Source organism: Melozone crissalis, unplaced genomic scaffold, assembly GCF_028551555.1.
Source record: "Melozone crissalis strain CALT ecotype California unplaced genomic scaffold, PUWL_Pcris_2 ptg000042l_1, whole genome shotgun sequence".
NCBI lineage: Eukaryota > Metazoa > Chordata > Aves > Passeriformes > Passerellidae > Melozone > Melozone crissalis.
In genome coordinates, this window is record NW_026535820.1 from 29821286 (window position 1) to 29965464 (window position 144179).

The following is a 144179-nucleotide window of genomic DNA, read 5'->3' on the forward strand; positions in this document are numbered from 1 at the left end:
TAGCTGTGAGGAGGAGTGAACAGGAGGGATGCACTCCCACTAGAATAACAGGATTTTGTTATTTTGCTGGCTCCAAACATCACACACGCTCTGATGCCTCCAGTAGGCTAAACAACACCACAAAGTTTCCCAAAGCAACACATTTACAGGGATTACCATGAAACCTGCAGGATATCAGTGCCTGGAAATCCCCCAGTGAGAAATTTGTATCCTACAGTCAATAGCAAACTACTTTTTGCACCTGCCAGTATGTGCTGTTTTCTAAAGGCTCAGTCTTTGGTGGGACAGAGGCAGCAATTTATGCTAAGGTTTATCATTAAGGGCTTTTAAGAGGTTTTAAAAAACAAACTTAAAAACTGTCTTGGCTTTCCAACTGGCTTAACTTTTTGTAGAATGCACCCATTTATACAGTGTTTCTGACAGAAGGAATTTCAAGAATGCAGCATGGTGGCAATGTAGCTGACTAGCCCTGTGGATAAAGTTTCTCCAAGCTGGACTTTTGGTCAGTGTACAACATTCAGGATACAAAAATACTCTGCTGGTCTTTCACTTCAGCCACAATAGAAGAGTCTCCTACACTTCAACTAAAATAAACCACACACAAACCAGAAAGAAAGGGAGAGAGAGAAAGAGAGAGAGATGGCAGATACACTGAGAATCTGCAGTGTAGATAATCAAACCCTTTATTGTCTAAGTTACATTAGACTTGCAACACCATAAAAACCTGTTAAGAAGAAGAAACAGTAGATTGGTAGAGGTAGTAGAAAGTCCCTGTAACAGTCATAAAAGGGCTTTACAGGAGTGTGTCATGCCAAAAAAACTTATCACGTTGCTTAAAAGAGCTGATCAAAGCCCATTTGACTAAATAAATAAGAACACAACTAATTTTAAATACTATGGTCTAACTAAAATAACAAATCAATACAATACAATGATAAAGAAAAAAAAAACAGAAATCGTGGGATTCACTTTCAAAAACAGATGGTCCTTAAGGTTGGTTTTCCCCCACCCACTCTTATTTCTTGTTTAATTAAGTGAAAATCTCACTTCTGTGCCATACACAGCATATAATTATTTAAACTGATTTCCCCTACTGTTGTTCTTCATGAAGCTAAATTATGATTGTAAACTTTGCTGATTAGTACCCTGGCAATGGCAGTGACAGCACTAGCTTCTCTGGCAAGAATTCGGGAAGAAAATTCCAGAAAGAAGATTTTGGCTCTAAATATTAACTCAGATTTTCTAGTTCAGCTTGCCAAAAAAAAAAAATACAATTAAAAAAAGAGAGAATTTACAAATGTACACTACACTTTTGTGCCATTTTGGGTATAGAAGAGTTTTTAATAACTAAACCACAAACAAACAGGTTAAGCAACTAGCTTTTTTGCATTCCTGAACTGTCACCATTACTTTCTCTCATGGAAAATATGACTCAGAAAAGCAACAAAATAAAAGAAAAAAAAGTAATTAAAAAAAAACCAAAACCAAAGAGAAAGCTAGTGCAAACCCAAAATGATAATCATTAAGCAACACAGCAAAATATTTAACTTTTTCTTTTCTTTTTTTTTCTTTTTTTTGGTGTACAATGGAATGTGTCTATGTGAACTCCCTCAAAATAACTTCACAGAACAGTTAATTACAATCACTTTTAAGTACTTGCACAGACATTCCTAACTACACCGAGACTTACAGAGAACTCTGGTTCACATCTCGTGTAATAGCATAAGGAAAATCTAGTTTAAAAAAAATAAGTAAGAAAGTTAATTTGCATTGTTGCAAGTGTTGCAAAGTAACAAAACCTGTCAAGTAATTCAAAACAAGTAACAAGTAGTATCCAGCCCAAATTGCTGACTAGATTTTCTGTAAAAAGCACCCTCCCACCCACGTGTTAGAACAGAACTGTTAGAACAGAAAGATCACGTTTTAAGGTTTTTTTCTGCCTTTTTTTTTTAACAAATCTTTTGTCAGAAGCCCATTTCTACAAAAACAGCACTATCCCATTACTGTATTAAGTAAAATGTGGTCTCACCTGTATTAAAGGTTAGCATCATTTCTGTACATGTAAAATTATTGCTTTTCTGAAAAATATATTTAGCATGCTAGTTGTTTTTTTAACTCCATTTCCTGCCTTTACAAAATGTTACAATTTAAAAAAAACCAAACAAACTAGTAAAGCTTTTGCAAAAATTTTCACAGAACATTTTCTTTCAAGGCAGCAGTAACTTTTGATAATGCATAAAATTATATGTGCAAAATCTGAAACTTTCAGAAATATTACCATCACACATAGTGTCACAGCAATAAGAAAAGAAAATATTTATATCTGTGGAATACATTTTTAATTGCTTACACTGCATGGTTTAACAACCTGTTATGTGCCACAACCCCACCTTGAAAACTTGCAGTTAAAGAGTTACTGTAGAAGAGGTATATAAAGCTTTTTTTTTCTTTTTTTTTCTTTTTCCTAACACCACCAGTGATCACCAGGTACAAGACATGACACATTTATATGAACATTAACCTGCCACCACAAAAGAAGTTCCTCCTCTTTCCAGAACATCAGTGGGCCCAAGGAGGAGCAGCAGCTGGTCTGCTGAACCAAAGGCAGGAGCAGAGAGCACCTTATGGCCCCAGGGCTGCCTGAATCCATTCAGTGACACCTTTTCTCTTCCAAACACACAAATCAGCGGTGTTAGACAGCTGAATGTTTTATTTTCCCCTTTTTATTTTTTCATTAAGTGAAGACTTCCTTTGTGACCAGGTTGAAGAAAGTAGCCCTGTTACAAAAAAAAGGTCCTGAGAGTAAAACACAGAAGCCTGTTTTTTTTTTTCTTAGTGTTCAACTAGCTTTTCTTTTCCAAAGCAGAATAGAAGCTTTTCTCGGGAAGTGTTTCAATTTCCATATTCACATACTATTAATGGTGCGCAGTCAAGAGCGAGAGCACTAGAAACGCAAGTGGTCCCCAAACTGTAATGAAACAAACCATTGCAGAATGACGGTCTTTCTCTTTACTCCCTTTAATCCTTCATCAAGCATTGCTTTCTCAGCACCGAATGCCACCTTTTCCCTGCACCCCCCATTCTTCCTCTCACTGTTGTTGTGGGTTTTTTTTAATTTGCTTTTCAGCATGACAGGCAGTGGCAGTTTCATTAATTAATACTTCTCCAGCCCTCGAATCCACTGCTGTTTTTCAAATGTATCAAATAGTCATTGTGAGCATCAGGGAGGTTTTTGTTACAGTGCTTAACTTCTTCATGCTGTCCAAATCACATAAAGTTTAATTTTTCCAGTGTCTCAAACTTCTCTTGATTAATATAGACGCCTTGCGCCGCCACAGTGCTTGCCAACTCCACTGTTTATTATCAAGGAAATAAGGAACCATGGGACTGATTAGTATGTCAATTTATATATATCTTGTGTAGCATCTTCATTTGTTTTAGGATGATTAACAGCGCGGGGGCACCCCGCTGCTGGCAGAGCCTGCTCCCAGCCCGGCGCAGCCGCTCCGGGTGCGGGCCTGGCTGGCAGGGATGGATGCTCTGGAGCGCGGCGGCTGCCGGGGCTCCTCCGCCCGGGATCTAGGTTCCCTTCCGGAGATGCAGCATGTGGCTGAGCTCCGCGCTGCCGTGGTCTCTGCCCTGCAAGAAGGACAACACGGGGAAAAGCTCATTCTCAGCCCTGCTCCCAGGCGCGACCCTCCGGCAAGTTCTGCCGGCATTCGTTACCCTTTATTAGCATCATGTACATTCATCTCGACCCACCACGTGAGAACACTTTAGGGGTTTTGTTTTTTTAATGCATCTCCACCAAGAGCAAAGTGTGTCAGGCCCATATAAAGTCCCACATAAAGATGGACTAGAAGAAGAAGTAACAGGACCTGGCAGAGCAGCTCAGAAAAGGCTGAGAACAAGAAGGGAAAAAAGTGGCCTCCAAAAAGTGGAAATTATGAGCTAGCCAAAAGGGATTCACAACTAGATCAGTGTTTTAAAAAGGCTGAAGTTTGAGGTCACAGAGGCAGCTGAATGAAGAAAAACTGAATTCTTGTGCAGGTCTGTCAAATGGTAAGGCGGCTTTTTTCCCCCTCTTCTCATCTTCCTTTTATTTTCTTAGACAATTTTCATGAATAATTACCACTTTAAAAAAAAAAAAAGCAGGGATATTCTAAAATAAAGTGAAATTAAAGATAACATCATGAATAAGTGGGAGCCTGCAGCTCCCAAGAAAAGCTTTCAAATGACATTTAGAACATCACTGTCGGAACAATGCAGTTTACAATCCTGATCCTAAAACAACATGGCAAGATTAATCTTACATAAATGCATTATCCTTAAGCTAAAGTCTTGATGAAGTGAAACAGACCATTTTAAATTAATGCAACATAAAATACAGCACCCATGTAAAATCCAAGCAAGTTTCAAGCTGTGCCTATGGCAGCCCTCGAAATAGCTAAAGAAAGCCCAGCTCTGGTTGACATAATGTATTAAGTGCATCTCTTTTGTTAATAGATTTAGAAAATTCCTAATTAAACCTGGCCCGAGATTCATGACATTTACCAGTCAAAGTTTGGTTTTAAGTCGGAAAGATTTGCAACAAAATTAAAGAAAAAAAAAGCTGCTGTACAGACTGCAGTATATTTGAAATGTAGGAAACAGTAACTGAATGAGAGATGTGATAAAACTTCCTTAGTTGGATGCTGAATTTCCCGCAGTAAACTAAGAAAGATGCTTTACATTTTTGCGCGGCTGCATCATGCCTGAGAGACACAGCCACAATTCCAGGAGGAGGCATTCATCACTGGAACGCCTCGCATCCAACCGGCTCCACGTACACGGGGGAACACGGCAGAGCTTCACAGGGCTGGGGAACAGGGAGGGAAGGGGAAGGGAGGGATGGCAGGCCGCTTGCCCCACTCTCCCTGAGCAGAAACTGAAAAAAAGGGGTGTAATTAGGGGCCCTCTTCTGGGATGGATGGCCTGCGAGGTGGTGAAGGTGTGCCCTGCATGTCATGGACCACACAGCACAAGGGATCCAGGGGAAGGACAATCCATCCGCCCCACACCTGCAAGGACAGTGCAGAGGGGCTGGAGATGCTGTGTGGCTGGGTCCCTCTCAGGCACAGCTGTGCTCCAAGTTTCACTGGTGAACAGAACCTGAGCTTCACGTGTGCCAAAATCACCCAGGGGCTCACCTGCCTGTATTCACACCACCCCAAGGTATGGTCACATTTTGAACCAGCTGATACAGAGTTGGATTGACTTCTTCCTGAATTTTTTTTTTTTCCCCTTTTAAAAACTAGGTTTTCTTCACTTTCAGTGAAAAGCAGCAGATCTTTATGTGAAACCTACAGCTTCCATGCCAAAAGCTGCTCTCATAGCAACTTCCAGGGCTTTTCCCCAGTCAACAGGAAAAACCCTGTTTGTGTGCACGTTAATATGCTGGAGACAGATCACTGCATGACATTGGAGTAAACTGCAAGGAGCACAGATAGCACTGCAGTTTGCTAGCAAGGGACAATTGTTGGGACAAGAACCAGAGCTCCAAATCCTGTCTCTAAAGCTCATAAAGTAACAGACGTACAGTACATGCATATTACTCAGATGCCAGTACAGCAGCCTCCATGGTTCCTTGATTGTTTGCATTATAATCTCCATATGTATGAACGAGACAAATTAGGTTGCCATTTATTTGTTCATTATCTATTATTTTGATTAATGGAATTCTTGTTCTCAGAATAACTATTTAAAAATAACATTTGCAATAATGAGGACTGAACTATTAATCATGATCTTTGGAAGAAACTCTGCAAGGAACTGGGGCAAGACATTTCGTATGAACAAATGTCATAAATAGGACTTCTAACAGACAGTACGAGAATTCTGAGTGCAAGAAAACCCAAATCAGCCAAACTCAGAAACCAATAGTTTAAATAACTTTTAAATCTGGGTTATGTTTTTTTGCCTCCTCCCCTTCTCTGTAAAGCTGCTTTAGGACAAGCAGAGCCATAGTGTTGCTGAAGTATAAAAACATTACAGGTAACAGATGTCTCCAGCTTTTCCCCCAAGCTCCTTTAAAACACACATATAGACAAGTATATAGTGTTTTCTTGATGGCTCTTTCCAATCTTTCTATCCCCCAAGCTCAGGCTATTCCTATTTACATGATTTCAAGTACTGAACGCTGCAAGAAATATTTTTAAATACTTATAGTGGAGAAAATAAAGGTTTATGGACCCCTTAATGAAGGGTCACACAGTAGGTACAGGACCTACTGCACACCTGTCTTTTCAGTGAATGAGGCCCAAAAACTGGGGTGTCCAGAGCTGTTTCACAAAAAAGGCTGATCTGTTTTCTGGCATGGGGAAAGCTTCACCCAGAGAATTCAGGATATGAATAGTTTGGGTTTTTTCCCTGAGCTGCAGCTTCTAATTGATTTTCTGTAAATAAATCTTTTTCTGGACAGGACAGAGGCTGGAGTTTTGGGGATTTTCCTTGTTTGACTCACACAGAAGATACAGAACTTGGTGTCTCTGCCTCCAGTGCTGCAAATATGGTTCACGCACATATACACTCAATTAGAGAGAGCTCTCCCTCATTGCTAACCAGGAAATCAGGCCTTTAGAAAACCCAATTTCTTGTCCCTTAAAATTTTCAGAGAGTATTGATTGACACTGATGGAGCATAAACTGCATTGCTAAAGCAGGCCAGGTTTTTATACGGCTTTAAAAACGCAGAAGGAGTCAAAACTCACGGCGTACGCGTTAGAAACTGCCACCACTGCTGTCACCACAGTGAAAAAGCAGGCTCCAGACTGACTCCTGGACCTCTGGGAATTGGGCTTCTGGCTGCAGCATCAGGCAGTGCCTCTGAAATGACCCCACGCTTTAGGAGAGCCTTGCTCTGAGACACACACACACACACACACACACGTGGTTGCAGGGCCCCTTCTGAAGGGGAGCCAGCTTTTGTCTCGCCATGTACGTGCAATCGGAGTGTCCTCCCCGAATCCATGCCTGCTAAATCGTGTCTCTGGATGTTGCTTCAGAGTATTCCAAATTAAGATACATATTCATTGTGGATAAGCAAGTTTAATTATGTATATGCTGGGATATTAAGCATTTGTAAAAATATTCAGAATATTCAATATGTTTAATATGGCAGCTTTTCAAGAGAATCTGTGACTTAGCACAGATTGTATTGACTTGGGGTATGTAATGAGCATTTTTTGTCCTTTAGAAAAAGAAGAGTAGGAAATATTCCAAAGTTCATGGGAAATTAATTTTATGTAAAAATGCCATTTGGTTGGGTTTTTTGTTTGAAGCATTCAGGTAGAAATAAGAAACCACAATAAATAATGTTATGAATGAACATCTTATTTCCTACATTTCATTTGTATTTCATTGGTGCTGGTAACAAAGCATGAAACACAGCCCAGTGCTAATAGTAGCAAAACTTGTGTGTTGTTTGATCTTTTTTTACACACTCCTATAGGTAACCTCCTTTTCACAGATGCTGAACACCTGCACCTCCTGTTGGTGGTTCACTACCCTAAAACAGGGTTCATATTTAGACACCTAAATATAGATTTAGCTGGTTCATTTTTGAAAAAGCCTGGCAGTAGAAGCTACTTTTAACATGCAGAATTAGAATTATTCTGTGATAAAACCGCTATTCAACGTGGCAGTGCTGTAAGCTACCATGCTGGGGGATTTTAAAAGCCCCACCTAACATTGTTTCCTGAAGGAAACCTTTAGAGACGATCTGGCTGACTAGAGAAGGGAATGGCGGAACCGTGAAATACTAATGTTAATATTTTTACTTTTTAGCAGACTACTCAGGGGAAGCTATTTTACCTGTGAGGTGGAAACATTATGTAAAGTGAATCATTTCCACTTGACATCAAAAAAACCCCCTCTTCCCTTCTCAAACTACCATATAGGTAACTATTGTTTCTTGCTCGGAGCATGTGCACGGCACTTCTGTAACTTGAACTGACTTTACACCCTAAACTCTCATGAATAGATCTGTCCCCAATTAAGAAATGAAATGAAGACATGGAGTGACAACGTCTAAAGCGGGAAATGGTAATGTTAAGGGAATGCTGCAGGCGCCGTTCTCACTGAGAGCTCATTTCTGTGCTTCTAAAGGCCCCCACAGCTGCCTGTGGAAATGAGAGCATTCCCTCTGTAACGCCCAGGGACTGTGCAGGTGGAGGCTGCTGGGGCAGCACAATGCCTGCCTGCCACGAGAGCCAGCGAAACAGCAGACAACTGAACAATCCCCCGACACAGACGCTGACAAATTGAGACAAAGGTTGGTACCGAGGAGCAAACACCACAAAAGAAAGGGAACGATCTCCTGCAGGAGTGATCACACCGCATCTTCTGTGGAAGAAATACCGACTGGCACGAGATGAAGACATTGAAGAAGGCAACCGCTACCCAGTGCTCTGCTGTACTGAGAGATGATGTGATTTCATCAAATGCTTCGAAGGCAGACTGGCAGACAGAGAGAGCAAGATACCTTTGCCATGGAAGAAGTTAGTCAATAAATTCTGGCATGACAATAGTTTACAAAGACAAGATTACAAGTCAATTAATTGTGTGGCAATATAACCCAAATTACAAAGAGAGCCCAGATGTGGTCTGAGATGCCACATTTCTTTATGGATACATACAGCCATTCCAGAATTTTTTGGAAATATATTTCCAACTTTGACTTTATATTGTCTTCTAGAAGAAAGCCCAGATGCCTTCAGAATGTGATCTCAACTACACATGAGGAGAGAAAACCATGAGCAGGGATGAAAGAACATCTTACAAGATGCTTAGGTTTACTAAATCTATGTTACTAAACTGATGAGAACCAAAGACTAGCTGAGTGAGGTGGCAGAGTTGCAGTGTTTCACTCTTTACATGGACTGTGTCTGTGTCCCTGTTACTCAGAGATGTGTCCCTGCACAGTTTTATCCGATAAGCATCATAAGGCGGACACTCTAACATAATTTTGCAGCTACTGTCCCACAAAAGCATAGCAAACACTGCCCACAACAACAACTGAAGTACTATGCCATCTTGGAAACTTTATGAGAATTGCTGGCCACTTCTATGGCTTGGTGTCAATCCAGACACTCCTGTGACAGAGGCTGGGTTCTCCATGCAGCCTTTGGGCCAGAAAGATGCAAGGGCACAGAGGAGGTGCCAAGAGTCTTCATGAAGGGTGCAGCACATGAACTAAGCAGTGCAGTGGTGCCCAGTGAGAACGCTTACTGAGCAAGTAGAAAACAATTCCTAAACTTCATCATGTTGGGAGTAGCATGGAGATGCATTCTCTAAGCATGGCTAAAAACATCTACAACAGTTTAGTAACAGACAAGAGGACAGGGGCTACTATAGTGAAAATTAAACTAAGAATGAGGGTGAAAGGAAAAGTGAGTGATGCTGGAAGCAGTTTCACAATGGAAGGGCAGTGCCCATGAGAAGATGTGCTCTGAAACAAACCTGTCAAGCTGGAAATGGAATGGGAAGGTCCAGGTTATGACACTATTCTCCAGTGACGTTAAGATACACAAAAAAAAGTTGTGTTTCAGTTTAATGATTTTTCAGTTTAATGGTTTTCTATATAACAGCTTTGTCAGGTATAATTCAGAGCTCTGAGAAGTGTTTGTTAAACAGGAAACTGTATACTAGAAACAGGAAAGCACACTAATGGAGTCCATGGAAACTGGTGGGTGAGAACTTTTCAAGTCATATACTGGGTATCAGGGTGCAAATACTCTTCAGGAAAATACAGACTTAACATTAGTTGTCTTGTTGCAGCAGAAAATGTGTTAATTGTACAAGCAAATTTCCAGGAATTCTTTATGTGCTATCTCACTATTACACGTCAGTGCACATTACCGAGTTACCCATCCCACCCAGTTCCCAAGTAAGCCAGTAACATGTTTATTTAAACACTAAGTACCTGCTTTAAAATTAACTGACTCTCTATATATCAGATTCTGATAAAATGCTTTAAAAATTTAAGAGCTAAAAATTAAGCAATACCATTATTATTTATAGACATTATAAAACAGTCAGTGCTTTAGTGATGAGTATCACTGTGCAATATTTTCCCAGCTACCACATTAAAAACCAAACACCCAATTAATTGTAAAACATACTTGTTTTGGGGCATCTGCAGAGGTGGTGTGAACTTCAGTACCTCGGAGTCCATTAGACTCAAACACCACTGTGGGAACAAGGGGGCTTGTTAACAGATGAACATTCAAGCTTCGTTAGTGTGTGTACATTATTTGAGACCATTACAGATTAACCACGTTCAAAAAAAGACACCAGCTCCTAGCCTGTGGCCGGAAAATACCAATTTACCGTAACACTTACTGTAAGAGAGTGTGCTAATGGCAGCCTAGGGCCACTGCCCTTTTTAATTCAGACTTCAGCGCTGAAGAAAGCAATCACTGACAACATTAATTATCAGTGTATGTGTAAAGGGACCCTCTTCTTGCATTACTTACCATTTGGCTTCTGTCATTTTGCATCAGACTGGCTTATGTATGCATCATTCACACTTTTGAGGAGGAACCTGCTACTCTCACTGTCTCATGCAATGCTCAGGAGGGCTCAGGACACTGGTGACTTCAGTGTCCTCCAGCCTCAACCACAGACTGTGGCAGGTTAAAAAAGGCTGGTAGGGATTTCCCATTTTAGGGCTGACCAGTCTGAGGGAAAATCTCGTTTCCCACAAAAATGTTCCTGTCAACAGCAACGATGAGGCAAAACAAAGCCTTATGTTGTGCTGAAAGGGGTACTTTGATTTCAATTTGTGCTGGTGGCAACAGAATTCATTAGCATATTCATTTCTGAGTACCCTACTCTCTAATTAAAATAAAACATTTGCAAACAGACTTATCTTAAAGGCATTGCAATTTTATGGAGTTCGGGCAGGGATCAGGTAAGCAATATTTGGAGAACAAGAGCAATAGTCATAAAAATAAAAAACATGTCTATTAGATTTAGGTACTGGAATTACTTAGGCTAACATGGTACGTGAAATGTAATTCCTGGCATTTTGTTAGCTGAATCTGAAAGCAGGCAAGTGAGAAATGGAAAAAGCAATAGCGAGTGTGAAAAGATACCTGTGTGGGACCTCTGATGAGTCCTGAGGTGGCTGGGCTGGGTAAAGCATTTTCCACATTCTCTGCAGACACAGTCTCCTTGGCGTGTTTGTGTCCTGAGCATCCCTGTAGTCAGGAGAGAGGGAGGGAAGGGGGGGGGGGGGGAGTGGGGGGGGAGAGGAGAGAGGAAAGTTGAGAAGAAAACATTATGCCAGAAGAAAACATCATTAGTATGTCTAATGTGTCATTATGTGAGGCTACCTTCAGGCCCTGGATGACAACTGTCAGCCTTCATCTAGGCACTGGCTGACAGGCCAGGCACACACAGGACTGCAAGAATGCATAAATTACATTGAATTAAAAAATGCTCCCCGTGATGTGCCCGCACCAGGACTGGCATGTCAGGTGTGCGCTTTTCAGAGCAGCTGGATCCACTTCTCAGCCATCACCCAGCTTTGTCAAGCAGTACATCAGGCAAATCAAAGTGACTCCAGCGTGGCGGAGACAAGTCACATGGATAATAGGAAGTGAGTAGGACCAGAGCCCGACTGTCCCCCCCAGGCGGCAATACCTCAGAGACAAATGCAGAGCGAGCGCAGCCATCGCAGACTGATCAAACCTTTCGCCCCTGCCTACCTGCCTGCCGGTGCTGCTCTGACCCCGGACCTCTGAGGCACAGACGAAAGACATCTGTGAATGAAAGTGTCATTCCGGACATTTTGAGCTGGTAGCAGCACAGCAGCCTTCCCCCAGCCCTGGGTAAACATGTTTTCTAGGCCATTAGCATTTGTGGAAAACCGCTCAAACCTCTCCTTTTTCTCCAAAGGTCAGTTTACAGCATCTGACTTAAAGGGCTGGTCTTTGTCTTTTTGCTGCTGATCAAAAAAGACACATTTGACTTTTATTGGGCTTTTTTATTATTTTAAAAAAATGTTTGAACATCATCTTTTCTATTTTGGTAAAACACCCTCTTTGGAAGAAAAGAGTTGATGTTTCCATTTGCCACTGGAATACTCTGGCTTTTAAAGAAATTTGAGAGGGATGTCAACAGAAGCGAAGTTTCAGCTTTTCTTTCATATTCCCCCCCCTCCTCCCAGTCACAGAATTTCAAAAGAATAAAATTGAGACAAAAAAGTGGCAACAAAAAACCACACAACTGAAAAATCAACTGCAGGATGCCACAAGATTAATCCAAAATATGTATGCTGCACCTGAAATTGAATGGAGAAGAAGACAGCTGCCATTTACTTTGCTGGTATGACACCAAGCATCCTGGGATGGTTTTCACCAGACCATATACTGCAAAGAACTCTCTTGCTGCAAAAAAACCTCCAAACAAACATCCCACTCACAGATTGTTTTCTTCTTTTATAACAGCACCTCCTGCAGATGGCAGCACAGTCTGCATAATACACCTGAATACTCACAAAATTAAGTTTCTGACTGTCAAATACAAGATCATGATTTAGGGAAAAATCCAGATCAGGTACACACACACCAAAAAAAACCCAAACAAACAAACAAACAAACAAACAAAACCCTATGGAAAAAACAACCTATCGAAAAAAATTTTAAAAAAATCGTAAGTGTTCTAAACATGAATGAGAACCTTACTGAACTGTAACAGGATGGGTTTGCCTTGTAAGGAAGGCAGGATTAAAGGTGGATTTCTGAGCTGTTAGGAGCATTTCTCCCCTCACTGCCCAGAACTGTAGCTGCAAGCTGGAAAGCAAAGCTGAGGGAAGTGTGTGGAGGAACCAGCTGTGGCCTTTGCAGGAGTGCCAGGCTGACTGCTGGACAGGCAGGGACTGGCAGAGCAGCTTTGTGAGGCCCAGGAGAGCTGGGTTCCTCAGGTCACGGTTCTGACACCTCTGGAAAGACATTTAATCCTTCTGTAACCCACATTTCCTTCTGTTGAAGGGGAATACACTTATCTCAGCAGCCATCACCAATCTGATCCACCAGCCTCATGGAAGCACCTCTCTCACCCATGAGGGAAGGCGGAGCATGCTGTTTGTAAACCAATGTACAAACACCAAGGATGAGTGGGTTAAGACTTCCACCTAGTCCCTCCCTAGCACTCACTTTATGGGAGTTATTCAATAAGCAGGTGGAAAAAAATGGATTGCTTCCAGGTGTATTTGCCATTGTTGCATTTCCCAGGGAGCACCAGAAGGCTTTAGATAGTTCAGAGGTTTGAGCCATGGAGGCGAGTCATCACTCAGGTTATCCTCTAGGTGAACAAAAGGGGGTGGATGACTACAGGTGTTCAATAATTCATGTAAAGGAACACCACTGTGTGAATGGGAGCTCCTGTGAAATCCATGCTCAAAGCTGGTCTCAAAGGAGCCCCGAAGAAAGAGTGCATCTGCTGCCATAACGCACCCTTTCCTAATACATAAATGGCACGAATAAAATAAATAACCTCTATTAAATGTAACAGTAAGATTCTCTCCACAGGCATTTCGTAAGACTGGGAAGAGTGAAACAAACCTAGCCTAGCACAGCAAGCTTCATGTTTGCAGCTGTATCACAGCAGTACACACAACAACTCTCTTCCAAGGACACACTGGAACAAACACAAACATCAAAGAAAGGATCCCAAAAACAAATGCAGCCACTCAAAAGGAAGTTGAATACTGCACTACCACACACTAAAATAATCTAGTGTGATCCAAGATGACACCACATACCAAAAACCCCAAGGAAAGTCCATTGGGAATATTCAACTGAGGGGAAAAAACATGACAAATAGTATACATAATCCAGATTTTTGGATGTCCTTTATGTCATAATTGCCATATTCACATTACAGTATTAAAGCTAAATGGGATGATGCATACTGACTCAGAGGACTCAGCCTATCTAGAGCCATATGTTATTTCAGATGAAGTTCAATTACCCTCCTCTGTTTGCAGTTGGTAGGATCTCGTTCCTTTGCCTGAAGCAGCTTTTTATTTGAGTGCTATGAAAAACAGCCGTCATGCCAATTGGTTTGGAGAAACATCAGCAACCTGGAAGTTGTATATAAAACCAAGACAAGCTACATTAAAAAAAAAAGGGTTTCAAATTCTGAAAACTTGATTGCTGTAAAACACTTGGAATGAAAGAAGAGGTTTCAAAGCAGAGATGGGCACTAAATAACTTCCAGTTACAGCATTTCTAGAAATCACTGCCCAGCAAAAACATTTTGGCAATAAAATCCCTCTTTTAAAAGGCAGGTAAACAGAGACCTCTTTAAAAACCCTGCCCCTATTTTACTTTGTTCCGAAAGTCATAATGAATTTTCTGGTCCTTGCCTTTACTTAGTCATCTTCTATTTCCTAGCTTTTACTGTTTTTCTCTTATCCCTCCTAACGTGGCTGGGAGCTCACTGATCAGTAAGATTTCTCTGAGCAGGCTGACGCAATGTACTATTGAATAACATCAAGGAGGGCACCCACACGAAGGTACCCAAGTTGGGGGTGGTACAATTAACTGGTACTTGGAGCAGAAAGTGGGCAGGGAGGAACTTTAGACAACAATCCACTGGGATGGCGAAAGCAAAGCTGACTGGACCAAAAAAACCCTAAGCAACACTGAAACTGTAGTTTCAGACATTAAGCATGTCTTCCTCTGCTTCCTTAACAAAACTCAGGAGCCTGATGTTGGTTGCAATCATCACGCAGGCCCTGAGTTCCTGTGAAATGATCTGTCAATAAATAGCAGGCCCCTCACAGCATCACCTTTGGAGTGACTGAGCAGAACTGACAGTGGGGGTGGCTGAAAGGTGCCGCTCATCACTCATGGCCTATGTCAGGCAGGTTCTGCCCTCCTGTCTCCTCCAAAAGGCCCTTCCACCAAAACCAGACTTAACAGTCTGGGCTCCTTCCTTGCCTCAACTTGCACACATCTTCTGGGCACCAAACCACAGCTGTCCTTAATACTACCACCTTCCAAGGGTCCTGGATTTTGTACCACTTGCAAAAGACCCACTTCACACATGCTTCTGACAAAAGAGAGTGTATTATGTCAAGGAAGGACACCAGAACACTGCCCCAGAATGTGCGCTATTTTCATGACAAGTTCATTTTCATGACTTTTACAAAGAGGAGAAGGGTATAAAAAGTAGCACAGTTTACAAGTGGTAAGAGGTGAGACTATGACTCCAATTCTCCTCCCCTACAGACACACACACATCTCATGTGTAAACAATCAGTGTGATTTTCAGTTTCTACTGAGACAAACTAATTCTGGCAGATCATCAGCAGAGTATGGTTTCAAATGCAAATACATAGGTGCATTTTTATTTATACGGCCGTTGAACTTTTTTAGTCCCCAAACTTTTAAACTGGCTATTTGCACAACTGATTTTTCTGCTTATGTGAATTAGCATGCACATGTTCAGCTCTACCTCTTTTTAATTGTAATTATAAAAAAAATCAAAATACTAATTTGAAAAATACTTAGTAGCCTTTGATATGGACAAGGAAGATCTCAAGACTTTTGTCAAGAAAGACAAAGGACACTGACAAGCGATTATCCCTCTGTGTTGTTGGAAGACTTGTTTGCAGACAAAATTGAACAAAACCTCCAAAATAACATCACAGATAAGCCCCAGAGGATGTTTATTTTGCCTGAAGCAAAAAGATGATGATGTGTGCCAGCACCAGCATATCAGGGGGATCTTCCTGTGACAGCACATCTGTGTAACTCTAGCCTGCTTGAAGCAAGAGGACAAAGGAACAGCAGTACTCCAGGTGGAACCAGATACATTTAACCTGCGACAGAAATGTCACACAGAGCACAAGGGGGGATGCTGCAATGTTAAGAGAGCAGTAAACAAACCTATTCAAGCCTATCCAGCAATGATAAAAACAGTGAACTTGTAATCCTAACTGTTAAAGGCAGAGTGGGGAAATAACTGGGAAACAGCACGTCATGGTTCTGAACAAAGAAGGAACAAACAAGCTACGTCCCCAGCAATGCAAGGGCTTGTTAAAATCTTACCTGTGTGATCTAGGACAGGGCTGTTGGCACCACAGGTTTGGTACAGTGAAGCAAGGTCCTTTGGAATGTATGTTTTAAAGATATTTAAAATGTCCAAATGTTTCTCATGCCCATCTGATCCCAGATCCTGTTTGCTGGAGTGTAAAGCCGGAGGAACTCCCACGGCACCAGGCTGAGGCTGCAGCACTGGACTGGCTCGTGCAACTGCTGTGCAGTTTGCCAATGTCCTCATCTCATTCCCAGCCTTGACGTGAGGCTCCCTCTGAGGCACGGACGGCTCTTCGTGTTTAGGGTACTGCTCACTCTTACACAGGGCGTGGTACTGCAGCGGGGGGGTGTATTTGGCCTTCATGGAGTCGGATGCACAGTGCTTACCTGGAGAGGCAAAACCAGTGCTTCCTTGGGGAACCACATACTTCTCCACTTGCTTACTGTTGGTGGGCTGCGTGCCAGGCCTGGATATGACTGTTTGAGTAGGTGTTACGCTTCTGCCGTAGGTTCCCATTTGTGGGAGTTTGGAATTTGCTTCGTATTTGCTTTTTTGTTGTGCTGCTATGCTGTACTGCTCCTGGGAATGGTTTACCTTGGGCTGTCTGTACCCATCCAGGCCTGACACACGTGAGGCACAGTGGCCGAGCGCGTGACTGTCCTTTGACGGATGCGTACTCCCAGACTTTGCAGCCATCCCTGCAGAAAGGGAGCTGGCTTTGGAACCTGGCAACGCACTTGGCACTTGAGTACGTGTATATCTGGCAATGGGCAGAGGCTGGCATTCCTTCCCACCAAGAACAGGAGGGGGGCCAGTGCGCCCACTCCTCGCCAGAAAGACCAGGTTGGTTTTAATACTCTTGAATCCGTTTTGTTGGACCCATGGGGGTACCATTGAGTTACAGCTGATTTTGTGCAAAATTCTTTTGTGCATCCACAGGACTTCAGGGTAGTAGGTCTTGTGACTGCAGAAAGGACACGGGTAGACAATTAAAGCAGCCTGCAAGGATGTATTCAGATATTTATTGCATGAACTATCCCTTGTTGATTTTTCACTCAAATCGAGTGGAGCTACCTCTGGAGCTTCAGCACCTTTTTCTATCAGAGGATGCTCTCTGTGCAAGTCTAGCAAATTTTCTCTAGCACGACTAGCCTGCACTTCAAGTGACGTTTTCAAGTCCATGATCATGTCTAAAGATGTCTGGCCCATACCAGAAGCAAAGCTAGCAATGTGACTGGAGCAAGGAAGCCCTTGGCTGTGATGAAATACTGGCATCTTTATGTCTGTAGAACCATGGTATTTTGAAAAGGGTTCCTTGATGACACTCTCCAGTGCTGAGACCAGAGCAGGAATCTCTGGTTTAGATTCCCTGGCTTCATTCTCTCTGGCATTGTGGCCTCCCAGCTTTGGGAGTTCATCCAACTGAGATGTTATCATTGGGGTTTCCTCTTCGGGGAAGTTGCAGTGGTATGGCTTTCCATCTGAATGGGAGAAACAAAAAAATATCATTGTCATTTTACACAAACAAAGAAGAATTCAAGATTAGAAGAGGACAAACTTTGGCATTACTATGGTAATGATGTGCTACAGACCAAATGTACTGTATGAGCAAAAAAATCTTGAAATAAGACACAACAGTTCAATTTACTTTTAAAGATGACTGTGTACTCTGGATAAGCTCTCTAGTACTGGGTGTTCATGACATTTGGAAGAAAAAACAATTCAATAACAAACCCATGTTAAAATTCTGGGACTGCGAGAAAAATAAACAAATCTGCAACCATTTAATGCTTTAACAAAAGCAAAGATAATGGAGCCAGATAAAACTGACCTAGTTAAAGGTCTGTCAGCGCTTCCATTACAAGCCCCTATTTTCAAAGGGTTTATAACTCAGCAATAAAAATTGGCTCCACACGGAAACCAACCACATAAGCAGGTATAGCATACAGAATAAATTGCCCACTTAAGGGAGACTTTTGCAGTGGCCAAGTATAAAAGATGAGTTATGGAGGACGTAAATTTTGAATTTTCTGTCCTTTAGTTTAAAGCAGATATTTTTCTTCTGGTTTCTTTAATATTTTTTTTTTCTCTATAACATACATCTATGTTTGAGTCAAACTTTAGGAAAACTTTGTGACGGCTCAATCCATAGGAAGATAAGAACCCAACATTTCAGCCATTTAGATTACAGAATTCAAAACGCACTTTTAATTTTCCTCATTTTCTTTTTCACTTCTCCAGAGTAAATTTATCCACCTAACATACGTCCTGGAAAGGGAGGATACTGGCCAGTAATTAAAACTGTTTAGGGTGAAAAGTAGGAGTTGTTTTGCTGAGAGTGTGGCTACAGCTGCTCTCCCAATGCTGACCTCTGAGAGCCACTGATGAAGCCAATGAATCCCTTTAAATCAGTTCACAGATCAATTCCACAGAGATTTTCACCACAGCAGTAATGCTTACTGCACTGAATCCATTTAGCATGTAACTGAATTGAATCATCTGACAAACTTTCAGTTTCAATTAACACGCAGTTAATGAGCCACTGCCAGGCAAGTATAAGGAGACCGTGCTCCATCTAAAACATCACCAGTCCAAAGTGATCACATATCCATAGGAGGGGTGAGAAGGGGAAAGGAGTGAACTGCTCTAGAGCTGCAGATCCTCTCACATCAGCTCAGGAAAGCCAGCCCTTCAGAGAAGCGAGCGCTGTTCGTTAGTGCAGGGCACTGCCACGGGCAATATTCCGCAGTGGAAGAGCCACGCTGTTGGCTGGAGCTGCTCTGCACATGAAGTCTACTTATCCTCACCTTCACTTCAAGCAAAAACATTCTTAAGCTTTTGTTTAATTCGAGGTAATTAGGTTAAAAATAACCCATAGGTTTGCAGCCTCGCAGGGCTGAATGCTCACTCTGCTAAGATCATTTTCCTTTCAAATTCTCCAAGGGAGTATAGGCAGGGGGAAAAAATCCCCCCAACCCAGAAATTTGTTTTTCCCGTGTTGCAGGCAACAAGGTTTTGGGAAAGCACATGCCCAGCACCACTAGCCAAATTTACAGTTTGAAACAAAGACACTGCATGCAGCAGTGAAATCTGACACTGCACATCTGTGTTGTTTTCCAAGTATATCTGTCAAAGCTCAAAATACTTGTGCTCTTAAATAAGATTTTAAGGCTTCTCTTTATGATCACAAGGAGTGGCTGCTTTGATCATTGTAGTAAATAATAAAGCAAAGCAAAAACAAATCCTTTGGTTGCAGCAGTACTCAGTGGAGAGAGAACCGACCTGCTGGGTGTACTGGGCAGAGGAGGGAGGTGGGAGACCACTGCCAGCCCCATTCCAGGGATTACACAGCTGGGAGGCTATTGGTCCACCTCTGCAGCTGTGATGAAGGGGGGCATCCACAGTATGGTATCTGCAACTCCCAGGTTGCTCTGGGTACCACAGACATTGCTGCATACGTTTTTGCTTGGTCAAACTCTATGTACCAAGCTCATTCAGCAAGGAGGGCAAGTCAGACCGTGGGAGGTGGCACATCTCAGATCTGGGCTTGGTCTTTAGGGCTGGACTGTTCAGTTTAGGTCTGTACCTGGGGAGGGGAGGAGGAGGAGGAAGCAGAGAGACAGCCCACAGTCCCATGTGCCCCCATAAAGCCTGGGACTGCAAATTTTGAGGTGGATGCAGGCCTTTTTGCCCTATTTCCTAGTGCATCCATCTATGAAAAAAGGATTTTTCCAGGTGGAAAATGTAACACAGAGCAGAAAAATGATGAAGACATTTCTGAGGTGTATAGGTCTGCAGCTGCCCCAATGCTGTCAGTGCATTAGATGAAAATTTGTAAGGCTATTACAAAACACAACCATGAGCTTCTAACACCTCTTCATAGTGTCTTGCTAGACTCAATTCCTCTGATGTCTCACAAGAACAGTAATGAACATACCAGGAACAATTTTACAGCTTAGATCAGGAGGCTCAATAGCAGTATTTGGGCTAACTGCTTTTTTTTTTTTTTCAAGCTGTACTTAAAAAAAATTAAAAAAAAAGACAAACAAAACAACAACAACAAATGAACGAACAAACAAAACCTCAAACAAACAAAAACCCCACATCCATACCCTACTTTCCAAGATTTAGACAGAAAAATTTTCACCTGCAGGCCAACTCAGGCTTCCTTCTCAGTACAAACACAGCCTATGCTCTTCCCTAGTCCCATCCTGCCCTCCACCAGGGATCCAACACTACAGATCTCAACACCCAGGCTGCCTCATGCCATCCTTCCATCATGGCAGGTGGTCCAGCCTGGGCAGTGAGCAGGTAACAAAAGCCAGGTGGAAGAGGGGATGTAGGCAAGAGCATGGAAAGATGGTAAGCATACTCAAAAATATAGGTAAAGTCTTTTTAGAAAAATGGATTAAATTTATTTCTGCCTGCTCCCAGCTACTTGCCCCAGCTGAAAAGGGGTACTAATAATCCTTTTAAATCACTGGTATAAAATATTTTTCAGTGCAGGCATTACTGTCACCAGAAACTTTTGAAATTTTATTATGGCCAGGTCAAAGCAAAAAGCCATGAATGAGATGCCTTCTGCTTGGTCTCCAGGGACTGTAACTCACACTCCCCATTGAAAGAGTTCTTGGCTAAGCATGCTCTCACTTTCATCCTGCAATCTCCATCATCTCCTTATATTTTGTCACAATTCCTTTGTTTCTTACCCCAAACAGCTGTTTTTATCTGTTGTACTTTAGAGTGAGATAGGTCCTTTTACTACAGGAGAAGTGTTCCAGACTTTCTGTATCACAGATACCTGGGCAACAGCTAAAGCAGAGGAATTTTCCAAGGTGCCTTGCTAGGAGGTGGCTGCTGATGCCAGCACCAGTTTCACTGCAGCTTCAAGTACCAACAGCATCACAGGCCACAGGGAAAGCAAAGCAGGAGAGTGCAAAACACTTAACTACACGAAACCCATAGTCTAGAAACACAAGAATATTCAGGGATTGGAGCAGTTCCTCAGAAATACACCTAATGCCCTCACCCATTTACTCACACACAGAGATAAAAGCAACTCCCCTTCTCCCCACACACATATATCCCTCTTCTCTCCCTCACATGGCATAAACTCCACTTGTTTTCTTCCCAGCACTGTTTCCGCACAAAACAGAACTTCAGAATGGGCTGCACAGCTGTTTTAATTCATGAGGCTTCCTATAAAGTAAACCAGGCTGCAAGGCTGAGGACAATGAAATCGTGATTTCTATTCAGAAGAGCAGAACTGGCTAGAAATTGGCCCCTTTTCTGGCTAGTGTTACAGCACTAGGAGTCTGAGGAAAAGGAGCAGATGTGGTGTGTTTGATTTTCAGTAAACATTTGATAGTGATTTGCACTTTAAAATGAATACTGTGGTTTGATTTGAAAACTGACTGCAAATAAATAATGATAAAAGCAAAGGGATAACATGGGAAGAAGGTGCAATATTGCAAAGACCTGTATTAAGTCCTATTTCACTTGGGATTTTCTTTAATGTTCCAGAAGAGATTCTAGACAGCATGCTAACTTAAATATCCAGGAAATATCACATTTGGAGGAGCTGCAAAAATAATGGGGACAAGGAAATAATGCACAGGGACTCATAGAGAATAGAAATGCAGTCTGAAAATAATCAAATGAGATTCATTCTGGGGAAGAAAAGCAGGCTAAGACAAGTGAAGGGAAATGATCCAAAAAAATCCATGCAATGGGAAGGCAAAATCTGGGAAGAAGCAATATTGAAAATAACTGATGTTTCAATAGACAGCAAGTTAAATATGAGTGTACGAGATCAGGTTCTTCAGCTTAGTTTTCAGAGATAAAAGCACACATTATAAAAACAAAAATAAAATTATCTCTCTGAAGAAGACACAATGGCAATGCAGGTCACAATGGGTTTTGAAAATAGAAAGTGTATGAAAAACATATATAAAAAACCTATATAAATATATACAGACAATAATAATGGGCACTATGCACAAGTCCACAGTAAGCACAATACAGTGGAACCCAGCAGGGTTTTGAAAATAGAAAATGTATGAAAAACATATATAAAAAACCTATATAAATATATACAGACAATAATAATGGGCACTATGCACAAGTCCACAGTAAGCACAATACAGTGGAACCCAGCAGGGGAAAAAGGGCAAAAAGCAGTTTTGCCACAGAAAATTCAGGTGACTTTTATTCTGTGAAAGGAAGGTTCAACAAAAACAGTCCATGCCCCTAGAATATCTGCGCAGATCTGCAAATACAGTTAAGTTAGAAGGAGTTCAGAGAACTGCCACAGAAAAGTAACCCCCCCAGAAAATAAACACCAAGAGTTTCCCCACATGGCTGAGGGAAGACAGAAGGGTGACAGGCCAATGTCTGCAGCCTCCCCAGGAGCTCAAGCTCCAGAAGAATTATGTCATCCTGAGCACTGGAGTTTATCAACAACAATCAGATACACTTGCACACAGAAAAACTCATGATTAACAGAAATACAGAAATAAAAACAAGATTACATATTTGCAGCTTGAGGAATAAATGTCAAGGGAAGAGGCGAAACACCACTTGGACTGTAAAACCTGCATGGACAAAAACATGGACTATCAACACATAAAAATCCATCTTTTTCACAGGGAGGCAGAAAGCATGAGTTACTCCTCCCCTTTGCTCTCTCAGTACAGCAAAGCAAAACTTTGCATTAGCCAGCATCCACACACTGTAACTGCTTCACAGAGATATGCCAAAAAACTATATGCCTTCCTTTGATATTAATTCCAGACACACTTAGTCCTCCAAGAAAGGACTCTTGGAGCATTCAACAGTGAGCCCATGACACTCCTTAGCAGCACGTTTATCCTCTGAGCCTAGCTCAGCTGTTCAAAGAGACCCAGTGTCTGTTTTTCAGAGGGGGATTTGTCTTAGCTGAGCCACGCCCCCAGTTCTAGCTAGTTTTATACTCCACACGCTGCCCTTTTTCCCTGCTTTCTGATCCAGTTTTGCCACTCAGAGGATCCCATGTGGTGGCAACGTGGGCATGAGGTGAGAGCCAACTCCTCCAAACCCTCTTAGGTATTCTTACAGCACAAGGCCACGTGCCACAACGACACACTGGGAAAATAAAGTTATGCTGTTTTGATAGGAGAGGCAGCTTCTCATCTGCAAAGCTCCTCTTGCTTTACACGCTGTTAGATGTTTTGAGGGGCTCCTACATGAGCTCCCCAACAATTCAGAGAAAGATCAAGGACTAGACTGGGGCACTCAGCACCACAATCAGCTAATATCCCTGCTTTCTCTCCAATGAATTTTAGAATTGACGGTGAGTGGTTTTGGCTGAGGTTTGAGATTTTTAACAGGGCAGAAGCCCAGCACAGCTCTTGATGCTGGCTGACACAGATGGTTTGTCAGTCAGACAGCACACCCTGTCCCACAGAGGTTTGCCTTCAGCTACACAGGGGGGGAAATGGAGTAATGCTGTCCCACACCACAGCCCAGGAGCACATGGAAAGCAAGTCCCAGGTGCCCCGAGAAGTCCTGCCTTCATCAATGCTTCTGGTTTATATTACACTGCTTTTTCTTATTACTTTAGAGTATTTTTTCTCTTATTTTTGTTGTGGCTAGTTGTTGGGGAGTTACTTTTACAGTTTCACGAAATCAGCTATACATTTCTAGCAACCCTATACATCCTTAGCAAATAAACCCAGGCCAAGAGCTTACCAACCAGAAGCAGCAGCTCCCCTTTGGTACAGTTTGCACTGTCTCCCCATTCTCCTTTCTATATCTAAATTTTAATGATTTCCCACTGACTTTTTAAATTCAAAGCCAGTAATTTCAAGCAAAGCATCCTGATGGGAACTCCTTACTTTCTATCAAGTATTAACTGGGGAAGGACAATGACTATGAAAACCCATGATGCCACAAGTAGAGAGATAAGAGCTGCTCTGCTTTGTTCTGGTTTTCTTGGGGGGGGGGGGGGGGGAGAAGAATGGGATGGAATTGGGCCCAGAGTGGAAAAACAATTATCTGGTGAAGAAAAAAAAATTAACTTTTTTTAGGCACTGTCCTTGTTTTGGCCGGGACAGGGTTAATTTTTTGTAAAAACTGGAAGGGGCATGGCCAGGACCTTAATGTTATTCGTTATTTGATACCACCTCAGGTCGTTGCTGGGTGGAGGGGAAAAGGACACTCTCTCTCACTGCTTAGAAGGGAGAAAACTGGAGACCAGACAAGTGCTGCATTTGTTTGTTGCTGGTTTCTTTTTTTTTTTTAGTGTAAATAGTTTCTTTGTCTTATACTTCCTATCATTAATATTGTTTCTGTTTGGTTTTTTATCTCATTTCTGTTCCCAGTAAATTGCTCATCTCAATCTGCGACTTTTGCTTTTTCATTTCCAATATGAGGGAGAGAAGGAAGTGACCAGTAGCATGATGTTAGTGGGAGTTCCAAACCGAAGAATAGTATTCCTAAAGCACAGCAGGCACCCTAGAGTAACAAAATTTCACATTTTTTACACCATTTACTTCCCAAACAGTACTACTGCTGTTGTCACAATGATTATATGACTAACAGTGTCTTTAATTCAATTTTTTTTATGACCATGCTATTTTTCAGTTCATTTTTCTCTTTTTTTTTCAGGATTCCCTTTTCCCTGTTGTTATAGAACAACAATGTACTGATTTATTTCAAAATCCTTTTTCCTGCATTTCACTAACTTTACCCTCTGCAATTTCTCACTTTAGCTGCAAGTTACTTTCTTACCCTTGTTGTCAAAATGCATCGTCCTTCCAAACCCAGAGAGTGCAAACAGCTGAAGGACCTCATTGCATTGTCCATCTTCTTTCCCCTGCACAACTGGGGGACACTGCAGGGGACAAAAGCAGGACAGGCCAGCCAAGCCCACCACTTCCAGTGTTTCCCAGTCTCCATTTAACTAATCTCTCCAGCATTGTCCAGCAGGACACCTGCTGCTTATGAAAACAAAACCCACAGAGCGCTTACAATCCAGACAGCAAAAAACGTGAATAGGTGACCATCAGACTTAATAAAGTTTGTTCAGTTCTGGACTGCACATGTTGAGATTTCTGAATTATTTTAGATAATTAGTGTTATTAACATCAGAAATACTGCATTAGTTTTGCATTTCAGAAAGAATCTGAAATGTCACCAAAGTGAGTGGAAAAAAGCACAAAAATTTTAGTTGATTACATTTGAAACTTAACCTTTTAAGATGAGTGAAATCTGACTCTGAGAACAGTAACAGTACAGCACACAAAAGACCCCTCTCTACAAGGTATTCCCTAGCTCAGTAAAATTACAAATTCCTCCACACAGCAGAAATGCTTCAGAGTTATGTCACACTTCAAGATCACTTTTTTTTTCCTCAAAAGAAAAGGGAGGTCTAAAAGCATCCGCACAGCTACAGATGCAAATGCCAGCAAGGTTTTTGGAATTCCAAGCATAATCAAGAGACTAGGCACCAACAAAGTAACTAAGAAACTAGGCTGAAAAGGGTATCAGGTCCAAAATCTCTCAGACTGAAGTACACATTGTTAGGTACTGGAAAAACAAGCCTGAAAGTTCACAGTGAACTTTTTCTCTCCAGCTACAATGTTTTCTTTAAGACTATTTGGCTTAGTTGTTATCTAGGGGACTGATGCTACAAGGCTCCCAAACATCAAGTGGCTGAACCAGCAGCTCTATGCGCAAATTATTCCAATATCCTCTTGCACAGTACCTTTTCATCACCCTCAGCTTTGCACCAGTGCACATCAGGCGCAAACACAAACCCTCTTCCAGGGCAGATGCTTTGGGATCTGTCTCCCAGGTATCAGCCCTTCCAGATGCAGCACAAACATGGGGCTTATGGAAGGAAAGCATCCACAGCAGGGCACTTAATGAAGTGAAAGTGCAAATGTGGGCAAAATGGCTGCTGCTGGCAGTGTGCCACAGACACAACATCTTCAGTGTTCATCACATTTCTCTGCACCTCCTCAGTGACATTTTTTGGTAAGTCATTCTATACATGGTACACAGAAATTCCGTGCAGTGGCAGAGCTAGTCGTGACTTACCAGTCCTTTTACCCATGTATTTCTCACAGAGGTCTGTGAGCATATTCTCTGCCCAGCAGCAGGCAAAAAGCCTCACAAAATAACACATACTTATCTGCAGGTGAAGCTGTAGCTCCTGTTATCTCAGCCTTTCAAAGCGCCTTTCTCGCCCTCCATCCATACTGTATCAACCCAAGGGTAGTGAAGACTTTCACTGGGGCTTTCACTATTTGAGAATGAAGTTTGTCTTTTATCTAGAGCTGACAGCAGGTGCCACTGGTCTGACCAGTTCTAAAAAGCAAGGCTGCACCTAATGCATCTGATCCCCATCCTGATGCCACATCCTGCTCTCATCCCCAACAGAGCTCCTTCTGGGACTTGGGACCAGACTTCCCACTCACAGCCCACAGCCCCTCTTTGCCCTCTGAGCTTCAAGAGCATCCTGATGTCTTCCTATCTCACAGAGAGATGTTTCAGCCACAATCTGAATCCTGGAAAAAGGTGAAGGAATGGTAAGTGCTTACCTAAAAACAGAGGGTAAAATAAAGGGCCAGAGGAATACATACACAAAACCAATACAAACACATTTGAAGGCACTGCTTGCCGAAACAGAACTGTACAATTTGGCATTGCCTTAAACATTGCTGCTCATAATACAGTTAAAGAAAATTATAGGGTATGAGACCCCTGGAATGCTCTGCAAAATTAGGAAGTGATTAGGCCAGATGATACCAATTTGACTCCTAACACAGCTTTGTTGTAATTTCAGAGTTAACAGCAATACAGTAGAATACAGATCCAAAACCCAGGCAGAATACCTCCAGTATGCTCTGTAGCTGCTGCACATTTCTCGGTGTGTGGCCCTGCCTGTGAAGTTTGGTTCAGGTAGATGGGGAAAAAAGAAAGGGTCTAAGACCATTAACACAGCAGGATATGTAATTAAATTTGAGAGTTGGGTTTCGGCAAGGGCTGTTGTGGGTTTTGTGGGTATTGGTTCTTTTCTTTTAATTTAAGGCATAGGAAGAGAAGCACATTGGCTTTGATGCATCAAAAATACTTGCAGAGGAGATGGAAAATCATGACTCAGATTTTTTTAAGCAAGTGGCAGCTTGCCTGTACAATGCCTCCAAACATAGATCCAAACAGTTGTAAATCTTCCTGGAGATTTTTCCTTTCATTCCAACAGTCAGATTTGCCACAATGTCTGCTCCACAGCATCTTCTTGACCACCACCTGTTCATCTTCCTTCAAGTGCATTAAGGAGGAAAGCTTTCCAGGCCAGGACTGTGGACTGGCAGCCGTCCCATACAGCTTAACATTCCTCATCCAGTATTTCATTTCTCCCATCATTTGTTAAGCATGGCTAGCGTACTGCCATACATCATAAAGCCCTTTACTACAGCTACTCAATCTAAAAACAGAGGGTACAGCTGTGCTGTCAGCCAGCATTCTGCAGAAATGCCTCAGCCACAGCCGGCAAGCCCAGCGTGGTAACAGAGGCAGCAGTCACAGAAATCAGGAGCTCTGCATGACCTAATTTACCTTGTTTCTCCTGCTGAAGGCCACGCTACCATAGCTGGTGACTCTGCTAACAGACTTAAGGCAGTCAGGAATCTCTACTGTGCACAAAAAATACAAGAACACATGACAGAAAGGGGAACTTAGACTGTAAGTATTACACAGATTTAAAGATTTGGTAGTTATACGGTGCTTGGACAGAAAATATGCTTTCTTGGGCTTATTGTTTTTCTGGCTTTCAGAGGAAAGAGGACTTTGAAAAGAGAATGGAATGAAATAGGGTTGGAATAGGGCAAGAAATACATACTATCAAACCCAAGACATAGGCTGGACAGAACTATGATTCTTTGACCACCACTGAAAATGGATGGAAACTGGATGCCCTTGGTGAGGTGTGACATTGCTGGATTGTAATTAGCACCATTATGTGGTGCTGCAAGCACATGGCAGGAGAGATAAGGAACCAAGCACTGCAGAGTTTCCTCAAGGTACAAGAAGAACCTATGCTACTGAAATATCAAGAATTGATTTGGAAAGCTCTGCTCTGGATGAACCAAAGTGAACCAAGGTTCCCGAGGAGGATGTGACTGTAGGCATAAGGGCAGCCTTTGGCTTCTCAGCCAAGGGCACTGACTCAGTGCCCACTGCAGCTGAATTGCATCAAAGGCACTGTTCATGTCACACAATCTGCAGCCCAGAGCCAAAGGCCTCAAGAGAGGAGGCTGGAGGTGCCAGACCCAGCTCACCTGTACCCACCTCTGCCTTGGCATTGGCAGTGTTTGCCCCTTTTGACTGCACAGGACAGGGGTATTTGCAATTAACAGGTTGGTTAATTGGTACAAAAGCACCTTCCCTTTCCCCTTCCTCTTCCTTCCACCGCCCTCCCTTGGGGTAGCAAGGACAATGGAAGGCACTTCCAGAAAAGTGAATGGTCCTTCAAACGTGGCCTGAAACAACTCCAGACAGCCTTATGCACATCACTAAAGACATCAGCCATTTACTGGCAACTTCCATAATCCCCTTGAAGGGCTGACAGACAAAGCAGGCTGGAACCTAGCACCACCACACAGCAGCAGAAAGGGCAGCTGTCCGCAGGCAAAATGCGCTCTAAAAGGGATTTGGAGCTCTAGCATTTTTCCTGACTCCATTCCTTTTATACTGGGGGGTAAATTTGAGAGCTCACAAGAACACAAGAGCTCTGGGTTCACTTACATTCTTCCTTTTAAAGTCTTACTATTCTGAAAAAATGAGTAAAGGGAAAAAATTAACTTTCAGGATGTCATTTAAAAGACAAAACAAATAAATACCAACATGTATTAAACTCTGGTGGAAGAGACAGAGGAAGTCCTCTGTTTGGGAAAGAAGTCAGATGAGAATCATCCCAGGGTGCATCATCTAACTCAAAAAGGTCAGGAGACAAGGATCTCAAAGATGTCTTGAAAAAAAGAAGAACCAGCTGTAAGCTTGTTTTAATCAATCTTTCAAATAATAGAAACTTTGTTATGCTAAAGGGTGATGGGGAAGACAAAGCAAATCCATTTGAAAAGTGGCAACAGAAACACATCACTTAAAATAAGCTTCAGAGACAATGAAACAGTAATTCTGCACCTGTGAGCCATGATTATTTATATCACCACCTCATTTTAATAACAGCTGTGTGAAAATGCTAAAACATTATTAAATCTGAAACTAACTACTGCATCTAGCACATAGGAAGCTTCTCCACTTTCCAATTAGCACCAAGGCTTAAGCATTAAAAGCAGCAGAAGCAAAAGAAATGCTGAAAAACACTGCCACAGGCTGGCTTAAATTGGAATTTCTCCTTTTCAAAAAGATAAAAAGTAGAAGACCAAACAGCCAAATACATACATCCAGAACGGCAGGAAAGTACTTCAGATTAATTTCCTTCCCCCAGCACTCATTTTATTGCATTCCTTACAAGTGAGCAGGTAAGTGTATTTAAGGGCAACTTAAAAACTTGCTTTGATAAAAAAGAATTTCTACACATGTACTTGCAGCATTCTGCAGCACCACTCTGGGTGAGAGGCTCCCTTAACCTCGCTGGCATCTCACACCTCCATATTGAGAGCAAGCCCCAGGAATGATCCCCGGGCCTGCCATGGGATTAACTGAGCAAGATTTTAAAATGTTGATGATTAGTTATTTATGAGGTGTCCTTGAACAGAAAGATGTCTGACGTTTCAGTGCAAAACTTGTCTGCTCAGACATGCAGACCTGGCAGGATGGAAGAGCATCTCACTGGGAACAAGGAATAAACTGCACCAGTTCCTGGGCAAGGGCTGTGGCCTGGTGTATTTTTGTAGGAAGCAGTACTGACACCTCTCCTCTTGAGGAGTTTAAGTGTTAATTATTCCCCGGGACCTGATTTTTTGGAAGCTCAGGAAGGCCATCTGCTTTCCCAGCAGCACACAGTAGGTGAGAACAACTCTACTAGGGAGTGGATGCACTGGGGAGGGATGAGGGGAACTAAGGTAACCAAACCACCCTCACCCCACTGCCCCAGACGTGTATCAATTGCAGGGACTGTTTTTATGCACGTAACACTCCATGGGGGAAAAAAACAAACAAACAAACAGACAAACAAAAAACAAAACCAAAAAAACCCAAAAAAACCTGCCCAAAGACGAAGTTACTAATAAAGAGTCCCTCAGATCCCCGATATGACTTCCTTATCATTTACCCACAGCCTTCTGCTATAAATGGCAGGACACTACCCATCCCAACCACAGCTGACCCCTTAACACTGCTTCTAGACAGAAATAAAACTTGTCTACAGAAGAACGGGCTTAAGAAATTAATCCGGTTAATTCAGATTCTTAAATAGTAGAAAATCATACCAAAAAAACGGATGTTTGCCCAGATATTTACTAACTCTGTGTGTGTGTGTGTGTGTGTGTGTGCGTGTGCGTCTTCCCAGGATCACCACATAAAGAAATACTTAGTACCACAGATGCCCTGAAAAAGATGCAGATTAAGCCAATGTCACAAAAATAAAAATGTTTTGAAAGTCCTTCTCAAAGTCAGAGTAATTTAAAATCTATTCACTAAGAGGCATTTAATCTGCAATTTAATCCACCCGCACACCTGACTACACACGAGATCCAGGTGATAACTAGTCCTGATGTACAGACATTGATCACATCGAGCCAATTTCAGCTTCTGGAGGGACTTCAGGCCGCTGTGAGGGATGTTCAAACATGGGTGCAGACACAGCACCCATCCCTGGAGCTCAGCCACGCACTCTGGGCACTGTGGAGCTCACACTGGCACCTTCACCTGTGTACAGGTAACCGTGCTCGGCTGAAACCCCAACCCAGGGACTCACTGCCATGTGCAGCACATCCTGCCGCCTTCTGCCACCAACTCCCCCACCACAGCTGCCCAAAGAGCCCAGGGACACCCATTTGTACAGGACATCGCCCTGCAAAGCTCTGGTATTTTCACTGTCACTGACGGCGCGGTCACTTTTCCTGCACGCCGTTGTCAGTCCCTGCTCGGCAGCAAGCAGGCACCGGGCAGCTGCGGGTTGCTGAGCAGGAGAGCAGGCCGGGCAAGAGAAGGAGGAGGAGGAAGCGAGGGGAGGTGCTGGTGCCGGCCGTGGCCGCCAGGTGGCGCCGCTGCCCAGCGGATGCTGCCGGCGCCGCTTCCCAAGGGCAGCAGCGCCGCCGCCTCCGGGCTCTCCAGCCAGGAACTGCTCCGGATGCGGCCCGAACGTCCCGCTCCAAACCCCACCCGCGGCCCAACAGCCACCACACAAATAAAAAGCAAACAAACAAGAACAGAAAAAAAAAAAATAAAAAATCTCCACCAAAAATTCCCTGCCGTCCGTAACCAAATTCATACGTGTCAATCCACCTCCGTGTATTGGGGACACAAGTCCTTTGGGCTCCTGCCAGGGATACGGGGCAAAGTGACGCTCCATCAAGTGGCAAACGCTCCCTGCAGGACCCACGTGTGCTGACGTGGCTGATGATGACACCCAACTCACCCTAAGTCAAAGTCTGCCACTATCAAGAAAATATAGCTGTAATTACTTGGGGAGTAATTACAGAAAGTTTTCTGTATAATGAACTATATTATATAAATTTTTTTAAAACCAAAATTCTCTTTATTTAAATAGTTCCTAACAGGTTAATATAGATGACTTTACAAGGAAGCACCATGTTTGCAGATGGTGGAAAGGCATCCATTTTAAGGGACACAAAACCTCTAGCAGAGCTGCTCTGACTTTTGTTCACTGCCCCTACTATGGAAAAAAATCCCTGTCAAAACAGGCCAAAGTTTGGGTGGTCAGCAGCAGGATGAGGTAATGCCAACCTCTATCCTTCTTCCCACAGTGTCCTCCTTGATGCATGGTGATCAGCCCACATGTTCCTTTCCACAGGAAAGGATGGCTTGAACTTTCCTAGCAAAGCCACTGGGGAAAATACAGAAACACGGGTGAAGAGAACACAAAGACCTCACAAATGCAAAAACCTCTGCCTGCCAAGTGCTAATTGAGAGAACATTCTTGCCAATTAAAAAAGTGCTCTGCTAGTGGGAGAAGCTCCACTTAGAGCTAACAGGGAAGTAAACTAATAAGCAATAACTTGCACAAGAAAACAGGTATCTGTGAAGATGGCAGACGACATTTGCAACCAGATCAGTTTTAAACTACTCCAGACTGTTGGTTTGTGGTTACAGGAGGGCAAATGAAGATGTTGCAACAACACATTATTAAATTCAAAATGCTCAGAGAGTGCACGTGAACAAAAACTTCAGATTTTGCCAAAAGTAGCATGAAAGACAAAGAAGTACAATATTGTGTTCTGAATTCAACTTTAGACAAAGACCAGGAGAAGGATAAATGGAGCCAACTCTATTCTCAGGGGAAAAAAAAAAATCACTTCTTTAGAGGAAAGAGTCCTGAAAGAAAGGCCTAGGTTTTTTGAAGCAGTGCAAGAGTTTGGGTACTCATATTTTATGACATTAAAACATACTTTGTATGCTCCCATTCATGAGGCATAGGTTCCAGAAGACAAGCACACTTCACCATGCTCTGCAGAATGTACACACTCTCTGCCACTGGGCACCCGAGTGCACTTGGCTTCTCTGGCATTTGTTTTCACCTCCAGCTTATGAAACAATTAGAGCAAACCACTGACTCTTCCCTGATGCCACACCTGATGCCTCACTTTTCTACTTCACTATCTGGGAATGGAAAACAACAGCAGCCGAGTCAGAACACGCAATTTAAAGGATGTTTTGCAAAATTTTATAAAAAGCAGCACTTCTGAAGTCAATTCTCAAAAAAATTACTTGGTTTAAAGATTTAAGGTTAATTCACATAATTCCTTCATTATTTCAGAATGAAAGTTCTCTGAAAAATGTAAGAGCATAAATGAGCACTGAGTTTACCAGGGACTTTCCAAGGTTCTGACATAATTTGGTGTATTTGTTGATGAAATACTGGCTTTCCAAACTCATTGCTGACAATTCCTCCTTCCCCTTTTCTTTTGTTTTTTCTTCTTGAAGAGCCTTTTAAGTTTTCTTTTGTCTATAATTAAGAAATTTTGCACTATGAGGTACCTCCTTTCATCTTCTTTGGGCTGTGCAAGAAGGCTTCCCATGAGAAGGGAATCCTTGGCATGGTTTCCAGATAAGCCAGGTCTGTATTTAGGGTCACAGGTGTGAAAGCCACCCTTTTCAGCAGCATACAGGGTTCAGCAGCGAGCACTTTCTGCCAACTATGAAGCTGAGTCAACTGTTCCATCTCCTCCACTAAAGGGCTTTACCTCAAGGGTTTTTTTCCTTTGCCCTTCCTGTCTGAATCTTCATCGCTGTCTTTCTGTATTTTTTAGCCTCTGGAAAAGCTCATTGCTTAGGTATAATGCCTTTTACCTTTATCACAACCATACAGATGTCTTCTGGACCTCTTTTCCCCACACCCTTCCAGAATATTCTGAACACATCCTTCTTGCTAGTCTTTTATACTCTTTCTCTGTCCTTTTGTCTTGCTCCATTCTCTGCTTCTCAACAAAAAAAACTTACAGAGTGGATGGTTTTGTAGTTAAAGACAACGAAAGACATTCCAAGCCACAGTTTTTGGGTTTACTACATACTTTAGTCCCATAAACATCCATGAGAAAGTTGTTCAGTCCCTCTGAGATTACAGCTCTCTGTCCTCTGGAGGAGGAGCACTGCTGCTCAGAAGTGAGTGTCTCTCTGCTCCAACAGAGATTTGTCCTCTACTTGACTCAGCTCTGCACACAGAAGCCTCTGTGTTAATTTCAGTTGTGGTTCCTTCATCACCTGCCCTGGCCAGGACAGAGAACTTACTGGTACACTTCCAGTTCTGAAGATGTAACACTGTGAAAACAGCCTTGCTGATCCTAACTCCTCACCACATTTAGTCCTCATCATTCATTACAACTGAGCATTTACATCATAGTTTGTAAACTCCTACTCCTTCTTTTGGTCATTTCTTCTTTTGAATCTAATTAACTAGTTGCAGTGAAGCTCAGAGTAACTATGTAAGGCAAGAAAAGTCATAGTCATTATGAAAAAAAGTATATTTAAAATAAACAAACAGCCCTTTACATTCTCCTTGCCTTTTTCCTTGTCCCACCATCTCTGAACCCCACTCTTTAGTTCTTCTCAGTATTCATTATACTTTCAGTGCACTGTATTTGCACTCAGGCAAAGTTGAAAAACTTCCTTTAGGCAGAAACTCATACCCGAGAAATTCATGCTCCCTTAACCTAAACATAAAATTCAGACTTCAATTAAACTACTGTGAATTTCATACAGCTGAGTATTACTGGCACTTGCACTGTGCTAAATGTTTTCTTGCTGCTTAGTAGCTGGACTTCAAAGTGACGTACAGTTTTACCCTGGAAATCCTCTCAACAGACAAAACATAAAACTTTTAAGACTGTGGAGTACTTTCAATATTGTGGTAAAGTACAATCCTCATTTTCAAACAAATCAAAAGTGTAAGTGCTACAGCAGCTCTTCTAAAAATCTCTTAATTTGGTTTACCTAAAAAATGTTACTGCAGTGTCACACTCCTGCATTTATGATGAGAAGTGCCTTTAAAATGGAGCTGCATTTTTTATGCATATCCTATTATAGTTAAAAATTGGTCTACTGCTACTGATAGTAAATTTAAGCTGCAATGTTAAGAACATAAACCTATATTTTTAATAGAGATTGTTTCTATGTAACCTAATTATCCAGGTTACTATCTGAGTCATCTTGTTACTAGGCTGAAAAAAACCTCAGAAAAACAAAGCAATACTTTGTCTAACATTACTGAATCTCAAGAAATTAATTATTTTCTGTGGAAAGCAGTGGTTTTAGTATTATAGTATCACACTGTTACAAACAATACTTTCAAAATAAGCATATTTAGATTTCAGACTCATTTTAAGTAGCCTTCATAAATTTTTTCTAACCTTCACTTTAAAATAAAGTATGAGAAATTTAATGAATGAGCTCAGTTAAAGTTGCCTCCAAATTCTGGACTGACGGGTTCTATAATCCAAGTTGAAAGGCACAAGGAGGGGTAGTGAGGGGTTTCTCTATCCCTCTGCCAGTCTTATTAAACTCAAATCCTTGCCAATTTAGTCTTCTCCGTTCCAGACACTCTGTGGAAGAGATGGCTGCAGCCTCAAAATGGAGAGTCACCAATGAACAAGTCTCACCTTTTATTTGAAACTCCCTCTGAGGAGGTTTTCCATTCCCCCACAGCTGGAAAGAGACAAACAACAGCCCCTTTTTTACCATGGTTGTCTTGCTGTAGGTGGGTGCCATCCTACCTCCTCTAACCAAGCTCCTTCCTGCATCTAAGAGGATCTAAAAAATCCCTCACTTGATGTGGCCTGTCCTCTAAGACACGAAGACTCGGGGTGATAATGGGTCAGTACAGTCTAAAGATAGATCAGCTTGCTCTAACAGCTTAATAGCTCGTTACAGGCAGCTGTAGCACTTAATGAGGCAAAGAACAACAAACTCTGCTCCTTCGAGGTTCTGCTCACAACTGCTGGGAGTGGCATTTGCCAACTTGGCAAAAAAAAAAATTAACACTACAAAACAAAAACAAAACAAAAGAAACAAAAAAAAACCCCAAAAACAAACCTAGACAGAAAGCGAGAAAGAGAAAAATCATCCTTTTACTACTCACCACTAAGTTAATCTCAGAGCTGATGACAGTATCTGCATATCCCAGATGCAAAGCCTGTGTCTATGAGCGATACTGGCCAGAGATAGCATAAATCAAGTCTGCCTACTCACTCACTGAACTGGTATCAGGACAGGCTCTCCAGCAAACTGCTGGAAATGGATGCCACCTCCACCACATTTGATGATCAGTTTAAAGGGAAAACAGGAAAGCTGTTGGACTGGCAGCTCTTTTCCTTTCCCTTTGCTGAACTCCAACACCAGATTAGCAGCCTGGCAGACGGTTACAGGTCTTCACCCATTCTCAACCTACGTGTTCCATCAAGCACTGCCAAGAAAGAGCCCTGACACTACACTGCAGCCTCGGGATACACGGTTTGGAAGAACGCAGGAGCTCGACCTTCTTAATTAGTTAATTCCCCAGAAGGAGTTCATTCCACGAACATCTGGTCTTCCAGGGAATGTCAAGCTTTGCTGGAAGAAGCAAAACCAGTAACAGATCCACAGTATTCATAGGGCTGACATTTTAAAATAAAACTTGCATGGCAGTTACTTTAAGGGCCTTTTTCTTTAAGCAACCTTGTCACGACTCATTAGTTTGGGACTCCAGAGGAGAACCACCTACATTGCTGAGACATTATTACTCTTCATACAGCCCATTTTCAGATTTGAAAAATCTGCAGGTTTGTATTCTGCAGGGAAGAAGTAGTAAAGGAGAGGCTACTGCAGTTGTATCTAAGAAAAAAAAATAAAAATGCTAACACTGTTGGATCATTGCAGTCACTGGGTTCAAACATCTTTCCATATTGAAAAGTGTGATGATATTTTGGACCTGACAGGAAATCACCAAAATTTCTTCAGTGCTTCCCCTGTGAGCCAAACAAGTCAGGAATAGAAATGTATGAGCCAGTGCCCCAAGTGCTCCAACGGTACTCTGAGGCTCATCAGACTGTGCTGAGCAGTGAGGCATCCCTGAAGCGCTATAAAACTTCAGTTAGAACTTGCAATTCAGAAATCTCCCAGTGACCCCATTATCAGCGTAGCATAGAGAAAACAGGGCTGGTCTTGGTATATGAAGGCAATGACTATTCAGGGAGCTTTAATCAGAAGGAATTTAACTGAACAAACAGCCGTGGCTCCCAGAGAAAGGACAAGTACTTTTAAAAACTGAAAGTAGCTGAGCGTATGCTCTAGAACAATAAGATAGAATTATTATACTAAAACCCTTTAATTAATGCATGCGACAGAAGCTGTGATTTTTAAACCCTAATCTCCCTGTCATTTCAGTTTTTAAGAAATAGTAAGAAGCACCCATCTGCTCAAGCTGCCACACGAGGCCCAAAGTTCTGTTCTCACACCAGTTTCATGCCGGATGTCTCAATAAATTTACTGCTTATTTACATCAGCCAAAATGGAGAAGAAAGCTGCTAATCTCCCAAGTTTGGCCTTGTGCTGAAACAAAATATATTTTGCTGTTACACACAGCATTCTTCCCCCTAAAAGCAGGGGTTTGTCTCCCCCTCCCCCCAAAAAAGAAAACCCATAGGGCATTTCTAAAAGCCTGACAGATGTTTAATTACAGAGGCACTAGCAGGCATTATTTTGAGAAGCTCAAACACAGAACGACTGTATCTGACGACCAAATGGCTAAAGTGTCTGCAGTACCACTAGCGAAGCAAAAAACTCTACTAACCCACGTTTTGCTAATTCAAACACCTCATAATTCATATGCGAGCAAAAAGCTGCCGGTAGCACAACACATCTGAATAACCATTTAATAGGAGAATCTATGGTGCAATCTCATGTTACCAGGGGTGTATTAGGAAATACAGCAAACAGCAGTTAGAGCTATGTTGTGAAATATCAAACCCAATTCTTACTCTCAGCATCTAAGAACAAAGTACCTTTTGTAATGCAGGTTTCTCCCCCGTTCTGCATTTATTAATTCATTAACTTCATTCATTTAAATAGGTCCTTTAGTCACTGATGTAAATGAACAGGGAACTACAGTACGCCTGTGGCTGTGTGGCAGGAAGAGAATAGAGATGGCACTGCCTTCTCCACTGTTATTTCCAGCTGTTTCTTACAAATTTCTCACTGATTCCCTGGAAGTTCTCACACTAGGTTCCAATTAAAAAACTGTTTTATTCACACAGAAAATCCTAGTTAGGACTATTAAAAAAAAAATAAACAAAACCCAAAAATCCAGCCACACAGACCTTTAACTAAAATTTCTTGGCTATGCCTCTGAATGGAGAGGAACCTGCACCTTCTTTGCTGAGTCAAATTCAGTAGTGAATAATTTTCATCCTTTATCCACCCTCGGAGCTGAGCGAGGCGTACGCGCCTCGCTGTGCTGTAGAATTGTGCACGGAGCACGCAGCAACATGAAATATTGTCCTAACAGATTTAAGCATGCCTCAAAGCACATTGTTCTGACAGCGCCTGGGTCTCCGTCATCACTCTCGTAACTATCAATGATTCTGGTTAATTTTACAATCACAAGAGGTACAAGCCTCCATCTGGTTAGTCTACATATTGCTGCGGAGTTGGAATCACACTGATCAACAAAATATGTTGGCTAGTAAAGCTCTGTTAAGGTGGACTGGTGAGTGGAGAACAGTCCTGCTTTCAGCTACACTGAGGACCCACAGGAAATACAAGGGAGAAGCGCAGGGCATTGGTGCTCCCTGGGGAAAGGTGCCTGACACTCTAGGGCTGCTGGGGGAGGCCAGACACACAGATCAGGATTCAGGTGTGCCAGCAGGTCTGCTTGGTAACCTAACACACCAGGTGCAGTCTCCTGAGTGCCTGCAATGCATAAAGCAACAGCCTGCCACAGCTCTTTCCCTGGAATGAAGCTGAAGGGAAGAGAGTTTCTGGTTTAATGCCTGTGACTGAAGCAAACTTGCGAGCACAAGTGGCAGAGTTTCCAAGCACTTCTTGTTCCTCCCCTTGCTCAAACCCCAGGTACAAGAGTACCCTCACCTGCAAGGAAATCGTGGTGTAGTTGCCATTACAGAGCAAGTCACCACCTCTCCTGTCATCCCTCACTAAGCAGCCCTGGCTCCGATCTTAGGGGCTGTCAATGCATGGATCCTGACACCAAGAGTACCAAGATTACATCCATGCCAGCAGCCAAAACCAGACATCCACAGGACTGTCAGCATGGATGGAGACACTGTGGCAAGATTGCTATTTGTGTTGTTATAGCCCTTTCTCTACACAGAAGACAGCTGGAAGTGTCACTTGGCTGGCATTGCTGCATCTGCGTCTGGGGTCCCCTTTCACCAGACCCACAGGGCTCAGGGGGCAACCCTGATCTAATCCTAACAAATCTAACACAGTTAAGTCTGCTGGCAGAACCTGAAATGCAGAGTGCATCCAAGTCTCCTGTGAAACAGGTATTTCTTGATTATCTTCCAGTTCTGGGTTACTTCTGGATGCTGTCACGAACAAGGAGTCCTCTCCATCCCCTTCTGTCTTCCAGCACAGGAGCCAGTGTTGATTTCTCCCAAGTCTCACTCAACTGTGTTCTTACCTTCTAATCAGGCCCTTTCTCTGAACTCCTGGTAAGCAGCATATTTAAATGCAGAACTGTTTTTACAGATCTTTACCTACAGCTCTTCTCAAACAAATCTGCAAAAACACAAATTACTGTGCTCATATGCAATGTACTCCATAAGCAAAAGAAATTACAAATTCAGGAGCCTTTTCTCATTCTGGAGTTCAGAAAACACTTCTCCAGTAAGACTCTGAGTAAACTGATTTAAATGCTCTTGAAACTTCAGCTTATTCTCAATGCTAAATTTGCATCCTAGGCTCATCACAGCGCAGTACGTGCAATGTGGGATTATACAATGGAACTCCCTTATGCAGCAGTTAAGAAGCAAAACACCTCAACCCTTATATTGTTTTGACCTTCTTTTTGCACTAACCTACAAGGCAAACAGAGGCAGTCCACGAGCAAAGGGCAAGCGACACTTCTTTCTCTGCTCTTGCTGACAACTCCCCTTCCCATAGCTCTACTCACTTCTACTCACCATCAGGCACAGCACAGAATCCCCCAACCATGTTTTATTTCATTCATCTAATACTATTCTAAATATGTACAAGAAGCCTGCTGTGATCCCACTGAAATCCTCGATGCTACAACTGGTAACCTCAAAAGAAAGAGAACTAGTCCGAAGAACATAAATATAAAAACCAGTTAATTCAGAGCCTCTCCTAGCTCTGGCCAGCTGGAGTTTTTAAAAACACAGTAGCTCCATAGCTTAAACAATGAAAAACAGGTTACAGAACTGAGCAACAGGAATTAATAAAAATGACCAAGGGTCATCTGTAGTCTATCAATCACTGTATCGTTTACAGTTCATATTACAGTAGAAAGGTATGAATGTTGTCAGTGTTATACACTGGCTACTCAGATCTATCATGAATAATTGATAGAGGTCATCCATCTGAGTCCCAGCCTATTAGTCAAAACTCTAAACCTGCTGTTCACCAACAGTAGAGCACTGCAGATGAAGGATAGAGGGGCACTTACAGGGAACTATTTTCAATGATGCAAGCAGTTATAAGGGAATGCAAATGATCTGAAAGGAAAAGCTGAATTTTTCTGAGACCTAAAACACTACTCTGTGAATCAGTAAAACAGCATTTCATATACACACCTATATACCTATTTTGTACAATTTAGTACCAAGAATAAAATCCATAAGGCAAATCTGAACTTGAGGTTTCAGTCTTAAGTCTCTTAAAAAGTTGAGAAGCTTTAAGAGTGTTTGAGTTCAAGACTGAAAAGTGCATTTGCCTCACACTCCCTTAGATAGTTTGCACTGAGCATCCATTATGTCTCATCCTGACAAAGTGACTCTGAACTAAAATCAAAGAGTAAAAAACCTTTGTTAATAGAACAAAGTTTTGATTTTACTTTTAAAATGAGTAAATAATAAACCAGGAATAGCTACATTTCTGAATACACTGGGTGTTTGAGGAACTAAGAGTTGCAACATGACCTACACCCTGACACAGACATTACCGAAGTAACTTACTCCATGACTATATCAATTCCAATGGTAGCAAGTGGCAGCACACCTTGGAAATTTGGAGCAAGGTTAATATACCAAATAAGCATCTACTAACTACAAACAGTCCTACTAACTAGTGCCTTGTTTGTTTACTTGCAATTCACCATGACTGAACTGAAGAATCACCATCCTGACTCTCCCAGTCCATCCTGCAGGGTGCAGAACAGATCATAATTTCATTTTAGCTTTAAGGTCAAGCTCACTGAGCTGCCTTTGCATGGTTTGTGAGGGCAGAATAATCCTTTACAACAATGACACCTGAGATATGGAATAGGATTGTCTACAAACAGCAGCCCCACTTTTTAATCTTTACAACAGCAGTTCAGCAGTGGCATTTGAAATAGCCATGATATAGTTACGTCCTGACAAGCAACACCTGAAATGCCTTTCCTAGCTTTGCACATCCTAGGAATCAACAAAAAAATTAACATTTTTTCCAATAAATTAAGAGGCAGGTAGCCAAAGTACAATTTTCTCTGCAAATGGACGAATATCAGAGCCTACTTTTAATTCCCTTTGCTGAAATGCAAGGCTCTGTCTAGACACCAGCCTTAAGGCACTCTCTTTGCATATAAGGCAGGTCAGGGTATACTGGAAGCATAAGGATTGTCAAAAAACCTGTTTGGGCTTTGGCAAAGTAGTAGTACATATTCTGTAGACAGCACAGTTCTTAGGCTTCTGTCTGACAGAAGCAAAAAGATGCTACAGTATTTTTGACAAACTCAAGCTTTCCTTGCCAAAAGCCATCCTCTCCCCAACTCAGCCTGTTAGGAAACCAGCCTGAAGAAGGCAAACCTCCACCTTTTCTTACCCAGAGATAAATTTTGTTTATTTTGACTGACTCTTGGGGCTGCGTACTTCAGACTTGCAGACTCAAAGATCAGTGATACTGGTTTATGCTGGACTTTTTACAACCTGCCACTCATCCTTTCCACCAACTCAGTGGAGCCATATTTCAACCAGAAACTAATTAACATCCTTGCCTGAACACATCAGGAGAGCCTCCTCTCCCATGCTTCCTGTAAACGGCAAAACCCAATCCCACTCCCATCTTCACTCCAAAATATTTTTCTCACACCAAGCTCTTGTTCAACAGCTTGTGTGTAGTGGTCAGGCTGTAGAGACACCTTTCACATATACAGTCAGTGGTTGCTTTTGATGGGTCAGACTCTCAGCTATTCCACTCCCAAGGCTTATGAATACAGACTTCCAGGCAAGTCTGGAATTTGGTTTGAAACACTGGTTTGGAAACAGGGCACTTGAGGAGACTGCATAGTTTCCACTGAGAAATTTACAGCTGAATTGGCTGAGCAGTTGTATGGAGGCAGGGTGAGGTGAAAACAAGACAGAGGGAAACAGATTTGATAGCAAACAAGTAATTCATCACTCACTTAACTCTGTTGCTTCCCCATAATTTCTCAGCTAGTTAAGATGCCCATGCAGTACTTGACATGGACAGGCAAATACAAACAGCAGCATTTAGCAAATCAGTTATTAAGATTAGTTTTGCCTTACAATAGCTGAGCAAACTACAAGATATTAAGCTCAAACAAACTTCATAATGTAGGAAAATAACTATCTGAACTTTAAAGAAAGCCTAGTAAAATTACTACACCATCAGAAGGGAGTAATTTATTAATTATGTGATGATCATATATTTCTGTTCTTTTTAGCTAGGCCTGGAGATGAAATATGAGCCTTATATGGAAAGAAGCTTTGATGACAGTCATTTATTTGGGAAAGCTTTTCCAGCCTTTGTGTTTCACACAAATTATTTAAATGTTTAAAGTATTGAAATAGTTTCATATCTAGGTATTAATAAAGAGATGCTGTCTTTACCATCTTTCCTATTTTATTAAGCTTTTAGTGAAAATGTGGCTGCTGGCTTATAAGCAATTAAAAATAATATATATACAAGCAGGCAGCCATTTTCACAGTCTGGCAAGTAACAGATTTCCATAAATAACAAAGAATACAGGGTCATGATATCAGCTGTTCAGAAATTTTAAAAAGTCAGATTGCTTCTATTTTTGCAGTAACTATTTGCTGGATTATTTTTATTTATGGCTTGAAACAGAATCTAGAAATGTTTTCCCTGAACTTTAGATACTATGCTCCTGACTGACTGGCTTTCTCTCTGCTCTTTTTCACTTGCCTTCCATGCATCTGTGTCCAGTTTGAGGGCAGGGAATGGCACTGGCTCATGAGCTGGGCCTACAAAGGTCTGCGAACATCTGAAGCTCCTCGTGCTTATATATGCCCATATTGCACAGATATTGGGTTATTTGTTCCCATAGATGGTCGGCTGCCCTGTGGTTCCTCAGATGCAACATTAATTGCACTGAGCATCAGTTTTAGGTAATTAGACACAGCTGTATGCTTGAAAATGCTAATACACAGTGGGAAATCCTTCTGGAAGATTTTGGTCATTAACACTTTCACAGTTCTCATATATACTATTATCTACTCCTTAATTCTCTGTTTTGATCCCTGTTTAAAGTTCTCTTTTACTTTTCCCTTGGGGACTTTACCAAGCTTTCCACTTGAAAATGATTCTGCGACATTGTGACTCTGCTTCTTTCGAATAGAAAAAAACCCCATATATATAATTCTGTGAAAATGGAAGCCATGTCCTAAAAAGATACAAGAAAAAATAAAATTTAAAACCAAGTATTTTTGACCAGCAGAAGTTGATAAACAAGATGAGGTCGCTGTGTTTTTTTGGCTTAAATGACATATGAAATAATGCATTTCACATACTTCTTCCTCCCTAGAAAAGCTGACCATTTTTCTCGAAAGAGATAGGAAGCTCCTCTTCTGGGAAAAAAACCCCTAAAAACAACAAACACCAAAATTGTCTCAGATCTGCTCAATTAATTTTCTTCCACAAACATAGGTCACAAGCCATGTTAGTTTAGAACCGGATTTTGATAATCTCATTCGCTCGTTATTCAGGTAACTTAAAAAAAAATTTAAAATAAATAAATAAATAAATAAATAATCTATGCTGCAGTTATTAATCAAAATTATGAGACTATTCTTGTTATTGCTTATCTGATAATATAAAGAAGTTGGGTTTCAGACATCTTGAAAAAATGGCCTGCTTTATTTTGCTGTATTGGGGGCTGCAAATAAAGAGGGAAGAGATTACACTGGTGATTGTGAAAGCATGAAAACTCAACGGGCAGAAAGGCACTCACAGAAATAAATATAGCACAAATAAGTACAGCAGAATAAAATTAAACAGCTTCATCCAGTCTGACTGCATATCTGGCACCCCAGAACCAGAGTACAGTATTAGTTAAAGAAAATGATCAAGCAATTTCTTGTTTGTTTTCAGGAGTCCAGAGAGAAGAATGCTGTCAGAAGAGCAGTGATAACGTGGTAACCCCAGAAATTAGAGAAGTGCATATTGCTTTAATTTTGATTCATGAGTAAGGATTTATTTTCTTCCTTTTTTTTCCCTAACTGCCACTAACTGTATTTCTGGTGTTCTGCTTCAAGGGAGCACCAGGCTACTAGGGGATTTCCTAAGTGGGATTACCCGTGTTTCTTCAGTTCCTGCTGCCTGCTTACAGTTGCACCTGTGACAACTTAACCAAGTTGGCTGTCAACAACCTGCAACCAAACGTGAAGATTTAAGCTCTCTCAGAAACAAAGCCCATGGATGAAACGTAACCTCAGGGTGGGATTTCCTCCTTTGGCTGAAATCAGTAAGGACTTCTAAGTCCTAAGGAAGAACGGAAAATCTAAGCTCGCCTAAAAACTTCCGCCTTTTTGTCAGGAGTCTTGTTTCTCCATTCAGCTTTTGCTGAGGTGTAGTCACAGTGCAGAATATAATTAACTCTTGAGTAAGAGAGGAATGGGAAACAGTTTCCCTTCTCTTCTCAGGAAAAGCCTTTTGGGGTGGGAGGGTGGGCGTCAAAACAGAAAAGCGCCAAAGCCTAAAGTAAAGAGAAGCACAATTAAGCTTTCATACAACATCTGTATCACATTTACACATGCACTCACTTCCAGGGAAGTGACAGACATCAAAACTAATGGAGAACATCCCGACTCTCCAAATGCAGGAAGAACACTGCAGCTTTCCCAGCTGTGCTCTTGGGACCATAAAACAAGAGACTGGCAAAGGAGGCTATTTTTTATTGCTCTGACTATTGGTTTTGGCCAGGTAGTACAACAAAGTTCTTAAACAGAGTTATCCTACTGCACTACAAGAATTAGGTACACCAGGACTACTGGAAAACAATAGCTGCAGAGTAAGCTTCAACATCCTCTGAATGTTATGCACACTAATTGGTTCCAGGGTCAACACTGTGATGCTACAACAAAGGGCTGTAGCTTAAGGGTAAAGAATAAACAGCAGGAGTTAATGGAAATTCTGTTAATATATAAATGCCCCTCAAATTGAAAGAAAGACAGAAAATAAAATATTCTGCATAAACAAAACTGATTATGAATCCAACATGCAACCTTAGCTCTCAAAGAGCTGTTAATTTCATTAAAGAAAGAAGGAAGTATTTCATTAAAGAAACAAGGAAGTATTTCAAGTCACTGTAACAAGAAAGCAACACATTAAGATTTTGAAGCTAGTTTGACAAACACTGCGCTTGCCATGGGTGCCAATTTATTAATGTAAAGAATACAGACAAAGAAAGGTGTCTGAAATTACAGTATTATTCACAAAATACCATTATGAGGATATAGGCAACTTTGTTCAAAACACCACGTGCGACTGCTCCACTGAATCTAAACATCTGGGGCAAGTTATCCATCTGGCTTTAGTGCCTTTGAAATGACATGCTACATTTAAGCTAAGAGGTCTGGTCACACCAGTTTTAAGTAATCATGTTTTCATAGTCCAGCACTTCATCATTTTGAATCTTTCATTCAATAACATTTTTGATAAAAATACCTTTAATCCTTTTCCCCAAACAGCAAGAAAGTGAAATAGATATAGAGGTACAAATGTTTTCTTTCTAAGTTTTTCTCCAAATATAACAATTATCTCACGCCACTCAAGCACTCAGATGAATAAGTGCAAGGGAACATCATTATCCTTATGATTTGCCAGGTGAAACACTAAGATGCAACATATCAAAATCGAATCCCTCATTAGTATGTTTCCCTATCACTTCTCCTTCCCTTTTCCATTTCCACTGTTCTCATGACCTGAAGGAAACTTTTATCTGCTTTTCTTTCACCTGCTCTGCTGCTGTGCACAGCTTCAGATGCTGGGACTGATCTTGCAGGGTTGTAGCAGGGACACTGCATGTCCTCCTTCCCCAGTTCACTCCCACCTCCTAACATGAGCGGGATGACACTGAGTTACAGCACCTCCTTCTTTGGTGCTCCACTTTTTCTCCACGGTCACTCATTTCCTTCCTTTAAACAATACTCTGTTCCCAAATGCCAGCTGTGCCCACACAGGATGAGTTCCCACAGCGTGCCAACCTCCCTGGCACGTGCTGCTCCAGGCCTTGGCTATCCTTATGGACCTCCTCCCACTAGTAAGCCAGCACTGTGACACCATTTATGCAAACACAGCATGCTTTTACCTCCAGCTTACTTCCTTGTGCCATTGATTCAGCTCTTTTCCAAGGCTGCTCCTCAGGCTCCCCACTCCTACATGAACCGCCTATGGTTTGCAGCTGACAAGAGCCTGAAATCCAGACCCTTCAATACAAACTCCTCTATCACTTCCTCCAGGTCACAAACACATCAGAGGAAAATACAAAGGAAAATATTCCCAGCCAGGTCCCATCCATCACCCAGCTCTCAGCAGCACCAACCTGAGTGCCTGGTTTGCCCACAGCAACACCGGGACACATCATAAAATGGCACTTTGGCTGACTCCCAGCTGGGACCCTCAACAGAACAAATATGGATTGGTAATCCTACAGTGTATATGACATGAGATAACCTTGATATCATGCATCAGATCAAACATGTGCATGTCAGAAAGCAAATTCACAGACAGGGCAGTTACTGCAGAATACCACATTTCTGGCTTGTGCTTTAGCACAGCTCTCACTCCCCACAACAACAGGGATCTCTGGAGAGCTGTCAGCAACAGAGACCGGCTTGGAACTATCAGTGAGCTTCCAGAAGAAGCTGTCTACATCATCTGGATGCAGCTCTAATAGTAACACATCATACCTTTACCATGTAGATCTATTTATCTATACTTGTTATGTAAACCCATACACCTTCAGAATTTTTTGTCTTTCTCAAACCTTTTTCTGCTTGATGGACTTCTTAATTACATGATGGTTTTGGCCCTTTCCAACCTTTCTTTCTTCCCTAGGCATCAGGTTTCTTTCATTTTGGCTTTTATAGGCCTCAAAGAAAGTTGCAGAACTGGAATTTGAGTAAATACTTTATGAAGAGTACTTTCCATGATGCCTTGGTTGAGTGAAGTCAGTATTTCAACTTACTGAATATATGCAAAGATACATTTTTATTTTAAACACAATATTGCTCTAATATAATTGACCAAGAAATGTCAGTATAGCAGAAAATACTTCTTGGCACATAAAAACTTCATTATGAATTAATAGCATTTCATTTCCAATATAAGCCTTACTATTAGACATTTGCATATTGATAACACCTAAGATAAAATATCCTAATAACTTGCAAAATTATATTATCATGTTTGAATTGTAACTAATGTGTCATGTCTGTGTGCATTAAACTAAAAAGTACAACACTCTCTACTTCCACAAAAATAACAGCATTGAGGCTTCCTTGTCAAATATATTTAGCATTACAGTAGCAAGTAAGTGATCCTCACTTATGTGCACCCATTTTGTTGTCCCAGAACAATCCAAGTAAAGATTAATTTTTTTCCTGTTACAACTTTACTTGTCATTCTCTGTTTGGGTAATTTTTAAGGCTTCTCCAGGCTTCAACAGTACTTAAGGTTAAGACGTTTCTGGGAAATTGCTGTGCATGTGGATACAGATATGTGCAAGGACAAGAAACTTCTGCAAAGTATTATAAGGGGTTTAGGATTAATATGTTCCATGTGCAGTGTAAGCTGTACTTCCTGAATTCTCTTTTAAGGGAATCAGAGACAGATCTGTTTGCTTAATTATCTAGCAAAAAAAAAAAAGGCTTTACTACCTACTGAATAAAGGCTAAATCACAGAAAACTGATCAGACCCTTGGTTCAGTAGTGCCACACACCTACCAAAACATGCAAAAGGCAACAAGGAAACACAGCATCTGCTCCACTACCTTGGGGTACAGCAGGCACAGTAAGAGATGAAGTCTTTTATACCCCATTATCATCCTGAGTCATTGCATTCAGTCCTTCACCACCATGACACTGGTGAAAGATCTCTACTGTCAAAACACCCAGAAAATGTTTCACAGGATAGAGGGAAGAGAAGAGAAAAAAAAAAGAAAAAAGAAAAAAAGCCCTTTAGACCTGAGGTTCACACTTCCCAAAGAACCCATATATTTCCCTTGTGGTTATGCTTTTTTCTCCCCCCCACAAATATTTAGGTTTTGCTGACAACAGCTTGCCTCAAATGCTATTTAAGCAGTAAGGCATCACAAGACATATGCTATCCTAAGATAACACACACCTCTGAAGTGCTGTTAGGTGTAGCTGATGCCTTCAACTGCCTGATGAATTTGTTATCTCAAAGAAACACAAGGTTTGGGAGTGCCTTAAATTGCAAGCTAACCCTAAATTTAGTCTTTAAATAAATAAATAAATAAAATCTGTGATTTTGCATCCTGCATTAAAAAAAAAAAAAAAAGAGAAGAGATCTGACTTGGAGTAAATCCTAATTTCTGGCTCCCAAATAAAACTAAACTTTTTAGCTTTATACTTGTGATGTGACAGAAACAATAATTTTAATGGATTTTTCTGTTATTCGAAGTAACAGAGATAATGAAGTAATAAGTGAGGTTTAAGATTACCAACCTGGAAAACAAATTTCTGAAAGCAGGAGGGCAAATCTTTCCCCTGGGTCCTGTGCAAGGATGAGTATGTCAGTGCTCTAATTCCATGTTAAGTAAGCATCCCTATCAAAGTTACAATAATCATCACTTGAGCAAGTACTTTTGCCTTTCACATGGACACTTTCTCAATAGAGATTCTGCAGTTTAAAAGGATGAAGGGTTGGATTTTTGCCCTCAGCATTGCTAGAGCATAACCAATCCATCAACAGAGTATCCACAAAAGACAATTCTGAGACTTGCTCCTCCCCTAGTCTTATCCCCTGTGAAGTTTGCACGCTACGGTACATTTCAGGATATGCAATTTACACAGGCATTGATTAGAGAAAAGAAAGATTTCCCTATTCTTCTCTAATCTCAGGCCATTAGGTGCCAAGTGGTTCAACAAAGTAGTGAACAATGATTCCAACCTTACTGCTCTGTGCTTAAAATCAAGCCAGCAGTTATAACTATTGCTGTATCAGGGCCAAAGTATTCTGCAATTTTCCAGTCCAAACCCATGCTGTCTATAAACAAGAAAAACAAATTCACCATGAAAGTAAGTTCCCTACACATTCACAAATCCATTCATGGCACTGAAAATAATGCCTACCTGTCACTTAGAATATATGGGACAGTAGCAATCACACACCAAGTACAAGGATCCAAAAGTCTCCTTCAAGGCTGAAGGCACTGAAAATTATAACACTAAACTCAATGTTTTCCTCCACAGTTTCAATAAAATTCACTATATGCTTTTCATGTCCCTAAAAACTACAGGCTTGCTGATGATAAATCTTGTAGGCAATGAAAAGAAAACTGAGAATAAGAAAAGCTATCAATGCTCCCATCACAAAGGGTTCCCTTAACTGCAGCAAAGTTGCTCTTGACTTTTACTGGTACGACTGGTACCGTAGTCAGGCCCTTTCACAGTAAAGTAATCCGTGCCTCAACAAGAGTACTGGGTTAAAAAGTAATAAAGTGAAGTCAAGTGAGACCTAGTAAAACTTGTATTTGTAAAACACACCTGCAGAAAACAAATTATCTACTAAGGCTAGGGCCAACCACACATTACTTTTATATCCTGTGCAGCCCTGGGACTCCCCAGCATTTCAGCTCCTGCAGAATTCAGCCCATCCCATCCATTGAGAGTACCTACTGCCAAACTTAATGCACTAAAAAAGAAAATCTGACTCTGGATCGAGGGCAAACTGTGAACCATAATGTTAAGAACTGCAGAAAGATTTAACATTAAAGACATTTATACAAGCCCCTCGTTAGCCGTCATTTACAGATCAGCAGAATCCCACTAAGCACAGTCATGGAGCTACCAAAGTATTTGGGAATCAGATTAAAACACTACCATCACAATTTTCATCATCTGAATCTTGTTTTACTAGCTGGGGGGAGGCAGTCCTCACTCACTGATCAGAAACTGCCTCTGCTTGAAAATAAAAGCACTACACAATGTGATCTTTTGACTATAAATGTCACAAAGCAGTATTTCACACGCTACAGTTTGATGTAATAGAAACATCCAGTACAAAGAGTTACCAGAGATGCTAAACTGACGTTTACAAGGCAGCAAGGTCAGAGCAGGTGTCAAGAAGTGAAGGATTTGTTAAAACTGAGGTTCTGTGCAGCAGGATTTCCAAGTGCACATCCCTATATGGAGACATTTATCACAGTTACTGAGGAAGAACTAAAAGTCCAGTATCAACACTGGAATCCCTGTGCAACTGACTTAAACATAAAGGGGTATTTTTGAATGCACAGACTGAAACCAAGATGGCCAATACCTTTCCACACCCTTGGAAATATTTTTTTAAATGCTAGTGTATGGTAAGTGTGGAATGGTGACCGACAGCTCAGGAAGGAATAAACAAAGACATAAGCAATCATTGAAGCAGCTCTTGGGACAACATTTCCAAAAACTGTGGAAGTAGTAGTATGAAGAAATAATCTTGGGCATTTTCTATAAGCTTCAGGGCAAAGCTTATCCTATTATGACTACCTTTAAGAAACCACATTTCCTTGCTTCCTAAGAGATAAAATAAAGGTTGGGTAAACCTATCTCTCTCTTAGCAACTTGTACAATTTTTCTTCCAAGCTGAGCTGTGTTTTTGCTTATATCACAGAAGCACAGTTACAATAAACTGCCTAAATAATACTTCTATCTCACTGTGTCACTTGTAATTGCATACGGTAACCTGCAAAAAAGGAACACTAACAATTAAAGCTAAATACAGCAGAAGTATCTTTGACATGCACGAAGTTCTTCAACACTTAACACCCTCACAGAAATGTTTACAAGGAATAAAAGTAGTGCTACAGCTGGTCTAATAACTTCAAAACACTGCATAAGAAATTGTCTCTGAGCAGCAATAAAGGCAATCTCTGTCACGACAAGCCATTAATCTACTGAAGTATCCCAAGCTCAGCCAACAATCCTTAGTTCTGACTTGAGCTGACTGTGTGTTATCTGCTGCTCATCACCATGCCCCATTTCAAGAGGAACTTAAATTGCTGTTTAACACCCTTGCTGGCCACCCACACTACATGGGACTGGGTAAAACAGGCCTGGTAATGCAGAGCAAAGTGTGGTAACCAGGAGCACAGTGGAATTTACCTAAGATTCCTACAGGGCAATCTTTGCATGTTCCTTAGTCAGGATGGTGTCAGGTTAATGGACAGCATTAAAGGGCACAGACTGCTTTATGCCAAACACTGCTGCCCTGTTCCAATCAAACACTTCCTGTATGGATTTGTTGAAGCACAGCTCCCACTATCAGCCTAAAATACAGAATGAGCAAGCAACTTCATGTGTGTGAGGTGCACCTGGCAAGGGAGGTATTAACCACTTTCTAGATGTCCCGTGGCTTTTCTCTCCTCTCCTCTCAGTACACACTGCATTGATCCTAGCTGCCAGAATTTTTCTTGCTATCCATTTTCTTGGGACAATCAGCATAATTTCTATTTTGTTCTCTTTCCTTGGTAGGTATTCCCATAAAGATCAACCCACAGTTAAAGAGCAATAGAATCAAAAAATACTGCTGAGGGCAACACCACAGGAATGTGTATACTCACACAGGAGATATCATCTGCAGTCCTGAGGAGAGTACAAGAGTCCAAAGGGGAGGAAAAAGTAACAAGTGCTGCTGTGGAGATATACACAGGAGATATGACCTGCACTGGTCAAAAATGATGGTTCAACCTGCTGTGTTTTGCAGAGAAACCTCAGATCATGAGAAAGTACCACACTGCACACGACTTTGCTACCATGCATCACAACTGGACTATCACTACAGTTCCATTACACCGGACTTGCATTACAGCAAGGCAGATAGGAAAGAGAAATTTCTAAACGGTATTATTGGATGTGCTCAAACTAGGTAAAAAACTAGGTAATGGATCTAGTCCAAATTTGCTTTAAGGAACAGCTGAACTCTGCTAAGCCCCAACCAACATCTAATGGATCTCTTGCTGCTAGCACAGGTTTTTGCTTCTGCCCAACTTCCTCTATGATTTGAAGCATCAATTTGCGTGTAATTCCAAGTCCCAGAGTTTCATTGATCTCACTGGAATTAAGAATCCCAACAACTAGTTTGAGTTGTAAAGCCGAAAGGGTTTTATATTCCAACAAGCACCCCTCAGCAATGCCCAAATTAACTGGTGAATGACAGCATAAGACTGTTATCTTCACAGTTCTGAGACACTGTTCCTCCTTGAAACTGCCTTATTTCTTGGAAGCCTGGGGCAATAGCTACCAATTGTCCAGCACTGAAACATTTTCCAGTTTGTTATATGCTCCTTCAGCAAACTAAATATGTTAAATAACTTAAACATACTTAAGATTGTACATACAGAACAAGATCTCCTTCGGTGTAAAATGCCCCAAGAGCACTGCCCTTAGCAGCACGATACTGTGGGATTTACACTGAGAGTCTGGCAAGAGAAGCATCTGAAGTGCAATTAATCAAGATATGTAATAAAAATGTTTGATTTTTACATAGTGGAGAGACCTCCCCTTGCACACAGAGAAACACTTTTTCATGTAAGAACAATGAAGTCCTGGTACTGGATACTGGCAGCTGTTCCATACACTTGTGCTAGCAACAGAAAACATTTACTAGAACTAGCTCTGTTCTCTGGAATTACTATACATTTTTATTTTTCTAATTTCATTTGCTTGGCTGTTTTATTCTTATTGTTGCTTTCCTCCCAAAAATTACAGCCTTGATACTTTACTAAAATATTAAAGCAACTCTAAACAACTTTTACTTTTGAATTATTTTACATGAAAAGATTTCTGAAAATATGCATTTTTCAATAAATTTCCAGCTCCTGGACTTGTTATAATTCATATCTGAGCAAAACAAAGTCCAAATTTATGCTTCATAAATCTCTCCTATATGTCTTCCTCAGAACTTGCCAATGTTATGTTTCTATTCAAGCATTCCAGTTTATATATAGGATTTTCATGTAACAGGCCTGGGATAAATGGTATGTGTTACATCCCCAAGACTGTATAACCTGTAAGCAATTCATAGGCAGCTGTCTCTTCTTCAGTTTACTAAAACCAAAAAAGATATTAAATCAGTCTCTGGCCATGCTCTTCTAAGAGTTTTTGAAATGTAACAAACACAAAGAAAGAGGTCCAGACATTCTGGTTTTCACATGGAAATCCTCTTGGAGTGACCCACCTCAGCACAGCACATCATGAGCCTTTAGAGCTTCAGTGCAAGCATCAATGCTGGCACTGCCTTGGAGGGCCTGAATTCCAATGCTACTGCACACCTCTCTTGAGCCCCTCAGTTCTCCTGAAACCTCATCACCGGCTCAGCTCCCTTCACCAAAGTCTTGCTTCTCTCCACCTTCCCCCGTTCTCCTTTCTCTCCACCATGCACCTTACTCCCATCTCATCCCACTCCTCCACGGTGCTCATGTTCTAAGCAGGTCCCACCACACCACCAGTGATGCCTGAGGTAAACCAAGCACAGCCACACACCGCTGTTTTTTATTCACTGTTTGAGTTTTTTCACATTCTGCAGAGTCCTGTGCCCACCTCAGTCAGGTCACGAGCTCCTCGGGCTGAAAGCAGCACTGGTACGGGGCCCAGCACAACAGCCCTCACTTGCAGCCATGTGCGCAATACAGGTGAATCACTCTCTCCTTAAAACACTTCAAAAAATCAGAGAAGTCCAACAGAAGGGAAAAAAGGCAAAGAGAAGGGAGAGTAGAGGCAGGAGATAAAGGAAATAGAATACACAAGATGGGTTTCACTGGAAGCAGCATTCCAAGGTGATACATCCTCCCCCTTCCCTGATGTCCTTCCTTGACAGAAGCAGCATTCCTCTCCTTTATTCCTATACAACACTCCTTTTCTTTTTTTCTTTTATTTTCTTTATTTTCCCCTCCCAAATTAATTTTAACATTTACTCCCAGCCCAGACTGACACTTACATGCAAGAAGAAGCACCACCTCTGTGGCACTTCCTCACTGGCTGGGCTATCTCAGGTCTGTGCTTTTACTCCATGCTTGCCAAGAACCAAGAGGTATTTAAATTCTTTTCACTTCATTTCCCCATCTTTCCACCTGCCAGCAGCAGTCACAGCCTCAAAAATTATTCTTCCTTCTTCATTTCAGGACTGACATATAGCCTAATGTAACAAACCCAAGCACCTTCACTGCTAAAACCATCATGGCAATGAAGGGGCTCATGCCTTAAAAATACTAACCCCCAAATTACTTTCATATATCTAAAACTACATTTTAGGCGAGAAAGTGAAAGAATATAAAAACAGTGTTTTCCTTTCACTTTTATCAACACATATATAATCCCTCACTACTCTCTCAGTCATATCTCTGGGGCTCTTTTCAGGGAAAAATGAAAATCACTAAAAAGACCCAGCCAAAAACCTCAATTTGTGGAAGAGGTGAGCAACAATCTACAGATGGTTCACACAGCTTTGGACGCAACTCAGTGAATATTCAGGTACAGTTTTGCAAGTGGCCTGAATGATAAATAAAAATGAAGAATCATCTGGGGCAGAATACCTCAAAAACATCCAAAGTCTCAAGGAAGCAAAAGCGCTCTGAGCCACCTCTTCCCCCATGGCTGTCACACAAAGACTTCACGTGTGATCTCTGCATGACAGGTATCACACAGTACACTATGTGTAACTTTACAAGACTCGTATTTACCCTCCCTCCAACCAGATGAAGCACACGTTGTAGTCAGCCCAGCAGCTGACAAACTGGGTTTGCAACACTACACCTCAGTGCCTGAGAAATCGTGATGTTACTCAACAAAGACAGCAAGGGCAAATTCCTGTTTAAAGGAGTGCCTGCCCTGGAGCCTCCCAACCCCAATTCTTGCTCTTCTCCCAGTGAGCCCTGTCAATAATCCCTGCTCCTGCCACCCTCAGCCCTAAGTGACCACAGAGATGCCCTGCCAGCTTCCCTGCTGCAAGACCCCGTGCGTCAACAGCACTCCTCAGATTATTAAGAATTAAATGCACAAAGAAATACTTTCAGCTGAGTCAAGGCCACAGCATTCTATACTAGGCAGTCCCAAGGCCCTTTTCTGACACAGGATAACATAGTAATGCATGAAAGGGGGAAACAGAGAGTAAAGATAGGAAAGTAAAAAAAAAAAAACACAACAGATATTGTATAACCTTCTGAGTAGCACAAGATTTTCCTGATTACAGCCCGAGTAAAAATAATGCTGTAGAAATAATTTCAGGAGCAGGAACTGAGAGCCCTGCTTGTCAGCCTCCACTGGGGAGGAAGCCTGTCCATGGGGCTGGAGCTCTATTCTTGATGGAAAATCTTCACCTGGAAGAGTAACTAAAAAAAGCTGCAGCAAAGGATAGCAAACTACAGCAGTTCTAGGACAAAACGTGCTTCAAGGCCACACCAGAACACCTCATTTTTGCAGGCATTAGCAAAAAAAACCTTAAACTTTCTTTCAAATTAAAAAAAAACCCTATAATTTGTTAAAAAAATGTTCCCTTCATTAAGACAGTGATTTGAGTTAAATAACCTCTAGTAATAGGCACCATTTCTCTTGCACTGAAACATTTTTCATTAGCCAATTAAATACTTGATTAGCTCTTCAGCTGTGATATTAGCAAATATAAAACACAGCAGCCACCCTCCCAGTCCATCATTGCAAATATATCCCTTTTCCAAAATGTGCCTTTATTCAGGCCCATCAGTTTGCTGCTTCTTTACAGTTAAAGCAAACAAGGATCAATTTGACACCCAAAGAAGCGAGTTTCCAGTTGCTGGCATCAGTTAAGCAGTAACTTTAATTCCTATGAGAGCAAAGTGCTGTGTGACTAACTCTCCCCTTTCAGTCCTGCAGCAAGGGCTCGAAGCCTGAGCTGAGGCAAGAAGCAAAACAGGCAAAGATATGACAAAACTCCTCTTGTTAGAAATAAAATATGGAGAACATATAAGAACAGTTTTCCTCTTTGAACATCATACAAAGAGGTGTTGCAGTATTTTCAGCCCATGTCCAGAGAAATGGTTTTCCATCCCAGCAGTTCTGTTTGCAGCACTGTACATTTCACTGGTGCAACATGGCAGCCCCATTTAACTCTAGACAAAGCTGCAGTTTTAGCACCACACCTTGTGTCAGCTGAACCAAAGTATCTCAGGTGGCAGCTGATGGACTTGCACACAAAGCAGGCATGCACCCAAAAAGAAATTTAAATGTTCAAGAATCCAACAGCATATAGAAAAGCCAAATTCTGAGTCTTTTAAATTTGCAAGTAATCATACCACAAATATTTAAGAATCTGTAGGAATCTAGCTTGTCACTAGACTTTCTGGAGAGGTTTTTTTATGAAAAGGTGAAAAAAAAAAACCCCAAAAATTGGTGTTCCTGGATTAATTTGAATATATTCACCATTGCTTCAAAAAATTACGAAAAGTGTGTAACAATTCACAATTCTGGTAAATGTCTCTTTGTTGCTGTGGGGTCTGAAGCTAGGAGAAAAGGCAACATTTTATAATATCCTGAAAGAGCAAGGTAATTGAATAAACCCACTCTCCTCCACAATACTGCAGATTACTTCATCCACGATGGTCTTGAAAATGAGTTTAACTCTATAGATAACTATGTTCTTCACAACAAAAGGAAGGAAAATGAGAGGAAACCGTTTTTGTTCACCAAACAGAAAACAAACAAAAACCAGCAGAAGGGCTAGTAAGGAAAGAATGGTTAATCTCACATTTCTAAAAGGGTATTATAAACAAAGCATGGTGAACAACAAAAATAAAGGATTAGAAAAAAAAGATACGAAAGTGCTTAATGGTGTTCTTTTAAATATTTACTTTGCTGCTATTTGGAGAATAATTTGTTCCCTTTAGTAGCATTGGGCTCAAAGGACCGCTTTAATCCAGAGAGATTAATTATAGCCTTTGGAGTTATAAACACAATTTGGGAAGTGAAGCGGAGAAGAGGAGAGAGACTCCTCTCACGCTGGCGTTTTAACAAGTTTATGTGCTTTGGGGCTACGCTGCGCAGGCTACACCTGTACACTGCAGGCAGAACAGGACACACATGAATTGTGGAAAAGCAGCCCCCAGAACATCCAGGGGGCTATCCTGAATATCCTACAGTGTTGCTCTAGGCAACTAAAATACTTCTCAGGTGCCCTTCATCAAAATACAAGCTCACCGGCACATTACAAAAACATCATCTCGCTTTTATTACCTGCGCCAGAGAGGAGCCGCCACACTGAGACATGCAGCAGATACAGGGTCTCTAAGACCTCTCACATGCTTTCACCTGTTTCTCCCTCTGGTCATCGCTGTGTCCCAGACCAGGAGACACAGGGACCAGCAACAATTACTGGGGCAAAGCTGGGAGTGATCTTACCTAGCAAGGCATTGGCCGCTCCCTCCTCCGAGCTCTCCTCAGCGCCCTCCTCTCCCAAGCCAGAGGTGGCCGAGTCCTCCGGGGCAGATGCAGAGCCGGGGGTGCTGGGCCCGCTGACGGAGCCCGAGTCCCCTTCCTCGCTGCTGGAGCCATAGCGGTCGGGCTGGGCGGCCGTCCCACCCTCGCTGCAGCTCCTGCGCTCCTTGCGGTGCACCCGCGAGTGCAGCACCATTTGGTGGTAGGTGCGGAAGATCTTCCCGCACTCGAAGCACTCCGTGGACTTGTTCTGGGCGCCCCGGCGGCTCTGCCGCGAGGCAGGGCGATAGTCCAGATCCCCGGGGGCAGGCGGGCAGCTCTCCCCCGCTGGGACACTGCTGGCTTTCTCCAGGCGCCCACCGGTGCAGCTCTTCTTCTTGGGGTTGCTGGGTGAGTCCTGGTCTCGCTTGCGCTTCTCCTGGTTGACAAGGATATACTCCCTCTTATCCTTGTCATAAGTCACGTCTGCATCTGCCAGGGCCTCATCCCATCCCACATACTTCACATACTCTGAAGGCTCTACTACTTTTCCTTTGGTGGCCAGCTGCCAAGCTTGGTAGCTACTGACCGGATCCAGCTCAGCTACTCTTTTCCCAGGCTGTCCTCTCGTAACTCTATCCAGCCCTACAGATGGCCGTAGGTTGAGACACTGCAAGAAAAACTGCTTGGTTACCGAGGAGCTCAGGCTCCCATCAGTCAAGCCCTCAGCTTTATTCCCAGTGCTGCCCGGCTGCACACGGTAGTGAACAGCATTGTGCACTTTCAGGCTTTCCATATTTGTAAACAGATTTCCACACTTGGTGCAAACTTCATACAGAGACAGGCCGGTCACAATTGTCTCCTCTTGTATCACATCATTGATAGTGGCAATCAGCTCCAAATCATTTTTTGGTTTGTTTTTGCTCCCAGACCTGGGGCCATGCGACTTCATGTGGTTTTTGAGAAACCAGGGCTCCTTGAATCTCCTGCCACAAATATGGCACCCGTGATCAAATGACCCCCTATGCTTTTTCATGTGAGCTTTCAGGAACCAGGTTTGACTAAAGGTCTGACCACAGACTTCGCATGGGAACTCGCCCACATTCAGCTCACTCTTGCAGTTCTCGGTGTAGGTCTCCCCATTGGGGACCTGAGCTGTTATATGATCTTTCTCTATGTGGTTTAACAGCGTCTCCTCCCTCAGGGTCATGTAGCTGCACAGCCTGCACTTGAACGGTTTATGGACCTGGTGCAGGTGCTGCTCCAGGTCCTTCTTCCTTTCGAACTTGTTTTTGCAGAAGGTGCACTGGTAGGAGGTCAGCTTGTCATCCTCCTCAGCTGGTGCCATCTCTGTGACCTCCTTCTTGCTGCTTCTCAACAAGATCTTGCTGCTATCGACCTGAGCGGTACCGTTCAAGATCTTGTTGCAGGCAGACGTACTTTTAGTGGGGCTGGTGCACCCGCCAAGGCCCTCAGAAACGCCCATCTCCCCCAGCTGTGCCTCTCCCATCTCTGCCTCGTGCCCCTGACTTAAAGTGCCTGTCCTGTGACTGCGGATGTGAATCTTCAGGTTGCCCTTTTGGGAAGCTCTGTGATCACAGTAAGGGCATTTGTAGGGCTTCTCACCTGTGTGCTTCCTCATGTGCTGCGACAGGGAGCTCTGAAAAGGGAAACTTTTACCACAGATGCAGCAGCTGTGGCACATGGTCTTGTCAGCATCCACGTCGTTCTTGCTTAGCTTGCCAGGGCTGGAGGATCTCCGTAACTCCATTTCTGCCTCTCTGCCACGATCCATCTGTATCACTGCAGCAGGGGGTAAGCGGGGCAGGAGGACAAAAGCATGTCCGGCAGCAGAGCAGGGCTGGACCGCGTTCTCAATCATACGGTTCTGCAGAGAGGGGCTCTACTGCTTCATCCTCAGGGTAACGCTTCCTTCAGCCGCTCCACAGAGTCCACAGCACCAATTTATTTCTGTGTGCTTTGTAAGCATAAGGCATAGATCACCTGAAACAAGAACAAAATCACACAAATGTACAGATTCTTAAACATATTCAAACCTGTTCATGCTTTGAATTCAATGGCTTCCACAACTCACTCGGCACTCAGAAGCGCACCATATGACAATCTATTGCACCAAAAGGCACTAGTTTCTCTTTCTGCTGATATTCTAGACCTCAATGACAAGCATAATTACTAAATAAGTAAAATCCATAAAAGAGCAAATACTTATTTCCATACGCTGACATCAGTGTCTTGAACGAAGTGCAAACTTTAAAAATATTTTTTGTTTTAAAACCAGGCAGAAGTGGCTAAAAATACACCTTAAATGAGGAAAACATTTCTTGTGGGGGTTATTACACTTTAAATCTGTGGCTTTACCATCATGTGTAATTTCATGTAAAATACTTACTTGCCAAAGATAAAAGGCTTTCCTAGAGACTTTAGTAAGTATCATATTCCTGCTGGCAACATTACTTTGTGTCTCAGACAGCTCGGCTGTGCTTGAAGTGGCAGGCACAGAAAGGCGCAAAGGCTGAGGACGCTCAGTACTTTGATTACAGAGCAAACAAAAAAGCAGAGCCTGACAAAGCACTCATGAAAACTAAAAGTTATTTCCTGCCGGACAGTGAACTAAAAAGACCCTCCAAGTATAAATTTCAGTCTCAAACTAACAAAAGCAAAGTGATAATTTAGCTATCAAATTACCTCAAATGTGAGTGATTTATGTCAACATGACACACAGGAAATGACACCACCACCCACCTCAATGAAACAGAATTTTAACTATAAACAAACAAAACAAGAATAAAAACTCTGATTAACAGAGCAGATTAATAAAAGTTTAAATATTTTTGTATCTCTTCATGAATAAATGCAAGGGTCAGTATCTTAGTGCAAGATGAAACACACCAGTACCTTGTATACAGCAAAAAACAATGATCAAAATCCACACAGGCTGTTTCTTTTCCAATTACTACACTGTAAAAAAAAATCTTCCCCCTCTCCTACCCTCATTAAGGACTACAAACACCACATGACTAAGATCAAAGAACACAGCATTCTCTAATGAAGAGAACTGATCTATTGCCACATTAAGAAAACATCAGCTTTTTAAAATGTAGCTAAAAATATGCAGAGCACTAATGAGACCATATATTCCCACATCCATCACTTGACATCTATGACTCAACAAAGAGCTACAGATCTACAGCTGCAAATTTTAAGATTTCTCACTGTATTCACCTCTGAGTCTCTCCAATACGTAAATAAGCAGTCTAACCACATCACCAGCAGGAGCTAAACAAAAAGCAAGACTGTCGCAATGCTCATCTCAGTTACGGGCTACAGAAGAATTTATCACATTTAATTTGATCAAGCCCTCTTATTTGCTACAAGACTCATTTCTGGGCTGGATTTTCTGCATGTCTAGTATCTATTTAGCATGTTAGGGAGTTCTCAAACAGCATCAAACCCAAACTACCTTTTCCTCAGAGAGCTGGCAATAACATTTAAGGGATGAGTTACAAAAGCAATTTCATTTCTTGAATGAAACATTTTTTTATTATTCAAAAAAAAAAATAGGTATCTCAAATTCAGCAGTCCATATGAGCAGGAAGTTTACAAACTACAGAATCTAAACTAATCTTTGAAATTAGTAGTTTAAGATCAAACAGAGACAGCCTCAGAAGAAACTTCCTGGGTGAATAAAGGATGTCAGCCACTGAAATTGTGGCTGCACCAGAAGGAACAAACACACCACACAGCAAATACAAGTTTATACTGCCCATCAGTGGAAGAAACAACTTCGAGTAACATCTTATTTATCTGACCCACAACCTAAAACTGCCAAGTGACAACCTATATTGTCTTATAACCAAAGATTATACCTAAAAGTCATTAAATCATAAAAAGAAACACCAGGTTCAAGTATACTATGCTAAATGCAAGTAAACAGCTTCTTCTAAAATGTTCCACACCATTTCAGAAAATAAAAAATATAAAGCTTTGGGAACAAATTTTTTCCATGTATTTTATACATTTTTTTCTACATTCTTAATTTTCTACAGTTTACACCAGTGAGGATATTGCTTCTATTGGCAGGCTGATTTTTAGACTAACAACTTTTTTTTAATTTTAAAATGTAGGGCCCATTTTAACTCAACTTTCTGCAGTGTTTCCTGTCTGAAAGTTCAAAAGAGCTTTAAGAGCCAAGCTTAGACAAGAATGCTGTACACAGCAGTCCAAGCACATGTAGATCCAAAGCTTCAGAGTCCCTTTGTTTACTTGGCCACAGACTCCCTGGGCTTAGTCTTGACATATTTCACTTTAATTATTTATAGCATTTTCATTAATGAAACTTAGTTATGAAAATGAGGCTATGAAGAAAGCATTACTTATAAGAAGGGTATTAGCCACTCACAGGAGATCCCCCTAGTCCTGTATTACATTAGGCCTGAGGGGGAAAAATGTCAGACTTAAAAACTACTGAATAATTTTATTAGTTTAAAATACTTAATGGAAGTGTTACTGTCTTCACAAAAATATTCTGAGAATTTTTTTCATCTTTATTAGTTAATCTTACCCAATGCACTGTAATCTGTGACTTAGAAGTTGAAATAAAGTATCCCTAGACTTGAATTATTCCAATTCATGCACACGTAAGACTCACAACATTTCAAGTCTGATATTCCACAGACAAAATTCTAGGGGGTGAAGGGTGTTCACCCAATCTGAGCTTGCTTTACACAGCACATGGAGGTCAATCTTGGGCTTTGGTAAAATATATAAACAACTCACTTCTCCCTCTTCATATAATTTGAGTGGCTACTTAGAAGTAATTCTTCCAGTGGGGTCTCTCTGCAGAACAGCAAAGCTGGTTCATTGGAAAGCAGTAAATAAATTACAACTTTGAAAAAAAGCTTCAATTTAGAAGACTGAACATAGAAAATAAGGGAAAGATCACCTGTAAAAAATTCTAACAACAGAAAATAACATTCTGTCTTAATTTTTACTTTAAAGATTAAAGTAAAATATTTTATTTTAAACAGTTAAGATGGCACAATGGATAGAAGACAATTGGTAAATCAAACAACACCAGTTACTGTTTCATGAGAAGTAAAATTTTGCCATCATTATCTTTGTTTCTTTCAGCTGATGTGATGCTAAAAAAGGTTGTATTTTGAAATAATTCCAAATTTTAAAGTGCTCTGAAATAATTCTCTATCAGCACACATGGAATGCAGCCACCTCCAGCTACCCTCAGGTTACTGAAAGTGTTTCAAGTGATGAGCAGCAGCCCTCCGCTGCTTTGGTCCAAGCTCACCCTGCAGTTCCACAGCACTGGCTCATCACACAGAATCCACAGCACTGTCACACCCAGCCTGCAGATTCCTCCCAGACTGTCACAGCACAGAAACCCCCACCAGCAGAGAGACAGCCATAAGAAAACACAAGTGAATGTTAACCAAAAATTAATATACAGTCTTTAAAAATATTTTGTGGCACTGCAGTCTACACCAAATGCCATCCAGCTACTTGGGGGAGCTGTGATACTCTAAGGGGCAGAGGAACTAGATTCAGTTTATTTTGTTGAACTAGGAATCAGCAGCTCAGTTCATGTAAGAAGCAGCTGGCCAGTATCCATGAGGCATTTTCAGCCCCTTTAAATACACTTATCATCACTGTTTACACACAAGTTTGGTATATAAAGCAAGATGGAAAAGAAAAATGAACAAAGACTGAAAACTATGAGGGGTGGTGTGCTGAGAAATAAATGCCTTTGCACAGCCAAATATTTTAGTTATAAGGTTTCTTCTTGCACCATTGCCTCACCAGATTCTTTGCCTTGACACACATGGGAACAAATAAAAACAAACTTTGTCATATTCCCCTGGTGCTCCCGAAGGGAAAACAAGCTTTCCCACACACTTAAAGCAAGTACTTGTCAGAATCTACTCTATTTCAAACATTTAGGCATCAAAACCCCTTTGGTTTTTAAAACTAACTTGGACAGAGTCGTTTCCTCTCAGAGAAAGCACATTTGACCAAAGTGACTTGCTCTCACCACAGAGCCCCAGCATCTTTTCCACCACCATCCATGGCTTTCCCAGCGAGGCTGTGGTAGCCTGTCCCTGCTGGCAGCCCAGCAGCTACCCTGGTGCACGGCTGCATCACCCTCACAACTCCTGCAAGACCCTCATTTAGCCTAGCAATGAGCAGAAATACAGGCAAAGAGCACTTTGTACAACACAGGAACACTCTGAAATACATATTACTCTTCTCTTCATCCCACCTCCATACTCTGGAAGAGGATCAGGTATTGAGGACAGCCCACAGGTCCTCAAAGGAAAGACACAGCCTCCTAAGGACCTTTTGTGCCTCTTGGAAAACAATTAATAAAAAGAGAAATCGAAAATAAACAACACAGGAAAACTAGGGGGGGGAAATAAATTAAGACAAAAAGAATTTGAAAGATACTACACCAGAAAAGTAATTACAAATTCATTTCTTACATACAAATATGCTGTGCAGTGCAGACAGAGAAAAACATAGAAAATTATTCCTGTTCCAACACAGAACAAGCAAAGTATGTATTTCTTTTAAATTTCTCCTCAATTAAATATGATTTTTAAAATCATATTGCATGATATATAGTGGTTAGAAGGCAAAACTCTTCAGTAAATAATAAAGAAGAAAATACCATTTGGGAAGCCACACAGACCTACTGAAATAGCAGAGTGTATCTTTTAAAACAAACTGCTTTCAGTCTGGGTGTATTTCAAGTCCCATCTGAGAGATAAATGCACCAGAGAAATAATCGCTCTTCTAATCTCCAAGAGGTTTGAACATACACTGCAATCACACCACCATGTTCCTCTGCCAAGAGCAACAAGGACTTTAAACAAAAAAAAAAAAAAAAAAAGGAAAACCTATGGGAGGCATGATCATGTGGAAAAATATCTTACTGAAATTCCTTCTAGATGATGAAATGATAGGACACAGCATGTGAATATCTAAGTGAATTTGAGGAAGCTGTGTTTTTGAAGAACAGCGACCTGGAGTGGAGAGAGGCTCTCTGCTCATTTGAGAAGGCTCAGGTCGCTCAGAGCCAAACAGGCTCTGCCATTCAGGGCAAAGACGCCAGATGAGAGCGAAGTGCAGGAGAGAGGGGACAAAAGGCACAACATTGTGCAGCTGCCCCACCAGCCCTGGAGCTCACTGAACTACAGAGACCTTTCCCCCCTCCGTGTCTTCTCCCTGGGCTACAGACTCTGTCCTCCACACACACCAGCCTTGCTCTACCTGCATGCCCTCCTCCTCACTTTGAGAGGGGACATGGCTTCTTGTGCACAGCCACATCCCATGGGCTCATCAGTCCATCGCCCTGACTCACGGCTCAATCCCGCCATCCTTATCTACACACCAGTCCTACCCAAATGCCTCTCATAACCATATCACCAGACTATGGACCATAGACTACATCAGAGCACAGAAGAACAAGCTTATCTTTAAACAGTAAGCCTATACCTGAATTTGCAGGAAATTCTGGCACTGCACAGCCTACAAAGGTAAAGGCAGCATAGTTCTAAATGGATTTTTTGAGAGTAACCCAAACTAACCCAGTAAAAAGCTATCCAAAAATCCCAAGCCAGTTGCAGAAGACTGGCAAATTTTTCAAATGCATTCAGTTATCAGAAGGAGCAATCTGGACAACAGACCTCCTGAAGTCTGTTGAAGCCTGCCAAAATTGACACAGGACTAAAAAAGAAAAATAAAAAGCTTCTGGAAAAACAAACAAGAAATTTCTATTAATCTATTTCCACTCAGGCTTTTAAAATCCTTGGGCAGCATTTTGCAAAATGTTTTTTGTTTAATTATTTTCAACCAGCCTTCCCCTGCAGCTGGTGAAGCTCTTCCCATTTGCAAAGTTTGCTGTCTGAACCCTGAGATATTATTTTGAGCTTCTCCAAATACATCATGTGTTTTTGTGTCTTTCTCCCTCCATGAGCTAATGACATTTTGCAGCAGGTTTCCGAGCAGCAGCCAGGAAAGCAGAGTCAGGCCTTTCCCAACTGGTGCCGCACCCTTCGCAGAGGAAGGGATCCATAAAATAAAGGTAAAAACACTAACGCTGAAAAAGCTGGAGGTACAAATTTGCAACGAGGTGATCGCTCTCAAAATGAAGTCAACAAAAACTCTGTAACCCAGATTTTATGTGGGTCCTCAGGAATCAGCTCAGGAGCAAGGCTGGGTGGGGGCAGGGGGGAGTTTGTTTTCACACTGCTACAGGGTATGTTGAGAAACACAGAGCTGTCACCCACTCAGTGCATACTTTGTGTTTTAGTGTACTGTGCGTGTTTGTCTTCTGAGAGACAAAGAAATGTACTTTACTAGTTACACTGTAGTATTCTAAGCGATGAATTGAAATGTATCATTAACATCCAGGACAAGCTTTATCTTGCTACCAAGACAAAGGGACCATTCTTTGAACAAATTGAGGGGGAAAATCCCATAATGACAATGAAGAGTTCCTCTCCCTAAAAACTGTGCTGCACAAGAGTAACAATTACGGGCTTATATTCTGCAGACCGAGGTTTGGAATGGCTGCATGAAGCGATGCATTCACTATTGGGAGAGTAAGTACCATTGATGACAAGGCCTTGGGGCTTCTGCTGTTCGCAGACCAATCAATAATCCATTATGAACAAACTACATTTCCCCCTAATATGAAGAAATGAATAAAAGGGAGCCACTAACACTAGTACTTTCATGGAAAAAAACCCAACAATGCAGAAATCACAAAATGCCATCACAAGACTTAAAACTATTGGTGATGTCTAACACTGACAGAACTACCCACAATAATCCTTTATTTTACAGCAGTTGCTGGAGACCATTACATTATATTTTTTAAAAAAGGAAGAAAAAAAAAAGAAAAAAAAAGCTTATTTTAACAGCAAGATTTTTTTCAAGGTTACTTATTCTGGCTGCAGGACAAAACAAAAAGCAACATTAATCTTTCAAGGCAAGGAGGAGAAAATGAACTAACTTCACCCAAAAATCTACCAGCTTGCTTCAAACTATTTTCTAATGCAACGTAAATAAGAACTTCTAATTAGAAATAACTGTCCAAATGTGACTGGTCAACCATAACAAGACTTTATTGCAGCAGCTGCGTTACCATCCAGACACGAGGCCCTGAAACTGTTGTTCTCCCATTGTCATTGTCAGATGCTACAATACAATCAAGAGAGGATCCATTTAAATAGCACAACCACAGCAAACCTTAGCATCCTGAGCCCAGTTTCTACCCAGACCTCTCAGCACAGCACCAGAAGGCAGAAGAGAAAAGCTCTCTGGAAAAACTACAGATAAATAAATTTAAAAAAACAAAAAGTTGCTGATTTTTTAGATGGGTAACAGTAAATTAGACCCAAAGGAAACACTGAGACTGATACTAGTAAAGCAAAGGCAGTCTATGTCCTTTTTCTGAAATGTAAAGACTTACTAGTTAAAGTTGACCCTGCAGGGTGGGGGGCTAGCGGGAATGAATGCACAATGTGATTATTGATCAGCCCTAGAAAAGCCAAGAACTGCACCAGTGCAGAAGTGATTTTTCTTTTCCTAGGGTCATTACTGATATATATTGGCAAGTCAAAAGCTTTTATTTTGACATGCTGTAACAGTATCATTAATTCTGAAAATAAGCATCAACTTAGGTTACAAAAAAAAAAAAAAAACCTAAAAAATTCCAATGACAACAACAAATAACCCCTCCATTTTACTTCAGTGCAACAGTAATGTTTTCCTATTTGGCCACACCCACCAAGGGAATTACTTTAGTGGCTTATTATTCCCAAAATCTAAGATTTAAAAGTTGAAGAAACATTTACAGTTCTGATAGTTTCAAATAAAAAAGTAAGTCAGTTACAGGCAAAGTCACCTCAATCTGTGTGTTACCTCCTTATTCAAATCGATGGCATTGATGCTGTCTATTCATGCATGTCTATGGAGATGCATATATATATGGGCAGCTCAGTATTTTCCCAGCATCCAATAGTGCTTTTATATTTAATGATCTTGTTAGGGTTGCCACTGCAGACCAATTTACACAGACTTGTAACATGGCCTTTTTAATCTTCAGTGGAGGGGCTGATTTCAAACTGTATGGGCGGGGTAATTTTCCTGTTAATATCCTCTGTTCCAAGCTCAGCTTCCATCTTACAACAGTGAAAAAATGTAGAAGTACCTTTTTTTATCTGCACTGTCATGACAAGGACATACTTAGGTATTTTGCAATTTTTACATTATCTGTATAGAACAGGGACTGGATCATCAGCTGGCAGAAGACACAGGAGTGCAGTACATGGCACACACAGACACATACCCACCCACCCACCCCTTCTTGCTGCCTCTTTCCTTTGCCCCATCAATGCAAGCTACACACAAACCACATCCTCAGCTGCCAGAAGTGCACACAGTGCCATGAAATCAATTTGTATCAATTCAGAAGCTGCACCACTAACTAAAACTGGAATGCCTTTGTGCTGTGTACATCAAGACCTGAATGCAAGAAAAACATGAGCATAATTGAAGGTAAACGTTTTGAATTGTTGATTTCCTACCCCAGCAAAAGTTACACGAAGCAACTTTGCCCTAAATGTCCACCCAAATTCCACTCTGTCACAACTACCAATTGCACCAGTAAGGACCAAACTTCAGTGCTTTAGTAGACTCACACAGCACTGTAACTTGTCCATAGCAGACCTCAAACATGAAAAGCTGTATGTTTAATACCAAACAAGTTTTCTAGCTACAGACATGTGTTCACCAGGTGAATGGAAGGCAAATATTATTTCTATGGGCCACTGCTGCAAGATAAGCTGTGTGAAGAATTAAGAAATTCAAGGCAATAAATTAATTTCACTTATACCTAATATACCTTACTGCTCAAACTGCAACAGTAAAATCATTACCTTATAAATAGAAGCGTTGCCAAGCGTTAACCTCTTAACAGACTGAGAATTGCAGCACTGGGCTCTGATTAGCTACTAATGCCTTACTGTAACAAAAATTATGTCTGAAGTAACACCACCAATTTGTTTGCTCACTTCTTCCCCCTCCACAGTATTATAAAGGAATTATAAGGCAGTGAAACAAAAACAAAAAGAGTGCAATTAAAAAAAAAAAAATTGGGGGGAGGGAAGAAGGAGTGGGACAGAAAGGGCAGAGGGGAAAGGGAGAGGAACTGTGCCCTGAAATACAAAGAGGAATAATCATATGCAATAAACCATAAAAGTATTCTGTTAAACATTACCTTCTGAGATAGCACTGAGAAGCAACACAAAATTCACAAAACATACAGCTGGCAAAACCTCATTTGCAGATGTTGGGCTATTTTTTTTTTTCTCTGTGTGTGTAGAGATATGTATGTGTATGTGTGTGTATATATAAAGTATTTCACTGTAAGCTCTTGTAAAGCACAAACAGCATGGACAAGCTCTATTTTAGGAAGCTTTTTTAAACTTCTTAAGAACTTAAGCAGGTAATTCATTAAGACTTTCAATCACAGTTTTCCCGTTCTCTGCACTTCTGAATGTCAAGCATGCAGAAGAAGACGCTGCACTTCAGAGATCCCTCACCACCCAAGCTGAAGGCTGCTCTACACTGACTGAGACTCACCACCTACCATGCTGCTTAAATCACACACAGCTTTGGCTCCACGACACCACCAGTCCCAAACTGGCAGAGGACAGTTTGTGGATAGCCAGTGCCTTAGAAATACCTTCATTTCACATTCTTTACAGTGAAGTACCCAGTACCCCTGAAGATCAGTCCATCCACATGTGTAATTTGGGATGATGAGTTTATCTTACACTTCGCAGTAAGACGAATGACTGCTAGCAGTTTAAAAGAAGGATCAAAAGTTCCTAAGTTCACCAGTAGTTTTAAAGATGAGATGCCAGCCGTTGCTTCATTACTCCAACAGTTCATTTTAGAGTTTTCTGCAGTAATCATCATTAAAAGCCACTTCCATTACATATGTGATAAATACAACTTCGAAATACACTGACTCTTGTACTAGCCTGTCCCTGCCAGCACAGAAAAGCAAACACGCATAGCCAGTACAATAAAAGTGGCATAACCATAAAACATGAGTTGATTTGCACAGTGAAATTTCTTTTCTCCTCTTTTCATTCACTCACTTCTTTAAACATAAAGGGAAGGAAAGAATAGTCTGGTATGCCAAATGAATACAAAGCACAAGATAACTTTTCCTGGATTTCAAACCTTCCAGTCAGGAGAATAGAAACTAAACCTGAAATCAAATCTTTCAGCTGTCTGTTGGTCTGGCTTATTTTGGTATGAAGTGCTGAACTATCTCTGTGGAACATCACTGCAGTGTATCACCTAAAAGTGACAAACATCCCATCCACTCCTTATAAATACAATTTCAATCAAAGCTTATTTTACCAGCTCTGTCAACTTTGCTCTCATAACGGCACAATGAAAAGCATGCTTCAGAATTTGGCAGGTCAGGACACTGTGAAATCACAAGATGAACCCCGATAACTCTGTTCAGAACTACTCTGTACATGTACTTCTCCTCTCCTTGCAATTTAATCAAAGGCTTGGAAACTTTGGGCCAGTCCTTCACCTGCAGTGTAGAAGGCACTTTGCTAGAACTCCAAAGATAGACAGAAATTTACCCAAATGCAGAAAATGATTCTGTGTTAAGATTGTCTGTGAAAAAGAAGGGCCTGGGGGGACATCTCCAAAATCATTCCTGAGCTCACTGCTCACCTTTAGGACAGGAAGGTAGAGTTAAGAGCATTAAAAAGAGTACCCCACCCCTACTCAGATACTCTGGTAACAGCCTCAACATTCAAATGCTGAGCAACTACCTCAAAGCAAACCAAAACCTCTGAAATTATCACTCACAGGACAGCAAGCAAGCAAGCTCGCAAGGAAGAAAGAAAGGTCAGATGTCACAGGCTGTTGCTGGTTTATTTATTTTTCCATACACAACTATAACTTGCAAGACAAACCTCTCCACTGGTAAGAAAAACATGAATTACATACACCAAGAACACCAACCTGTTTGCATCACAAAATATTAGTTAGACTTTATCACTGCTTTCAAAAAATGAGTGTATGTACCACACACACAGACCAGCACCCTCTCCTCTCACCACTCTTCACAACAGAGACCCCAACACTGCCACACATGTCAGTGCACCTTCCACAGAGCCCACGTCCCTGCCCATCCCACACCACTTCTGTGGCACTGCCACCTTCTGACCTGGCTCCCCCCCACCGCTGTCACCACCACGCCTCCCACCCCAGCTATCCACACATGCTGCTGCCTGTCAGATCCCTCCTGGACCACCTGAGGCCAGCTGCCAGGCTCACACTCCCTTCTGACCACTGCAATCCTTAAAGGCCATGTCTTCTCCCCACTCTTCCCTGTCTGCCTGCCCTCCAGCCCTTTCTCAGTTGTCCCCAATACTTCTGCTTTTTCCAGGAGCACTTTCACTTCCTTGTGTCTCCCAAACCTGTTTGGGCCCTTCATGACTAATTCTTCCATTTGGGCTCTCCCTCATTAGCCCAGCCTCAGTCCCTGCTCACTGGCTTGTTGTTTGCCAGGACATTCCAGCACACACTCACATGCCTCCTGCTTGCCCCTTCTGTCCTCTTGCCCAGAAGATGCCCACTCTTCAGGCTTATATACCCTCAGTTACAACAGAACCATCTCCAGCCCTCAAGCCTGTAACTTGTCCCTCTCTGTCTGTTCAGTAACTGCTGCTGTCCCAAAAATCAAAGGATGCCAACACCCGAATGCCTTGCGTGTGAGGTTCAAGTGCCATTCTTCTTCTTCAAGGACCTACACAGTTCCACCCTACTCCCTTTTGTGTGGGCAGTGACTCACCCTCCCTAACACAGCTTTTATATTGGTTTCCCACTTACGACCTTGTGTTCTGACACTGCATTTAGAACTGGTTTTTCATTATATTTTCATTCATTCTTAAATTATATTTTCCACAAATGACTCAAAATTATTTTCTAAAATTAAATCCATCACTCCATTTTGTATAGTTTTTTCCCCTAATGCATAATACGTGTACTACCTATTGCTATGTTCTAATTGGTATGTATATTCCTCAAGGCAGGAACTTGAGATCTTTTGTATGTGCTCTTTTATGTACTTTTAAACAGTGCCAAATGTTCCAACTTCAAATAATTTCTAAGAGCAAATTATCATTATAAAGTCAAGATTCACCTTTTCAAAGAGTCAAAGTCCCTCTTTTCATCAGAGGTACAGAGAGAAGGTGAGAAATAGCTTCTTTCCCATGAGCTCCAAAAGCAAACTAACCCCTTCTGCCTACCCAGAGTTCATCTCTTAAGTTAACCAAAAGGACCATCAAATAAATGGTAAAGGTAAGCTAGTAAAGAACTAACAAGGCATAAATCACATGTCACTAACCCCTAGCCTGTCTGCCTATTTGAAACATACATTTCCAGCCAATGTTATGTATTTACATTTAGTAACAAACAAGAAGCATAATGACAAATAGAATTCAAGTGCTGCACTTCCCTCCCTTTCTTCATAAGCAACTGGAGAAAAAGCAGGCTATGCAGAACATCAAATTAAAGGGTAGGATCCTTAGAGGTGACGCTCACTGCAGTGACGTATTCTTCTTACAGGAGTTAGTCTCTTTCCCCACCTGGGACTGTAAGGATGATTTTAAAGCTATTCAAACTCCCTTTCCTCCAGCATGACCATGCTGCTTTATATCACACATTTTCCTATTCTGCAAATAGAAATATACTCCTTCATCCCTCAGGGCAATGCTGAAGCAAGTAGATTTTCCACCAGAGAAGCACAACATCACTGTGACTCTTTAACTCCAAGAGCAGAATTTGAGCCACACTGCTAAATCCTTAAACCTGTTACACAACAAATAAGCATGGATTACAGCGTGGCTGGTTCATTATGGGATGTTTTGTGATGCTATTCCTAACACACAAATGCCATTTGTCTTGGCCACATACATAAAGACTGTTCTCCTATTTTAGGTTATCCATCTTTACCATCGCTTTCACTTCTCTGCATCTCCCCCATTTATTACTCATTTACTCCCTATTTAATATATTTCTACACTGTAAGCAGTGTTAAATAATCATGATGTAACAGCACAGTATTATATTTGCTCCATATATAAATAACTGCTACAATACACTTACCTGACACTTCTTACTACCAAAACAAACCATTTATAACTACATATTACCTTTAGTACTCCATGGCTACTCTACTTGCAGCACTAAACAAAGAGCATGCAAATAAAAAGAAGCAATCTATGCCAGGGAGGTTTATATTTCAGCAGAAATAGCAAGCATAAGTTGTAGAAAATGCCTGACTAAAAGCACATTTTTAGGCAGGTGTAATCTAATTTTGGCAGGTTTACAAGAGTCAGCTACAATATTTGCTAATACTTTAGAGGATTTGGGTTTTTTTTTTTTTTAACAATTTTAGATAAGCACACCTGTATTCACTTCCTTTAGTAATGGGTACATTTACCAAAGCTGCTGTTTATAATCTGAAGAGATATTTTCTCACAAGTAAAAACTTGCCATATGTGGAAGAAACAAACAGCCTCAATTTGACCAACAGTAAAAAACCACAATCTTGAAAGAAAAACACATGCAATATTACTGCTGTGTATGGGTCAAAAGTACATCACCTTATCTATAAGCAAGTATTTTGTAAAAATAAGGAAACGTTTTCCTTAAACCCTTGTATCAGGTTTGTATTCAAACAAGACAACTCCTTTCAAGATCACAACTCTAAAAATACAGGTTTACAATTAAAAGTATTGACCTTCCTTCTGTCACACTTCATTTTTCACAGGCTTTCAAGTATCTCCTGAACTTGATTAATTCAAGCATGATTCATTCAACTAACATTTAAAATCAAAGAGTTAATTAAATACAACATCCAAAACCAGATATGGATAAAACTTGCAGAGAAAGCACAATAAAAATGGGTCTTATAGTACTGTCAGCTCAAAGCACTAAACCTCATGGGTCAAGCGCTCAAATACCATGGTACATCCATCAGCTTAGGGCAGGTTTTTGACCAAAATTTGGCTGTGGATTCTCTTATTTGTCTTTTGAGCTTTTAGAGCACACTCAGCTATATCTCAAGCTTCTTCCAATAACCACAAAATCAAGGAACCTTCTGTTCTCACAGGCTTACATCTTCTCTTTTGGAACCACTGGACTGCAGAAAAAGGGGCTTTGGGCTACCTTCTCCACTGACAGGACTGTAAGTGGGAAAGCCATAACTGAAGCAAACAGATGTGGTATTCTTTTGCTCTGTTGCTTCAATCATAGAATACTCCTCAGAAGGTTACAACAGCTTACCTACAAACATCTAATACAAGGGGCCAGAACAATCCCATCCACATTCAGTGGACGGATGGTCAAATGCATAGATCATGCACACTGTTCACTTATGCCATGGGATTTAGAGGTAATCAAAAAATTAGGCAAAGAAAGATCTTCTGCCAGAATGATTTTAGTATAACCCTGAATATAAGTAGAATAGATGGTTACAACACCATTTTAAGACAAGAGAGCTCTGAAGGAGGTGACAAACCCCACTGCGTGTCACTGGGTTTGCCATTTGAAAAACTGTGTCTGTCTTGGGTACAGTTAAAGGCAGTAACAGCATCTACTAACACCAAAACCAGTAAGAGGCTGTTTCAACCCAAATTTTTAGGCATCCCATAAAGGAGAAGTCAACAGACCAACCCTCTGAGATACAGCAATAATGCTGGAAAATGAAGTCCAGAATAGCTTCTGTTTCATCACTTATTCTCTAACATATTATCAACTTGGAACTTGTGAAAAGAACGTTCCTTCATCTGCTTCAGATCACAAACCAAAGGTGCAAAGGGTGGTCTCATGCTGTTACCAACCTGACTGGATCAAGAGAAGCTGGTCCAGCCTCTGAAGTGGTGTTTGGCCATCAACAGGCCCCATCTGGTCAACACGGTACCTCTTGCTCAAGGCAGCTGCTCCTTGGGAACCCCGTTATGGCAGCTGGATACAGCTCATTTAATCAATTTTTTCTCATCTAGAGGCTTGCAGAAAGACTGCCAGCATACAAGAGGTTTACAACCACTCAAGGCCTTGGTTGCAAACTGAGGGTCACATTCTAGCCTGAGTCAGACAAGGATCTCTCCTGACGTACTGCAATGACTTGAGCCCTCACTGCACACTTACACCATCCAAGAAGAGAGACATGAGCCCTTCAGTTTTTGTTTTGAAGTCCAAGGCTGACATTTACCTTCCTTATACATTTAGAATTACTTCCTTTTGCACTGAATTCTTTTTAAACCCCGCCTGAGCCTACGAGGTGCACATCAGCTGGAAACCAAGACACCCAAAATTTAAGTTCCCAGTTTGCCTAGCACACCTCACTACTATCTAATCAATTCACATAAGGCTTAATATTTGCAAATGGACAAACTCCAGAAAGAAAAGCCCATCCAGGCTAAGAAACCAAAAATACTCAGATATGACCTCAGCTTAGTCACTGAACTGCAAACTGGTCAAACTGGTAGAGTACCCCAGAGAGTACACAAGAGGCTCCTGATGCTCCAAGCACTATCAGAGGAAAGACAGGGGAAGGAGCACATGAATCTTCAGCCTAATCCAGTTCAGACTCTCTTACATTCCCATAACTATCAGTAACAAATCCAAAGCCATCTGCTGCTGTATGAGAAAAGGGCCAAGGCCTCCCCACATTGAGGTATTACAGCCCAGCCACCTCCAGTCAAAGCGTGGAGAGCCACTTTTATGTGGCCACACAATTTCAGGGCAAGGCTTATCTTTCATGGCAAGCTGCAAAACAGCTGGCACTGCAGCCACCCAGAGCACAGCCACCATCTCAGGCACAGCAGTAGGAATACTCCTTGGCAAGGTAAAGAGAACTCTCTTCCCTGCCTTTTTATGAACATATGCATGAGGTCAGCAGTGTCCAAAAGAGCTGACAACACAAGTTTCAAACCGGGAAGCCAAATAGTGCTGATTCCCTGGAACAAAACAAAAAAAAAAAAAAAAAAAAAACCAAGAAAGCTCTGAAAACACACACATCTCCCATTCTGCTACCTGCTCTGTTTGTGTGTCACTACTTCCATCCGCACAGGCCAGCAGGAACACAGACACCTCCCTTACTGCAAACCAGACACTGCCATGAAAGAGGTTTCAGAGACATCCTCCTAGTGCCTCCATCAAACGAACTTGAGTGACCAACCCACAGCAATTATCTTGCAGCAAAAGGGAAGGAACAAAAATCAAGTTAATAAACTTTGGTAACTAATGACAGGGATTTTTTAAATCTTAAACAATGACATATAAAAAAGATGTCAGTAAGATTTAAAGGGCCTTCAGTACACAGATTTTTTGAGTAAAGGGCATGATAGTATGAAGAGATGACATTATCAGTGTATTTGCACACACACCAAACTTCACAGCTCTCACTGCAAAACCAGTAGTTTCTCTGTCTGAAACGGTAAAGCTCATCTGTAGAAATTTTGCAGCTGACAAGCATTAGATTTCACTTTCCAGCAACAATACTGCCATCATATTACACATACCATCAAATAAAATTTTAATTATTTTCTAAGAGTCAGTTGGTAGCTATTAATAAAGGTAAACTGTTAGGGAAATCCAGCCAAAAGAAAGTAATGATCAGATGTGCACCAGTGCAGAAAGGTCTAACTTAACTGAGTAACTACTTTAAAACCTTAAAAAGAGTTGGACTCACCTATTAACACCTTCATTCCAACATTTATTTTAAAGTATTTTTCCTAACCCAGAATCTTGATCAAAGTAGTTTAGGAATCATTAAATATATGTTAATATCTAAATAAGAGAAAGACAAGTAATTTTACAGGCTTTCACATTTAAATCTCAAATTCTTTTGAGTAACTTCCAATAATCTCCCTTTACAGCTTTTTCAGAGTTCATAATGCTTCCTGCAGCCTGGAATAAAACAAACTGCAGAGATGTCAGAAAGCTATAGATGCACTCTTTAATTACCCTATATTAATAATGTTTGTCATCTACACTAACATGGTAAATGAAAACAACACATGCAGATCCAGAGATGTGCTTGCAAGAGTCTGTACCCCGGGCCACCACGCCTGTGCGGCAGCAGCTAATTACGGGGGTGAGCTATGCCAATATGGAGCTCGTGCTCGTACTGCAAAAAAGAGCAATTCCTAGCCCAGCTTAGGTTTAACTGCACAGTGTGGGGCTTGGGGAGAAGAGCCACATTTTGTACTGGTATTATTAGAGTGGTCTTTTTGACAAAACTGAAGAGAACTATGTTTCCATTTATATCAAATAAACCAAAAGTGCAACTGAACCAACACCTCTTGAATCATGTTGCATTTCCTTATAAGGGACCTGCAACTCAAAATAGTAAAACTACTCTGATAACCCCCTGACAGGAACATACTAAACTCCAAGGCATAAAAACACAACATATCTTTAGCACAGCATAGAAATATCCAATTTAAAAGCTATTTCATTTGTAAATGCATCCTTATTAGAAGAATGCTTATTGCTTCACTGGTTCATATTCCCAAGTCTCTGGCCTATTGAGCAAGTAAGTGAAACAACATCTATGCATTTTATAATTAAGTTATCTCCACGTTATTGTTCTTGTTCTGCACTGATGAAAGCACTACAGGAAGAAATGCAGCTGCTGAACACCAAAGGTGCTCCTCATTTAAAGTACTTTACAGAACAAAAGCTGAAGTCAAAAGTTGGTTTCATTCATTCAGCACAATAAAACCTTCCCAGAGTTGTCACAATCATCAATAATCAATCATAAAATGTGAAAAAAATTAGTTTTTCACCCTTCAATTCCAGCATCGATAGGTAGGTTTTCTACTAGAATTACAGTTACTTTTATCTATAATTATTTGAATCAATTCTCTAAAGAAACACAACCAACAGCTGAAAATCTACATGTACAGTTTTAATTACCCTCTTCATGTCTTGCCATGAAGTTTGCTCCAACATTTTTCCAGCTGGCCAAGAAAAGGAAACATGTCAAGGTCAGAGAGAAATAGCTGGTTCTTGCTTCATTTGAATTCCAGTTCTGGGCAACAAAAAAATTCAGCAATTTAAACAGGAAACTGGCTTAATAGTTCTGAATTAATCTTTTCCATGAATGGAGAAGCAACATGCAGCAAGCCTGTCTGCTTCTGCTTGTTTCATCAATGAGAAAATGAAAAAAAAAAACTTTAAAAGCCTCAGATTTGGTCTTGCTGAAGCAGATCTGGAAGCAGTGGCTGATTTAATAAAGCCAATCTTCAGCGAAGCACATGACATGTAAATTGCAGACCACAGTAGTGTGTAGCTTTCCTAAAACTACTGTGTTGGTTTCTAACATGAATTGGAACCTCTTGTACAAAACTTCTGAGGATGATCAAGTGCAAGTGCTGCTATGTCACCATTCCTTGTCATACAATTTAGTGTCATTTCAGAGACATTGCAAGCACTCTGTGGCTTTACTACGGCTGACTTTGAGCTTAACTGCTGCAATGTCAGTTGGTTTGCTTTTTAATCATTTTTATTGTAATAGATTCCCCTTTCTGACAGACACTGTTCATATTTGGTATCAACATAACAGAGCCTGCATAATCACGAGGACATTTCCTTAAAATCTAAGCCACTATAGCAGTGATTCAGATAAAAAAAATACTTTTTCTAAAACCAGCGCCATTCTTCATCTTAAGAAAAGCAGTAAGAGATGAGACCAGTACTCCAACTTCAGAGGGTGCAAAGTGATTTAGAAGCAGGCAAGAGCATCCTTCTTTGAAAACATGTCTTCTTGACCTCATGCTTTGAGTAGCCCTCTTATGGCAAAAGTCATATGTCATAACCTCTCCATTAGTTAGCCTGAGCTGTAATGTTTTACTCTGATAATATCTTGGTATAGTGAGTTCCACAGGTCAGATGTCTTTGAGAGGTCAGCTCACTTTGGCACCCAACCACTTGAAGAAGTTTCTTTTCACTCAAGCCTCGCTCCAACTCCACAGACTGTGACCAGGCAATACTGGGTTTGAACAGAAGTTCAGTGTAGAATACTGGTGAAATAACCTGAGCCTAAAGCAATCTCTCCTCAATGACTACATTTGATTTGAAACAGATATTAAGCCAGTTTTACCATAGAGTACATTTTCTATACTTACATATTAACAGATGCACAATACAGGCACACAGTGGAAGAGGCATGAACTGAAATTTTCAAAGTAGCTGAAGAGCTAGAAGTGTTATGGAGGTTCCTTTGAAAACTTCAGCTATGCTTTTTTTAAGTCTCCTCACTGGCATTTTTATGCAAGAGTCAATCAGATAACCTAGTGATAAGTACTCAAGAATGCATAGCTAGAAAGGAAAAAAAAAGTCTCTAGCATACAGAAGGAAGTGGGGGAAAACAGAGGGAGGGAGGTTATAGTGTTTTTGAGGGAAGTGCTTTTTGGTCTACCCTTTAGTGCATGGGAGTTGCGCAGGCTTTAACTGCTACTTTGAAAATGCCCCAATTTGTCTGCAGAGCAAACTAAGAGATGTCTGAAACCATTAAACTTCCAGGTATCACCCAGAACAACTACATAAAAGGACACAGTGAATCCTGCTTAAAACTTAATAACAAGACGTATTTTAAATTGTCTGAGGAAATGTAGGATGTCCTGAGCTTCACAGCATGTCCATACTGTATGGAACTATTTCAGGATGTATTTAGAACTGCTCATTCAGGAATACTTTCTTAAAATATGTAGTCTTATCATTTCTATGCTTTGTTGTACATTACTAGAACAGAATTATCTGTTGCACATTATTCACAGTGTCCTAAAAAGGCCTGCATTTGAGAAAGTCTCATCCGTCTTCTCATTCCACATAAAACCATTAAACTGCTCTGAATGGTAAAGTCATCATTTTGTAATTATAACCCTAAATTAAGGCTTTTGTGTTGTTAATTCTCCAGGAAAACTTGTACCTGTGTTTTACAATGAAAGGAAAAATATCAAAATACATCTTAGTAAAGGTTTATGAATGAATCCATTGTATCACTGATGAAACACGCACAAAGCCAAAATCCGTTCTATTTCTACATCCATTTTTTTCCTTCTACATGAACAGAAGCTGACCTAAAATGATTTTCCTTTCTGAAACCAAATGCAGAGAGTGAGCTGTGCTGTAAATACAGGCATTTCAGACATGTTAAAGTTATTAAGAATGGAAGAAAAAGAAATTTAAGCCATTAACTGAAACTTCACAGAACCCCTAGTTCTGCAAACACTTATACAACTGAGTAACTTCACACATATAAATAATCTGCTTAAGTCCAGTGAGGCCACTATAATTTTCAAAATCCCTCACACTTTTTGAATGTGAGTAGAATCATGACACAATACATTTAACAAAAAAACAAAATCATAGATTTCACTGTGAAACTTAAAAATTTCTTTAAAAAACCAGTACTTAAAATGCATAATCAAATTCTACTCATCTGCTCCAAGCAAAAACACCTACAAGATTCAGAATTATTTAAAATTAAACTTGAAATTTTGCAAATGATGTGCAAACATTTTTCAAACACTTCATTGGCTCTGGAGATACTAACTAGGTTACTAATTTAGGTAAAGAATTTTCATGTCCCGGGTATCTCTACAAACCATCATGTTTAAGTGCTTAACAAGGAAAGCTCGCTTTTCAAAGTGCTTATTATAGCATTTCCCGTTGACTGCAATGGGATTTCCAAGTACTGAGCTTTTCTGAGTTAGGGAATACTTAATAACAGGACACAGGAGTGCAAATTAAGAAATCTATAATTAGGTCATCCAGATTTTATAGTTTTTACCTGAATAACTAATTTGTACATTGTACTAGAGATGATAAACTATCACACGCACAAAAACAAGGAAAAAAACCCACAGAAATTGTGACACAGTAAAATACAAAGCACACGCCCTTGCTATGAGAGAATGCTAATAAAAGCCTGGAGCCTTGATCTTATTTTCAACAGTCACTTATACAATGGCAGAAATATCCTTAATCCTCCAAAATATATTCAGCCAAGACTACAAGAAGCCAGTGCTTTCTCCATAAGCACTAAATAGAGGATGACTTCACCTGAGAAGTCCTTTAATCCTTCCCGTATTACTTTGTTGTCTAAGCACACAGCAAAAACCCCTCCTGTCGTACCTCTCCCTGGATCCACAGAGAGCATTCTCTGCAACTTAGATGCACTAAACTGCAGTTCATTTTTCAAGTGTGGAATCAATACTGTTAAGTGGGAATCTGGGTGGGTTTTCCTTCCCTTGTATGAATGCTTGAAACCATTATTGAATCATTTCTCATCTGCTATCTTGCTTAACATCAGCATTTGCTCTTTCACCTTTGTTTCTGCTGCATCTCCACTTTCAGAACCTGCTTCCAGACTCATTTTGGAGGCACTTAGTCATAGCAGGGTTGGTGAGATCATTTCTTTGGGATGTTCACTTCATGCTATGTTAAACAAACAAACAAACAAAAGCACACCAAACATACTAAAAAAAAAAAGTCACTTCCTGAGACTTTCATTGGTTTTTCTCCTCCTAAACTTTAGGGTGTTAGTGACTCAGCTTCCAAATGAAACTGATGCTGGAAAGCTGTCAGGAAATTATATTTATCTGGCAAATTATTAGGTGTTGCAAATGTTTATGTTGTAATTTAGAGAAATTATCTGTTACCAATACTTCAACCGTCTCAATCACTGATTTCCTAACATCACACACCCATTACCGAAAGCCAGATCAATAGGCATCTGATAATCACCAAACATGAAGTGCCCCTTCACAGTATTGATCAGCAGCTTTTCCTACACGTGCAGTAGTTCGAGGCAGTAACAGGCACTTGGCAGTATCAACACTGCGCTGACAGAAAGAGAAACTGGCTGGCACTCGTGCAACATCGTGTCAGCAGATACCACGTCCATCAAACGCTGACAGTTTGGCAGATCAGACGCTCTCTGCCATAATGTCATAATGACTTCAATTTACTTCTCCACAGCACCCAAAGGCTGCGATTTTATGAGCTATCCAAGTCTCTTCTCTTCAAGAACAAGACTCTCTTGCTTTTGCAGCCTTGACAGCTTCATATATTTCCTTAAAGTTTCCTAGTAGGCATAACCAGAACAGTAAGAAACACAAAGCTGTTAACTGAGTCCCTCATTATTTATACAAATAACTAAAGTTTTATTTAGCAATCAGAATTTCACTCTCAGAATTCAAATAGCAGCAAGTTTTAATTACTGAAAAACAAACGGAAGCCCCATAAAACCCACTAGGACAGTGACTTTCTCAAGCCCAAGGTCAACAGGGCTGCCTTCACTCCTAAGTGAAGAGCAAGATGCCAGCGTTCAACATTCAGGAATGTGTTTCCAGGCACCAAGAGGAGGCAACAACTGTTTCAATCAAGAATAGGCACAGAGACAAAGCCTAGTGCTCGCTTCTGTCCACTGTGGACGGAAGAAAGCCTTGGCAGCAATGCGTGTTCAGGCACCAGTGGGAGAAAACACACATCAGTGCATGAGGTCACCAGGACACCACCAGCAACCAGGAGATACTGAGGTATTTCCTCACAGTTACTCAGATGCTGCAACAGGGGCAATGACTGTGTCAGTCAACAGTTGAACTGAAACTGCTGTTTGAGTTTTGGCAGAAAAATGCTACACCTTCCTTAATCTGCACTGGCACTTCTAATTGAACAGGTACTTTTGTTTTCTCTGCCTTTCTACCTCCCAGCTCCCCAGGGTCTCCTCTGCCAGCCAAGACAATGACTTAAATATTTTAAATCGTCTTGAAAAGCACAATTTGAATCTTTTCCTTTAAAACTTAACAAGTCGAACAAAAAAGTGCAGCAAAACCATTCTTTTGTAAGAACAGAGAGACTCAGAATTGAGAAATCAAACCTGGGTATCTGCATGCAATTTCTGTTTGCCACAGGAAACATTCTGTTCTTGTAAAACACAGACAGCTAAACCTACACTTCTGGTAAAATGTAGATTGAAAACCTACCCACCTGAAAGAGAAGACAGGGGCGAGGAGGCAGACTTTCCACCAGAGGACTTCAAAGCACTCCTCAACTCAAACAAAAATGTCTCAACGATACCATGGAGGTAAGCCAACACCTCCAGGCTGTATCCCTGCCCTCCTGTCTCCACCTCTTCCACCCCTACCCCTCCACCAGGGCTCTGCCCTCCACTGCACAGCCACTATCACAAAGCTAAACACCATGACACAAGATACAGGAGCTCCTTCTTATGGCATTCAGCTGCTCAAGAAGTCCGGTGCACTGGCCTTGAAAGAAGAAGGGACCCCCACAGCACAAGGCAGAACTTCCACGTTGTTGAATCTACATAAAGCAACAACACCTTTGCTGCAATTTGCACCGCTGTAGTGGTTACACCCTATGCGCAGGGGGAAAAAATAGCTTGATCTTACTTTCAAATTTATTTAAAAGAAAAATAAGCCAACTCTTCATTCACAGTAACAAAAACAATGCTAAAGAAAAGTTTATATAAACTACCTCACTTACACCACAAAAAATGATTGTTGTATAAATACAGAGTAATTGCATCTTAAGCCCCCTGCTTTAAGAGACAGATCTCATTAATCTGAAGTAGGATGCAAAAACTCTTTTTATTATGCTGTGCAACCACCCCAGATTATTAGATCTGTAAGATCAGGTATTGTATGACCTAGCTCAAACATGCAGATGCCTGCTACACTGCAGGATGTTACCTGTCAGTAACTACAGGAAGAGTAACTAAGCACAGGACAATCAAATCCGACTGCACCCTGGTGACTGCATCCCCTTGGTCTTACCACACTTCAGCACACTTGCCAATTGCTACATCCCAACCAAATCCCTTCCTCCTCAACCTGGCAAAGTAACACAGGACATCTAGTGTGTTAATCTAGGTTTCTCAGCAGACCTGGTTTTCACCTATGTCAGTGTCAAAACCACCAAAAAAAATCCCAACAAAAAAAAAAAAAGGCACATGGATGAAATCCAAAAAGAAACCCAAAGAACCATACCTCTCAATATTGAATCAGCCACTCCATACCAAACCTTTCCTCTGAAGGAAGGGGTAAGGCTGAGGAACCCACTCAGGCCAGTATTTCTTATTAAGGTCACCTCTCCACAAGCAGTAACAATGAAGGGTAATCTCTGTCCCCAGGTGCATATATATATATATATATATATGCACTGATGTGCTTAAAATAATTTTTAAAAAAATTCAAAACATTAAAAACCAAAAAAGGTTTTTACACTTGCAATACCACGTCCTTGATCTTGATTGTTCTAAATCCAATGTTTCATATCAAAACTAATGAACTCCGCCCAAATATATCAAATGTTGATATACATTTTTGTTAAATTCATGCAATTTCAATGAGGAAGAGTTAGGGTATGGTTTTTTTCAAAGAAGATTAAGTAATTCTCGCTGACTTCTTTGCCTTGCAACCTTTCAACCATACATGAGAGAAGAGTTGTCTTTGCACTGACACCTGCAGTGACTCCCTGTAAGCACATATGCAAGCAGGCAGTGTCAAAACATGCTTCCTAAAGTGATGGCTGAGAGAAGTTTTTGGCCAGAAGACATCCATATAGGAGTTGCAACATGAAAACTTGCAGAGGGGAGCGGATACGTGCTCCCCCGCTCAACCGCCCCAGCTGTCACAACAGGGCATGTGGAGCAACCGGGCAACAAGATCTCACCTATGCCATGTCAGCACTGCAGTTATTAAGCTGTTTTCCATTTATGCAAGTTGGTATTTTAGCCTTCCTAAACCTTCTTTCATATTCTTCTCACTGCTTAGAGAAAAATCCACAGGAACAACCGTTCCTGCCTGCTCCTTCTGTTTCTGAGTTTGCACCTGTGGCTCTGCCATCCTTCGGGTACCTGGGCAGGAGCATCAGCTGGGGTCAGAGCCCTCGACCTGCAGCAGGGCTGTGCTGCACACTGATACTGCATCATATGCCCAACGAGGCTTTTTAATCATCCTGACGATGACAGCTTCCCTTAGGGTAACTTCAATGGGCTGCCTCAGTCCTCTCTGACTGAGCATAAATCACAGCTGACTTGGGAAGAGTACCAAGCTCCTTCAATGTCTTGAAAAACACAGCCAGTGGGGAGCTGTAAAGGATGAAGACACTTTATAGATCTAAAAACTACATCTGAGCATCACATGCTAAATCTAGTGCTCAGGGGCACTGTGGATCTCTGACACTTCCAGGAGGACACTGAATGCATTAACTTGTGGATGGATTACATGCACTACACTGATAAATATACACAGTGGTTTCAGGCAGCAGACAAACTGTTTCTCCTGCCATTTAACATAAACTACCTGCTTTTACATCCTAATTAGGAACACTTCAAAAAGAAGCACTGATAGCAAAGCAATTATTTGAGCTCCAAAATTAGGCAATAGTGAATCATTGTCTCTGAAACTAAACCCCACATTGTACAGACTGACCCACATGATCAAATCTTTGCAGTCAGTTCAATAGACTTCCAAGTGGCCACCAGCATCCGCCTACAGGGATCAGCTTGCCAGACCAAGGAGGAGTGTTAAATTACAAGCTTTGTACTCATGGCAAGCATGTTGATTAAATAAGTAAATAAATAAAGATCCATTTTATTAATGGCAGCATGGCAGCCCCATGCAAAAACTTCAAAACCTCTTCTCATTCTGAGCTCACTCTAATATTAGCTTAAAAAAATATCAAATCATCAGCATCTTTTAATGTTTAACCAAACAGCTACACTTGTCCCTGGTTAAACTCTACCACACTGGAAAAGAACCAAAGATTAATTTAATTGAATGAATTTGGCTTTTAACCTAGACAATAAAATTTACTAGTATAAAAGCTTAAATCCCAACTGGCACTGGTAAGGATGCCTTAGGGTACACTCTGCTTCTTGCCAACACCACATATCCACCTATAAAGTTTTAAAATAAATCTCTGACTTTTGTTTCCACATGTACAGGCATATACTATGCTTATACTACAAAAAAATCAACACTGACTTGCAAGGGTTAATAACATGATGCTTGGTAATATATAAACTCCAAACCATAGCAAACTACAGATAACCTCCTTCTGCAAAACTGGAAGTAGGAGAAGGAAAAAAACCCCTGTTCTTTACCAAGACAAAAGAAGCAGAAATACTGAATGACAACAGGATTCTGAAGTCACTCTATTGAACTCCACTGTTATCTCTGCCATTAAGTTCATCATACACTTACTATTATTTGAGCAAGCACCTTTTTTTAACAATGCTTAGCTAGATGTCTTCTGTCATACTTGAGAAACTACAGGAAACAATCTCAATTTCTACAGCCATCATGATGACAATATTGCCTTTATTTTCCCATTAACCAGCAAGGCATGTACCATTTTCTGTTAACAGCTGACCTGTTGTTTAAACAAATACATTCAGAGCATGCAGGTCTGTGTCCTATATAAACAGAGAACCAAATCAGCCCGGCCTACACCCCTGAACTCTCCACATCAGTGGGTGGAGATGGCTAAGAGTTGAGGAGAATCCAGCCCACAGTGTCACAACGGAGGCAGGAGGACAGAAGCACATCACGTTGCACTGCCATAGACACAAAATGTTCCACATCACTACGTGCAGCCAAGGAGGCACTTGTACCTACAGGGCTGCAGGTAATTCTCTTTGCTTGATTTAAATACCATCAATAACACACAAGAAACCAGCAACTCCTTTTTTTTTCCAAATCCTGGCCACGTAACACCAACACCCTTTTTTCCCTTTTTTGGCGTTTTTCTTTGTGCATGTGTGTGTATATGCCCAAGCCTAGGCAATGCCAAACTTTGGGTAACTGAATCATACCATCACCCTCTAGGGCCAGGCTAGGCCACCATTGCTAACACTGGCAAACTCCTACTCACAAGAAAGTGCCTCTCAAGTCAGCGAGGCTCCTCAGATGAGTAAGAAGTGCACACTGATGTCAGTGAAGATTACCTAGTGAGGGCTTTGAAGTTGCTATTTTGCAGTGGGGGGGGTGTGTATGCACATATGCACAGGAGCAGACATGACTCCCTAAAAGTCATGAATTCATCATCAACCTACAAGGCAGTATGGCTTACAGTCAGAAAGTGAGATAATGACCCTATGCCATGACCTCAAGGTAGAAATAAACTGGGCGTAGGCAGCACCTACCGATACCAGGATTAACATGACTCAGGGAATACAGGGCTGAAATAAAGCATTCAAGAGGCACAAAACAGATGCCATAAGCACATCTCCTTCTGCCAGCCCAGTTCCCTGTCATCCTGCTCTTTCTATGCCACAACACATATTCAGCACACCTAATACTAAGCTCTAGTCTAACATATGCTGATGTAAATTTAAACTAATGTGACCAAAGTAGCTGGACAAACACCACCAAAATGCACAGTAACTAAACAAGGTTTAGCCTCTGGGGTCAAGTTGATGGAATGTCCTAAAGTGATGGATTGTGCACTATTTTCTGACCACTGTCTAGAAGAAATTATAATGCCATTTACATGTGCAGAGGATATGGCAGCACTTCACTTCCAGTTGCTCTGCTCAGGAGGTATATCAAAGTAAGCTTCATATCTGTGCATATTTATTATGCCACACAGCTCCTACTAACAGGCTCAATTACCAAAACCAGAAAGTTGCTGCTGCTGCTTGCAAAAGGAAAGTATCTTTGCAATGAAAGATAATTCCATACTCAAGACTCTTTCTCAGGGAAGAGAGCTGTACTCACATGAGTATACCCATGCTATATGGCATGCTAAACCTTTTCCCCCTTGGTCACTGATCTCTTATGTGACTTTTCCCTACTGTCCCTCTGTAATGGACACAAAGAGAGAGGGCTAATGAACCATCCTAATATTTTTCAGGCAGCTGACAGGTTACTTTCTGGAATGATCCAGGGACCCTGGCATTGACCACATTTCTAAGCACCCATGGTGTCACACAGAACTAGAGCCCCATGGTGCAGCCCTCCTGCAAGCAGGACCAGTTTTTGCACAGAAACCAGCTGAGTCTGGAGGAGAGCAGAGGACACTTCTACCCCATCACCACACAGGCAGCCTTCAGCACCAGGAAGACTGTGGCCAAATTTATGCCTTGCGTTATGCATACACATTCAAATGCCAGATGAGGATCAAGCACCAAAGTTGGCTTCCCCCCACTGTAGTAAAATGCACAGTAAATTCAATTCTAATAACTAATTATTGTGAAGAGGACTGTGATAATTAACAGACATTTATTAGCATTTAATTTGACAGCAGATATGCTTTGGAGAACTTTAATGACCCCTTAATGGATCCATACAACCACATGTACACAGAGGAGATACAATCAAGTCCTGGAACTTATTCTTACTGTGTGTTTGTACACATCCCAGAACAGCAGCAATAGATCATCATTGCTACTGGGTGCCACCATATGACAACAGCTTATAATTATACTCTCTTGATAAATCATAATCTTCTGTAAACCTAAACCGCTGACTCTGTGTCAGATAAAAACAGATGCCTGCTGTGTTCCCACGCACCTTTACCTGACCATCATGTTGTGGTTTGATGTAGAGGATGACTGTTACCATAAGGAACTGATCAGAGCTACAGAAGCCTGCAAAAGTGAACTGCTGCAAGTCCTCATTTTATCTCCTTTATAATGCTAAAAACATAAAGCTACTACTTCTTTTTAAGAAAGCAGAAACATTATACCCAGCACATTCTTTGCAAAAGTCATCAGAGTTAAGGCTGTAGCAGTAAAAGTCACGTCTAGAAAATGTGCTTTCAGGACAGATTCATGAGAGTATTCACAGAAAAGACAGAGGATGAACAACAGACTTCCCAAGTGCTTTTTTTTTCCATGGCTATTTTTGCTGACATGCATCTTTTACAAACCCAGCTATTCCGAAAAAATTCTATTCATTAATAGCAATTTCTTTTTTCCGGAAGTTTGCTACCAGTGCTAAAAATCAATCAGTCTTAGGTGGCTGTTTGCATTGTGCCAGACACCCTCCCAACCCTTCTGTGCCAACAGCCTGGTTTCTCAGCACAGTTCAATCCTTCTCACGGGCCCCTTGCAACACCTGGATCACTCCTGTTTTCATTCTGAACACAAACCTGCTCCACTTCATATTCCTCCTCCAAAAACTCTCATGCTCAGCATGCCACATCCACCCACTCATCCCAAGTCTCTGCCACCTTCAAGCTCTGAGTGCTGACACCAGCTCAAGTTCAGAAGCGCCCAACAGCCAGGAAAAAGGGACTGCAGAGCAAAGTACACCTAGGGGACAAGAGACAGGAAAGGAGCCTACAATAATCGGTGATTTGTGCGGTAGAACCAAGTCTTAAGTGCCTTCAAGAAACCACACAGAAGAAAAATTCAGTTACCTCACACACATGTAAACACATGCGCTCAGCCAACCTCCTCTTCTTCTGTTTAACATCTCTCTATAACCATCACCACTCTAATTTCTCCCAGGGCTCCTTGTGATGAAACAGGACTGCACAAGCTAGGCACCAGACAGAACACCAGGCATCTCCCATATCCTGTTCCTACACAGCTCTGCACACACTCTGTCTCCTTCTGGTGCTGCTGCAGGATGGCAGAGACCACCCAGCAGACCAGTGCCACAGGAAATAAAGCAAATCTCAGTCAGACCCCATTAACACATCCCAGACAGCAACATCCAGCAACGCTGTACAGGGACATGATGACCAGGGGAGCTCCGGCCACCACCTCAACCTCAGCACTCATGAAGAAAAGCATCACCAAAGGGCAATGATTCTTTAACTACCTTAACGCAGATAACTACAGATTCCTGCCGTGGTGGGTGAAAGACAGACACCCACCTACAGAAACTCAGCATTCCTAGGTACAGGGGAAAGTAGTTCTCCACATTCAACAGTCTTCCCGGACACCCACAGCTCCTCCAAACACCCATTTCCTCCTCCTTTTTTCTGTATGATCTTGTTACAGTCTTTTTACCTTTAAGGCTGTGTTCAGCTCAACACACCCTATTTTCTTCTCCTCCAGCTTTTGCTGTGCCTGCTGCTTGCACCAGCTCTTCATCACTTCTGAGCAAAGAGACCGGCACTGATGCCAGACATGAAACGGCTGAGAGATCTTTACAAGCAAACCAGCTCACACTGGCATAGCGCCGCTGATGCCCAACACAAGGTGTAATCACCTCACTTGTGGGTGGAATTACACAAGGAGTAATTCTTGTTACCTGGTCTTCAATAAACTTCACAGAGCTGCTGTAAGATTCCACAAGAACTGAGTTACGATAGGCAAAATCCATTAGACCCTAGCAGCATGGGAGGAAAACAGGGAGGACTGTGTGGTAAGCATTTTTATTATTCATCTGCAAAATTATTTTCCTACATTCACATACTGCTATACCTACATATATATTTTCTTTTTAAATTAAGATTCAAATTCAAAACTTCATTTTGCATATTAGAATGAGAAACTGAGACTTTCGCCCTTCAAAGACTGTTATCTTCTTCAAAGTGTAAAATACAATGAATAAAGCAGAATAAACTGTGTGTATAAGAAAACAAAAATCTGTCTCATGTCTAGCATCTTCTTAGCTGACAGACTCTCAACTCTCATCATCTTGTCCTTTTTCTTACATGTTGAAGAGAGTTTAGTTTAAGAGATAGTGTTCTTCTTCCACGGGGATCACAGATGACAGACTGTACCAAGTGATGAGGTTTTTTTCCTGTTCAGAGGAAGGACCAACTTAGACAACTCAGAGGGCAGCATTCCCAATCCCACTGAGCCAGCAGGACAGCTTTAGGCTCCCTACACACTCCAGAGTAACCTGCGCCGATGTGCAAACTGAACTGCAGGAGAAAATACTTAAGCCAAACTTCAGACGAATTTCTTGACCTTGTCACTGCTCTGGGCTGCTGATCCTTCATCAAGTCTATTATGCTCTCTCCCATCCTCCAGGGGCACAAAAGTCACAGGAGAGCCACATTAAGCAGGTAACTATCTATCTGTCTTTCTCTCCAGTCTGGTGATACAAGTCTTGATCCTTGGATATCAGTCTTAGAATCTGCAGGAAGCTTGGACAAGCCTTATGCAAGGACAGAAGAAAATCCAGTTTTCAGAAGGGTATGGAATTACTTGATCTCTTACATCTCAAGGTCCCCATTTCCTTCCCTTTTGCCAGCCTGCCAGATCTAACAGTCCCCAGAGGATTTTTTTAAGCTTGTATCTTCCACTCCTCTAACCAAGTCAGCATTTCTCTTCTTGAACTTCTTGTTCTCTCCCTTATCTTCTGTCAGAGCCAAGGACACAAAAACAATTACGGGTCTCTCCACCAATCTTGTGCAGTGCTCCACATCTAGCTAAAATTTGCAGAAATGTTTACCTGCTATTTCACTGCATTTGACTTAGCAAGTATTGAAAAGCCAAATAAATGTCACTATGTTATCTCAAGCTGTACATCAGGACAAGGTGGCAAAGAGCGCTAAAGTTACAGCATCTCCTGAACCAGACAGAGGAAGATAAGGGTAAGGTCTAAATGGTTCCATCATGGGTGCCATCTTTTTATCCCTCAGAGGGGATGCCCTGGTTTGCAACTCTGTCCCTAGCTGAGAGGTGTATGTGTGATCTGCAATAAACAGGTGGCAGTTAAAGGATTCTGTTATGCAGTGGTACACACAGTTTGTCTGCAGGTTAGATAGAACAGGACACACAAAAGCCATCAGTCTATTGCACAGACTGCACATCATGAACATTGTTGTAAGAAGAGCCCTGGGTTCTGCACTGAAACAGGGAACACAACAGTAGGCAATTCAGCAGCAGGCATTTAAAATTTTCTCAGTGGCCTGCAGATTACTGTTTTGTACCATTTTGCAAACTCTTAACAATCAAAACCATACAATACCCAGGATCCTTAGACATCTACTTCAGGATATAAAAATCTGAGGGGAAAGGCTGCCCACAATCTAGAAACCACTTTTGAGCTCCAGACACCCTCTTTCTAAGTGCATGAAACTTTGAAGCAAAATATTAGCAATCCTCGCCTTTTGCACTGCTTACTTTTGTGATGGCAACCTATAATCCCTAATCAACCTAGAAAATAAATGACTGATAAACCAATCTGCTTGTAACCCCATTAACAGATTCTGGCTTCAGTATCAACAGGGTAATTTGCTGAGACTATTTTTAATCCCAACTGCTAAACCATTAATCCCACAATTTCCACATAGTATTTCCACCACCCCCCAAATTTACTCAAGGTTACCAACAATTTTGCAACTCATTAAAAAGCAGATAAATAAATAAATAACATTTGCAAATATACACCTCCTGGCATGGGAGAACTGACAGACTCCGATTACTTGGTTGATCCCGTTAAAGCCATTACTTTCTAATTGGAAAGAGTCATTCAGAAGCAAAGCTGTGTGTCTGGCATGTCACTTGACACCTGGTATGTACTGCTCATGATAAGATGAACTCTCCAATATGCTTGCCACAACGAAAAGAAGTGGGTTATTTCATCACACCACTGATAGTCACAGCTCTCTACTAAAATCTGTTCTAATTTAATGGGACCAAGGTTACCAACATAAATTGTCATGTTTTCTCAAACTGGCATTAAAATATTCCTCAACTATCATTATTAATGTCAATATAAATTATGCATTGAAGATCACAGCATTCATTACTGAGGTAAAATTTATCTGGAGGGAAAGAAAAAAAAAGAGACAAACAGAGCAAATCTAATTAAAGTAAGTATTTATAGATTTCATACAGCTATTCTCTTTAGTGAGGAAAACACTCCTTTAAAAAAGGTCTTAAAATAGGGATTCACAGAGCCATCAAAAACAGTACCAAGAAAGCATTGTGTTAATCAGCTAAAGGTACAGTTATACACAGGATGTTGCAAAGGGACTGATGTGAAAATACACAAACTTGGTATTTTATCCGAGGATGTATCAATGTGCTAGCACAACAATCTGGAAGACAGACCCTTGGTTTCACATAAGCAGCTACAAACAGGAGGAAAAGCTGTATTTAGTGTTGGAAGGGTGGTATTTAATGCTCCTTTCAACTTCTATAAATTACAACGTCAGCCATTCCGAATTGGTATACATTAGTATTCAAACACCACGTTGGAATTAGAAGCTTAGCAGTTTTTCAGTACACTTACAGACTCTTCACACAAACACATGAATAACCTTGTTGAAATATTTTTGAGTCCCAAGGTTAAAAGAAATTACTTTAAGAGACAGATGGTGAGCAACTGGTACCTCAGTGAGGAGTGCCACCGACTTTTGAAAGTTCTCACGCAACGCACCGTATGGGGCTAACCCCTACTTACTGCACACTTCAGGACTTTGCAGGAGAGCCTCAGCTCCTGAAACTTCCAAGACGTGCACAGACAGGATGGCACAGGGGAAAGAAAGCCTAAAAATACAACTCCCAGGGAAATCCAAATCCAAAGGGAAAATAAGATATCTTATTTCCCTAACTGCATAGTTTAAGTCAGTCCTTAAGCTGCCTGATTCATAGTTTTATCATACTTGTGGTTGCCAATACTGCTACCAGCTCACCAATGCAGGTGCCGCACAGTCTGCCACAAAGGAAGCCAGAATGCATCCATTAAAACAGACAACTAAGCAGCCCCTGTGTGGACAAAGGGGGGGAGAGAGAGACTTTGCAAGCACATACTCAACCATCAAAAGAGGAGCTCTAGTTTCAGCCAGCAGAGACTGTAACACCTCGCCCCGCAATCCTTTACAACACACCGTGTCACTGGCTATTGTTCGTAACTCTTCCTGCAAACCATTTCAACATTCAGAGAATGACTATTTCTTAAGGAAATTATTTCAGAAGGGGAAAATATTGCTTACTCATGAACCTGGTATCATTTCAGCAATGAGGCAAAACAGCTACAGACAATTACATTGCACAACCCTAAATACATCTTTTATTGTACTAGATTTCAGAAAAAGAACATTCTGAAACACTGAAATAAATCAGAGAATAAATGTGACTTGTTGTCAGCTAATACAATGTGGGTTAAATGCTACCATATGGTGAGTGCACACACATTACCCTTTTAAAAACAAAGAACATGGCTAATTTCATTCCCAAATCTATTTTTAAATAAGTAAACGTGACCATTTTAAAATTAGGCTACAATTGTGCCCAAAACACCTCAATTTCTACCAGCTTCTCTCCCTCTTTCTTTAGTGAAAACTAACACCACTTCCCTGTTCACCATCTTCTTAAAAAAGACAAGGAAAAATTACTATTCAGTCAGCTTTATCCCCATAATAAGCCAACACAAGCATTTCTATGCAGTGTAAAAATAGTGACGAGTCAACTCACCGTTCTTCCTTTATTATACCTGCCGGAAAAGCAAGGCATGCATGCGTGTGTGTCTGTGTGTGCGTGTGTGTGTGCAGTACATTGAAACTCACTGACACACGATCCGCTTTTCAGCAAGCACTCACAACACGACCTGCCCGACAGACAGAGCTCTCGTTTTCCCTGCACCTCCCAGCATGGACTGAGACATACAGTTTCAGTACACTCCCAGCCAAAAAAGAGCAACAACAAAAAAAAATAAAAAAATAAAAAATAAAAAAAAAAAAAGAACCAAAGGAAACACGTATGAAATACACACAGGGTAGCTGAAGTGGATGCTGTTGGTTTGAAAATTGTCTGTCTAGGCGCTGTGCTATTTGTTTTTATCATTATACTATAAATGAAACATGTCAGGAATCCAAAAATAGCTACAAATTGTAATTACATAGCTTTGTAGTTTTTATTTTACTTTGAAAAGAAGATTAAAAGCTAGATCATTTTAGAAACCGGCCTTATAGATGTAGGGAGCCACAAAATTCTTCTACTTTGCAATTTGAAGTACACTGCTGGAAAGCATTTCCTTTGGGACATAAATACAACAGCCCAACATGGAGAAGCAAGCTCCCAACACCACACAGTGAGGTGGCAAGAAAGAAAAGGGAGAAGAACAGACAAAGGAAAAAGTAATTTCTTAGAGATTCTAAGAGTGCCCTGATTACAGATGTAATACTATAAGCTTTAATTAGGTGCTAAGTGCTGTGTGCTAAATTCATCCCCACATCCAGGGCTGTAAATTCAGAGCCAACCTACTAAAGTTACCTTGGGTTTACCACAACAGTACAACAGTAATGCCAGGCCTACAGCTTCTGCAACAGCCCATAATGAAATGTGGATTTTGTTGAACAAGCGTTAAGCAACACAATATCCTGCTGATAAAAATTTAATTCTTTTCCACAAGCAATCACTTAAATGAAAGATTAGGAAAAGTGAATTTTAACTAGTCCTCAGAAAGTAAGCAGTCTTGAATCCACAGAAAAGAGCCTCAGTTCTTACATGACTTGAAACAGTTTAGCGACCAGTATTCAGCAGCCCCCATCCCAGCATCCCTGCCATGGACACCCATGTGCAGTGTTAGCTCTTGGGGGTGGTAAATAAACAACTTATCTTAGAGCAGATATGTGCCTCTGCTGTGAGACCTGCTACAACTTATAAGGCAATAAACAGTTTGGGCTCTAGCAACTTGAGAGATGCAAGTTCTGTCCATCCACACACGAATTTAATCTCGGAACACACGCTCAGTGCCCCACGTTCCTTCGCACAAGCGCTGCTGCAGTTTCAGGAACGCAAGGAGAAACTGCTAACACCAAGTGTGCAACAACAGTGATGGGCCTCTGCAGATAATCAAGATGTAAACAACATCAAAAAATGAACAACCAGCGTTGAGTAATCATCACACCAAAAAAAAGAGAGCTCGCTAGCTTCAAATGGCAAAGCAGGTTCAGCAGATCAAGAGACTAAACATTTGCTGACTAACAGTTAGGTAATGAAAGTAAACATTTGTAATGAAGTCATCATCCTAATGAAAGCCTAAGTGGCAGCGTTAACTACCTGGACCATAATCCACTCGCAAGTTTTAACGCGGGCTCACTAACATAATATTTACTAGAAACGTTCCTGCTGGAAAAGGCGAGGAAGTTCCACTTAATTTTAACATTAGTGACAGAAGTGACAACCAGGAAATATTGCTATCTGTTAAGTCATTCTAACTCCCAAGTACTCTACAGTTTCTGTGCAGTTACAGTGGGTAACTGAAAAACAGAATTTTGCCTTCAGTGTCTGAGTCAGAACAGCTTTATCCTAGCACTGAAGTGTATAAATATTTGCAGCATGTAAGATGTCTGCTTTGAAAAAGCAACATTGCACCAAGTTTCAAATATTTATATTGCAGATATCTAATCAAATAAATGTGACTTTTTTATTCCCTGGGGTTTTTTGGTTTTTTTTTTTGGCCAGGCTTTGATTAGGTATCTGGATTAAGCTTATGGCTAGAGGAAAAAAAATGACCATAACAAGTTTTAGATGATTAACTGCCAATATAATTAAAGATTTCAGATATGCATATAGAAATTGTAATTCAACCCAGAATCACCCTCATGCAAATCCCAGTAGTCAATGGGAGTGGAAAGGGTGCTTATTATGGGTCAGCAGTGGATTCACAAGCAACAAGTCAATTTTTAGGATGGTTGGACATGCTCTTATCCAACTAAAGAACATCACATGGTTGTGAAAAACAGCAGTACGTCCATTTCTCCTTTCCCTGCAGAAATCCAATGCCCATTCTGTCTCAAAAGGTATGTATCTACAAATTCATACTTGTGTCTCAAAAACTCAAACAGGCACTTTTCTTGTGAAATTTGCAAGCTTGGACAAGTTGCTTCCTGAAAAATGCAATCACTTTGCATTTCAGCTTTCTATTCTGATGACTTTATGAAACAGTATAGCCAAACCCAGATTTCCAGTTTAAGCACACATATACAGCTTTTGCACTGGATCATTCTGCATGCTGCATGTAATCCCAAAGAAGTCCTGGAAGTTTTTGGCACAAATTGAAGTCTTCACAGAAGTTAGGCCTTTCAAAGCTGACAGGTTTTGGATCTTACTAAATAATAGGTACCTTTCATTAGAAGGGACCTCAGAACAAAACTCATCAGATCTCAATCACAGAGAGCTACAGATAGGTAACTATAGATAACTACAAATATAGACAACTATAGACAGATAATATTTATTGGTAATTATAACTATATATATATATAAGACAATAGTTAGAGGTAACTAAAGGTAACTGTTGAAGTCACCTGCTCACAAAGACCCTAGCAAAAAAATCCAAATAAACAGACTGCCCAAAGATCTCAAAAGTTGGTGAGTACACCATTTCTATGAGGATACTCTTCCAGGCTGCCCCCTCTGGTGTAAGCACCCACAGCAGGATGCATTTTAAAAGTTATGCATTTTTCAGTCAACTGAAGCCAACAGCCCAGCTTCTGAAGGTGATCTGCAAGATGTTAAGACATAAACATCCTCCTTTGCTAAAATGACAATCAATTCAACAGGCACAGATCCAGAACAATAGCCCAATCATTTCCAACCCCTTCAGTGAACATTTCTGTACTGATAATTGCTATTATAAAATCTTGGTGACAGCATGATACTATGACCAATTATAAAATCATACAATGAACCTATTTTTTAAAGTAAATACATTAGTCACTGCCGCAGGAAAACTTTAATCTACAAAATGTTGCTCCATTCTCGGCAGATAGAGTTATTGAGGAAACTTGCAAGTAACAGTAGGTAGATTTCACCCTAGTGATGTAAACTCTCTTCTATGAGGCACAGAGAAATAGTCGTTCACATTCACGGAGAGACTAATACATAGTTTGTCTGGTACAGGAGTTTAGAAGGTCGTGCTAAGCTTAGACAGGTGCTGTGCTAACAAAGACCACTCCTCTCTTCAGACATATTTTAGGTCATTCCTTAGGACAATGTTATTTTCACTCATGTTTTATTTTTTCTCTCTTTTCTGTAAGCGTTATCTTTGCATATTAATCTAACAGTTTAGCGGGACGGCTATAATGCCCTTTTGTTCACACAGACCACACAGTACTTATCACTAACTAGATGTCACTTCAACACCACTCAGCTTCATAGGAACTAAAGGCTTGAAAACAAACCCCAGGCAAGAATTTCTAGAGATAGCTAAAAACCACTTTACACCAGGAGCTAGTAAAGGTGTGCTTGTGCCAGTAACACAGAGCCCCACGGAAATGACTTTATTATATATACGGAGTTCACTCAAGATGGCTATGGCAGCTGCTCTTGTGAAACTGAAGACATCTCCTGGAATATCTGCACCTTGATACTGATTACACCACAGGTGCTCCTATGCAACTTCAGCTTCCAGTTTCAACAGAGGAAAGCTCCAAAAACCACTGTACCCACCCTGGTGGGACAAGGCTGGGGTGCACAGAGTAGCAGATGACCAAGCTGGTGATGGTGCATTTGCTGTGACAGAAGTGAAAGACACTTTGGCAGAGAAGCAACATTCACTGACAGACAACTCCTCCGGCCAGCTGCCACGGACAAAACTACTGGAGCAAAACTACCAGCATACTCCCCCACCGAGATGAAACTTTTGCTCTCAGTAGCAACGCCCCTCCCTGGCACTGCTCCCCCCTAAAACACCCATTACCTCTCATAACGCTGTTATTTTCAGCCCACCGGCAGCAGCCACCCGGGGGTAAGCCCATGGAGACCTCACTGGAGAAGCCCAGCCTGCACTACTTCCCACACCTGCCCACAGGACACTGCCACAAACACGGGGACACACATGCACCTGCGTCAGTGAAGCATTCCCCCACCCCGCAGCCACGCCAGCCTCATTCTGCCGTGCACGCACATCCCCAGCAGCACCTACAGGCACACACATCTGGCTCCCATGCAGCAACGCAACATACCCCATCCCTGCCCTGCCTCTGAGCGCACACACTCCAGTGCACCTGCTGCAACACCTTCCCGGCCCTGCACGCACCTGCCTGGCACGCAGCACCCAGCTGCCCAGCATGTACACTGACACACCTGTACACCTGTACAGCCCAGCATGCACACCTACACACCTGTATACCTGTACACCCCAGCATGCACACTGACACACCTGTACACCCCAGTATGTACACCTACACACCTGTACACCCCAGCATGCACACTGACACACCTGTACACCTGTACAGCCCAGCATGCACACCTACACACCCCAGCATGCACACTACACACTTGTATAGCCCAGCATATACACTACACACCTGTACACCCCAGCATGCACACTATACACCTGTACACCCCAGCATGCACACCTACACACCTACACAACCCAGCATGCACACCTACACACCTGTGCACCCCACACTGACACACCTGTACACCTGTACAGCCCAGCATGCACACCTACACACCCCAGCATGCACACTACACACTTGTATAGCCCAGCACATACACTACACACCTGTACACCCCAGCATGCACACCTACACACCTACACAACCCAGCACATACACTACACACCTGTACACCCCAGCATGCACACCTACACACCTGTACACCCCAGCACATACACTACACACCTGTACACCCCAGGCTGCACACCTACACACCTGTACATCCCAGCATGCACACCTACACACCTGTACACCTCAGCATACACACTACACACCTGTATAGCCCAGGATGCACACCTACACACCTGTACACCCCAGGCTGCACACCTACACACTCCTCCCAGCCCCATCCACACATCCCTCGCAGGGCTCAGGGGGGGCAGCTGCCACAGGGTCAGCATCCTCCTGCTTGGTCTGGCACACACAGGGCCTTAAAACACCACTGGAAAGCAATGGTCAAAAATCAAGACACACAGCACATCTCACAAAATAAAACTCTCAGCTATCATCCCGCACACAGACCATGCCCAGGGATGGGGGTACAAGGGAAATATGACAGAAGATTTTGAAAAAGACTCCCCCTCCCAAATCAAAATCAACCCATGTTATGTCACTCAGGTTTTGCTTAAAATTATGCTTTCTTTTCTTTTTTTTGGGGGGGAGGGGGGATGTTGGTGGGGGGAGAAGCCGACGAAATACACGGTTGCCAAGTCGAGTTAATGAAAAACCCTTTGGCTGTTAACTCATTTAGTGCAGCAAGCATGAAATAAAGTCCGTGGCATGGGGCCAAAGCGCAGCGGCCCTTTGCCGGCCGGGCTTCTGGGACCTCGTCCCGGCCGCCCGGAGCCGGCCCTGAGCACGGCGCCCGCCCAGCCGCCACTTTTGGGGAGACACTCTCCAGAAACCGGTGAATCCGCCTCGAAATAATACAAATATTAAAATGAACCCCACAAAAAAATCCAAATATCGATGGCCCCGCCGGGCCCGACGAGCTTTTTCAATAAGGGCACTTTTGCACCCACTTCCAAAAAGAAGCCGGATCCCAGCGCAGCGGGGGGAACGGCGGGGGGACAGCAGGAACGAGGCCGGGCCGGGGTGCGCTGAGGGCAGGGCAGGGCAGGGCAGCGGGAAGGCCGCGGGAAGGCGGCGGCACGGCGGCTCCCCGTCCCACCTCGCCGCGCCCCGACACCCCGGGGCCGAGCGGGGCTGGGCCGGGCCGGGCCGGGCGGTGGCGGGGGGCGGGCCCGAGCGATAGGGCCGCCCCGGCGAGGCGGGGCCGCCGGCGGGCGGGGGCTCGGCTCGGCGTCCGTCCGGCCCCGTTCCCCAACCCCCCCTTACCGCGGCACCCCCTGCGTCCCTCCCCGCCGGGGAAACTTCTCTGCTCGCCGGGAGAGTTCGGCTCCTCAGCCCGGGGAGACGCTGGGTGCGAGCGGGGAGCGCCCGGCGATGGGGAGCGAGGGGAGGAGGAAGAGGAGGAGGCGGCGAGAGAGTTGCGCCTCTCCCCAAAAAGGGACTTTGACCCCGCACCGCTCTCCGGCGGACCGCGAATTACATATTTTTGTCACAGGTCGGATCCTAACGCACGTCGACACATCGTCTAATTTATGAACTCATCAGCCTAATTTCATTATTTAATCATGCGCCCAGCAATCGTGTTTCCTTAAGAAAGGACTGACCTATTTTTGGCTGGAGATAAACGATCATGTTAACAGATGTTAATCTTGTAATCTGTTTTTCCTGTAAGCACTTCGCATACCCGCGTTTCAGACATTAAAAAAAAATTTAAAATCTTGCCCAAACGACTTGACGTCACGATTCAGTTCTTATTAAAAAAAAAATCTCGCAGTGGTTTCAAAGACATTAAATCTTTTTCACTTTATAAATGCTGATTTGTTCTGCCTCAACTCCCACAGGCTTTTATTTGCATTTCAAATTCCACAGGTTACACCAGTCGCCTTTTCAGAAAATGTACACCCAACAATAAGGCAGCAAATGCGGGGGGGGGGGGTGTTGGGGGGGAGGGGAACTCTGCATCTGGATTAAATAAAGAACAGAATTAATGTTTCGAAAATAGTCCGAGCAAAATGATATTTGCACGTCCAGTGCCCGAGCGCCTCCGTATCTATAGGGGTAATGGATAAGCTGTGGGCACACACAATGCGCATTCCCCAGAAGATCCCTGTCTGCTGATGGGAGCTTATTAACGCTCCTAATAAATGGTGCTGACTCCAAACCGACACTTTTCGGCTTAAAACACAGGGTTTGTCTCCAGCAGCTAATTGCAGAGGTTAGCTGGTTTGAGGGGAAAAACAACGGCCGGCTGTCATGCTCCACACGCCTCCCTACACGTACTGCCAGTTTTAGCACCCCACCTTCTTCCCTCATAGCAAAGTTTACCCATCCAAACTTTCCTCAACTTGCCCAAGTGCTTAATTCGCATTAGGATCGCGACTCGGCGCTATGCTAATAATCACCGAAGATAGTAATGGGGGGAGGGAGGGAGGGACGAGGAGGAGGAAAGCTTTTATAGCACAAAATGTCTGGAACTGCATTATTTCTATTCTTCTTTTCTCTCCCTCCCTATCTCTCTCCCTTTCCTTCCCTCCTCTCGACCCCCCTCCTTTTTTTTTAACATGTACATTAAACTCCCTGCCTCCCTCCCCCACCCCACCCGCATCAAACGGGCTATTTTTCCTCTTCTGGAAATAATCGCTACGGAGACATTGTCCTCCGAGTCCTCCTCGCTGTCTATATGTGAATAATTGTTTTCTCCGCCCGCCCACCCCCAACTTCCTTTGATAAACTGTGTACTTCTCTAACGGGGATCACGCAGCGACCGACTCGCCACGGAACCGAGAGCGACTCGCAAACAAGGGGGACACACACAGGCAAGCCCCACATCGGGCATTTCACGCACACGCTGGATCAATATCAGCGGGGCTGGGGGGAGAAAGGGGGGGAAACAACCCACTGTTAATAACTGAAGTGGCTACTCGGGGCTCGACGACCCATCACCCACCTTCTTCAGCCGAAGCTTTTTACTTTAAAGTGCGGCAATTTGTTCTTTGTCTCTTAATGGATTAATATCGCAATCCGCCTCCCCTCACCGCCCCTGACGGAGCGTACAAAGCCAAAAGGCTGCCGGAGCCCGCAGGGCTCCCCCACCCCCCGGCACCACCACTGCAGCAAACCCGACCTCCTCGCGGAACAGCGCAAAGTTACCATTTTGGAGCTGCTCCGATGACCGGGGGGGACAGTCCCCGTACCCGGGGCGAGGCGCGAAGTTGAGGGTTTTTTCCCCCCCCAGGGGCACAGCCCGAGGACCCCCCGCCCCCCGGGCCATTCCCCCGCCCCGCCGCCCCTCACCTCCTGCGCGGCCGGCGGCGGCAGCGTTCGGGGAAGGGCGCGCCGAGCCGCTCTGAAGGTGAAACCACGCGCCGCATGCGAGCGGCGCCGCGCTGCACATGATCCGCCGAGCGGCTCCACTGGCGCGGGCGGGGGCGGCCCCGCCGGCCCCCGCCGCGCCCCGCGCCCGCGCACCGCCCCCGCCGCGCCCGCGCCCCGCCCGCCCCGCCGCCGCCGCCGCCGCCGCCGCCGCCGCGCGTCCCCCGGCGGCCGCGCTGGTGTGGCCGGTGCCGAGCCCGCACGCACACGGCGGGCACCATTGTCTGCGCGGGGCAAAGTTGGGGCGCGGGTGCCGCCGCCTCCGGGCGCTGCGGGAGAGCGGGGGGAGGAAGGCGGGCGCCGCGCTGTGCGGACGCGGAGTGGTGCTTCTGCCCACCGCCGGCCCGGTGCCCACGTACCTCCTCCTCTGCGAAAGGTGCGGGCTGGAGTTGCCCCAGATGCATTTCTATGAGAAACTTTATTTTTTTTCTTTTTTTTCCTTTTTTTTTTTTGGGCGAATTCCACTGGTAAAATATTTATGGATCTATTGAAATGCGCAGAAACAACAACATTAAAGTCCTCAATCAAGATCAAAGAGGAATACTGTTCAACAGCCACGCTGGGGAAGTTGAAAGACCTCCGAACAAATCAATCTGCCATATGGCTTTAGAAAGAAAAAAAAAAAAAAAAGCAACCAAAAAGCCCCCCTGGTCGTCCCCCCCCCGCCTTCGTATGGCTGAAAAGTTCAATTCTTGTTTTCCTGCCTGTTTGCGAAGCCCTGTTTAATCACGCCAAATCTGTGTGTGCCACAGGCGAGGGGAGTGTGTTTAGTCTATGGCTGGGAAGCCTAATTTAACGCTCGGTACTAGACATCAAGGGTGTGGAGGATGGAGCCTTTTTTTTTTTTTTGCCTTTTTTTTTTTTTTCTTTCTTTCTTTGTCTCATAATGTGCGATGACGTACAGTTGACACGGAGCGCTCCTGACGGAGGGACGGTGTTATCCTGACGCCCCGGGCCGGCAGAGACCCGTGGTCCCCGGGCACCCCGGCTGTGAGCTCCCCGCCGGAGCCGCCCCCGCCCCCGGCTCGGCCCTTCCTGGGCGCACCGGCCCCGCGCCCTCCCTCCCTCCCTCCCTCCCTCCGTCTTGCGCTTGGGACGCGAACTGCTCCGGCAACGAGAGGAAAACAAAATTGGGGTGGGGGGAGGCTTTAAATCCTGCCCTTTCCAGTGGCTATTACAAGACCCCTCGGAATAAAGGGAAGCGGTGGGGGTAGGGGGCGGCGAGCGAGAGGGGAAAGTTGGTAATGAAGGATACACGAATCATAAAATGTAAGCTATGTGTGATTAATGATCTGCACTAATTTGTATAGCAGGCGTGTTAAAGGTCATTGACAATTGTTGCTGCTTTCAGCATGAATGCCTGAGTGGGATGTATTTGGGACAATCAAATTTAATTATAATTTACAGGAAAAAAACCCTAGACGTGCATAGCAGCTGGTCAAAATATAGAGAGGACGCACTTTAAAAAATGCACGTTGCCTTTTCTTCAAAAGCAGCTTCATTACATTAATGTGGTGTCTTTAAGTGCCTCAATAGCAAATAACGCATCTGGAATGTCTGGATTTTGTCCCTTATGCATCAGCATCTTTCCTGCACACTTTTTCAATTGCTGGCCAAATTGGGTTCCCAGTTACTCCAGAAGTGCAGCATTTTGTGGGAATTCCGAGTTCACTGGTGCCAGATTTACCTGTGAGTGGACCAAGGCAGATGTCACCTCTGTTAGCCTGAAGAATCCACCCCAGGCACACGCCTGTAACACAAGTGTGTAGATTCTCTAATCACAGTTTATATAGTACTTTAGCATTTCTTTACACAAAGAGTAAGAAATCCATTATAAATCAGCATTCCTGGGCAGTATTTAGAACTACAGTATTAAGCTAACAATTTCCATATGGCGAAAATTGACAAGTCAGAGCAATGAAAGGTGCATGAGACTTCTCAACTCCTCTACCTAAAAATGTGATTTTTATGACCTACTCCTTTTCTCTCGGAGTCTGTACAGATTCTTTTCCTTAGACAGTAAAACATGAGAGTACAGAACACAGTGCTTGCTCTATTACCTGACAGAGTAATGCTTAAAATGCTTAATATTTTCCATCTTTGCTTCCATATCTTACCCAATCATACACTCCTTGTTCCCGTAAGAAAATAGGAGGCTACAGGAGTGAAAGTACTGGAGAACCCATCTCAAGCTTAGTACACAAGGGGTATTCCACTTTAATGGAAAGGCAATTAAAAATTCAGAAGATGCAGAGACCTTAAAAACAATCAAGCGGTATATTAATTTCACGGAAAGTCACCAGCAGAGTTCCTCTGTCCATGTAATTTTAAATAGGAGATTTTCTCACATTTCTTCTGCTGAGCCCAGCACTTCTGGGTTTTAAAAGCAAAAGTGAAATGTGTAAGAATTTATAGACTCAAAAGATATGCAGGATATATTTGCATAATATCATCAATGTCATTAGAAATTTCAGGTAGAGATGATGTTCTTAATGTTTAATTCGTAGTGTACCATTTCCATGGGTGACTAATTTGTTTGCAGACAATTTGCTCATTTTATCTTTGCCAGAAGTCTTCCAGATGTCCTCCAGTTTCAAATTCTTTAAATTACAGTATTTTGTATGAGAATGTCAGCGATATTAATGGCTCAATACGTGTTTTACTATTTATAGACTTGCATGTATAATAATTCTGGCTAATGAAATATTTGGAGCAGGAAAGCATTTATTTACTTTTGCTATGGTCTAATAAATTATTTGTTCAGCGTTTGGGACCAGGCTTTCTCAAGTTAGCGAAAATGGCAGTTTGATGAAATTCTGTGCGATGACTTGTCTGCATAACTTAGCCTTAGGAGTGATTGGTGGAAGTTTAGATAAGAAAAGGTTCCCGAGAAACACTCTGGTAGAGTAGCGAAGAAAAAGGCCATCTCTGTAAAAGCAAGGCTGAAAGCACAGATAAATACTTCAAGACAGGCAAACAAGCCAAGTTTGGATTACATTTCATATATATGTGTGTGCATATGTGTGTCTGTACATGTCACATACACAAATACAGTCTGTGAAATGTAATCTAGGGAAGTGAGTCTCTTTTTCTGTGTGCTTGCTCAGACTTACTCAGGTTTTGTGCCAATTAATATTTTCAGTTATTACAAATCTGTCTGAAATTCTGTTTAAATGTAAGACAGAGATTTTGCTCTCAAACTGTGCTTGGTCACAAAAAAATAGTACACACACTGATGACAAATCATCTTTACATTCTAAACCTGAATTTTTTTGGTGTATCTGGAGATACAAAACACACATGCAGAAGTTACAAACTGGAAGGCACAGGCAGCTCTAATATCCATCTATGTCTGCAGATCACCACACAGAAGCCTTCCCACTAATGCTTTTAAAAAAGAATCTCACATTTCTGATTCCAGTGAAAACGGACCATTCTAACACTGGTGTGCTTCCAGAGTTTCTGTGGGTGGCACAAATTCCACTCCAAAACAAAATGGTTTCAATTAATAACAAGCTTATACACTTGGATTAAATACATTGACTTCTGATGTGCACCACAACAATCTTTCTTTCCTCTCTAATCATGCCTCAGTAGCTGTGTGGTGTGAGGCTGCTTCCAGAGTTGGTACTATGAAAACACACCCCCACCCACCAAAGTTCTGCACACCAGTGTACCCCGGGGTTTGCATGGATTGAGGTCAAGCTCTTGCACCCTGTTAATTTAGTCAGACATAAATCTAGTGAAAGGATTTGAAAATATTTTTCCATTTGGAGAGGTGCACATATTTCATGATCTGACATGTCTATTAATGTGTAACAGCAATAAGCCACTTGGTCATATCTGTTGACAAATTGTATCAGGTGTCAAGATGTGGTCATAACCTCTTTACTTTCTACTCATACAAGTTGTCCCCTTGCTATCAATGTAATTGCATCAATGATAAAGGTTGGCTGATGTTTGTTTCCATCATCTTGTGTACAGCATGTAATGGGCTTTTCCTTATGGCAGAAATAATCTGGAGACCTTTCCTGAAGAATCAACATTTTTAACTCAAATGTCTTTCATATTTGCCCCTACTGCCAACACAGTTGCTAGGATATAGCCTGATTCTGATTTTTTTGTGCTTTGATCCTCTCAAACCCACATTTTTTTTTAAACCAAATTATCCAATATTGCTGTTACAATGACACTGAGGAAGAGAGAAGAAAAAGTTAATATTGCAAATAAGTACAGCTTCAGTGTACATGGCTATTATAGGTTCATGCTAAATGTACCAACTTTTCCAGCCCTGACAATCAGATTTTCTCACCCATATGTAATTTTATAAACTACATCACGGCTTCACAGCAGGTAGGAAGCCCACAAACCTGTTCTTAATTTCTGCTTAACTGAAAGAATCTCAGCAGCAGCTGGTTTCAGAATAGTTGATCAGACTTCCACAGATGTGGCCCATAATAGGTTCAGAAATATAAAAGAACTAGTCCACAAAGTAGAATTAATTTCAAGGAAGACAAATTCAATAATGATGCAACTTTTAAGATTTTTTTTTGCTTTGAGACAGAGATCATTGGGAGGGCATATTTCTGTGGCTCGGGTTTTTCCATTCTGACTACCGATAGGGGTACTGCAGTACACTGATTTTCTGGCAGGCTGGGGCTGGCTGTTAATGGGCTGTACTCTCCCAAAGCAGGAAAACGGGGTATTTCTGAGTTTGTGTCTCCTCCTCTCCCCTCCCCCTCGCCCTTCTTATGTTCCTCCAAGCATAACTGATAGTACTGGAGTGCTTGTGCGCTTTTCTGACTGGACCAGACAAAGACGTACAATAGCTAAAAATGACCTGCGATGTTGCAGCGAATGCAACGCCTGCTAAAACTGGGGAAATTGGTTGCCAGCTCTAAACAATGTCATCTGGGACTGTTCCACAAATTTTAAATAAAGGACTACAGAAAAAAAAAAATAGTTTCACAAATGTTCATTTCTGGAGTTTAGCAAGAAGAATTTAATTGATTTATGGAACGGCGTGGCAAATACATCATTGTACTATCTTCTGCTGTGTGAAAAATACCTCCAAAGTAAAAGTGGAACAAAACAGTCACTTGTCCTTGCTAACAAAATTTCCCTTGACATTCTGTGCAGTGGTCTAAAGTGGTTGAATAATCTTAGTTTATATGGTCTTTCAGCTCAAGCATGCGAGGAAAAAGGAACTTCAAAAAGAGAATATTTTACCTGATGTGTGCTATTTTAAGGCTTCAGTAATTAGAGAACTGCAGAGGTCAAAACAGCCATCAATATCACAAGCAACAGAGTAGAAGTAACATGTTTGAGAGGAAGTTAGTTGGTTGGCTGTAACATAATATGCCATAAGCACTCGGATGTGGATCTGCAAAGACGAGCAGCAGAAGGAACAGTAAAAGTTAACCAGCATCAGATATTTACTTGGCTGAAAGCATACAGGAACTTGCAGATGAGAAATAGAGATGCTTTAGAGTCTAAATCCCAGAGTTTATTGCCTCGCTGCAGAGATGCTGCAACTTACACCAAAGTCCATCCACACAGATCCATTCACAGGCTGGAGTAAAAGTTTGCCAGAGCTTTCTAACCTTTCAGTGAGCCAGACAAAATCTCAGCATTTAGAAGCTCCCAAACCTTTTTTCTACCTTCTGACTCTCATTCAAATCAGAAATGTGTGTCATTAGCCTAATTTTAGCATACTACTGCCCACATCCTAAAGTAAAATCAGGAAATACTAGATTGGGGTGGGTAGCTAAGATGTTGCTCTGTGTCTGCTACTCCTGAAACTGTGTGTGTCAGCCTGTATTTCTGAATTGGCATAAATTAAAAATTAGTAAAAGTACAATGATTACATCTGAAGCTGCAGTAGTTTGCAACAGCATAAGTCATAATAAGTATGCAGAATTTTGGGGAAAATTATTTTGAGAACAGGAACTCTTCCAAAACTTTCCACTATTTCTTTCATTGCTGATAGACCATTTTTCTTCCCTGCACAATTTTATGCCAAATTGGCTACTTTTCTAATTTCCCCATAAATCACACAAAATTCATGATTCCTTTTTTCACATTTGGACCCACGAATCAACCAACAGAATTCGTTCTAGTGAGACAAAGAGGCTGAAACAAACACTCAGGATCATTAGCATAAAATTATCAGCATAAAATTATCCTGACTTATAACAACAAGTTGCAGGCGGCGTCTCATTTGTTGCTTTCATAGGGTTTGAAAGACAGAAGTGAGTTAGGGAAGTTGGTCCACTGCAGATATTGTGATGCATTTGCCTTTTTCCCTCGTTAAACTCCAAAGCTAATAAACCCGGAGCATTCAGTAACAAGCAAGGCACTCATGTCAACAAAGACCTTACTTAGAGACGGCAAGGTTTAGAGAAACTTCTGTAGCAAGGATTTGAAGATATTTTAGTCATATGCAGTGCACTTTTGCGTCTCTGTTTCCTACAGTATAATCCCCCTTGCTTTCCCCCCTCTGTGTTTTAAAACGAGCGCAGAAAAGGCTGAGTGTTAAACTACACTATTCAATTGTCTGGTAAGTACACAAATTCTGTTCAAATCAGAACAAACTTTCAAGTAGACAGAGAGGGGTATTTGGATTTCTATTTGGATTTCTGTTTTATCCTGGAAACCCTGCTGAACACCAGTGTGATGGGGAATATAGCCATATCAGACCAACAAAAGGCTCCTAATGTAGTGAAGACCTCCTCCCCCCTCCTCTCCAAGGAAGCCGGCTGGCAGAGCTTTTGCTATCGGGATTGTTTGCAGAATAACCAAACTAAAGCAGCTCCCTATGTGGGTGCCTCATTCAGGAATAAGCAGCACTTTTATTCTAAAACACTTATCTAGCTTCCTGAAGAGAACAGGCTATTTGGAAGATACTTCTTTGTTTTGAATGTTCTTGCGGAGCAATACCTTATCTGTTGCTTTTTTTTTTCCCTTCTATTTACATTTTCATTTGCTTCTCTGACAAAAGCAGAGACGTACTCACTCAATAAAGCAGTTATCACATACGCCAGCAACTCTTAGATTCCTTCTGCTGTTCAAAAGTTTCCCAAGAACTGTTTTTATTGCAAAGGGTCCCATTAATATCAATGGTGCAAACATCCTGTTTGCTCCTAGGGGCTTTATAAAATCAAATGCAATAGATCTGCATTTCACGTCACTGGTATGGCAATGTTCTTGCAATGCAAGATATACCACCACTCATACTTTTATTGCCATGAAGAATGTTGCTCTGTAAATACTCCATGTATTTTTCCCTAAGATATAAGAACATTTCATGCCAAATCCCTCTATCATCTAAGAAGTCCAGGACCCTATTTATTTTGATGGAAGTTGGGGTAATGAAAGTAATAGATTGCAAAATAACTGCGGTAACAACACTGCCAAAAATGCTCACAGAATGATGCTGTTAGTATTGTCCAAGCCAATGTTTTCTCCAGAGAAGAAGGATCCATGTGAGTGTGTGCTGTCAACTCCATTTGGTGTTACTAAGGCTAGAGTGTGTTTTGGTTTGTTTGTTTACTTGCGTTACAGAATTTAAGAGAGTTGGGTTCACCATTTGGTGCTTAACTCCCTGAAGGCTCCTCCAGGTAGAACCGACTCAACACAAATATCTACGTGTATAGTCCACAGGAGAGACACCATGAGGCATAAGTGGGAAGAAGGGGTCAATGGGCTGTGAGAGAGGGCAGGAGTGCTCTCCTCCTGCCTTGTAACCCCAAAGAATGTTGTGGTGGTTCCAGTGCCAAGTCTGTGAGAGGCCAGCAACTGGAAGCTGGTGTGAACAGCCGAACAAGAACTGCTGCCCTAAGCTGCAGGAACCAAGGAGGGGTGGCTATTGAGGTCACAGCCAGGAGCTCTGCTGTGGGACCTGGGCCAAAGCCAGTAGTTTTGGCTACCCATTGCCTGGCTCTGCACCTGCTCCTGGAGCCTTCTGTGTTCTCTCACCCTTGCTTTTTTGGAGAAAGCTACTTGCCAGAGCATTAACACTACCTCTGCACACTCCTTACTTCATTCAGAAGTGATTCTGCAAGGAATATATAACTACATTAAGTTTATGTTCAAGAGTTTTCTACTAAGTTCATGCCATTCTCCTGTAAGGCAGGCGTAGTATCCATAATCTGGTTATTAAAAAAGTGCTGGTGAATGGAATATTTGCATGAATGACCTCATTTTTCACTTGCTCACTAGAACATTTTTAAAAGGAAGCATTTGCTTGGTTGGTAGCCAAGTGTTTTCTCCTTGACTACCAAATGTGTTTAGTCCATATTAAGGGTAAAATTCTCTCCAAAGTTCATTGGTAATTTCCAGACCCTGCAAGATTTGCACGCAAGAGACTGACAGGAACATTCTTTTTTAATCATTTCCCACCATATTTCAAAAAAATGTGGTTTTCCAGATGCTCCTGACTTCAAAATGCAAGTGGAAAATGTCCAAAAAAGGCATTACTTCATCTAATGTCATTTATTTAGCACACAATCCTTCTGTCCTTCTTCTGCTTTATCAAAAGCAAGGGGATGTGTGACTAGTTTATATAACTCAAATTTCTTATCTGGACTTGCATAAGTGCATGCAGCAGCTTCCTCAGATGTACAGTTAATGGGAAATTCCATGAGTTTTACACTTAATCAGAGATATGAATGGAAGAATGTAACCATCAAAGCTGTTGCAGTCCTTCACTCCCTGACCTTAGGGCCCATAAACCCATGAATAAGTTACATTCATCCATGTACTAACGCCTTTTTTTTGTCACTAATGCAAAATGGGTTTGGAACTCCAGCTATTAATCCAAGTTCAATTTCACTCAAACCACTCACGAGTGGATACTTAGTCCTTACCAAAGGTTTGTAGGACTCATCATCCTCTCTTCCCCATGCAGCTCAGGTGAGTGAGGAGAGCGGAAGGACTGCGCCGCTGAGCAGAGCTGTTGTGGCTGCTCTCAATCCCAGGCAATCACTGGCTGCCCGTGGCAGCATCTGCAGCTCCCTGTCAGCAGGGTGATGTGTGCCATGGTCCCCTCTCCCTGGCTATCCTGAAGCTGCCACAGCAGGGGATGCAGGAATAACACATCTCTGCCCTGCTCCCAAAGCACCTTGCTGGGTCTGCTCCCCATTGCAGCCGTATATACTGGGTTTGAGGAGGACTCTCCCCTCACTGCATAAGACAGTTTTTCTTCTCTCTGAGCCTCATTTTCTTGTAGCTGCAAAATGGGTCAGTACTTTCAGAGAGCTGTGCTCACTACTGCTGTAATGAAATACCCTGAGACCTTTGCTGACCCTGGCACAGCAAACCATGGCACAGTCATGCTTGGTACCTGTGCTAGGAATTGTGTTTTGGCATTTGTGTCTCACATAGCAAGGGTTATATCCATTCAGCAATCTCTGCAGAAAGCAGTTGTGCACCTTCTTTGAATTGGCTGCCTAACCAGAGTCAGTCACCCAGCTAAAAGAGAGTAAATATACTGTGAATAGAACAGAAACTCTGTCCCAAACGTGCACCAGAGAAAAAAACCAATGTGTCTGCTGCACATCCAGTGCAGATTTTCTTGCAGTGCTCCAAGATGGTAGATCAGGAAAGCATAAGAAGGAAGAACCCACTCAGATAAAGACCTCTAAGATAAAAATATCTCCATCTACACAAACTGAATATTAACAAAAAGATTCAATGGAATTAAAAGTTGAATGTTTGTGTTCAGATTTGAGAATTGAACAGGAAAAAATATCATTATCAATAAAATAATACTATTTTTTTAAAATAGTCGTCATCCCAGTTCTGGTTGATAAAATGTAAGGTTTTTTGTTTTTTTAAAAAAAGAGTACCACCCAGACACACCTCTGTGCCAAGTTTTGACCTGGCGCAATTTGATACAGGTGAGTGAGATATTAAACCCTGAAGACCAAGTTAACAATGGAAACAGTGACAGACAGTTAACAGTAGTAAAGGGTGGTAGCTGCAATTGTACTTGTAAGTTACACGGTTTTCACAGCGTAGAGGGACAGCTGAGAAACCCTGAACCTGCTTTCCTGCCTTTAGTTTGCCTGTCGTTTTTTTCCAGGAACGACCTTGTGTTTACTGATAAATTCTGAGACTCACTTAATGGGGAATTAGAGCAACTAGAAAATTTTTAATATCAAGAGCATTTTGCCTCATTTCTTCAGTCTTTGTAATTTAAATATCCTGTTGTGTAAGCCCAAAGGCAGGAAGTGAGCTATACAAACCCTTACAATAACAGTATTAGGTTGCAGATAAGCCCATGTGCTCTGTGGCATTTGGTAATTTTTTTTTTCCCCAAGGTAATACAAGTTCTGCCGATACTGGAAGAAATGCTAGAATGCTTTAACACATTTAAATTTTTTCAAAATGAGCTTCATCTGTTACACACACACACACACACACACACACTCTCTCTCTCTCAAAAAATACTCTTCTGATAACAAGAAATTACTTTGGCCCATTATGCCAGGCTTTAATTATTTATCTTCACTCTGTATTTGTGTTTCTGCCGTGAAACCCAAACCTTTTCAGCAGGCAGAGAGATGGTGGTGGGGTAGGTGCCTACCTGTCCTCTCTTCCATTCTTTTCCCTCCAACTCAGCAGTGTTTTAATGCAAATCAAGCCCTTGGTGCGTACATAGCCAGCACAGATATCCTTACACTTCATGCACCTGGCAGTCAGCTTTCCTGCCGAGGCTGCTGCTGAACTGGATTGTTTCCTCTTGTGGTGATTACACTTGGCTCTCTGCAATAAAAGACAACAGGAACTTCTTACAGATGATAAACACAAGCCTTCTTTTTTAATATATGTCTGGTTTTATAGGCCTAAGGGAGAAGATTCTGTTAATGGTAAAATTTAGAATTTCTCAAATGAATCAAATCATTTTTGCAAGCCAGACACACAACGAGCATTTCAAACCGTGTGCAAGCCATGTAACCTAGCAGTGCTGCATTTAACAAAAGTAGGACATGATTTCTGCATCTATTCTCCTTTAATAAGATTATGATCCTGACTGTCCTGTTCTGACTGCAGTCGGAGGTAGCGTTGTTGCTGAGTGGCTCACGAGCAGTAGGCTTGTGTGCTTGCATAACTGATCCCGAATTACACACGGTGACTATCTATAGGTGCTAATCTTGAACATGGCAAAACGTTTGATCTCTCTGTGTGTATTTGCACAAGCACATTTCCAACTGCGTGCAAATACACACACACGGTCATATCAAATGCACGGCATTATGTGTAATGAGATTATTACACGTTTGTGTAGGTGCACTGTGAAAAGGAAAAATTGTTTGACACTCTACCTTTATAAGCCTGTCTTCACAGACAGCTAAATTGTATTAGTTTAGCCATTTCTGCTGTCATTTTGTGCAGCATCTAATTTAGACCCAAATGCTAATGACAATTTCAGCCAAAACTGTTTGCCTGTTTCTGAAACAGAAAGCAGGTTGTTTTGCTTATCAGTAAACAGTCTGAATTGTTCTAGCACCTTCACAATCTGAAGCCAGAGTCTGAAAAATATGAAGTCTCCCTATGCTAGGGCTTTGCCTTTTGCTATTCTTGTTACACATTTGGCTGTGTTATAAGTCTGTGAAAAATCACAGTTTGCACATGCTCCATCGCTACCTCTTCAATTGGAGCCGCTGAATTCTAAGATTGTGCTGTAACTGAGGATGCTCAGGTTTCTCACAGCTGGTAGCGCCGACTGAACCACATATGCCACGTCCTCAGTTAGAGACTACAGTGCCCCACTATTGCATGCTCGAATATATTATTCTAGGGTAGATTACATGGGCAAAGCCAAAATTTCACTATACTACAAACTCAGAGCAGTAACGTTGGGATGAGTTCCAACAGCAACTGCCAAGAGGGAGATAAATTAATTTATGTTCACAAAGCGTTCAGATACTGCAGAACTGGTCACCGCAGAAAAGCTCACGAGGTATTTGATTATTTCTTTTTGAGAGAAGCATTTGAATAAAGTTATTATGTGGCTATGCAGTAAAAGATGATACCATAAAGCACACATATAAGGGGCTGAGTAAACAGACCGAGTATTGGAATCTTCACTATTGGAACTTTCTACGTTAGTTTCTCTGTGTGACTTAGGAACACAGTAAAGAGCCTAGTTCCTTTAATTGATACATCCACACATCCACATAAGTAGCTTGCCTCCTGTTTGAAATAATAAAATAATGGTGGACAAGGGGTTAATACTTTATTGCATTTAACAATATAAAAAAGGCAGGAATAGCTTATCTGAAGTTATTGGAGACTATGATTTACTAGACATTACGGACAACCCACAGCATAGAGCTTTCAGCTATCCTCCCTGGGATATAAAAATCTGTGATATCAGTGAAGTACAGAGTAAGGGGCTTTTTGGAGTTTCCATTAATGTCTCAGCAGGCTTTTAACAGAGCAACCAGGGGGAACTGTCCACAATAAACTTCTCTTTGTGTTCACCTCTTCCAGCTTCAGTATGCAAGCAGCTCCATTTTCAGCTATGGAAATGAACCATTTCATTTTTATGAGATCTAATTTCAGTAGCCTACTTTGAATAATAAACAACAATTAACTTTCAGAGCACAGAAGATGTATAATTTTTAAAGCACATCCTGTTTCAAGGACTTTAGGATATAAACTACCTAAGAGCAAGAAATTGTAGAAATAAATGACAGAGAACAAAGTTGTTCCCAGTATAGTGAGGCTATCAGTCTTTCTGTACTCCTGCCCTTATAATTCTATATGTTGGGCCTGCTTCCCTGACTTTATTTGAGATCCCTTGGGAGAAAACTGAAGTAACATACTGTGAGATCGTGTTCTTCTCCCAGCATTTGTTTTTTGGAGGGCCAGTCTAGTGTGGTGCTTAAAAGCTTCACATGAACTGCACAGAGCTTACATGATTTCTTTTGGTTTTCTGAAAGGGTGAGTACAGTAGAGCTTGTGTGGCGTTATTTCCTGAGAGCCTATTTAAGCGGGTTTTAGTGTTAACTTCAACTTCTTAACAAGCTTAAGTACAGCATCACATTTGATTTGGTTTTGCAAATGTCTGGAACTTTTCATGTGGAATTAGCACATCTCAGTCTTCAAGCCTAATGAACTCAGATAAAACTCAGCAGGATGTCCTGTTGGAAACTAATTTTTTTGTACGAAGACAGCTCTTTGGTCCTCTTTTCTTGCCTTGCATTTGTTGACTTGTCTCAGAAGCTCGTAAGCTATCAGCTCTCTTATTGATCTACTCTGGAGTCACTTGAAAACATAATTTTGAAAGCAGCATTTCAGCACCTCTTCTTGTTTGATCTCGTCGCTGTGACACAGTTTTTCAAGCACCAGGCTGAAATCAATGTTGGGGGTTATTTTATGCTTAATAATACTTTTTTTTTAAATCTTTACATCTGTCTAATTTTATTTAAAATGCCTCTCTATATGTTAAATTTCTGCTTTATTAAAATCTGTCCAAGGATCCACATCCCTTCTTTTTCATTTAGCTACAAATTGATTCTTAAAGTATCACATCTAATAGCCTTTGGGGTTTGATGCGCAAACTATTCTGACGTCTATTCATAGACCTTTATAATGGGACCCACTCCAGTTTATCCCTTGAACTGTCAGGCTCTTTGGGAAATAATAGCTCCTGACAGTTGTGGAGTTAAAATATAGGATTAATGATCAGCTTTTAATGTGCAAATGGGGTATTCAGCTTTCCTCTTACCCATCCTATTTAATGCAAATTCACTGTTGAAACAGGTAGCATGAATTTTTTTCTCTCCCTAAACATAGATTAATCTGTCAGGGTAAGTCCCTGAATCAAAATAGAAATTTAGATACACACCACAAAGTAAATACAGGACACTGTATTTGTGCTGATTTATAAGCAAGTATTTTTCTTCTGCCAAGTCCATCATTTATTTTTAAGGTTTCAAAACCTCTCTTTCACACAAAAATAAGAATAGCTGTGCATTGCAGCAACAAATTTAACCAGCAGGAAGAACTCTGCCTTTCTCTATTAAGTACAGATGTAGAAAGCCCCATGGACTTTGATTTAATTGTTTCCAATAGCCCAAAACAATCAGCTACCTGCACTTAGTAAAAAGTAAAAGAGAAAAAAGACAGGGATTTCTACAGTGAAGCATAGAGGAGATCAGATATTTTCATTAGGAATTTAATGACATGTTTGTGATTCTCGGCCTTAGGAATCATATGGTAATTGTCAATTGGGGCATCCCATTAAAAAGCCGCCTAGCTATACAAAATGAGACTATTTGTTTAGAAAATGCTCTATACTCACGTAATTGGAAAATGCATTTTAAACATAATAAGAATAAGAAGCATTTGTCCATTATGTTCTGCAGTGATAGGCAGCACTGTGTACAAGGAGCAGAGCATGGGGAGGAGATGTTGGGTTAAGGTGACACCTAAAGAACCTTGCACTTGAGAGTATCTGGGGGGAAAAAGGTTTTCAGGGTAACTTAAGTTACTTTAAGTTAACTTAAGTCAGAACATGAAAAGATAAAATAAACACTGAGTCATTCCAAAAAAAATTCATATTTAAGGCAGTCACACACCTGCCCGTACATCCCTGATAACCACTAGCTTTCCCAAGCACAAGAAAGAGAAAGGTGTCCCTCAAGATATAGGACTTAATCCTTGCAGTGCTTGAGTGCCTTAAGCTGCCAATAAAGCAGAGTGAAGTCTGTTGTCTCCAATTATTCCTTTGAAAGGAGTCACATCAGAGCAGCACACATATATAAGTACCTTGAGAAGCAAAGGAAGAGAGAGAAGAGCAAGAAAAATGCTCAGCACATCGCTTGCATGCAACTTTGGTGTCCTTTGTTACTATTGCTGTTACCTTTGCATACATGCTCTAACCACCAAAAGGGAAAAATACCATTAATGTTATTTTGGAAATCTGGTTTCAACAGCATTTAAATGGCCCCCAGGAATTTCTTTTGTTGTTTTGATAACAGTGTCAATTGACATGGATACTATCCCCCCACACCCCCACCCCCCATTTCTAAGAATGCAAAACAATCTATCATTAATGACTCTTGAGAAACATAAGCTAAATTTAAATGAAGCTCACAGGCATTGTTTATCATGTCCTTAACTACTCTGCTCGTAATTTTTCACTGCCTTCTACCTTGTAATTACAGCTGTGCAAAGCAAGTCAAAAAGGCAGTCAGGCAGCAGTGTTCTGCAGACAGGCTGCACTCACATTGCTTTGGTGTGAGTTAGGGACAATTCAGCAGAAATAAGTGGCTGCAGACATTCAGGTAAATATATAATAACTATATCAGGCTGTAGTCACCAGATGGACTAAAGGTGTTACCTGGAACTCAATGAGCTGGAGGATGCTTTAGCTACCTTATGCAATTTCTGACCCTTGCCAGCAACTTCTGCCTCCTGTGTCCATCCTGCACTATTTTCCTGATTGTGTAGGAGGCTGGATGGCAGACCTGATTCCCTGGAAACAAAAAAACACTCATGAAAGATAAAATAGACAAACAAATAGAAAATACAAGAAGAAATTATTGTTTTCTTAGGGATTCTGCTCTCACTCATTTCACTGTAAGGCAGGACAAATTGGGAAGGGCCAAGGCCAAGATGAAGCAATGGCAGGGGACAGGGAAAAGGAGGTTGCTGGAAGCCTTCCTGAAAAGTTGTTCATCAAATTACACCAGGACAAACCAGAGTATTCTAATTCCTAACCAGGAATCTCCTTTCTGTAAGAGGCCGCAGCCCAACTCCAGCTCTTTCATTCCTTGCTGCAGCTATGTGTTCCAGTCTTCCCTGGACAGAAAGGGAGTGATGTTTCCCCAACACAAGGTGTTATGTGTGCTGCAATAGGTGCACAGGGAGGCAGTTTGTACTTGGGCTTGGAGCCTTAATTTTCAATATCTTTGTGGTTTTGGTTTACAATGGTTCCAAAACGCCTTCAAGCTTGCAAAATGGTTGTCATGCCTTATCGAAGTTAAACCCACAGGTTCTAAATTATATGGCTGTTTTCTGCATTTTGAGAGAATTTTCTCTGGAGACAGGTTTTTATATATAGAGAGATGGGGAGTTTTTTTAGACTTTCTGCAAAACCCTTTCAGAATTCTTAAATGAATGAACTTAAATTAAAAAAAAAATTAAAAATTAGTCATTGCATTGCAAGTTTCACTGATAAAACTGATTTGTCACTCATGGCTGATTTGATTTCACAGTCATAGTCAGCAAGCCTTTATATTTCTTTTTGGACTTGCTTGTTGGGCACTTAAAATCAGAGATCAGAAAAAGCGCAGCTCACAAGAAGACAAAAAAGTTTTTACTAATCCAGCAGGCAGAGATTAACTGAGTTTAGAATTCAGCTAATGAAGGGGAAAAACACCAAAAACCAGGAGCTGCAATGTATGTCAAAGGGCCAGTCTGGGGGGCAGTGGGGAAAAGAGGGCTCCAAGGAATGAGGAGCTGCTGATGGCTCTGGATATTTATTCATTTGCAGTATCCCAGAAAACAGATCCAGCAAAGCTAGGAAGCACAACTGTCTCCCAGGAACCCCCAGAATTCATCAGTGCACAAAACTCAGAAAAACCACCTATTAATCAGAGGACACTTAATATTTCTCTTTGTTCTCAATGCAGTTGCTGGGGCTTGTGTTTGGAGAACAAAAGGGATGGGCCCTTGATATTGGGACACCTGTCTGCTAGGACAGGCAGCAGCATGGACTAATATGAGCACTGAATCCCAGCCTGTCCTCCTGTTTTTCCCCAGAGCAGCAGATATAGAAAGAACCATTTCACACACCCACCTAGTTCAATGAAGCATTTTATTTTAACCCCAGCTATTAGCCTAAAATGGCATCAGGATTCAAAACACTTATAAAACTGGAATCCAAATTTCTGTGGTTAAGGGGATGACCCCCACCTCATCCTCATGCAACTCACCACTGCCCTGATTTCACGTGCCTAAGTGGGCATAATTGAAGGGGATGGACTCTCCTAGCTCACAATTTTGTCCTGCAGTCATTCAATTGCCCCTCTTTTGTTTTGGCTTGTTTTGTTTGCGTTTCCTAACCTTGCATAACTTTAAAATGGCCATGCATAATTTTTTGGACAGTTTCCATTTGGGGCAGAAACGCTTCTTGACAGGTTCAGCAAAAGCTGCAATTTGATGGATGCATTTCAAATTCTATAAAAGCAGGGTTTGAAGTGCTCAGACACCAGTTTCAGCAATTCTGGAATCACAGCACAGCAGAGGAGGTGCAAGCATGTGTTATTTATGTTTGTCTGCAGCTTTACTGCAGTTTGGACATAAATAGAGGGTCAGATTCAATCACAGCCAGTGCTATCTTATGATGCTACAAACCCCCAGAGGGGACCTCTGAGGCGGGAAATCTGTGGGTAGAATAATTTACCACAACCAAACCCAAGCATACCCCGCTGTGTGGGTGAGCAGCAGCTCCTGGGGCTGGCAGCATCCCCCAGCTGGGTTCTGCTGGACAGGGGAGGTGCAGGACATGCTGACCCGGCACGGCCCCCACGGCCTCTGCCCACAGCCATAAACCAGAGCAAGCGGCTGCACGCACACCAGAGCAAAGTCTGACCGGGGAGGAGGGCCCAGGGGGAACTCTGTGTCTTTAGGGAGTGAATCAGTCCCCCTGTGGAGCAGGGGACTCGGTGACACGGGAGGGGACACTGCCTGCTGGGTGCTGCCCACTCCTGCTCCCCATCGTGGGGCTCACGGGCTGATAACAACCTGCTTGTTGCTCTAGCTGACAGCAAAAATATCATGTGAGGACAAATATGTATAAAAATGATAAAAATTGGGGAAAACAAATCTAATAAAATCAAATGGGAGAGTTCACAGGGCAATTGGAGGTTTACACTGTCCCAGGAAAGTGCAGTCCCCATTTTTCCCGAAAATCTCACAGTATAACGCTAGCAGCCTACAGGGATGCTGGGAAAAAATAAACAAACAAACCCCTCTGAGGCTTCTCCCTACACCCATCCCCTCTCCTGTTATTTTTCAAATCAGGGAATGGGGCAAAGGGGCAAAAGAGCAATCCTTGTATTTGCCAGCCAGTAAATCTGACTTCAATCCCTAGTGAAACAATGGGACAACCCGTTAAGGAGGGAGGAAAGGGGGACAGAAAATAATGGGGTCATGAGCAATTAAAAGGTTTGGCCAAAACTGACCTTTGTTTTAATGTAAGTTTGAATCAGCAGAGTTATATCTGGGTTAAGTTTAACTGCCTGGTTTTCTGAATTTTCTTAAAAAGAAATAATACCAAAGAAACTCAGTTCATCTGGTGAAATCAAAAGATGTAGTGGGAAAAATATGTTTTCTTTTTGCTTGCAACAGCTGTTAAACTTCAGCATGCAAAATCGTATAGAAGGAAAAAACCTTTCCTTAAAATTCCAGCATCACCCTCAGTTTATCTAAACTGTGAAAAACCTCATAATATAATCCCAGTCCCTCCCTCAAAAGCTTCCAACCTCCTCGTCCAGAAGCAGGGGAAAGCTAGCCTTGGCATTCTTGATATTGCCAAGACTAAATGAGGTTGTTTAGATTTCCTCTTGCCTCTGTTCCCTCCTCTTATAAATCAACACATTTTCCAGATTAATTTATACTCTGTGTATCTGTGTGTGCGTGTGTATTTATAAAAGGAAGGGTCACGAGTCCCGTGCTTTTAAAGGAAGGAAGCCTTTTTACATGATGTTTTAAAATTAGCCAGGACTAAACATTGTGATGCAGAAATGCTCCTCTTTCAATTACACAGCCCCTGGCAAGATATCCAGAGAGCTGTTTCAAGACAGTTTAAATTGGTCAAGCTAGTGAGGCTCCTCCCTTTTCCCTGGGCTATGCCACATGTTGCTGATGCACAGAAGTGCAGTGGCACTGCTGCTTATCTGACCCCTTATTGAGCCAATTTAAACAAATAGCCTTTTTCTTTTTCCTTTTTCCTTTTTTTTTTTTTTTTTTTCTGTGTTACTTTTCAGTTGATTTCAGACTTTAAATTGAGTCACAGAGAGGTCAGGGGAGCACCAGGGCCAGCAAAAGGGCAAGGTCTGGAAATATGTTGCCAAGTCCAAGGTGAGGATGGTGCTCACAGAGACAGGGTCGTGGCTCCCCATCAGCGAGCAGCATTTCTTATACTAGCCAGCTTCACTTTTCCCATTCCTATGGCTAATTTTTTAAAATTTCACCTGGATCAAGAAATTAATCCAGCTAAAGATTATCCAAAACAGGCTATTTTTCAGCCAGCCCTCTTCCCAGGCCATCTCACTGAGTACCATCGGAGAGACTTTTGAAGAGTGGACAACCAAGGAGACAGATGTGCTGCCCTGAAAAACACATTGCTTGGAAACTGGGGCTGTTTTGTGAGGAAACCGTATCACTGGTCCAGAATCTTCTGTTGAAAATTGTCTGTGTTGTGAAAACAAGTCAATTTTACAATCTGGTCTGTTTGTTTCAGGCCTGTCTGCTGATGAACTTGTAGCCAAAGCCCTGGGTTTCAGCTCGCTCCCTCTGCCACATTCACTGCTGTGTGCTCTCAGCAGACAGTAATTATCAGCCCTAAAGCCAACAAGAATGATGTCATTTTTAATTCATCAAATACCAGGTATCCCAGGGGGGATCCTTCACCAGAAATGCAGCAGTTCTGAAACCAGTTTGGGATTTTGGCTTTGGTGGAAGGGTGGCAACTTTGGGGGCAAAAGCTTTTGAAAAACTCAGAAGTCATCACAGAATAATGACTTTTTTGATTGTCTCTGCAATAATAGGCTACCAACATGAATAACAGCTGACATTTGACTGTGAGTGACCTCCAGGGGGTTTTCTAGGTCTTTTTTTCCCCCCCAACTGGTAAATTGGAATAGCTATTAGATAAAGCAAGGTAAAGTATGCTGAGGGCATCAGGTTACCTATATGCCCAAAGCTGTCATTTTAACCAGATCATTTTGCATGCAGACTGCTTTTGTGTGAGGATGCCTGTTGCACAATGTTGTTTTTAAGTGAGAGAGCAAAATAGATGAGCTCTCAATATGATGCAGAGAGCACATGTAATTTCTTGCATAATCTTACTGGATTTATTCTGCAAAGTTATTGAGGCTTCCTGCAAAGATTGTTTAATATCTTTGGTGGAAATAGTCAAGCTTTTATAATAATAGTGATGAAAAAATCATGACTTTTCATATCCAACCAAAGCCTGATTACACTCATTGAAATACAAATGTCAATATTTATTAGCTAATACTAAAATTACTGCCATCTCATTTTTGCAGTTAGTCAGAAAATCATTATGTATCCCTTTTCAAAAATCATTGACTTTTCCTTAGCACAGAAAACTCTATTATCAGTCTTTATAAAATATTTATGGCTTTCCTTGACATTCTTATAATATCCCTAGGAGAGCAATCAGCATTTCTTTTGTTTTAAATAAGACAAACCTCTTCTCCGTAAAAAATAATTCATTAACAAAATGTAAATGAAATCAAATTTTAAAAAATAAGAAACTACAGCTTGTTCATCTATTTTTTCCTCTTACATTAGGAAAAATCAAAGGCATTTCTCTTTTAACTACTTTATTACAATTATTTAGGCTAAAAAGTGGTCTTGATTTGTCAGTGAAGGATTAATTATTATTAATTTCACATGTAATCATATGGAGAGAATTATTAGGCCAAATGGAGGGGCTTTTCACTGATTCATTGATTTTTCTGTGCCCCTGATTGTTTGTGCCAGTGTTTCTAAGTTTGCAATGTGCCCCCTCTCCAAGGTCCAGGGCAGGGTTATTTTTGGTGAAGGAGTGCTAAATCCCCCCTATTTTCATTAGAGGCTGCTGGAGCTCTGTATGATCTGAAGGAAACTTCACACTTCCATGTTGCTGGTCCTACTTGATGCTGATATCCCTTCCTGCAACTGGGCTGGAAATGCTGGTATGTCTTGTGTCCCTGTTGGTGTTTTCACTTTCCTTGGTAATGAGAGTCGATAAAAAGGGATTCTCCCCCACCTCTAATATCCCTGCAGGAGCCATGGATCAGCAATGCCCCTTGTTTAGTTAGCAATTCTGTCTTTGTGCAAACTTTTTTACATGCACTTGGCTTGTTGCATTTTTGTGTATACTTAGCTGCATTGCCATGGCAATAGGAAAAACATGATGTTACAGATTTGGAGAGAAAGGAAGGGAAAAAAAAAGATTAACCACCACTGTAATCTCATGGCTAGATGAAGTCAGAATTGGCTAATTCTTGAAGTTAAGAGACATGCAATTTGAAAGATCAGAGAGGTTAAAAGGAGTCCTGAAGTGGAAATTTTCCGATTAATAAGTGTGGGAAGATGGGAATTTCCTTAAATTGAGTCAAATAAGTCAACCTGCACTCAGATAGGACACATGATCAGAATCTTTGAGTGAGGAGTGGGAGATTTGACTAATGCCTTTTAAAAAAGATATACCATAGGAATCAAGTTTAAGCTTTTGTCTTTGTATTTACACAATGTAAAATTATATATTTATATGCACAGATATAAATTTGGCATATTTTAAACATTATTTTCATATAAATTAGCTAAATACCCTATTGTTGTTTGTATAAAAAAAACATAAAATTGTAATTTTTTCCCCAAATTTCCAAGTATTTCTGTCTTGTTTAAAATTCTTTTGGCTTATGTGTAATTTCCCTGATCATATTCACAATTTCAGCATCCCAATGTGTTTCTATTTCAATTCAAGCATCCAGAGAGATGGTGAGCTGCCTCAGATGGACAGAACAGTACAAGAGTTTCACCACAGAGCCCAAAGTCTAATCTTGCAGGCATTTAATGGTGTGAATATTTTGAAGCTCAGTAGCATTACTCTGGTGACAATGTTACTCTTACAGAAATTGGATCTTTCAAATGCTTGCACATGTGAATAATTTTATGCATCTGAGCAGTTGTCTTCTGTGAAACTACAGCCTTGTGTCAAGTTAACCACGTGTGAATGTGTTTCCAGGGATGAGAAGGTTCCCAGATGATGATCCTGGGGGTTTATAGGAATAAGCCTTATTGACCACTGTATGGATAAAGCATTGTTCATGGGATCGTACCATTAGCAACATGCAAAAATTCTGCAAGCAGTATTATGAAATTTAAACCCAAATTTTGAAGAAAATGCAGATTTGATTTTTAACAGGGGTTTTTAACATGAAAACGCCTCTTTAAGAATTCACTGCAGCAAGATCAGTAAATATAAATAAAACATGTGAAGAATATTAATCTTAGTAAAATTGAAGAAGCAAGCTGTCAATGGCTGTCAGACACAATATGAACTGACAGTTGCATGGCTTACAGTCTGACATCGGGATCGTTACCTGTCTGTTTCTCTATCAAAATACCTACAGGGAATAAGAGTTTGCAGATTGCAGGCATGGGTGGGAGTGGGTAAAGGGAAAGAGCAGTTAAAATGGAAGCTTAATGACAGCCGTGAAACATACGTATGCAACATATTCATTAGGATTAATCATCAGTCCGAAGGAATGACTTACATCATTCATTATCATCAGTACTTTAGAGGAAAGCTTTCAAACAGCATCTACGGCTCTCAGATTCCACTCCTCCCTCAAATCAAACTCAAACCTGGCACACAACCTTTTTCTGGCTGCTACATATGCAAAACCTATAGATGAAGCATTAATTGTTTTCACATGTGAAGACAATTTACAGGAATGGGTCAGATATTCACAGCAGATCCTCATGTGGATGGATGCTGCAGGCTTTTCCACCCTCCTCTCTCAGTCAGGCTCCCCTGGCCAGGCACCCACCCACCCTCCCAGGATAACACAGAAACCCCCTGGGTCCACCTGGAATAACAGGCAGGAGAACTGACTCACAGGCAGCTACCTCTGTGACAGGGTGGTCTGCTCTCCCAGGAATACATCCTGGGAACAGCCATCTTGGTAAAAACTGATTTTTCATGGAAACTGTAGTGTGGGAGGGTGACTGGGGTCACAGACAGCACGGATCACATTCCTTCTGGGCTCCCAGGGTGGTTAAGGTTTGCATGGCCATTTATGTGATATGGGAAGAGCCACTGGGGAGATTTCTTTTCATGGTACTCTCTTTCTACAAGCTTTATTATCAAACTCCTTCATCCACACCTGCAAGACCCTGCTGAGGTTTGAGCTGAGTGGTCTAAGATTGGCTGTACAGAATCACCAGAAAAGCTGGAAGGAGTGTAACGCTCAGAGGGTGGGTCAGGGCCGTGTTCATAGAATCGCTGACCACCTTTCTGCGCTCATTCGAGGCCAATGGGTGCACAGAGGCACTGATGTGCCAGCATCTCCCATTACAGCAGTTGGATGGTGGGCCTGGGGTCAGGTTGGCACCCCTGGAGGCTGCCCCAGTGTCACCATGCTGACTTCATGCTGTGTTAAAGAAAGGAAGACTGCATGCACAAAATGCTTTGCAGTTTGTTTAACTCCTAAAGAACAGCGATAAACCAGGATTGGGTGCAAGCTGGGAACCTGTTAGCTTAAGGTGTTAGAAAGTGTTCCAGAAAAAAGTTAGAAAAAATCCGTTTTTTCCCCTTCAGATCTAAAACTGTACCTTCATAAGCTCTTAGGAGAGCATGCCAGAGCCCACAGAATTCCTGTCTTCCCACCCAGAGTGGCCGGGCCAAAGGCCACTGGAGCCACAGGAACCTTGTCTGTGGGATTTTCTTAAGCTCCTGAGTAGCTCTGTCTGCACAAATGCTGACTAAAACAAAACACAGTTGGGTGAACAACACAAACTTTTTCTATTAAATTTTGCTCAGTATTAAAATATGTATCCATTTCACCCATGCTGAAAGCCGTAGCATTCTCTTGTCATAAACATTAATGCAAGAAAACAGTACCAGTATATCTTTATGGAAAATTTTATGTACATACATACTGATGACTTCCATTTCAAAATGTATTTCTTGTGAGGCTTCAGACAAGGATCCTGATGAAGGTTGCATTCATTCACTATAGGAGCAGAAATAATACCATGTGACAAATCACCATCAAAAATCCAGCTCTGGTGGCAAGTATTTAATATCAGCTAGAGAGTGAAAAACAGCTCACAGGTAGAATCTTTGCAACATTTATCAAGAATTTTAATAGAAAATGCATAAAAAGTAATCTTCTAGCAGTAGCTTGTTAAAACTTGACTGAATCTCAGAATTTCAGCAGAACATTACATTAAAATTGCAACTGCCAAAGAAAAATAAACCACATTGTTAATGATAATTTATGCAGCAGAATTTCATGCTTTTCAACTTGTTCAAGACCCTGACTATTAGAAAAAAGTCCCACTTACAAAGCATATTCCTACAAACTTCTGTTATATCACTGACAATGAAGAGAATGGGTGGAGCAACAGGAAGAATCCTCACTGACCTCATGCAGCTTGTTTGTTTGTTGTGTTGGGGTTTTTTATGCAAGAAATATAAAATTGAAATCTCTCCCACTCAATAATTTCCCTAAAAATTCACATAAAATTGTAAATGAAGATACATCTATTTACTTTCTCTGGTAGGAAAAATATTACCAAGATATTTATTTTCATTAAACAATATATAAGTATTTAATATTAATACAGTCCAGATAATAAAGGGTTCATTTTCAGACCTTCCTATGATTGGTATATTGTGTAACAAAGCTGATTTCCAAAGGCATACTAGCTCCCACAAACCCAAGAAGTAGCAGAAATTACACAATCCATTATGTAGACACCTATTCAAACTGTGGATGAAGTGGATTTCAGTGTGAGTTAGCAGACAAAGACTCATCATATCATCACCCTGTCCTGAGCAGATGTTAGAGGATAGGGACTTCTATTGTTCTGTGTGCAGATGACATTCTAGCATAAAAGCAAAATTGCCAATATTCCCACTTTCACGTCATTGCAGCATGTGTACTGAATTCTTAGGATATTAAAAAACTGCATGTGCTTAATTCCCAATTATTTAACAAAATACCTAACCCTATGGGAAAACAAAGGCAAAACTTTTTACAAGGTTGTAGCCATAATTTATACAGAGATTTCTTCTGCAATGACAGGCAGTGGCCATAGATTTTCCTGTCTCTCTCCACCTCCTTTTCTGGTGTCCATCATGATGTACACTATGAAAGTCTATCTGTCAGTGCCAGGGATTTGACCTGGGGACTGCCAACAGGTCTTAGCAAAGGTCACTTAGAAAGGCATAGCTGGGAAATGGAAGACTTTTATTGGTTGTTTTTCTAGTACATCCTTCAAGCAGCTTTAGGTACAAGGCTGTTTTCACTCTCTGTCACACTCTTTGGCTTGTTTTTTTTTAATTAAAAAGAGAGTTTAAATCTCAAATCCTAGTAAACCTTAATGATGCCTCTTAACTCTTTTCCTTCCCTTTGCTTTGATTACTGCACTTGTCCTTTATCATCAAGAGGAGACTAGACTTTCAAAAGCTCATGTGGAGGAAAAGCCTGCCCATGCTGAAATGATGTGAAGCGCAATGCTTTTCAGTGAAGGGAAGTCCATGGGTAAAGATCACTCAAAATATTGCACCTGCCTTCCCTGGCACTGCACCACGTGTGGCAGGGAAGGGCATTTGTGGTGCCCACAGAGTGCATGTGCGAGTCAGGAGACAGAAGGATGGGCTCTGGCAGGTGTCTCAGTGCTCAGCTCCTGCTCTCCTAAGGGCATAAGCACCCTGCCCTTAAATCCAGTCTGCAGAGTAAGAGACTAGCCAGGAGTGGGCAGGGAACAAGCACCGTTAAGAACACATGATGCTGAATGAAGTATTTAGGCAGATAAAGTGAATTCTCCCTCCTAAGAACCTGATTCACAAGGGAAAGACACCAGGATTTGTTAGCTTGCTTTATAAACTCCCTTGATAACCATGAAGGTGTGCTCTCATTAAGGCAGAAATCATCCTTTTTACCCAGCAAAAATCTGCTTTTGCACAGGGCTTATTATCCGACGCACTAGAGCTCAGCCTCTGCCACTGACACAGCCCTGCAGCACCTACTTGGTGCCAGGGGCTGCTGCAGGGTGTGAATGATGTACCAGCTTTTCTCCAAAGCTGTAAGAGACACCACAGTTCTCCTTCCCTTGTCTAACAGGCCTTGCTAACACAGCTGTGCCCAGCATGCTGAATGCTCCCCTCCTAAATCAGCTTTTGGACATCCAAATAGAATTACCTGCATCAACCTCCCTGTCCTGAGCTGGAGTAACAGAAGCTTTTTCTTTCAGGGTCAAAATACAGGCTTTGGCATCTAAGGTTTAAAAGTTCTCTCTGAGATCTAAAAAAGCCTTTCTTAGCATGGCACATTCTAGACGTGTAAGCTAAGTTAAAAATACACCTAGTTCATATTCCTTGCTTTCAAATTAACATATGTCATTCTAATGATTTGTCAATTAAATTAATGCAGAGACAAGCATTGTCTTCAAGATTGTATGAAACAATGGAAATGAATCTTAGATGGATAGGATTGAATAAAAAGTGTTTCTTAGGTGCATGGACATACAATTTTAAATTCAGGATAGAAGAAGAAGGGTCTAGAATATATCCCTTCCAACTGGAGATATTCTATGATATTCCTATGAAAAGGAAAGGGAGACTTAGAGACAAAAAAATTACTGAGACTTTGGTTTAGCTATTGTTATTTACATGAAAGCAGATCTTGACTTGTGTGCAATAAGGACTTAGGAGTAATGACATTCTTCCTCACCTGAGATTGCTGGAAATACCAAAAATTAATTTCCTTTTACTGTGGTCATCAAATGGATATAGAGGCATCTCTGGACCCTGCATAGGCAAAGGTAGGAAATGAGTAAGTCATTGAGTTCCTATGAAATGAATCCTAGACATTTTACTCACTAGGGCTGCATGCCATATTCAAGACCATAATCTTTGTGTATGAGCAAGGAAAGTTTGATAAAAACACATGCCCACACATTCTTCTCTGCTTCCTTATTTACACATTTTGTATGTGAACAAATAAACCACACATTTTTCATCCACACTATTCATATTGAGCAGAGTCATGACAGATTACTGCAGACTGGTAAAAGCTTTCTGCGGAAAATTTTAACCCATCTGGAGTGTTGAAGATCACCTGATTGTTTCAAGATATTTTTAGTAAGAATGATAGTTGGTCTTTAAATTAAAAATTAAAAATCTCCATCCTTTGCCAGATGCTTTTACTAACTTGTCAAGAACTTCGCATTTTTCCCTGTTGGTGATAATCGGATAGTTTGAGGCTTAAGTGTTTACTGGAAGACAAAATATGGTTTATTCTGTGCCTGATAGCCAGTTTACATATACTTCTCCATCTTGATGATAGCTCTATAAACCATATAATTTGGTGAAATAGGAAAAATAATCTGATTTAGGCTGTAGCAAAGCATGATATCATTGTTTCACACTGGAGAAAATGATGGAGTCAATATATGAATTTTTTTCTTTTTATATTCTCATCAGTTATTGTTGCTTTTACCTGCAAGGAAACTATCCTGTAAGAAAGAATCTAAACCTAATTAACATTAACCAGTACACAAGTTAAAAACTATACAAAAATGTACTGTGAAACTCAAATTTGTTGTCCTATTTTTTAAAAAGCCACAACTCAAACCTTTAGTGATCCACAGAGATGGGCCATGCCAATGTGAATTCTTTCATATTGGTTTCCCACTGTTGTGAGATTTCAGCACCATCAGTGTCTGACCTGAAGTGTTTCACCTGCACCTCACCTGCTGAAGGTAATGGCAAATCATCAGCAGGATGATGAGGCACTTGTGGTTTTCTTTGGGTAGTTGCCTACCACAAGGATGTACCTTAGTTCCAACAGTGAATCCATGATAATAGTCTGTGGATAATGCCATCCTGAAAGGATTACTCTTCGCAAGATGTGAGGTGTGGTTTTCATTTCCTGTTCCCATCTCTACTGACCCCTTTTTTTCTCAGCTCCTTTCCGTTCCTCTTTTATGGTTTTCCTTCTTTAGCTCAGTTTTAATCTAAATTTCCCATTAATTCATCTTATCTATTCAGTATTCCAGGTGTCCTGTCTTGCTCACTAGCCCTGTTCTGCCATGAGTTCATTGAACACCGTTAAGTGTTCCAGAGAAGAGTTGGCAATAAAGACTTGGCAGCCGAAAAACTTATTACTCCTGTACAGTGACCTTTAGGCACCTCTAATATGTAGTCAAATATCAGAAATGCTCATTAAACAGTTAAGAAAAACATCTGAGGATGCAAAGCTCCTAATGTGGGGCCAGAAGGTGAATCAGAGGCAGAGCTGGGAGCACCCCAGGCTTGTGTGCCTTGCCTTCCCTTCAATGAACTTTTGCTCCTTATGTCTGCGGTGACTTTCATCTGGAAAGCTCAATATACATCTAAGTAAAGTCCATGCTTCTAAGAAGATGAAAGCATTGCATTTATCTCTGTCTCTATCTCTGCTGCATGTGTACAGGAAGTTTTATACCTTGGATATATTATATGGGCATATTCAGAGTCAATAATAAGCAGCTCCCTTGGTCAGAGATGTCATGATGCTTCAGAATACCATGGTTTGTTTCTTCATTATAACCTTGAAATCCTAGATACATAAAAAGGTTCCCTCAAATTTACCTAAGCCAATACATATTTACACTGACATAATGCATAATGTGTGATAATTTGCTTCTCAGAGCAAAACTGAGGCCATAACCCAAGATCACCAAATATAAACTTTGTTTTGCTTTGATTTTTATAGAAACATCCAAAGCTTCCAGTGCACCCACAACAGGTATTCAAAGTAAAAGCAATTGTTTGCACACACCTTTGCTAAGTAAAACTGCAGTCATTATGCAGTTCTTTTTCTGTTTCTTGCATTATCCTTTACAGTGTGTTGTCTTCTTGATTCCCTGTTACCAGCTGTACACATTCTTTGAGATTCAAGGCTTCATAATTAATCCAGAGGGTATGAGTACTAAATCTGTACCATCATGCTGTCTGAAGCAATGATAATTAGAAATTAATCAATTATTTTTAGCCTAACTTTAGCATCAATAATAAAACACAAGAAAATTTTTAAAAATTAAGCTCTCAGGAAACAGGTCTGCTGCAGAAAATTACTGTAAAAAAGCTAAAGGAAGCAATGAAAAATGAAATGCTTTCCCTAGTGTTTTAATTGATGTCTGGAAAAAACATAATCTTTTGTAAAATTGCATTTAAGTTCATTATTACATTTCCCAGTTAGTTTTAAAATGCTGTAGAAAGTCTTGTATTTTCTATTATATCCTGCATAATGATACAATGTATCTTACAAGGACAATTAGCAATCTTTGCATATCAAAATGCATATCTGAAGGAATTTTTATCTGATATGCAGGTGTCACACAGATTGTGGAAACAGTAAGAAAATAGGTACATTTTTTATTTCTATAGGAGTAGATATTCTGCTGCCCCATATCTGCAAAGCTAAAAGGATATTCTTTATCTTTTCAAGCATTAAAGAAATGTTGAATAATTCATTTCCAGAAGTATTAACTCTACAAAAAAATATGAAAAAAAAATCTCTTATTAGTTTTCCAGTTTGAAGACATTTCAAATCTTTCTCAGATACTAATTTTACAAATGTAATGTCCTTGGGAAATGAAACTCAGTGCCTGCTTCTCTAATCAGACTTGACTCTGTTTACTTTATGTGTTTCTGCCTATTCTGTCATTGACAAAAATAGATGGAATTCCTGAATAGTAGCAGAATGGTAATTATTAGTGGATATTATAAGAATTTAAATCACTACTGAATTCTTGGATTAACTTTATAGTATGTTTAAAAACAGTGAGGAGTGAGAGATGGGAAAGAGAGACAGTGGGACATTAATTTTTTTTCTTCAGTTTTAAATGTAAAGTTATTTTAAAAATGAAAAGATGGAGGGGAGAATCTAGTTTTTGTTGCTTTTCCAGCTAGTCTACATCTTGGCCAGTGTAGATTCATCACTAAGAAGAGACTGAAAAGTTTTACCTTTGCTCTCCTTTTATGATCTATCTCTTCAAAACACCAAGTCACTTAGGGAATGAAAAATCATCTTTGCTGAACTGGAATAACAATTGCTATTTATTTCTCAGGTATTCTGAGCACCTTCTTTGACTTACTCAGCATGCTGGGGTTTGAGATGAGATTAGGGTACTAGCCACTAACCAGGCATGAGACCCCCAGCCTGGTGTGAGGTGCGTATACTTTCTTCATTCCAAAGCCCTGGGAGAAGAACAAAAAAAAAAAAAAAAAAGAAAAGAAAAAAGAGGACAGAACTCATATAAAGAATTTTAACAGATGCAAGGCCACTAATACTTAAAATAAACTCCTTATTTGAGCTCTTCATTCCTGTGGTGTTTCTCATGCAGATAGAAGTATTTCTCTGCATGTTTTAGGCTTGCCACTTTAGAGAGCAATGTCCCCAAGGCACAGACAGTGGGGGGGATGAGTGCCTGCCTATCCCAGTGAGAATCTGTTCCCAGCTGGTCTGCAGACACCAGAGCATCCTCTGAACCACCACCTCTGCCCACAGCCCTCCTGATGAAACCTAAAAGCTTTAAGCTCTCTCGGGGCAAAGATGGCAGGATGAAGTGAGACAAAGGAAAAGAACTGTGCACAAGACAAAACCTAGATAATTTTAATGGCAGAAGCAAAGATGTTAATTCATATCCTCTATTGATTGCTTGAAATAAAGAGTGTGTCAGTAGACCAGAACAATATAGAAAAAAGGGAAAGACTGGGAAGAAAATAGAGGGAAGGGTAGAGAAGGGACAGCGTGGTGCCCAGGAACTGCTTCCTGGAAGCAGTTCTCACATTAGGAACAGAATAAATTACGCATCTCATCTCATCTTCACCACCATCATCATCATCATCACCATCATCATCAGAGAATGCTACATTGAAAGATCTGTCTGTAAAAGGTACTGAAAGTCTGTAGCTGAAAACAACTCCTGTCTGGTCAGAAAACAGGTGTAGCAAAGTCAGCAGTGTGGTGGCAGCTCTGCTCCATCTCCTCTTCTTGCTGGGAGATTGAGATTTAATTTGGGTGGGAATTTTATTCTCTGTACCCAACGCTTAGTGTCTCTGCTGGAATAACCCTGGGGTGCCACTTCAGCCGGTCCTGGAACCACAAGAAACTGGACTGCAACCAACAGCCCTTTTGATAAACACCACTGAACGTACATTTAATGGTATACCACAATTTTCAGTGGCTGACAGCCTGAATTTGATAAAAATCAGTAACTTAGAAGAAGAAGGTACCATATCCTGTTACCAATCCTCTGAACCAGGTCCCCATCTGTTTTTACCTTACTGGCTGCTCTGCAGATTAGTAACTGGTGCCTCTCCAACCCTCCTTTTTCATTTTCTACTTTAAAAACAAGGGGAAACTGCCTGTCAGTACTCATGTCCCATGGGAAGCTGCAAATAAGAAGCTCATTTTGCTGTTTACACTAAATTATATCATGCAGTTATTGCCCTATTTATTTTCCTTCTGTATCTTCATCAATTTTATAAAGTGAAAATATATTGGCAGGGAATAATAGTCTTGACACCTGACTTGTGCAATGTGTCAACAAAGAAAGCATGAATTGTTTTTCTTTTTGAAATAGGTATTCAAAATGCAACCCACAGGATTCAGGATACTTTCTGTTTTGGAGCTGTACAGAAAAGACATGTGGTTATTATGCTTTACTGTGAGATCAAATATGTATATTCAGATGGAAGAATGTTTAGCAGGCAGCAATATGCAACTAGTTATCTGGAAATATATGAGAATTTTGTTAGTTTCTTTTACTATAAGAATTATTATTAGAGAATTTATGAGAATTTTGAGAATTATTATGATTTTTTTTCTGGTTTATCATGATATCAAACTGCACAGTATTATCATCTTACTTTCCAATATTGCTAAAAGTATAAATAGTAATTGAAAGAAGTTCTTATTGGAGGGAGTCTCTTTCCCTGTCCATTTTAAAGGCATACATCATTAAAAAGCTAAATTATATATATACCTGCAGATCCTTCCTACTATGTTCTGTAAAGCTCTTTTGAAAATGGCCAGTCTTTACTACTGGAGTATACTTTACTGCTGGATTATCTCCATCTGAAGCCAAGAACACTGGGGAACAGTTTTTCTAAACCACACTTCAGGTTAGAAGGCTTGTCTCTAAACAGACTGATGAGCTCTGTGTGATGTCTGGTGCTGGTTGGCAGCAGCAGCAGGGTGCATTTGCTATTCTGAGGGCACTGCCCACAAGAGCTGGGCTAAGGCTGGAATTCCTGCTCTACCTTTCACCCCAAGGAATGCAAAATCCTTACAGCTGGTAGACTCCAGGTAAGGGGATGAGGCAATTATCTGCAGATTTAAACAGAAGACATCTACCCCATGAGCTCTGTTATTGTGTGTTTGTGTAATGGTTGGCTCAGAGGGCTCCTCCTGTGCTGCCCACTTGGAATTATTGAAAAGTAGTTACCTCTAGAACACCCACATGAAAAAGCCAAACTCATGGTATCACTTTGGTTGGAAAGAACCTTTAAGGTGTGCACATGCTGTTGCAGATGAGGGAAATTTTTTACATAGACACCAAAGCAATACTCGCTACTAAAATCCTTTTATGGATTAGTTCCACATCTGTGGAAAACAAAATTTTTGAGATTCCAACTGAATTTCCACAGCTTTTTGTACAGAAAAACAACTTTATTTACTCGTAACAGTTTCTGCCTAATTTTGTGCCTGAAGAGTGGTCACTAAGCCCATCACTGCAATTCACTAGTGTTCCACAGATTTATGAATTCCTTATTGTGAGAGAGGGAGGAGTTATAATCCTTCCTCTCAGAGGGGAAGAACTGCTGCTAAAATCTCAATGTTGAAATCCTCTGAGATGTCTGACCTGTGTTTTGGAAATGAATGGAGGTTAGGAGTTGCAAAAGAGGAGTGAAATCCCTCAAAGGCTTTTCCACCACGTGACTTTGTCTGGACCAGGGCAAAGCAGAGAACTAAACTGAGTTACTCTCACTTTGTGCCTTAGCCAGTGGGCCATCATTTGTCTGTAACAGTAAAGGGGGTGAACTGGATCAAGCAGGTTATAAAGCAGTATTACAACCTCAGGCTAAGTTATAGGTCAACATTGCAATCAACTCAAGGCCAGGATTTACTTGGTGCCTTCCTCATGTGTCTGGAAACTAGAACAGAAGATAAAAATACAAAGTTATGCTGGATTTTTAAACTTTTTGTTAAAATTACTCAACCTGCTTTACCACTTCTAGTGATTGTGACTATACTGCTGAATTAAAGAAAGACAAAAATCTCAATGGATTTATTGGAAAGGAAACTTCCTACTTAGAGACTGGCTTAATCGACTGTATTCTGGATTCAATTTTTATCCTTATTCTAATAAGCTTCACAGTGACTGGAGGCATATGGCATTTTGTCAAACCAAGAACAGTAGAAATAATGTAAACCTATTTTTACTCCTGAAAGTACAAGACTTTGGGTTGCTTTGTCCATAGACTTGGCTAGAAGCAAAGTAATTATGCCAGTTTCGTATTGTAAGATACATCCAAGCCATGCATCTTTGCAAATGCAGCCTGGAGGATGATGCTTTCTCTTTAAAGGAGGATATTGCAAGAAACAGGCAATGCCACTTGCAAAAGAGGCATCTGCAGAACTCAAATGCATCTGCATTATGGAAGAAAAATCACTCCCACTCGCTCACTTACTTCTGTTGACTGTGCTAATTGCTGGTCTAGCCCCTAATCTTTCAGACAAGCTTTGTGAATTACAAAAAAAAAAAAACCAAAAAAAACCAAAAAAAAAGTAGGTTGGAAAAGACTTCTAAGATAAACAGGTCCAACTATTAACCCAGCACTGCCAAGTCTATCACTAAGCCATATCCCCAAGTGCTACTTCTACACATCTCCAGGCTCCACCACTTCCCTGGGCAGTGTGTTCCAGTGTAATATCCAATCTAAACCTCTCCTGGTGCAACTTGAGGCCATTTTCTCCTTTCAGGTGGTTGTAGAGAGCAATAAACTCTTCCCTGAGCCTCGTTTTCTCCCTCAGCCCCTCCTCATAACAGTTGTGCTCCAGACCCTTCACCCCTAATGCAGCTTTATAGCTAAACCTTTATACTTATATGCAAATGTGATGACAAATTTTCTAATTGTCCTTAGTTCTTGTGAGGTGCTGTGTTCACAGAGATGATATGACAGCAACAACACAGCTCCTGAGTGGAAGGAAGCTGCAGAGCTGCAGGAGGAGAGTTTAACCAGCACTGAGCTTTGGAAGCCCTGGTACAGACTCTGACAGACTAAGTTAATGATTTGGATTCTTCTGCCAGTGCCCGGAGCCTCCAAAACCAAGTTTATTTGAAAACATTTTTTCACATGTTGACAACATTCTCCCTATATGCATCCAGCTGGTTCAGAAGTAGGGATGAGAGATTGCTGATGGTGGCTCCAGGTCATTCAGGAATTATTCAGTCTGAACACTTCATGAACTTCAGCTGATTCCCTTGTTACCTCCTAGGCAGATTTGGAGTCTCATTCAGAGGGCTCATGTTCAGTGAGGCCAAAGAAGATCCTACCCCTTAGGACTAGCCTTCAGACCTAAGCTATATATTTTCCATGTTCTGAGGGTAAGACTGAATGAGATAGTGTGTCAGGAAGCCTTTTGTGAACCACATATGTTACTGCACTCACACTTTCAGCCCAGCCCCCTCCTCTGGCTCTCAGAGAGAAATGGGCAGCTGGGACTTCTGTTCTGATCACACAGGTATTCCCATTTGCTCCCTGTCCCAGGAATGAGGGCATCAGCCACAGGCTGCACTTCACTGGCTGCAGCAAAGTCACCTCCCATCCACTCTCCAGAGATGAGGTCAGTGGATAGGTCCTCCTTTGGCAAGGGTGGGATTTTGCAGCATTTTGATTGACTCAGGCCAAGCTGGGGCAGGCTGATGACTGTTCACAATAGTCATGAGATGTTTACAAAACACTTCCAGGTAACTGTGTTTCTCCTTGTGTGTCTCTGATGAGACAGTGTAGTGAAACACATTGCCCAGGTTTCCCTTTGTAGGTTGTAGTGTGGCATAGTGGATTCTGAGGTGTCTTAAGGCTGTTCAACCAGAGGGCAGAGACATTTTGGGCCTGAAGAATCCAAACCATTTCCTCTTTCCTCTTAATTCAAAGGAAGAGAAGGCTTTAAATTATGCAGGGATGAAAAAAGTACCTAAGAATGCAAAGGAAAGGAGAAGGTGGCTTAAGCTATGTCTGATTCAGTGTCCCTCAGCTCCATTAAGGGTACCTTGGTGACAGGTAAGTTTGTGACTATTATCTTGGCCACTTTCATATCTGATAATAACAGAAGTGCCACGAGAACAAATGATCTTGTGACAGGTGCTGATTTTAAGGATGTACATTCTCTGCAGTATTAGATGGGAACACTAGATACCAAAGTCAGCATTACCTGATGTGCTATTGGATTCTACTTTTTTACTCAACCAGATGCTAAATCAACAGAGAGATTTTGCTTACCAAAGCAAGCTGACAAAACAATGTTTCATAAAACACTTAGAATTGTATACCTTGGCAAAAGTTTCTGCAGTGGAAGACGACCAAGTCTGACTTCCTTCTTTCATAGATTGCCAGGTGGCACCTCCCACACATTCAGTCTGGTCACATTATTTGAAAATATTTTTGAACAGAAGAAAGACATTTTTTCTTTCTTTTAATATCTTTATTAAATATTGTCAAACAGCCCTAGTTTTGCTAACACAATACAATAAGGGTTACTTTAAAAAATTAATTCTATAAAAGGATTAATTTCAGAATTTCACGAAATCCTGGCTAAGAAAAATAATTTATACTGCCCAGAAAACACTCCATTACAATAAGACTGCAATTTTTCCCTGTATTGAATGAGCTGCTGGGGGTAATTAAACAAAGCAAACCAAACCAAGCCAATCCACAGGTATCTGCCTACCCCTGGAAGTACATATTGAATGTAGCAACCTGGAATGGGGAAGGAGACGAGGCTGACAGAGCCTGTACAGAATCACTGTCTTTGCCTGTTGCTGGAGAGCCATCCACCACAGCAACCCCAAGCCTTCCCTTCTCCCAGAGCCAGCTCAGGCATGGAGCTGCCCTCCCTCGCTGTGCTTGCTGGGCACGCACCACATCCGACATCAGCCCAGCCCCGGCACTTCTCTGGCATCCTTTGGCATAGCTGAGGTCAGGACCTTGTGGCAGGAGGGCTGGATGGGAGGTGAGTGTGTGAGGGGCACAGGGAAGCTGCAGCTCCCAAAGTGGGCACTGCTGACTGCTGGGGTGATGCTATTACAGGGCAACCCAGGAAGTTTCTGCTGTGAGGATATTGTGTACAATCATCAGTACACCAGGAACTGTAACCCGTGTTTTTATTCCTGTAGGATAAATCATCCTCAGGGCTTCTGCTCTCTGGGGTGTAGGGGGGAGCAGGAGAGTTGATGGAATTCTGCATTTACCAAGTCACTATGGAAATGGTAAATTCATAAACCTGATGTTTTTGGATGGGAAGATCCATGGGTGCAGTTATTGACCATGCAGGTGTTGAAACTGAATCAAATAGTGAGCAATGGAACGAGACAAAAGCACCTTCCATTGATATATTAAGCAATTTAAATTAAAAAAAAAACACTTATAATAAAAGGAAGTAAAGCTTGATGTGTATAGAATATTCATCGTGGTTTGTCATTCTTCCCTTCATTCTTCCTCTTTCCTACCATTGTTTATTGTGATCCTTTTCTATGCTAAGCCCAGGTTATGCTGTAAGATCTTTTAGTTACTTAAGATGTTTAGTGTGGTATATAAATAAATGGAGAAGACTTACATGGGTCAATAGTGGGTGCTGTCCCAGTGTGATGGAAAAAGTAATTTGATGTGGAAGAGCACAGGTTCAGAGGCCTGGAGCCAGTAAGGCTATCTTCCCAGGGATTACAGAACTTCTGGTAGAGACACCGACAGCCCTGCCACGTTCAACAAGTGTGTTACTCCTGTAACAAAGGAGAGCGCAGGGAGAGTTGGGAGAGTCCCCTGTACTCAGTATTGGTGAGGCTACACCTTGAGTCCAGTGTTCAGTTTTGGCCCCTGGAGTGTGTCCAGAGAAGGACAATTAAGCTGGTCAAGGCCTGGAGCACAAGTCTTATGAGAAGCAGGTGGTGGATCGGGGGCTCTTTAGCCCAGAGAAAGAAGGCTTAGGGCACCCTATTGCCCCTTAAAGCTACATGAAAGGGTGTAGCCAGTTGAGGGTTGGGGTCTTCTGCCAGGTAACAAGAGAAAATGGCCTCAGGTTGTACCAGGGGAGGTTTAGGTTTGAGATTAGGAAATATATTTTTCGTGGAAAGAGTGATCAGGCATTGGAACAGGCTGCCCAGTCAAGAGGCTGAGTTACCATCCATGGAGGTATTTAAAAGATGTGCAGGAGGGGCACTTATGGACATGGTTTAGTGGTGAACTCGGCAGTGCTGGGTTAATGGTTGGACTCAATGATCTTAGAGGCCTTTCCCAACCTTGATGATTCTCTGAGTTTCTTTCTCTAGTTAATATTTATCTTGCAGAGATGGTGGAACATCTGGTTATCCAATTATTATAGCTCTACAGCTCCAGGATGCTATTCTTCATTGTCCTGGAATAAATTTGGCTGGGTTCAGTGGAGTTATCTTTTATTTTCACTGCCAAAGCAGTACCACTCTGTCTCTCTCCTTTTCATCAGTTCAGTACCCTCTGGATTATTGTGGACTCATGCTTCCCATCAAAGTTTAGCAAGAGCCCAGGGGTTTTTTTTTAAAGCATGTCCCATCAACTTAGTGGAGATTCCCAATTCTTTCATACATAATTTGGAAGAGCCAGACTCAAAAGGCTTCTGTGCTGTTATAAACCAATATTTTTAGAGACAGTTGTAACTTAATGTACCCATTTGGCTGCCTGTCACTGTTTCTCATGTTGAAACCATCTTGAAATCCACAAACCTACTTCAGTGCTGCAGCTGCTGGTGGATGGGAATAAAAGAAGTTTTGTTTTCTTTCTCTTTTCTCAGGTGTGTTAGCTAACAGGTTTTAGATTCCTGTTATCAAGAGGATAAATTGTACTTTAATATGGTTTAGTTGGCTCATTCCTAGGACTCATGTACACTTCATAAGGCATATTAAAACATTACTTGCTAAGCCTGCACCAGAATATATAATATAGTAGTTAAAATGAGTTAGCTAACACATTTTTGAGAAAAATGCCACTTCTACTGAAGCCAAGACATTCTGTTAATGAGTTGAATATTCCTTCTAGCTCTTTCTGCAGCAAAGGGAAAATAAGTTTTACATTGTCCAGACCTCTGGCATGGGCTCACACAATAGGAGAGACAAGAAGACTGGCCCATGGGACTGTGTGAGGAGATGGAGTGACCCCTGCCCTGCAGGGCTCTGTGCTGGGCCGTGGCTGAGTGCTCGACAGCAGCTGAGCCTCACAGGAGGATGGAAACAGGGCCAGGTGCCTTTGGCTGGAGCCCTGCCACCCATGGGACCATGCTGGCTGCAGGGCAACCACCTCTCCCACCAATCAGTACGACCCTTTTCCCGGAACGCCAGGAGAAGCTGAGGCACAGCACTGTAAAAGCACCGCAAGAGGACAGTGATGGCCTGGGCATATTAGGATGGTGGGTCCTCCATAAAATGGATGAAACACAAGAGGTCTGGTTGTCAAACCTGATCTGGTGTCTGCTGAAATTGCTAGCACAATGCCATGCCCTGCCTTGGTGAAAGTGGCAGAGATTGTAAGGAACCCAGTTTGGATGCTTTCTGTCAGACCTGTTCCCCCAACAGCCCCCACCCATGAAAGCCTGATTTCTGGAAACCTTGAACAATGAAACTTCATCATCTTCTGACATTTCTATTGCTCACCAACATCTTGAGAGCACCCCCCAACCCCATAAGTCCAGCTGACCTCTGGATTGCTTGAGGTCCCCTCAAGAAAAGGTGTTTGTTTGCAGGTTTTCATATCTAGTGAAAGGGCCCTTGGTATTTTCATCATTATGTACTATTTTACTTCAGGGTTGGTCTGTTGTTTTTTTGGCTATATTTACAAATTCCAGCAAGCTATCCTTAAGAGAAAGGTGCTTTTTACAAGTCTCCCATTCAGCATTCATGGCACAAATCATGGAAATTCCTTTAGGCTATGCTGGTGCCAGACTCTGTGCCTCCCACTTTTATGTACACTTAATGAAATGGATCTATTTTCTTATGACCAAACTGTCTTGGTTTCAGTCATATCAGGGCTGAAATACAATTGCATTAGTAATCCCATATGTGGAGGGCTTGCTCTGTTTCTCTCTGTTTCTTTAGGATCTTTTCCTGCCTTGATGAGGAACTTTTTTCTTTTCTCTTCAGCTGCTCTTTTCTCCCTTTTTAGACTTTTTCCTGCTGCTTCTCCCTCCTTCTTTTCCCCTCCCCCATTTACACTTAACCTTCTGTTTCTCCTAGTGTCCTGGCAGGAAGGATATAGTGCAATCGCTGCTATACAGTGACAAAAGTAAATATGTAGCTCTGAGTGAGTGCAACAGGGTCGAACAGCCTTTTTGCAATATGATCCCGCATAATCTGCTTCCCTTCTAGAGATAGTTACTTGAATGTTAAAGAGTTGTAGCTCCACCGCCTTTACAACTCAATAGTTTTTAACTGTACTTTTCTTTTGCTTTGCATAAAGCAGTTCTTTTACTGGGGCTGGTTCTGAAACTATCTCCCAGATTAAATCTGAAGTGGGAATAAAAGGCATGGGTTTGTGTTTCGGATGATTTGCTCGTCTTTTGAATATCCGTATGTTTTTCCGCACGTAGGAGGAAAAAGGAAAGCTGGATAATTTATGTGTGGTAAAGCCACACGCACACACAGAGACACAGGAAGGCTTCTAATGCTAAATCCTTATGACTAAGCACCCAACACAGTAAGCATTCTTTTTAAACAACTGCTGGTGGCATGTGGGCTTTTTAACTTTCCCAAAGAAAATAATAGAAAGTAAAAATTTTCGAAAGAGCCTACATGACTTGGGGGTCTACATCCCATTGAAAATAAATGGGAATTCTGCATCTCAAATTCCCTGTCACTTGTGAAAAATCAACAACGCTGAGTGGTGCCACTGAAATGTATTTTATGTGTCTCCTACAAAGGAGTGCCTTTAATGTGCAACCAGAAGTTTAAAACATGGGTGAGCTATTTTACATAACCAGTTAAATAGGACTAGTTTCATTACCTGCTTTACAGAAACAGATGCTTTTTAACACCAGTGAATTTCATGCATTAAAGGTACATGATGACTGGTTCAAATTCACCTGGGCCAGGGGACAGGATGTGGGTGTGGGCACATTTTCTTGGGCTGTAAAGCGCCTTCCAAGATCACCTCCTGTGCCCTCGTGCATCCCCCACGCCACAGTTCCCTGTCACCCTGAATTGTGCTGATACAACTCTATGGGAGGCTGCACTGTAAACTCACCATTAAAAATTAGCCTCTAAAACCTTCATGTTCTCTCATTTCCTTGACCATTACATGGCACAGCCTCACAGTTTTACTGGCATATATCAGAAAGAGATAAACAGCAATTCAAGAGCAGGAGCTTATGAGAAAACCGGGACTGGCAACATCCATAGTCTCCTTCCCAGTCAAATAAAATGTAAACCATGGAACCCCACGCTGAAGTCACAACTGCATCATTATTCCTCCAGCAGCACTACTAAAGAGGCCCTCCTCCCAGGTTCTAATTACTGTCTCTTTGCTGCTCTTTCAGTTTGCCAGGCTGTGTGGTCACTGAGATCAACCAGCTAATCCAGGTTTCAAATGTATAAATAAAGAAATTATATATTATATGTATAAATAAACAAAACAAAATAAACAAAGAAAAATGGATAAATAAAATAAAAGTAAATGATAGCAAGTGAAATATAAATACTTATACAGATTTTACCTACTTCCACTGGATTTTTTTCCTCTCAGATGCAGCAAATGATGGGGAAGGGGAAACAGGAGTGGCTAAGCCAGCATTCTGAGTAAAACATAAGTCTTCATAAAAGTCACTGATGACAATTCATATTGATTTTAATTGTACAGGTTGAATTCCTGCATTTTGCAACCTTTGCAATATATTCCTGGGAACAGTGGCAGAAGGAAGAGTTGTGGGGATATGGGAGCTACAATGGCTGAAGGGAAGGGAAGCAGAACCCTGAGATTTCCTAAGAGATTGCATTGGGTGTTATCTTTAAAGGGAATATGCTTTCTGAAATACAAGCATCTAAACCACTTCTACTATTCAGGAAGCATTGGAATTTACATGACAAGGAGTGAGGTAATGTCTTAAAGCAAAATAAATGTAAAGCAGCTTAGAGTTTCAGCAACTGCTTTCTCTGAAGATGAAACTACACACTGAAGTC

General features: G+C 41.6%; 1 protein-coding gene across 1 annotated transcript; it reads right to left on the bottom strand.

Moving 5' to 3' along the window:
* Positions 1-687: 687 nt before the first annotated feature.
* ZNF516 (zinc finger protein 516) lies at positions 688-102677 on the bottom strand. The gene is made up of 6 exons (XM_054285317.1): positions 102651-102677; positions 57786-59804; positions 16103-17572; positions 11135-11239; positions 10160-10227; positions 688-3639 (listed from the first exon to the last, which is right to left on the bottom strand). Exons 2-6 carry the CDS (start codon positions 59680-59682, stop codon positions 3580-3582), a joined length of 3600 nt encoding a protein of 1199 aa, XP_054141292.1. The 5' UTR covers positions 59683-59804; positions 102651-102677; the 3' UTR covers positions 688-3579.
* Positions 102678-144179: the final 41502 nt, after the last annotated feature.

What these genes read in the sequence shown, in the direction of transcription:
- ZNF516 (XM_054285317.1), bottom strand. Translation starts at nt 59,682, where the DNA reads ATGATTGAGAACGCGGTCCAGCCCTGCTCTGCTGCCGGACATGCTTTT. An exon ending in CCCTGTCCTAGATCACACAG is followed by an intron (nt 11,240 to 16,102) that starts GTAAGATTTTAA and finishes TCCTGACTACAG; the next exon opens with GGATGCTCAGGACACAAACA. An exon ending in TCATCAGAGGTCCCACACAG is followed by an intron (nt 10,228 to 11,134) that starts GTATCTTTTCAC and finishes TTGTTCCCACAG; the next exon opens with TGGTGTTTGAGTCTAATGGA.